Here is a 126598-nt window from a genome sequence, read left to right on the forward strand (position 1 = left end):
TTTTTTTTTTTTTAAGATTTTATTTATTTATTTGACAGAGAGAGACATAGTGAGAGAGGGAACCCAAGCAGAGGGAGTGGGAGAGGAAGAAGCAGGCTCCCCGCTGAGCAGGGAGCCCAATGCGGGGCTTGATCCCAGGACCCTGGTCATGACCTGAGCTGAAGGCAGACGCTTAACGACTGAGCCACCCAGGCACCCCAAATCTGTTTTTTTTAAATATTTTATTTTTAACTAATCTCTATGCCCAATGTGAGGCTTGAACTTACAACCCTAAGATCAAGAGTCACATGCTCTACCGACTGAACCAGCCAAGTGCCTCTGAATCTTTTTATATGTTTAAGCATATATATTTATGTCTTGCTTGTGTATTGTCTGTTCATGTCTTTTTTCCATTTTTCTATTGAATTTGTCCCCAATTTTTAACAGTTCTTTCTGTACAAGGAATATTAGAATTTTATTTGTGATGTATGTTGCAAATGTTTTTTCCTGATTTGTCAATTGTCAATTGTCTTTTGATTTTGTTTATGGTATTTTTGCATACTTTAAAAAATATAATCAAATTTATTATTTTATTGCCTTGGATTTTGAGTCATAGGTAGAAAACCTTAGAGGAGTTCACTCATGTTTTCTTCCAATCATTGTAGTTTTACATTTTACATTTAGATTCTTGATCCATTTGGAGTTTATTCTTATCATGTTGTGGAGTATGGACCTAATTTTACCTTTTACTAAATGGCTACCCATTTGTCTCAGTACCATTTATTTAAAAAGCCCGTCTTTGCCCCAGTAAGGTAAGATGCTACCTTTATCATATACCAAATTTCCTTATGCCCTTGAATCTGTTTCTGGGTTTTTTTTTATTGTATTCCCCTGGCCTGCTTGTTCATGCACCAGTACTATACTGTCTCTTTTTTTTTAAAGATTTATTTAGAGAGAAAGAGAGCACAAATGGGAGGGGCAGAAGGAGAGGAAGAGAAAGAGAATCTGGGCGTGGAGCCCCTTGCGGAGTGGAGGGGGGGCTTGGTCTCACCACCCTGAGATCACCACTTGAGCTTAAATCAAGTCGGACACTTAACCAACTGTGCCACCCAGGCACCCCTATACTGTCTTAATTATAAAGGCTTTTAAGTTTTAATCTGATAGGGCAAATCCCCTTTCTATCTATTGTGTTTTTTTAAAAGATTTTTTTATTGGGGAGCCTGGGTGGCTCAGTCAGTTGGGTATTTGACTCTTGATTTCGGCTCCGGTCATGATCTCAGGGTCCTGGAATCAAGCCCCCTGTCGGGCTCTGTGCTTAGCACGGAGTCTGTTTGTCCCTCTCTCTCTGCTCCCCCACCCATTCGAGCGCACTCTCTCTCCCTCTCTTTTTATTTATTTAAGAAAGGGAGAGAGAAGGAGAGAGAGAGCACGCACACAGGCACAGGAGCAGCAGAGGGAAAGGGAGAGAGACTCTCAAGCAGGCTCGGAGCTGAGTTCAGAGCCCCATGTGGGGCTTAATCCCATGACCTCAAGGTCATGACCTGAGCTGAAACCAAGAGTCAGCTGCTTAACCAACTGAACTACCCAGGTGCTCCCCCAACTTCTATATATTGTTAAGTAAGCCTCATAACTTACTAGCCACAATCCATTTTATGGGAAAAATAGTACCTTTTTATTATGGACTTCCTAACAAAGGAAAAGAACCATCCTCCTAATTCTCTCCTCATTATCATCATCATAATAACATTTCTACCATCATGGTACTCTCTATACCATCTATTATGAATCATTTTATATGCATTTTCTTATTCAGTAAAGCATCAATATCCAGGCAGACCTTGGGAGAAGTTGAAAATATGAATATGTAAAGTATGTTTCCTTTCCCGGAGCTCAACTTCTCACTCCTGGCACATGAGGAGGTTTTGGTTATTTGAGGCTAACTCCCCTGTTCAAGTCTATGTTAGTGAAAGTTTGGTAGGATCCTTCATGATCAGGGATATTAGAAATAGATGGTATCTCCAGTCCTTTCATTTCAAATGCAGAAATGGAAGCTCAGGAAGGAGAAGTCACTTACACCAATAGAGAGATAGTTTAGAAAAACCTAATCCAATTTCTTGGGTTTACAGAGGTGGAATTTGAGTGACCCACCCAAGATCATGTAGTAATGAAAAACACCTTTGGCTACTCAGCCTGTGTCAGGCACTGTGTTTAGTACTCTGCATAGTTTATCTTGTTAACACAGCCACCTAAAGAAGAGTTAAACATATTATTGCCTCTATTGTATGGGTAGGAAAACTGAGGCTGAAAGAGGAAGAGTAGCTTGTGCAAGGGCAGTCAGACCGCTGGTGCAAGGCAGAGCTGGGATTTAAAATTGGGCAGATATAGGGGCATCTGGCTGGATCAGTCAGAAGAGCATGCAGCTCTTGATCTTGGGGTCATGAGTTCGAGCTCCACATTGGAGGTAGAGTTTACTTAAAAATAATAATAAAAATAAATAAATGGGCAGATTTATACTCCTAAACACTAGGCTCCAGGGCTCCCAGCAAGTCTCTAGCACTGTAGATAGAGAGCTCAGGTGAGCAGACCCAAGATTAATATCAATCGTTCAAGTCTTGCTTGTTAATCAGGAACTGAGGAGTTGAAATCGTACACTTTCCCAAAAGTAAAGTAAAAGCAAATACACAGAAGAGTTTATATAAATGATTTGACAGTGCAGCAAGACTGCCCAAAGAAGTCATTATCTTGCAGTGATAGTTTTTTTTTTTTAAAGATTTTATTTATTTATTTGACAAGGAGAGAGATAGAGAGAGCAGGAACACAAGCAGGGGGGAGTGGGAGAGGGAGAAGCAGGCTTCCTGCCGAGCAGGGAGCCTGACGTGGGACTCGATCCCAGGACTCCAGGATCATGACCTGAGCCAAAGGCAGATGCCTAACGACTGAGCCACCCAGGCGCCCGCAGTGATAGTTTTTTTTTAAAATTTGAGTGTTTGCTTTAAATATGCATACAAAAAAGACTATTATAATGTATAAGTGTTTTAATTAAATTGAAATATCCTGATATTGCATGACTTTCAATATACATCTTTTAAAAAATGACTTTTCTTACATAACTGCGACATTATTTCCTGCAATACCATTATCACACCAAAAATTTAACAGTAATTCCTTAGTACTATCTAATAGTTCATATTCAAATTTCCACTACTGTCCCAAAACTTTTAAATTTTTTGTTGAAATTTGATTCTAATTAAGCATCGTAACTCCTTTTGCTTGTTTTGCCTCTTAAATCTCTTTTAATCTAGAATATTTCCAGTTTTCTCTTTGCCTTCTGCCCTCTCCCCTCTTTCCTTTTTTAAGATTTATTTAGTTATTTGAGAGAGAGCACCCATGCTTGAGCAAGCCGGGGCGGGGGAGGGGCAAAGGGAGAGGGAGAGAGAAAATCCCAAGCGGATTCCATGCTAAGCTTGAAGCCCTACCCAGGGCTTGACTTCACCACCGTGAGATCAAGACCTGAGCCAAAATTAAGAGTCACTCACTTAACTGAGTCACCCAGGTGCCCCTCTCTTCTCTTTCTTCCTTTCCTTCTTCTTCTCTCCTTTTTTCTTTTATTCTTTCTTTCCTCCTTTCTTCTTTTTTTTTTTTTAATTTTTTTATTTTTAAGTGACATTCAGTTGTTAGAGAGACCTGGCAACAAAGGTGTATTACATCCCTCTTTCTAGATATATTTGATTGTTTCCTCGTGATGTCGTTTCACTGGCTCCCGTATTCTCTATATTTCCTATACTTTAAGGGCTTGATTAGATTCAAGTTAAATATTTTTTGGCAAGAATACCTCATGGGTGATGCTGTACATTATATAACAGAAGCTACATGATGTCAGATGACCACACTAGCATTAATGCCAAGACAACTACTGGGTCAAGGTTGCAATATCCAGGTCCCTCCCCTGCTAAGCTACATTCCACCAGCAAGCAATCAGGGATTGATATTTCCACACCATCTGAATATGCAATTTCCCATCAACTCTTCATTATTTCAGTACCGATTGAAAATCCTTGTTGGAATCAATCATTCTATTCAAAATGGTGATTTTCTATCTCTGTCTTATCCCTATGTTCACCAGCTGGCAATCTTCTGCCAAAATGATAGATTTTTTGAAAGACCTTTCTTAATCAACCAGAAATTGCCTACTCTGAAATATAATTCCTATTAGAAAGGATAAATGTTTAATTCTTTCCCTTTAATTGTCAATTTCAAAGTAAGGTATTTGTTTAACAGTGACCTCCAAAGGTGGCATATGAAGTTTTTCAATGATAGAACTGAAAGTGATTCCCACTTACAGTGCTTTTCCACTTAGATACGTTGTATCACCTAGAGCACTTGTAGCAGGTCACTGCCAAGTTCACCTGTAACCTGTAACTTCAACACTGACAAGTAAAAGAGAGATTGATATCAAAGAAATAAACAGATAAATTAGACTTCATCAGAATTTAAAACTTTCGTGCTTCAAAGGACACTACCAACAGTGTGAAAAAACACATAATAGGAAGAAATATTTGCAGATTACATATTTGGTAAGAGTCTAATATCTATAATATATAAATAACTCTTACATTTCAACAACAGAAAAACCCAAATAGCTCTATTTGAAAATGGGCAAAGGACTTGAATAGATTTTCTCCAAAGAAAATATACAAATGACCAATATGCACATGAAAATATGTCCAACACCATGAGTCATGAGGGAAATGCAAATCAAAACCACAATGAGGTACCACTTCACACCTACTGGGATGGCTATAATAATAATTTTTTAAAACCAGGCAATAATAGGGGCGCCTGGGTGGCTCAGTGGGTTACGGGTCTGCCTTCGGCTCAGGTCATGATCCCAGGGTCCTGGGATCCAGTCCAGCATCGGGCTCCTTGCTCGGCGGGGAGCCTGCTTCTCCCTCTCCCTCTGCCTGCCGCTCCCCCTGCTTGTGCTCTCTCTCTTGCTATCTCTCTCTCTGTCAAATAAATAAATAAATAAAATCTTAAAAAAAAAAAGCCCAGACAATAATAATTGTTGACAAGAGTGTGGAAAATAGAATATTGAAACTCTCATACCTTGCTGATGTAAAACAGTGAAGCTGATGTGGAAAACAGTTTGGCAGTTCAAAAAGTTAAACACAGAGTTGCTATATGACTCAGCAATTCCATTTCTAGGTGTATACACAAGAGAACTGAAAACATGTTTGCGTAAAAACTTGTACACATATATTTATAGCAGCACTGTTCCTAATAGTTAAAAGTGGACACAACCCAAATGTCTATCAGCTGAGAAGTAGATAAACAAAATGTGGTATATCCCTACAATAGAATATTACTTAGCCATAAAAAAAAAAATACTGGGGTGCCTGGGTGGCTCAGTTGGTTAAGGGTCCAACTCCTGATCTCAGCTCAGGTCTTGATCTCAGGGTCATAAGTTCAAGCCTGGTGTGGGGAGCCTACCTAAAAAAAGAAAAGAAAAGAAGAGAAGAGAAGAGAAATACCGATATATGCTACAATGTGGACGAAACTTGAAAACGTGGTAAGTGAAAGAAGCCAGACACAAAAGGCCACATATTGTCTGATTCTATTCATGTGAGGTGTCATGTTTAGGCGAATCAGTGGAGACAGAAAGTAGATTAGTGATCATCCAGGAGATGAGGTGGGGAGGGATAGGGACTAACTGCTAATAGGTACAGGGTTTCTTTTGGGGGGTGATGGAAATGGTCTGAAATTAGACAGCGGTAATGGTTGTTGCACAACATAGTGAATATACCAAAACCTACTGAAAATGTACACTTTAAAATAGTGAATTTTATGTTCTATAAAGTATATCTCAAATTTTAGAATGCTATAAGAAAAGAAGGAAAAATCAATGAAGAGAAAAAAGCATCTAAATAATCTACCTGGAATATAAAACCATGATGTTGGTTCTTAATTGCTTTAAATGATTCCAAAATGATGCCAAACAAAATTGCCCCAATGAAGCAACAGTGAATCCATGGTGATGATTATTTTTTTTCCTTTCCAATTTATTGCAACAGTAAAAAAGAGTCAGATGTTATGCTCAAGTAATAGAAGGACCCTATAGAAAAGTTATGATGCTGTATAAGGCATTAAATCAATTAAGTATCAATTGATTGATTATACAAACTGATTATACAAACTTAATTGATTATACAAACTGATAATGCAGTTATATAAAATATAAGAAGTTTTTAATTTTAATTTTTAATTTTTATGTTGAAGTATAAATGGCATACAACGTTATATTAGTTTCAGGTAAAGTATAAGAAGTTTTAAACTGTGTAACATACAACAGTATCATTTATAATTGAATATGATGATGTGGTCTTGTCTAAGAATATAACACATTAAAAAAATCTATTTAGTATCCATATTAGCTTGTATACACACAGAGTATCTCTGAAAGGATATAAACAACCCTGGAATTATTCTTTATTTGGGGGGAGGGAAACTGAAAGGCTTAGGTGAAGGGAGTATTTTTTACTGTAAAATTTTCAGTACATTCTGAATTTTGAACCATGGGACTGTATTGATTACTCAAAAAATATCTTAAACCAACAACATTACTTATACAGGATCATCAGATGACAATTCCAATTTATGGAATCTTTTTTTTTAAATCTTTTTTTTTAAAGATTTTATTTATTTATTTGACAGAGAGAGAGAGAGAGAGAGAGAGTGCAAGCAGGGGGAGCTGCAGAGGAAGAGCGAGAAGCAGGCTCCCAGCTGAGCAGGAAGCCTGATGCAGGGCTCGATCCCAGGACCCTGGGATCATGACCTGAGCTGAAGGCAGACGCTTCACCAACTGAGCCACTCAGGCACCCCCAATTTAGGAAATCTTTTCCAGGTTTCAGAACTTCCTGTGATTACATTCTTGGATATGTCAACCTCATGGTAACCATGGAATTTTGTCACTGTCGGTTGGACCTGCATTGATGTAGAGCTTATATCTTAAGAGCTGCAATAATAACTAAGTCTGTTAGCTTTTTGTCCCTGTTACATGGGAGCATCAACACAACCTTCGTAGGATGATGATGATATGAAGGAGCACAACTTCAGAAGCAGAGAGACACCCTTGCACAAAACAGAAAATTCATTGCATCTGTAAACACCTCAGTAGGACCGACCTTGACCTGTCAGCTGCCAAGGTGATATAATTTGAGTGGTGCACAGAAGAACTTTCAGCTTAAATTTATCTGCACCTTTTCCACTATGCCTTCTGTGGTTCATGGTTAATCATCTGCAAAGCCCTCTATGTCCTAAATCTCTTCTTTGAATACTTCCTTCACCTTCTTGCTCTAGCCCCTTGGTTGTCAATGGGGGTAATCTGCCCTGCTCCTCAGAGGACATTTTGCAAGGTCTGAAGATATTTTTGATTGTCACAGTTGAAGGTGGTGCCACTAACAACTCATGGATAGAAGCCAGGGATGCTGCTAAAGATCCTTCAATGCCCAGAGCAGCCCCCACAGTAAAGAATTCTCAGGCCTCAAACCTCAGTAGTGCTAGGTTGAGCAACACTGATTCTACCCTGAAGGAACTGCTTTTCCAGGAGCCTTCTCAAATAGTGTCTGTGTTGTCTCATAAGTGAACTTGGAGGTGGGGTTGCACTTCCTTTCTCCTTATCACTGCTTCCAAACTATTCTCCTTCCCTAAATTATTTTTTAGAATAGTTTTGGATTCCATATCAGACTTTATCACTCACAGCCCCTCCTTAGTGCATTTACCTACTTAGCTCATTTTTCTGTCCTTCTCTTCAACACTACAGCAATCTTAAATCTGGGTGCTTTCACTATCCATGTAAATGCACTTCCCAACATCCTCGACTCTGTTCCTCGTGTTCCTTTCCTGCAAGACTCTTGCTCTCCACCCTACCTCAGTCACTCACTCACTTATTATGAAGGTTGGCATGGACTCTAATTGCAACCCCTCCATCATCTCAATTCAAGCAGTCCATCTGATTGATTGATTGATTGATTTTTGGTGAGAATACTTAAGTTCTCTCTTAGCAAATTTCCATTATACAATACAGTGTTATCAATGATAGTTACCATGTTATACGTTAGATCCTCAGATCTTACTCATAACTGAAAGTTTGTACCCTTTTACTAGCCTCTCCCTATTTTCCCCACCCCTCAGCCCTAGCAACCACCATTCTATCCTGTTTCTCTGAGTTCGACCTTTTTTTTTTTTTTTAAGTTTCCAAAAATGTGATACTGTGTAATATTTGTCTTTCTTTGTCTGGCTTCTTTCACTTAGCATGATACCCTCGAATTTCATCCATATTGTCACAAATGGCAAGATTTCCTTTTTTTTTCAAGGCTGAATAATATTCTATTATGTAAATATGTCACATTTTCTTTTTCGGTTCATCTGTCAATGGAGACTTAGGTTGTTTCCATAACCTTGACTATTGTGAATAGTGCTGCAGTGAACATGGAATATATACCTGGAAGTGGGGTTGCTGGATCATATAGCAGTTCTAATTTAATTTTTTGAGGAACTTCCCTACTGTTTTCTGTAGTGGCTCTACCAGTTTTTATTCCCACCAACAATGCACAAGGGTTTCCATTTTTCCACATCCTTGCCAGCATTTGTTATTTCTTATCTTTTTGATAATAGACATCCTAACACATATGAGGTAATATCTCATTGTGGTTTTGATTTGCATAAATTATGCATCCTTGATGATTAGTAATGTTGAGCATCTTTTCATGTACCTGTTGGCCATTTGTATTTCTTCTTTGGAAAAATGTCTTTTCAGGTTCTTTGCGCATTTTTAATTTGGATTATTTGGTTTTTTTTGCATGAAATCCTATGTTTTACATATTAATCTCTTATCAGATACAACATGGTTTGCAATTTTTCTCCCATTCCATAGGGTGCGTTTTCACTTGGTTGATGGTTTCCTTTGCTGTGCAGAGCTTTGTTATGCTTTTGTTAAATCAACATTTGTTAAGTAGAGCCCTGAGGTGCCTATGGTTCAGTAAAGGACCACAAGAGAAATTGAGATACAGAAGCTTATTGCTCACAATCCTGGAGAGAATACATCACATGATGCCTCACAGGGCCACATGGGGAGGTCAAGGCAGGGTATAGGCAGAGAGAGTGACAAAACCTGGGGCACATGCCTTTATTAGGGTCTGAGAATGGAGTGCTTCCTGGGCTGAGGCTGGATTGGTCAATTCTTACAAAAAAGAGTGGAGTTTTGGTAAACTGTGGGGGAGGGAAGTCTCATCTAAGGTGTGCACAAGGGGAAGGCTCTGGGAAGTTGGGGAAACTGTTTATTCCAAAGGCTGCTGGAAGAGTCACATCAGGAATTTACATTTGCTCGTGTTCCTGAGGGCTGTTTGTTATCCAGGAGACCCACCTGCACAACGGGCTAGCATCAGTTTGAAGTCCCCGCGGGGCAGTTGGCCAAACAAAATGGATGCCAAGACAGCAATGCCATGGAGTAGCTTAGCTAAACTCTCAGTAATCCATCCTGTGATGCCTCAACATCAGGAATAACAATCACGTGTGTAGCAGATACGTTCAAAGAATAGGTATTGTTTTCTGAAGCCATTGTAAAGCACGTTTAATGAAGGCAAGGATGATGAAGCCTGTGATTAATATACTTGCTACTGTTTGAAATCCAGTTCTTAGTTATTCTCTCGGGTGGATGGTGAAAGCCATGAGAACAAACCAGGGAACTCGAGGAGTGTGGGAATTTGTTGCAATATTTTGGATATATGACGAGTGATATGTAAAAATTGACACATCTTCTGGAAGTTGACCTGTACCTGTCCTGACTTGTTAAAAGTACATGCCGCAAAAAGTTCCTTGTAAAGAAGATTCCACACCATTCAGCCAATAGGAAATCTAATGACAGTTGATTATCCATCACTGTTTTGTACCAGCAAGAATTACTGCTGCATCAGACTCAGAGTATGACGTAGCTTCTGCATGTGGTTGGTTAGGATAGTTGATAATTGCCGAATGGTTTTGAATATTTGATCTTGTTTGGCTAGGGTGGAAGCACTATTCCTATGTCTGTCATCCAGTGGTAATAGCCAGTCCCAACAGGATAGGGATAAGAATGGCTTTCTTGGTACAGATCTGTAGTGGAGAGGTGCAGGGAGAATAAAGAGTAGTTGGAATAGTGGAGGTAATAATGTTGCAGTAATAAGGGTCATCTCTGTGGTCTGCTTATAGCCTGGGTAGGGTCAAGTGGACTTGCTCCTGGCCCCTTGAATTAGGTACACAGTAGAATTTGAATTTGAATGGGATATTATTTATTATTAAGGGGCTCTGAGTATATGGGGTGAGGTCCAGCCTTTTGTGTTTCTTTTTTTTTTTTTAAGATTTTATTTATTTATTTGACAGAGAGAGACAGCAAGAGAGGGAACACAAGCAGGGGGAGTGGGAGAGGGAGAGGGAGAAGCAGGCTTCCCACTGAGCAGGGAGCCTGACGTGGGGCTCGATCCCAGGACCCTGGGAACATGATCTGAGTCGAAGGCAGACACTTAACGACTGAGCCACCCAGGTGCCCCAGCCTTTTGTGTTTCAATATAGTTGGGAACCTTTAGAAAGTACCACTGTGGGGAGTTAATTATTTTGATCTTACCCACAGGGTGCTCTGTTTGGGGTCTAGATTAGGGGTTTGGTTTAGCCAAAATGAGGTTCGTGGTGTTCAGGAGGGGGGGGGTTTAGGACAAGGAACTGATCACTAGGAAGAACAGTGGGATAGCTAGTAATGGGGCTGTAGGTCTGACCCTGACCCTAACAGATCCAAAATCATTTTTAAAAAAGATTTTATGTATTTATTTTGTTTTAGAGAGAGTGTGTACACATGTGTGCACACGAGTGGGGGTGGAGGAGGAGGCCAAGGAGGAGGGAGAGGAAGAGGGAAAGAATCCCAGGCAAACTCTGTGTTGAGCATGGAGCCCAATGCAGGGCTTGATCTCACGACCCTGAGATCATGACCTGAGCTGAAACCAAGAGTCAGACACTCAAACAACTAAGCCACCCAGGCACCCCCAGATCTAATAGCATTTTACTTGCAAGGCCTGGGTTGCTATTTTGGAGGTTAGTATGAATATAGTCATGTCAGATCTGGCTCACTTGGTTGTGGCATACAACGGGGAAGGGTTTATGGATAAGCTGTGAAGAGGAATGTGGGTAGCAATTTCAGGTGTCCGAAAGGTGCTGGTGGGTGTGGTGGGAATAATGAGAGGAGTAGGGTCTGCCATGGATGCATGGGGTGGAAAACAAAAGCTGTAGTCTAGTACAGTGAGCAGTGAACACAGCAGCAGGAGGTCCCTAACCATGGGATCTAAGCAAGTCAAGTTAGAGATGTTGCAACCAAATGTCTTACTTTGGTTAGTGCTGTTTAGAAAGTCTGGCCTGCCATAAGGATGAAGCAATGGCTGGTGCTGCCAGGGGCACTTACGTTTTGCAAGCATTTTGATAGATGCAAAATTCATGAGGCAAGTATTTAGCTATTCCAGAAAAATAGAACTCTGGGGGATTCTCAGAGTTCATCAACTGAGGCATTTTTGCAACTTGGACTTGAGGCTGATGGTCATCACAGTCACTTCTCTCCTGGTGTGGAGACAATCCAGGATGGGAAAGTCCCCATGTCCAGCAAGGCTGGAACACTTTGTCTTCCTCATCTGTCTCTTGGATTGTGGCATTGTCCTCTGAGCTACAGTTGTCTCCAAGAGTGAGCTCTCACTCAGTCTGGGGCCATGTCATCTGAGGTGTTGGCGTGCTTGGGGTGGCAGAGGCCAACACTGGGGAAAGATGGCCTTCCCAGGTGGAGATCCATGAAGGGTAAGAGTGACTGGCTGGTATTAAATTCCAAGTGTATAAAAAAAAAGACTCTTATTTTGGGGTGCCTGGCTGGCTCAGTCAGAAGAGCATGTGGCTCTGATCTTGGGGTTGTAAGTTCAAGCCCCATGTTGGGTGTAGAGATTACTTAATAATAAAAATTTTAGGGGCCCATGGGTGGCTCAGTCGGTTAAGCATCTGCCTTCAGCTCCCATCATGATCCTGGGGTCCTGGACTTCGGGCTCCCTGCTCAGTGGGGAACCTGCTTCTCCCTCTCCCACTCCCCCTCTGCTTGTGCTCTCTCTCTGTCAAATAAATAAATAAAATCTTTTAAAAAAATTTTAGGGGTACCTGGCTGGCTCAGTCAGTAGAACATGCAGCTCTTGATCTCTGGGTCCTGAGCTCAAGCCCCATGTTGGGTGTAGAAATCATTTAAATAAATAAACTTAAAAAAATTTAGAAAAAAATTCCGAGTGTATATGCTGGAGGCCTGACTCAGGATGGAATGACAGGTATGGGCTCTGCTGTTAGATGAGTGGATCTCAGTGAACTCCATCAGATCATTAAGGGTGCACCTTGCAAGAAGCATGCAATATCCATGACCAAGATTTTTGGAGACTGTGTCCACAATTTCCATAGATAATGGGCATACTGATACATTAATTATAGGGACATTTTGTGGATAGCAGCTTTACAGTCTAGGGATTAGCGCATTACAACTTTAGGAAATTCATCAGGGCACAAACCTGCCATCCAGATGAGTCTGAATTGGCTGCATTGGTAAGGCCATTCTGCCTGGGAAATAATTTGGGACGTAGTGTAAGGAGGGAGTAACTCATTTAAGTATCACTTTCATTGGCATCATTTAATGTGGATGGAAGTGAGCTTTGGGTCAGGATCTATGCTCCACAACATGCTGGCTAAAGCCCTTCTAACAGGGCCCACCAACATCTGGCACGCAATTGTACAACTGACTGATTTTGTTCCAGCACATCTGAAACAAGGTTAGGCCCCTTGGGTCTACTAGCAACCCTGTTATCCAGGCTGTGCACAATAGCAGTAATAACCACAACAGAGAACATTTGCATTTGACTAGCTTGTGGGGTTTCCTTCTATTGAGCAATCTGGATACTGACCAAAGGAGGAGTGTACTTACTTTGGAACAAGAGGTCATTTACCTCTTCCTCTAAGGTGGGGTAGGGACCTTGTCTCAGTCTACTGATAGTGGCTATAGATCCAAGGATTCCTGTTGAATTTGTTTCCTAATGTGACTGGCAAGGTTGGTGGCCTTAGCTTCACTGCTGGTACTGGGCCATTATCTGGGCCAATGATTTTTGTTTGTTTGTTTGTTTGTTTATAGAGTAGGCTCCATGCCCAACATGGGGCTTGAACTTGCGATCTCGGGATTGAGAGTTGCACACTCTACTGACTGAGCCAACCAGACTGGGCCAATGATATTTATATAATCATGATCGCTAAGCAGTTTGGTAGAGGTTTGTCTCTTTGGGCTCTCTCTCTATATATATATATATTTTTAAAGATTTTATTTATTTATTTGACAGAGAGAGACACAGTGAGAGAGGGAACACAAGCAGGGGGAGTGGGAGAGGGAGAAGCAGGCTTCTCACTGAGCAGGGAGCCCGATGTGGGGCTCGATCCCAGGACCCTGGGATCATGAGACGCTTAACGACTGAGCCACCCAGGTGCCTCTCCTTGGGCTCTATATTATAAGAGGGTCATATTGCACAATCTGCCCTTGATCAGGTTGTCAGCATGTGTTAAGATGGTGAGATGGTGGAAAAGTCAACATGGTAAAGGGAGCATTCATCTGGTGAGCAGATGAGTGGTGTCCTCTCTGATATGGAGGTTCCCTGGAAGTGCTATCAGGGGAGTCCTTGGAGGAGGCTGATAGTTGATGTGGGAAATTTGGAGACACGAGGTCTGGGAATTAAGCAATATTATAGCCTGGGATAAAATTTCTATCCACTTGGGGGCCACTTATTGTTTAAAAGCTTGAGAAGCAAGTAGGTCACTGTGCCTGTCCCTGTAAGTCTAGCCTCTTGGGGCCAATAAGCTAGGTTGAAATACCACAAGATTCCATGTTCTAAAGCTTGTGACCAAACAACTTGGGAGGTGAAATGGGTTCCTTGATCTGAATCTATGATATCTGGTGAGCCAAAGGAGATGATCATATACCTGGTTAGGAAGGAGATGACGTGCTGGGAGGTGGTCAGCAGGAGTCTAGTGAAGTTATCAGTGATGGTGGTTATGTACTTACCAGCTTTAGCAGAGGGTGGCAGCGGCCTGAAAAAAACCAGTTTGCCATTGTGAGTGGAGTCTGTTACCCCAGGAGATACATGTCTTCCAGAGCCTTCCAGAGTTTTCTTTGGGAGCAAAGAGGGGCACTCACTGATTGGGCTTATTGTCATTGTGAGGGGGAACACAATGACAGTAGGCCCAGTCAGTGAGTGCCGTCACTCCCCTATGGTTTGTTGGAATATGGGCCCACTCTGCTAGTGGGTATGACATCTCTGGAGGAATAGTTGTGTCCAGAACTGTGTCTGATAGTTTGGGAGGTGGCTCATGCAGGGTCTTGGAACAGGTGTGTAATCTGAATAAGGAGTCTGCAGTGTTATCATAATGTGGTCCTGGTGTTTGTTGGCATGTGTGCAGAGACTGACTATCATTGGCATATGTGAGTTGGCTCTCTTTTTCCAAGTGGAGATAATCCAGATAGGCTTTCCCTGAATCATGAAATTATCCCTTTGTTACTGTCCAGACCAGACTGTGGGCCTATTGGCTACTGTCCAGGAGTCAGTAAAAATGCGTGCCCTTGGGAGTCTCATTCTTATGGCCTGTGGTAGAGTCAGGCACACTGTCACCAGCTCTGCCAGTTGGGCTGAGCCAGGAGAGCTCCCCTGGACGAGGGATATGCAGCTAGCAAGATGACATGCATCAGCCTTTCAGCAGGTGGCCTTGTGGACCATGGTGTTGCTGCCCACCCTCTTTCCATGTCAGGCAGTTGCTCCCAAAGGGCTCCCCAAACTATTAGAGGGGTGGGCAGTGAGGTGCCTCTAGCTGTACCTCAATGTCAGTGGACAAGGGGCTAAGCATGGGGAAAGCCACATCCTCCTGTAATTCAGAAAAACCCTTGATAGCAGGTTTAGCACTTTCCTAAAGGTACGAATTCCTGTTTAACAGTGAGGCGTCAGTGGCCATGCTAAGTCTCTTTTGCATTGAAACACTAACCCGAGGCAAGATGGGAACTTGGTGTGTGAAGCTGCGAGCTTGTTAATATGTTTTTCTCTGAAAGGGCCCAGCAGGCTACCCAAATTTGGGGCTTGTGTCATGTACCTGACTGCTATTTGGGGCAGATGTTTGGTCCAGGACCTCATGGGCAGCCAGGTAGAGCCACGCTTAGTCCAGAGACTCCAAGAGGTGTAACGAAGCATCACCAGTGATTCAATTCAGAAGTCTGGGCCTCAAGGCACTAAGGCAGGGCCTGCTGCATGTCTTGTTGGCCCAGCCATGATGCAGTTTGTTGAGGTTCTGCCCAACAGAGAAAAGCTGATTTAGGGGTGCCTGGGGGGCTCAGTCGGTTAAGTGTGTGCCTTGGCTCAGGTCAAGATCTTGGGGTCCTGGGATCGAGCCCTGTGTTGGGCTCTGTGCTCAGTGGAGAGTCTGCCTGTCCCTCTCCCTCCCCCCTGCTCCTCCCCCTTTTTCTCCCCCCGTCCCTCACCCAGCTTCTGTGTGCGTGTGCCTCTCTCTCTCAAATACATAAAATCTTTAACAAAAAAAAGAAAAAAAAAAGCTGATTTGTATATAATGGCATAAATAGGCCTAAGTAACATGGATAAGTGTGGGACATGTTGTCCAAAGATGAAAAGACCTCATATGTGCTGTGCCTGCCATAGTGTAGTGGGAGGCTTCATTGTGAGGAGTTCATTTTTTTTTAAAGGAGATAGAAGCTTATTGAATATACTGCAAGGGAGTGGCGTGCAGGACAGCAAAGGAGAGGCTGTCTGCCACTTATCAGTTTTTAATAGTCAATTGTTAATCTTCATTCATCGGTGGCTGGATTTAAAACTGGCCAGATAGAGGTATTAAAGGGGGGAGATGGTGGGCCTAATGACCCTGGTGTCAAGCATATCTTTAATGATGAGCCAAAAGCCCTCTGTGTCTTGCTTCAGTCAATATTGTGGTGTATTTACTATTTTCACTGGAGGAAGCATTTGGATAGGTTCCCATTTGGCAGCTCCCATAAGAAAGGCCAGAAATTTAGTTTACCCCACCAGGTTTGTGGCTGAGTGAGGGCTTCCATAACTACAGTAGGAAAAGAGAGCTGGGGGGGGCCATCATCGTTGGTAACTGTTTTAGAAATATGGTGCTAACAGACACATGTAGCTTAGTTTGTACTCCCTTTACAGTTTTACCTGCTACGCATTATAGTCTGTATGAGGTTCCCTTGGGGAATTTAGAAGGGTTACCCGGAATTACTGTGACTTGGACTCCTGTGTCTAATAGAGCCAGGTCATTAGAACTTGTGCCATGTGCCAAGGATGAGACTTGTGATATCCCATAAGGTCAGGGAATGTGGTGTGACAGCAGCAAGGTATGCAGTGACAGAAGGACCATGGTCCCAGTCATACTTGCCTTTGCAAGAAGCCATGGTTTCCTGAGTGAAGGTGCCCCTATCATACTGGTTAGGACTGTGAGTTCCGGTGCCCATCCACAAACACAGGGGTCAGAGAAGCAAAGTCTCCTCCTTCTAAAGGCAGTGCCTGGCACCTTGGGAGCCCACACTAGGTTGTCATTAATGCACAGAACTTATGAAAATCTTAGCCAATTGTCCTAATAGTCTAATAGTGGCTGGGTCTGTGCTTAGGGTCAGGAAATATACCTGATCTAATACCCACTGGGAGAATTTACCCTCTGTGGTGCAATTAATAGTCTGAAAAAACATCTGAGGCACCTCAAATTAGCTTTAATGAGCAATGCTCTGAGGTTCAGGAAAACTCTGGTTGTTTCTTTTGGAGTTTGCGCTTTGGGATGGGAAGCCTCAGTATGCTGCAGTGTAGGGGAAAGTAGCAGAAAATGTGTGGTCCAAGGTGTGCTGTACATTCTCCAGGACCTGTGAATAATCAACTTCTGTATCTCAATTTTTCTTATGGTCTTTTGTTGAGCCATGGCTCACCAGGGCTTTTCTTAGCAAATATTGATATAAATAACAGGATGGTAGAGCTATGCTTGCAAATGACCACAGGGAATGTCTTTTAGCTGCAGTGGTTGACTGATTGGCTCTCCCAGGTGAGCAGTTCTATCCGGGAAGGGTCCATTCTTTGCTGGTGTTCCTTTCTGCTACTTTGTGGTTGTGGAAACAACCACACAGTTTAAGTCCAATTTTTTTTGTTTGAATGATCTATCCTTTGTTGAAAGTGCAGTATTGAAGTTCCCTGCTATTATTGTATTGATGTCTATTTCTCTCTTCTGCTTTATATATTTAGGTGTTCTGACGTTGAGTACATAAATATTTCAACTATCATATCCTTTTGATGGATTCACCCTTATATCATACAATGTTACAGATTTTGGTTTAGAGTCTATTTTGTCTAATGCAAGTATAACTACTGCTGCTTTCTTTTAGTTTCCATTTGCATGGAATATATTTTTCCATTGCTTCACTTTCAGTCTATGTGTGTCCTTTAAGCTGAAGTGAGTCTCTTGTAGGTAGCATATAGTTGAGTTTTGTTTTTTTATCCATTCAGCCACTCTATGTCTTTTGATTGGAGAATTTATTCCATTTACATTTAAAGTAATTACTGATAGTATGCACTTGCAAACTGAACTACTGCCATTTTGTTAATTATTTTCTAGCTGTTTCATAGTTACTTTGTTCCTTTCTTCCTCTCTCATTCTCTTCCTTTGTGATTTGATGATTTTTCTATTACATTTTTCAGTTCAGTTATTGTATTCTTCAGCTCTGGGATTTCTGTTTGGCACTTAAAAAAAAATTTTTTTTTTTAATTTTATTCATTTGAGAGAGAGAGAGCATGGGGAGAGGAGCAGAGGGGATGGAGAGGGACAAGCAGACTCCGCTGTGAGTGTGGAGTCCCAACACAGGGCTCAATCTCAAGACCCCAAGACCACAAACCTAGCCGAAACCAAGAGTTGGACGTTTAATGGACTGAGCCACCCAGGCGCCCCTGTTTGGTACTTTTTTATATTTTCTATCTCTTTGTTGAAATTCTTGGTTTGTTTATGCATTGTTCTGACCTATGACTTATTTTTTAACAATTTGTTTATTTATTTTAGAAAGAGAGAGTGGGGTGGGGAGGGGCAGAGGGAGAGGGAGAGAGAGAATCTCAAGCAGGCTCCACACCCAGTGCAGAGCCCAATGCGATATCATGACCTGAGCCGAAATCAAGAGTCAGACCCTTAATCGACTGATCCCCCAGGCACCCCACTATGACTGAACTTTCTTTGGGTAAATCACTTATCTCCATTTCGTTACAATTTATTTCTAGGGATTTATCTTTTTCTTTTGTTTGGAATATATTCCCCTCTTTCTTCATTATCCTTGACTCTCTGTGTTGGTTTCTGTGCATTACAAAAGACAGCCACATCTCCCATCTGATAGACTGGTCTTGTGCAGGAGATGAACCTTGCCAATCAGCCTGGTCTGAGCTCCTGGTTGCCTCTCAAAGCTTTGTGATTGTCCAAATTACCATTTTTGTTCTTAGTGACTCCCAGTAACAGAAGGTGTGCCAAGACCTGACAGTGTCCCAAAGGGAAGGATCACAGTTAGCACCTAGATGCAGGCTTATTAGAAGCTGGACTCTCAGGCAGTAGTATGAGAGTTTGGAGTTAAACCCCTTTTGGAGAGAAACTGGAAGATGGGCATTTTTATCTGTTCCCTCTGTGCTGAGCCCAGATGTAGGGCTCAAGGAGTGGGGTCAGGTAAAGTTCACCAGTGCCTATTTAAAAACTACTTCTTTGTTTGCTGTAAATGCAAGCCCTGTTGACTATCAGAACTAGGTGATTTGGGGGCCAATCCTTTAGGTGGAAGCTTTAAAAGTTGGGACACTAGATGTGTGATCCAAATCCTTTGATCCTCGGAGAGAAGTTGGTTCTCCTCAGTGAGGACTGATCTTAATGAAATGGAGTTGGGATTCCCTCCTGATTGTGTGGCATGGTACCAGGGGTGAAGTTTATGGTGAGAGTGTATCTAAGTCTTTCCTTTTTTTTTTTTTTAAAGATTTTATTTATTTATTCATGAGCGACAGAGAGAAACAGAGGGAGAAGCAGGCTCCCAAGGAGCGGGAAGCCCGATGCGGGACTCGATCCCAGGACCCCGGGATCATGACCTGAGCCGAAGGCAGACGCTTAACCATCTGAGCCACCCAGGCGCCCTCTAAGTCTTTCCTACCTATTTTGATGTGGGTATTTTCTCATTTGCCTGATGTGTAAAAGTCATTCAGCTAATTTCTGAATTTCTCTCAGAGGTAATTGCTCCACATGTAGCTGTATATCTGATGCATCCATGGGAGGAGGGATGTTCAGGAGCCTCTTATGTCACCATCTTGGTCCCTCCTTCCTCTTTCCTTTTTCTTCTTTTTTTTTTTTTAAAGATTTTATTTATTCATTTGAGACACAGAGATACAGAGAGAGAGAGAGAAAGCACGAGCAGGGAGAGAGGCAGAGGGAGAGGGAGAAGCAGGCTCCTCGCTGAGCCAGGAGCCCGATGTGGGGCTCGATCCCAGGACCCTGGGATCATGACCTGAGTTGAAGGCAGATGCTTAACCATCTGAGCCACCCAGGCGCCCTCCTTTTTCTTTATTTTCAACACTTTTCCCTCTTCAACTCACTTGCTTCCTATGTCACTAGGAAAACAAGAGTATTTCTATAAGCTCCCACTACCCTATCTACTTACCCAGCAGCAGCTCTACCAACTACTGTCTCTTCCCTTTTGTTACTATGGGTGAATCATCCATGCTTTTAGACAGGGTCAACTAATCCAGCAGTGGGTGTGCCGTCTGCTCATACCAGCTCACAAGGGCTGATTGTTAACATCGTAGGAATATTAAACCTCCAATAGTTCAGAATTAGCCACAACAGGAGTATTTATATCACAGAAATCAGCAAATGCTACAAATTGGTGCTTTTCCTCATGTTAACCTGTGGTTAACATGTACTCCTTGCCTATTCATGCAATGTACCTTAAGATATACACACACACATTTATGTTTATGAGATGCGTTCATGTGGATATGTATAACTCTAGTTCATTCATTTTTACTGTCCTGCCCCACTCCACAAGAACATGAGCTCCATTTCCATCAGGTATATTCTCTGCTATATTCCTAGGGCTTGGAGCAATACCCAGCACAAAGCAGGCTCAATACATATTTATTTGATGGAACAAATGGGGTGTGTCTGAAATTTTACCTCTGCCACCTCTCTGAGTTAATATGTTAATCAGTTATTTGGGAATTTAGTAGATCTTTTTATTATTTTTTTAAGTAAACTCTGTGCCCAGTGTGGCGCTCGAACTCACAACCCAGAGATCAAAAGTTGCATGCTATATGGACTGGGTCAGCCAGGCGCCCGAGTTTAGTAGATCTTTTTTTTTTTTTTTTTTTTTTTTAAAGATTTTATTTATTTATTTGAGAGAGAGAGAATGAGAGACAGAGAGCACGAGAGGGAAGAGGGCAGAGGGCAGAGGGAGAAGCAGACCCCCCGCTGAGCAGGGAGCCCGATGCGGGACTCGATCCTGGGACTCCAGGATCATGACCTGAGCCGAAGGCAGTCGCTTAACCAACTGAGCCACCCAGGCGCCCCCCGAGTTTAGTAGATCTTAATACGCTGACCCACGTGGGTTTTCAAACCTTATCAAGGAATTCATTTTGCATGTCCTTTACAATCAGAAGAGGGCAATTTTGGGGGAAGAATAGGTAAGAGATGGTCAGTCATAAGTGTGGGGGTCCCTACCTGGTTCGGGGATTCAGATGAGATCCAGCAGCGTTTCAGGGTGGCAGGAGAGTAGACTGCTTTGGGGATTCAATGCCACCAGGTGGCAGTATGAGCATGCTAGAAAGCCAAGGTCAGGGATCGCGGCCACATGGGTCCCTGAATGTAGGTAGGTGACTCAAAGATAAACCTTTCCTTCTATTTTTTCCCCCCTTTGGCCAACTCATCTTTTATTAACATTAGTCTTTTGCAGCTTTATATAAGTTGTTGCTTTATATGTCCCCTTACATTTGACAATACTAAATTTAAAATATTGGAGCAGAAGAAACCAGATTAAAAAACTTTTTTTAAGTTTTAATTAATTTATTCATTTTTTAAAAGTAATCTCTGAACCCAACGTGGGGCTTGAACTCACGACCCCGAGATCAAGAGTCGCATGCTCGTCTGACTGAGCCAGCCAGGTGCCCCCTCCAAAATTTTTTTTATTGAGATAAAATTCACATAACCTAAAAATTACCATTTAAACTATTTTAAACGGCATGACTGAGTGAGTTTTAGTATATTTACAATGTTCTACAACCATTATTATTGTTAATTCCAGAATATTTGTATTACTCCAAAAAGTAACCCTGTACCAACTATGTAGTCAATCCCTATACTCCCTTCCCTTCATCCTCTAACAACCATTAATCTACTTTCTGTCTCTCTGGACTCGCCTACGCTGCGCATTTCATATAAATGGAATTATACAATATGCAGCACTTTTTTTTTTTTCCAGTTAAGTAGGCTCCGTGCCCAACATGGGGCTTGAACTCACAACCCTGAGATCAAGGGTTGCATGCTCTACTGACGGAGCCAGCCAGGTGCCACATATTTTTAATGGCAAGATTTATCTATGGTGCCAAAATAAGGCTATGTTCTGTCTAAAATATCAGAGTTTATACAGGATGGGAAAAACATACAGTTTTGAAATAATTAGTAACTCTAACTTGCCTTAATATATTTTTTCCCTAATATTTCTTTTTGTTTTGTTTTGTTTTTATTATGTTATGTTAATTACCATACATCACATCATTAGTTTTTGATGTAGTGTTCCATGATTCATTGTTTGCATATAACACCCAGTGCTCCATGCAGAACGTGCCCTCTTTAATACCCATCACCAGGCTAACCCATCCCCCCAACCCCTCCTTAATATTTTATGACAGAGTTTTAGGGACTACCCAAATGAGGTTTGCCTGACTTCTTGCACAGGAACACACCTTAATTCTTTTGATTACAATGAGATAGAGACTAAAGGATAGAAGCAATAAAGACTGATTAATGCGGCTCATGTCCCCTTAATTCCTTAGCAAATAAAAAGCAAAGCAGGGGTGCCTGGGTGGCTCGGTTGGTTAAACGTCTAAGGTCATGATCTCAGGGTCCTGGGACTGAGCCCCGAGGTGAGGCGCGCTCCCTGCTCAGCTTCTCCCTCTCCCTCTACCCCTCCCCCACCTCATGCTCCCTATCTCTATCTCTCTCTCAAATAAATAAAATCTTAAAAAAAGAAAAGAAAAGAAAAAGCAAAGCAGTATCCAGACATTACCCACCATGTATTCAGGCTCCTGCTGAAGGCAGGGTTCTTTAGTAGTCTTCATGGCTTTAGGCCCAGACTGGTTGCAACTGGTCCCTGATGGGTTTTGCCCACAGCCCGCAGCACTGACACTTATGGGAACAGTTGAGCATTTATCAGCAACAGTTGAGGGAAGCAGGGAGAGGGGTTTGTACTCCTTTTACAACTTTCCCAAAGGTAGACGTTGTGAGTTAACAACAACACTTACTCACATCTTTCTTCATCTTATTTGGTATACACAGAAAATAGATTCTCTTGAAGAGTTTTTATAGACAACTATATCAAAAACAAAAGCAAATAGAATTTCTAACCTTAGGGGACATAAGCAGGGGATTTAAAGATGCTTCAAATTCTGAATATCACCTTCTCAGTTTGCAAAGGGCACAGATCTTTCTTTAAAGCAGTTGTCACTGGGGCTCCTGGGTGGCTCAGTTGGTTAAGTGACTGCCTTCGGCTCAGGTCATGATCCTGGGGTCCCAGGATAGAGTCCCACATCGGGCTCCCTGCTCAGCAGGGAGTCTGCTTCGCCCTCTGACCCTCCCCCCTCTCATGTGCTTTCTCTCTCTCTCAAATAAATAAATAAAATCTTAAAAAAAAAAAAAGCAGTTGTCACTGGCTGTTAGTCCTTCTGATGACCATGAAAAAGAAAATCATTACATGTATGTGTGAGGGGTGTCAGGCCCAAGAAGGTTTTTCTGAGCAGCTCCCAGAGCCCTGAGTTAACATCTTCACTAGTTAAAACACAGAAAGATGTGGATGCTTTAAAAATCGGAATTAACTGAAGTAAAAATGACAGTAATGTAGGGAGAAAGTGACTCTACCTAAGTCATAAATTATTATAACAATAGGAATATCCAACTATATGTTGAAAACTACAAAAAAAAAAATCAGATTATATAAGGTGGAAAGAAAAGACAAGCATAGGGACACCTGGGTGGCTCAGATGGTTAAGCGTCTGCCTTCGGCTCAGGTCATGATCCCAGGGTCCTGGGATCGAGCCCCGCATCGGGCTCCCTGATCAAGTGGGGAGCCTGCTTCTCCCTCTCCCTCTGCCATTCTCTCCACTTTTGCTCTCTGGCTCTATCTCTCTGTCAAATAAATAAATAAAATCTTTAAAAAAATAAAAATAAAAATAAATAAATAAATATGTATTTTCCCTGTACTGTGGTAGATGTACCATGATTAAGAAGATTGGGTTGCCCTTAAATATTCAATTCTGATTACATAATTTTAAATGACCTCAATGAAGAAGAAAGGAGGGAGGTATCTGAGGAAGGCAGTATAATATTATGAGATATTTTCTGATTAGTTCAGATTTTAAGACAAAACTTACAAATGATGGAAATAAGGAAATACGACTAAGGATGAATAGAGAGAATATCATAAATCTGTAAAAACACTAAAGTCCCAAATGAGTTGAGAATTGTAAATCTGCTGAGGACAAATAAAAAAGTTTCATAAATCATATTTAGAGCAAAAAGATAACGGAAGAGTTAGGTCTGATGCTTGGCGCTGACTCTGTAATGTGAACAAGTGGCAGAGTAAGTAGAATCTTGAGTCTCTCTTCCATGTCAAGGGGAATGTTTTCATATTTGAAAAAGGTAAAACCACGGTGGGCTAGAAGGAACTGGAGCCCAAGATGAATGAGAAAAGCAGTACCTAAGTTGTGCGGAAGTCTAAATAATTTCAGTCAACTAGACTGCATGAATTGTGTCCAGCGTACTCAGTCCAGAATGAATAGTTGAATATTTGTTATTCTGAAAATCAAAGAGGGTCGCCTGGGTGGCTCAGTCAGTTAAGCGCCGGCCTTCGGCTCAGGTTATGATCCTGGGGTCCTGGGATGGAGTCCCGCATTGGGCTCCCTGCTCAGCGGGAGCCTTCTTCTCCCTCTCCCACTGTCTGCCGCTCCCCCTGCTGTACTCTCTCTCTCTGTCAAATAAATAAAATCTTAAAAAAAAAAAAAAAGAAAATCAAGGAGAATGACACCAAGTTCAGATATCAGCAAATACAGTGGCAACTTCCCAAAAGAAGAAGATGGGAGCTCTTTCCTGTCTTGCAAGATGGCGGGTGAAAAAGCTGACAAGCCCGATACTAAGGAGAAAAATCTGGAGCCAAGAAGGCTGATTCTGGTGGCAAGGTCAAGAAGGGTAACCACGAGGCTAAAATACCAAAGAAGGAGAAGCTCCACTGCAAGCCCTGTCCTAGTCAAAGGAATTGGTGGATATTCCCAATATGCTGTGTATTCCAGAAAGGCCATGTACAAGAGGAAGTATTCAGCAGCTAAATCCAGGGTTGAAAAGAAAAAGAAGGTTCTTGCTACTGTCACAAAACCAGTTGGTGGTGGCAAGAATGGTGGTACCCGAGTGGTTACACTTTGCAAAATGTCTAGGTATTGTCCTACTGAAGATGTGCCTCAAAAGCTGTTGAGCCACGGCAAAAAAAACCTTCCAGTCAGCATGTGAGAAAACTGCGAGCTAGCATCACTCCTGGCACCATTTTGATCATCCTCACTGGGCGCCATAGAGGCAAGAGGGTGGTTTTCCTGAAGCAACTGAGCAGTGGCTTGCTAGTTGTGACCAGACCTCTGGCCCTCATTCAGGTTGCTTTGCTTAGAACACCAGAAATTTGTCATTGCCACCTCCACCAAAATTGGTATCAGCAGTGTGAAAATCCCAAAACACCTCACTGATGCTTACTTCAAGAAGAAGAGGCTGCATAAACCCAGACACCAGGAAAGTGAGATCTTCAACATGGAGAAAGAGAAATGTGAGATTACAGAGCAGCGCAAGGTTGATGGGAAAGCTGTGGACTCACAAATTCGGCCAAAAATCAAAGCTGTTCCTCAGCTTCAGGGCTACCTCCCCTCTGTGTTTTCTCCCACAAATGGAGTTTACCCTCACAAATTGGTGTTCTAAATTTCTTACAAAAAGGGATGCCTGGGTGCCTGGGTGGCTCAGACCCATTAAATGTCTGACTTCGGCTCAGGTCATGATCTCAGGGTCCTGGAACGGAGGCCCACGTTGGGCTCTGTGCTTAGGGAGCAGTTTGTTTGTCCCTCTCCCTCTGCCCCCCCTCCTCTGGCGCTCCCCCCCCTCTCAAATAAATAAATAATTAAAATAAATAAATAAAATATTTTTCAGAGAACTAATTAAATAACCGATCCATTAAAAGAAAAGAAGAAGAGGGTGGAGTACTCAAACCTGATTTTGCTCCCGGGCAAGATTCAGGAAAGGATTATTCAAAGTATCATTTATGTGCTCTTACCAAGTAAACACATTATTAGAAGTGAGAGTTTGCTAGGGACATGTATTTTCAGATTAACCTTTCTTTCTTTTGATAGGATTAATGAATTTGTGAAAAAGTGAAATAAATCCTGACTTCTACAAGGTTTTGGAATAGTTTCCTTATTACATCTTCTAGATTCCAAGGTCCTCGAGTGCAAGGGATTATGCTTCATTTGTCTTTGGGTCCCTAATGCCTGGAACAGTTCTTTTTCTTTTTTTTTTTAAGATTTTATTTATTTGACAGGAAGAAATACAGCGAGAGAGGGAACACAAGCAGGGGGAGTGGGAGAGGGAGAAGCAGGCTTCCCGCGGAGCAGGGAGCCCGATGTGGGGCTCGATCCCAGGACCCCAGGGATCACGACCTGAGCCAAAGGCAGACGCTTAACGACTGAACCACCCAGGTGCCTACAGGAACAGTTCTTAATAGTTTGCTATAGTCTGTGCTCTGGATAAGTAAGTATATTAATTGAATGAAGGATGCAGAAGTATGGCTCAGATGCTGGTACAATTGAGTGGTTACTGGTTAGACAATTTTTTTTTTTTTAAATATTGCTGATATCACATTTCCAACTTTTTAAAAAATTTTATTTTATTTTTAAGATTTTATTTATTTATTTTGACAGAGAGACACATAAAGAGAGGGAACACAAGCAGGGGGAGTGGGAGAGGGAGAAGCAGGCTTCCCGCCGAGCAGGGAGCCCGATGTGGGGCTCAATCCCAGGACCCTGGGATCATGACCTGAGCCGAAGGCAGAAGCCCAACGACTGAGCCACCCAGGCTCGCCCTGGTTAGACAATCTTGCCTAAAAGATCCGGCCAATGGATAGATATCAAACTAGACAAATGAGAAATTCAAACTGTGAAATAATAGGTAAAGTACAATACCAATTTGGTTTTGAAAGTGATATATTTGCGTGGAATAATAACGGGAAAATCTTTATGTATTTCAGAAGGGAGTTTATGGCTAGTATGTCTCTTCTAGTGAACAATCAATATTCAGTGAAATTAAAAATTTGACTCCTGAGGGCGCCTGGGTGGCTCAGTTGGTTAAGCGACTGCCTTCGGCTCAGGTCATCATTCTGGAGTCCCGGGATCAAGTCCCACATCAGGCTCCCTGCTCGGCGGGGAGTCTGCTTCTCCCTCTGACCCTCCCCCCCCCCATGCTCTCTCTCTCATTCTCTCTCTCAAATAAATAAATAAAATCTTTAAAAAAAAAAATTTGACTCCTGAGTATGTATCTCTTCATTGATCCTTAAGGAGACAGAAATGAGAATATTTATCATATTTTTAAAAATTTTGTTTGTAGCAAAGGACAGGAAGCAACATAGGGGCAGTACCTTAGACCTGGGTAAGAGGTTTGCGACAGATAAATATAGCAGCTGAGGAACTTTGGCAAAAACGAACAATTCATATTACTAAATGTGTACGTGTGGTTTAGACATGTGTGCTTAAAATGGAAAGCTGATGCTTTAAATTGGACACTGAAAGAATTATGAATAGCTTTACTTTCATAAAAATATGTTAAAAGTTTAGTTAAATTTTCAGAAAACTGAATTTAAAATTCAGCTTTATTTAAACAATTTTGGCTGAATACTCTAATATCTATTAATTATAATTTATGTTGTATTTTAATATAATAAATAATTTTGGATACTTTAGAAGAAAAAAGACTTTTTTGAAAATAGTATATGATATTTCATTTTAATTTTTACTTTTACATGTATTTTAACTTTCTTTTTAAAGATTTTATTTATTTATTTGAGAGAGAGAGAGAGCGCACAAGTTGGGGGGAGGGGCAGAGGAAGAGGGAGAAGCAGACTTCCTCCCCGACTAAGGAGCTGGGCTCAACAACAACACAGGGTTTGGGCCTCTATCCCAGGACCCTGAGATCATGACCTGAGCTGAAGTCAGACACTTAACTGACTGAGCCACCCAGGCGCCCCTGTATTTTAACTTTTAAAATGAAAATATATTTAAGTTGTGTAAAATCTGAATATATTACAGATTATTTTTTAATTTGGATTGTTGAGAATAAATACAAGTCAAGGTCATCACAAATATAGAAGATACAAAGTGGAGCTCAAAAAGAAAAAATGAAAAGAAATGAAATAGAAAGTCTTTTTTTTTTTCTGTAAAGTAAATTTTATGCCCATCTTGGGGATAGAACCCACGACCCTCTGAGACTGAGAGTAGCATGCTCTGCTGACAGAGCCAGCCAGGCTTACTAAAAAGGAAGTCTTTTTTGTTGTTGTTGTTCACACTCTTCTTTTTTTTTTTCTTTTTTTTATTTATTTGACAGAGAGAGGGAACACAAGCAGAGGGAGTGGGAGAGGGAGAAGCAGGCTTCCTGCTGAGCAGGGAGCCTCATGCGGGGCTCGATCCCAGGACCCTGGGATCATGACCTAAGCCGAAGGCAGACGCTTAACAACTGAGCCACCCAGGCGCCCTGTGACTCATCAGTCTTACGCAACACCCACCGTTCACCGCAACACATACCCTCCCCAATGTCCATCACCCAGACACCCTATCCCCCCCACCCCCCTCCACTCCAGCAACCCTCAGTTTGTTTCCTAAGATTAAGAGTCTCTTATGGTTTGTCTCCCTCTCTGGTTTCGTCTTGTTTCATTTTTCCATCTCTTCCCCTATGATCCTCTGCCTTGTTTCTTAAATTCTGCATATCAGTGAGATCATATGATAATTGTCTTTCTCTGATAGACTTATTTCACTTAGCATAATACCCTCTAGTTCCATCTACATGGTTGCAAATGTCTGCCTTCATTTTTCAAGCAAAAGTAAAGAGCACAGACTCTAGAAACGGAAGGTCTGGATTCAAATTTCTCTTTACTGCTTGTTAGCTATAGCACATTGGGAAAATTACTTGACTGATCTCTTTGAGTTTTCTCATCTGTAAAATGGGAATCATAATAGTACTTATGTTTTGGGTTATTGTGAAGATTGGTCGATTTAATACATGCAAAATGCTTAGAACAGTATTTGGCAGACAGTAATTTATCACTTATTCTTTGCTTAATGATGTAGAAATCTAGGACTCTGAGCCAATCCTTTTGAGTTAATCCAAAGATATTTCTTTCTTTTACCCTTATCTGCAGAGAAATGCAAGTCAGTATCCTTAATTTGCACATTGAAATGTAAATCTTGCTCCATACATTCTAGTGGCTTAAGCCCTTGAATATCCTTTCAGTCTCCTCATGAATCTCTGCTTGGGTTTTCATTCATGTTGTGAGCCTTGTTAAAACAACAGCAACAGGGGCACCTGAGTGGCTCAGTTGGTTAAGCATCCAACTCTTCATCTCAGCTCAGGTCTTGATCTCAGGGTCATGAGTTCATTGGGCTCCATGCTGGGTGTGGAGCCTACTTAAAAAAACAACACGGGGGCGCCTGGGTGGCTCAGTCGGTTAAGTGGCTGCCTTCAGCTCAGGTCATGATCCTGGGATTCTGGGATCGAGTCCCACGTCCGGCTCCCTGCTCAGTGGAGAGCCTGCTTCTCCCTCTCCCTCTGCCTGCCACTCTGCCTGCTTGTGCTCTCTCTCTCTCTCTCTCTGTCAAATAAAATAAATAAAATCTTTAAAAAAAAAAACAAAACACTCCTTTCTCATTGTAAAAGTAATACATCCTATTGAGAAACTTTGGGAAATATAGATTAGCAGGCAAAAAAATTGCCTATAATCTCAGCAACCAGATATGCCAATTTTATTTATTTCTTCTTTTTTTTTTAAGTTTTATTTAAGTAATCTCTACACCCAACATGGGGCTCAAACCCACGACCCCAAGATCAAGAGTTTCATGCTCCTACAACTGAACCAGCCGGGTGCTCCCAGATATGCCAATTCTAAAATTGCTGTTCATATTCTCTTAGTCTTTTTTCTATGCAGGTGTATATATAGCTTACCAAACTGTAATTACACTATAAATACTGATTTGTAATCAGTCTTTTCACTTAACAGTGTATTCCGAACATCTTTATATGTGATTAAACAGTTTTCCATTGCATCATTTTAATGGTTGCACAGTATTCCATTATATGGATGCACAATACCCTAACTTATTCTAGCAGTCCCCTACAAGTAGGAATTAAGATTATTTCCTCTTTCTTTTTTACTTGCTATTACACTTGAGACAGAGGAAAAGAGCCCCTAATATCTGTGTGCTGGTTTGGTACTATCAGCTGGTGATGTTATGACCTGGCTTGGCACTCACAGCCACACCTTGATGCTCTCCTATTAACATAAATAACTTCACAGAACCCCCATATCAGACAAGGCTGCTCTGTGATTATGATGGACACCTGTTTGAACACAGACAAAACACATACAGTACATTGTCCAGAATCATGAAAATGACCAAACGTCTCCCTGTCCTGGAAAAATATGAGTTGCTTCTTTAGCATTCCAGCTTTAGCCTCATTTTAGCTTTAGCCTCTTTCCTACATCTAGGTAAGGCTTATTAAGATAACAAATCATGTAATTGTCTCTGTTTCCTGATATCATTTAATATTGTTCAGCATTGGTATGTTTCTAATGATCTTTTGGCTGGAGAACATTGGTATAGTCATCCTAGGTTTTGAGTTATTAGATATATTGTGCCTGCAAAAAATATTCCCTGCTAAAGCAGTAGGTATTCAAGTGGGATAACCCAAGAGAAATGTTTATTTCTCTAAATTTCTATTTATTTCTATTTCTATAAATTCTTTTTTACCCCTATTTCAATTCAAGTTATCATTAAGCAATATGTTTGCAATGTATTACCCTGGGTTTCCTCAGAAATACCTTTTCTCTAATTTTACATTATATTTTGACTTTGTCACATTACAAAAAAAAAAAAAGAGGGGCGCCTGGGTGGCTCAGTCATTAAGCGTCTGCCTTCGGCTCAGGTCATGATCCCAGGGTCCCGGGATCGAGCCCCACATCGGGCTCCCTGCTCTGTGGGAAGCCTGCTTCTCCCTCTCCCACTCCCCCTGCTTGTGTTCCCTCTCTCACTGTGTCTCTCTCTGTCAAATAAATTTAAAAAAAAATCTTAAAAAAAAAAAGTCATGGTCAAACGTAGCATACCTTTGTATTTTCTATAACACTTTTATAAAAATACATGTAATAATTTCATAGTAAAGTGCTAGGAAAAAAGTTGATCTCTTTTTGTGGTAGCTGTTCTCCAAAGAAGACTCCAATAAATCATGCTTCCTGATATTCAGACCCTTGTGTAGTAGTCCCTCCTACAAGGAATCTGGCAGGCCTGTGACTTGTTTTAAAAAATAAAATGTGGCAAAAGTGACATTGTGTCAATTCTAGGCCTACTGTTTAAAAAGACTGGTAGCTTCCACTTCTGCTTTCTTGGAATGCTCACTTTTGGGAACTCAAAACTCATGTCAGAAGTCCAGCTACCCTGCTGAAGAAGCAATATGAAGAGACCAAGTGGAGAAGGCTACGTGGAGAGGAAGAGACAGAGGCCCAGAAACCGCATGGATAGAGAGGCCCAGCCCTCCTATTCCAGCTGAGCAATTCTCCCAACTCTCTACCAGTGTGCCACAATTGTGAGTGTCCTCTAGAACCTCTCCAGGCAGTTTGAGCTCCCAGATGCGGAACACAAAACCATCCAGCTGATGAGCCCAGTTGACCCATGGGATCATAAGTGGGCCATAATTAGCTGGTTGTTGTTTAAAACCACTAAGTTTTAGGGCGGTTTGTTATGCAGTAAGAGGCATACTTCCTTATGATCTGGTGAGAATGTTGCCATTTCTTCTTTTCCTTATCGTGAAAACTGTGTGATTCATGGTGATTTTCCTTCCTGCCTTCACTTCCAGGAAACTCAGAACCTTTTGTACTCATTTTGAGTTTCTTCCCTTTATTAAGTTTTGTTTTGTTTTTGTTTTGTTTTGGTGTAATCATTCTCTCCTTAACCTCCATCATCATCTCAATTAGCTACTGCCCCTCCCACTTCTGGGTTGAGTGTTTCATTCCTTTGCACTTTGTGGCTGATATGCATCCTTGCATTTAACTAAATATTGTTTCAAATCCTTTGTCAAAGAGGCAAGGTAAAAGCTGGAAATAAATTTATACAGTGAGTATGGGAGGTGAAAGCATCGTGGCTACGGGCATGGGCTTGGAGTTAAGATACAGGTGGCTTTCAATCTGGGCTTTATACCTTACTAGCTCTCAGATCTTGGGCATGACATTTAACTTCTCTGAACCTTAATTTTCTCATCTGTTAAATGATAGTTATAAAAAGTAAACTGAGGCAATGTATGTAAGGCGCATCAACAGTCAGTGCTTGATTAACAAGAAGTAGAGCAAATTCCTTAAGTAACCTAATCAGGATCTAAGAAGACACAACTGCCCAGAGCAACGGGTTAAATCTACCAATGTGAAATTTGTACGCATACATTTAAGACACTAATTTTGGAATTTCAACTCTCCTTTTTATTATCTATGACCTAGGACAAGTTATTTAAACTTTTAAAGCCTTAGTTTCCTCATGGAATAAAATGTTAAAATAGGACTCTTCTTGTTGCCACTGTGAATGAGTCCCCCCCAAAATGATTATAAACTATCCCGAATTCCAAAGTGATGGGTAAGATCACCAAATTAGAAGTTGAAGAGGAGGTGGTTGAACATTGGTTTCCCAACTCTTAGCTGACCACACCCCTATCCTGAGGGGAAGTCTGGGAATTAGAATAGCATACTTGGAAAGAACTGTCACTCTAGGTATCCTGTGAGGTCCTGACCCTGAAGTGGGGTCCCCCTCATGCATTACATTTAGTGTCATGTGTCTTTATTCTCCTTTAATCTGGACAGTTCTTCAGCCATTTTTGTCCTTTACGACTTCGGTATTTTTAAGATTATAGGCCATTTATTTTGTAGAACATCTCTTAATATGAGTTTATTAGATGTTTCCTATGACTGGATTCAAATTTTGCATTTTTAGTGGGAATATTTCATGATTGACTATGTGTTCTTCTTAACGCTTTACATCAAGAGGTTACATGGTGGGGCGCCTGGGTGGCTCAGATGGTTGAGCGACTGCCTTCGGCTCAGGTCATGATCCTGGAGTCCCGGGATCGAGTCCCGCATCGGGCTCCCTGCTCGGCAGGGAGTCTGCTTCTCCCTCTGACCCTCCTCCCTCTCATGCTCTCTGCCTCTCATTCTCTCTCTCGCAAATAAATAAAATCTTAAAATAAATAAATAAATAAAAAGGTTACATGGTGTCAGTTTGCTCCATTACTCATGTTAACTTTTTTTTCCCTTCTTTTTAAATATGCTTCAGGCCAGATGTGGGGCTTGAACTCACGACGCTGAGATCAGGAGTTGAATGCTCCAACTAAGTCAGCCAGGAACCTCTCATGTTAACTTTGATTGCTTGGATAATATGGTGTCTGCCAGATTTCTCTACCATAAAGTTATAATTTTCCCATTTTTTTAAAAAAAGATTTTATTTATTTGAGAGAGAGAAAGAGAGCTGCGAATGAGAGAGTGAGAGAGAGCACAAGCAGGGGGAGGAGCAGACTCTCTGCCGAGCAGGAAGCCTGATGCGGGGCTTGATCCCAGGACCCCAGGACCATGACCAGAGTTGAAGGCAGACCCTTAACTGACTGAGCCACCCAGGCGCCCCTAATCTTCCCATTTGTAATGAATAACTATTTTTTTTTAAAGATTTTATTTATTTATTTATTAGAGAGCGAGCGAGAGAGAAACAGCATGAGAGAGGAGAGGGTCAGAGGGAGAAGCAGGCTCCCGGCTGAGTCGGGAGCCTGATGTGGGACTCGATCCCAGGACTCTGGGATCATGACCTGAGCCGAAGGCAGTCGCTTAACCAACTGAGCCACCCAGGCGCCCAATGAATAACTATTTTGAAGGAAGATATATTGAGACAATATAAATTTCCTTTTTCCTCATCAAACTTCCACCAATTATGTTTAGCAACCATTGTTGATTCTTGCTTGAATCAATAGTGCTATGACAATTGTAGAATGGGAAGTTGGAAGTCAACCTATTACATGGGACTGGACATTTTAATTATTGAACTAAGACTGTTTTAGAAGCCTAGACTTTTTATTATCTGAGTGACCAGAAAAGTCACAGGACTTGCCTAAGATTTCATCCCTGAAGAACTGGTTTGAATGGAAAGGGGAGAAAAGAAAGACAGTTTTTTTTTTTCTTCCCAATTATAACTTGTGAATCCCACCTGTTCAGTCTATCAGCCATACTCATATCTCATATGACATAATAATAGTGCCTACTCAATAGGTTGTTGAGGAAAGTAGGTGAGATAATGCAAGTCAAATGCTAAGCACCTCCTGGTATGCACACCCCTTTGTATTTGTGACTTTGTATTGTGGCTCCCAACAAGAAGTGGAGTCTATGTATCTAGTTCTAATCTGAGCTGGCCTGTTTTTCGTTTTGGCCAATGGAATGTGGCAAAACAAAATTGTGGGAATTCTTAGGCTGGATCTTAAGAGGCCGTGTAGCATCTGCTCTCACTCTCTTGTTGTCCTGACACTAGTGGTAAAGTAGTCTAGACTCCTTGGGGACAAGAGAGCATGTGGAGAGACATGGAGCTGACAGCCAGGACAAACACTAGACATGTGAGTGGGCCCATTTTAGACCACCCAGCAACAGTCAAGCTGCCAAATGATGCATAATGATTCCAGGTAAGACCAGTAGAAGAGCCATACAGCTGAGCTCAGCTCAAATTGTTGACCCTCAAAATTGATGGACCTTGGAAAAGAGAAGGCACAGTGTGGGGGCTGTGGGTGGGGCAGGCCACAGGTGGAACGAAGAGTGATTATGTTTGAGAGTGTAGTCCTAAAGGGTAGGACTTAGGCCAAGAAGTGGATGGCACAGGAAATATGTTTTGGTGGTGGTTGTTGTTGTTTTTAAATATATGCAAGAAATTTAAGCAGAATTTCCCAGAGATAAACTTCCTTTGAAAGTTGTGAGTTTACTATTACTGCAGGAATTTAAAAAAATGAGGTGGTGACCTTTCAATGTCAGGGATGATGTAGATGGGATGGACTCAAGTCTTGTGTGATTCCCTTCCCCTCTTACAGTTCTTGGATTCTGAGAAAACTTTGCACATTGGTTTGGCCTGGCAGTTCTGAAAATACTTTCCTTTTAGTATTCACTATAGTAACAATTTTAACAGTTTTCTACAAGTTTACAGTAACAAAGATGATTCATTGCAAACATCTGTCAAAGCTATTCCTTTTTGTCCTTTCATTTTATAAAACTGCGGAGTTTGAGCTCTTATAGTTTTCGGAATCTCTTAAAATTTTTATAAATCCTAATAATTTTATGAATTATAAGACACGTTTTTTCACATATTGACATCTGTAAAATCAGGATGTGTCTGCAATCACCATCAGTCAGGTGGCAGTTATGACAGAGATGTAATTATCTGGGTAACTGTAAATATGGCCAGAGCTGTTCAGCTGAGTTAAATGCATTATTGGTACCACATATGTTGAGTGTAATTAATGTTTAGAATGACTTACAAAATGGATGCCAGTAATTTGGTAGATAATCCCAGAGATAATTGGTAGCACTCTTTTTTTTTTAATATTTTATTTGATTTTTTAAAAGATTTATTTATTTATTTTGGGGGCACGGTGTGGGAGGGGCAGGAGAGGGAGACAGAGAGTCTCTAGCAGACTCCTAGTGGGTCCAATGTGGGGCTGGATCTCACGACCCTGATATCACTACCTGAGCTGAAACTGAGAGTCAGATGCTTAACCGACTACACCACCCAGGCACCCCAAAATATTTTATTTTTTTTAGGGAATCTCTACACCCAACATTGGGCTTGACCTCACAACCCCAAGATCAAGAGTGGCATGCTCTCCTGACTGAGCCAACCAGGCACTCCAGGGACCATTCTTTTAAGCAATGCTGTATCACCAACATTCCTGATGGAGTGGAGGATGAGATTGTGTAGAAAAAGTCTAATTTAGAGAAAAGCATTGTATCAGAGTTTGATTAGAAGTGATTTTCTTTCATTATAATTCATAAAATAATGACGTATTTTACAACTGGTGGCATCAATTGATACTGATAAAATACAGTAGCTATTAACTTAGCCTACCAGTGTTAGTGCTTACTATGTGTTGGCCAGGCATAGTAGGAAGGGTTTTACATGGAGTACCTTAGTTTAGTCTTCACTGGAACTCTACACTGTAGGTATGTTTATTACCCACATTTTTACAAATGAGGAAATTGAGGCCCAGAGAAACTAATGTTTCTAGGGTTTTGCCCCTAGCAAGGGATGGAGGCAAGATTCAAATTTAGGCAGTCTAGTTCTAGAGCAAAGGTTTTAAGCACTATATTGATCTGTTTCCCATGAGCACTTTTTTTTTTTTAAGATTTTATTTATTTGAGAGAGAGACACACAGTGAGAGAGGGAACACAAGCAGGGGGAGTGGGAGAGGGAGAAGCAGGCTTCCCACGGAGCAGGGAGCCTGAAGCGGGGCTCAATCCCAGTACCCTGACCAGGGATCATGACCTGAGCCGAAGGCAGATGCTTAATGACTGAGCCACCCAGGAGCCCTCCCATGAGCACTTTTTGGCCCCTGGCATATGCTATCTTATTTTGAAAATTCTTTTTTATATTTTTTGTCTCCCCACCTAGACCATAAGGATCATTAAGCCAAGAAATTTTTTTTTTGGCCTCACGTTTGGGTCTTCAACACCCTGGCATTGTGCCCAGTTAAAGCTTATTAAATGTCGGGCGCCTGGGTGGCTCAGTCGGTTAAGCGACTGCCTTCGGCTCAGGTCATGATCCTGGAGTCCCGGGATCGAGTCCCTCATCGGGCTCCCTGCTTGGCGGGGAGTCTGCTTCTCCCTCTCCCACTCCCCCCTCTTGTGCTCTCTCTCTCTCTCAAATAAATAAATAAAAAATCTTTAAAAAAAAAAAAAAAAGGGCGCCTGGGTGGCTCAGTTGGTTGAGCGACTGCCTTCGGCTTGGGCCATGATCCTGGAGTCCCGCATCGGGCTCCCTCCTCGGCGGGGGGTCTGCTTCTCCCTCTCCCACTCCCCATTTGTGTTCCCTCTCTCGCTGTGTCTTTCTCTGTCAAATAAATAAATAAAATCTTAAAAAAAAAAAATAAATAAAAATTAAAAAAAAAAAGCTTATTAAATGTCCTGAGACAGAACAGAATTTTACATTCTGTGTTTTGACTTGGTCTTAGGTTATAGCCTTTCTCTGGGGGCTATGTCAGGGCTAATTTAGTTGCAAGAAACAGGAACTATAGTAGAATTTTTGCTTTTTTTGGTAGTCCAGTATCCCAGGCCTTCCTGTGTGGGGAATATCTTAAGATAGAAGCTCTTGGGGAGACTGTGCTGTGCTCCCCTCCTTGGTTGCCCCAGAGGGGAGTTCCTTTCTCTCCCACTCTTTGCAGCTGGAACACTGGCAGGTGGCCTTAGGCCTGACCCTTCATTCTCTCCCAGCTGGGGCTTTATGTCTGGAGCAAACAGAGCATAGGTGAAGGGACTGTTAAGATTCATCAAGTGTACCTGTGAAGCTGGCAGTGTCAGATAACAATGGTAGCCGTGTTCTGACCAGGTTATCCTTGTTAAAAGACAGTCATTGGACCCCTGGACTCTCCAGTGAGGCCTCAATTCCTATCCATCTCCTCACTTTGGTTCTACTGTGTCTTATTGAGTCACTGAACCCCTGACATACTTCCTTTTTTTTCTTAAGATAATTAGAATCAGAGGCACCTGGGTGGCTCAGTTGGTTGAGCGTCTGCCTTCAGCTCAGTTCATGATCCCAGGAAGTCTGCTTCTCCCTCTCCCACTCCCCCTGCTTGTGTTCCTTCTCCCGCTGTGTCTCTCTCTGTCAAATAAATAAATAAAATCTTTAAAAAAAGAAAGAAAGAAAACAGGAAACCAACTAGGCCTGGGGCAAGGTTCTCTCCCAAGGATTAATCTTTAGGCCCAGGTGTTTATCTCTACCTTTCTCTCCCCATTTGCCTTTTTTTTTTTTAAAGTAAACTCTATACCCAATGTTGGGCTTGAACTCATGACCCCAAGATCAAAAGTTACATGTGGCATGCTCTACCGATTGAGCCAGCCAGGCACCCCTCTTCCCATCTACTTTTTTGCTTCTCTTTACAGACTAACCTGAGGGAAGGGAGGAATAAAGAGAAACAAGATGCTTTAAACCAGAGGTTTCCAATCCTGGTATACCGCTCATTAGAATCATTGCAGGATCAGTTTAAAAACATTGATTCCTGGGCCTCACTCAAGAGCTCCTGAATAAAAATTTCATGAATGGGGCTCTGGAATAGATTTTTTTTTGGAATATACTATTTTTTAAAGATTTTGGGCACCTGGGTGGCTCAGTCGTTAAGTGTCTGCCTTTGGCTTGAGTCATAATCCCAGGGTCCTGGGATTGAGCCCTGCATCGGTCTCCCTGCTCAGCGGGAAACCTGCTTCTCCCTCTCCCACTCCCCCTGCTTGTGTTCCCTCTCATGCTGTCTCTCTTTCTGTCAAATAAATAAATAAAATCTTTTTTTTTTTAAAGATTTTATTTATTTGAGAGAGAGAATGAGAGAGAGCATGAGAGGGAAGAGGGTCAGAGGGAGAAGCAGACTCCCCGCTGAGCAGGGAGCCTGATGCGGGACTCGATCCAGGGACTCCAGGATCATGACCTGAGCCGAAGGCAGTCACTTAACCAACTGAGCCACCCAGGCACCCCTAAATAAAATCTTAAAAATAAAAAATAAAGATTTTATTTATTCATGAGAGAGAGAGGGAGAGAGAGCATGAGCAGGGGGAGCTGCAGAGGGAGAAGGAGAAGCAGGCTCCCCGCTGAGCAAGGACCCTGAGATCATGACCTGAGCCAAAGGCAGACTGAGCTCACACCCAGACACCCCTGGAATAGTTTTAAAATCCATATTTAGCAATCCAGGTACTGAATTATAGTTTGGTCTCTGAGAACCTCTGCCCTAAGCAAATCAGTCTTTCCCCAAAATATTATATAGGGTTGATTTTAACAAATGTTTATTGAGAACACCTAATATGAGACAGGTACTGGTGTAGGGGTTAGGAAACTGTAGGAAAGAAAACTAAAGTCTCCAACATTTTTTTTTTTTTTGAAGATTTTATTTATTTATTTGACAGAGAGAGACACAGCCAGGGAGGGAGCACAAGCAGGAGGAGTGGGAGAGGGAGAAGCAGGCTCCCCACTGAGCAGGGAGCCCAATGCGGGGCTCAATCCCAGGACCCTGGGATCGTGACCTGAGCGGAAGGCAGATGCTTAACGACTGAGCCACCCAGGCGCTCCAGTCTCCAACATTCTTATGATTGATCCCATATATAGGAAAAGGGAGGGAAATGCTTTAAAATTTTACCCTATCACACAAGTATTCAGAAAGTGGACTACTACTATTATTGAAAGAGTAGAGCCCTAGATGGCATGTCAAAAGATCTAATTTCTAATCTTGCCTCTGCCACCAACTGTCCTTGTCTTCTTGGGCAAGTCATGTCCCTCCTCTGAGCCTTAGCTTCCTCAACAAAAAAACTGAGATGATATCTCCTTTGTGTACTTCTCAAAGTGTTTTAACAATTAGATGAGATAACACAACAATGCCTTGAAAATTATGCAAATGTCAGCCGCTATGTTTTCCCCACAGATGCTCTTGTCTCTATAGATTGTAAAGAACATTTTGGTTGAGTTCCCAACAGTTCTGGTAACAGAAGAATAGGGTTTCAAAGTTAACAACGTCCTTTGATGATTGAACTTATCTACTAGTTGGTCTGAGTTAAGCGCATCATAAACATTATATTTTCTTGTATTTCTTTTTTTTTAAAGATTTTTATTTACTTAGAGAGAGAATGAGAGAGAGAGAGCACGAGAGGGGGGAGGGTCAGAGGGAGAAGCAGACTCCCCGCTGAGCCCGATGTGGGACTCGATGACGGGACTCCAGGATCATGACCTGAGCCGAAGGCAGCCGCTCAACCAACTGAGCCACTCAGGTGCCCCTATTTTCTTGTATTTCTATAATACTTATCACTGGAATCATACGATGTGGCAATATCTATATTGCTCTTTAATTATTTTCCTTGTTGGGCTTGTTTCTCCAACCCCCTCATAAAATCATTAAGCGTGGACCTGTTTCGTGCTTGCCACATGTTCTCCAAGGCACTAGGCGTAAAGTTGGGTAGTTGGTGCTCCATAAATACTTGTTGATAGAGCAATTGGGTTGATAGTTATTTGTGTGATAACTGTGAATATGTGTCCTGCTTGTTATCGTCAGCCATAAGAACAGGGAGGCAGGAAGTGAGGAGAGAGTATAGTTAATACCTGCCAGTTTTTCTCTTCATTCCCTCCCTCTCATTTTTTGTGGAATCTGAGATGGCTGACAGGATGTGGGTGGGAATAGATGGATCTGACAGGGACTAAAAGTTTCAGGGCTGCATCTATCTGTTCTGCTAAAGGATTGATCTGAGTAGTGTGCAATGGGGAATGTATTGGAATGTGTGAATTTTATAGAACATGTTAAAGTGGAATGTATGACAGACAAAGCTCTTGGGGTTATACAAATTAAATACAATGAAGTTGGATAATGCTTAGACCAAAATATTAATACAACTCTGCACTATGTAACATCTTTTTTCTAAATGCACAGTGTCATACATCTTGATTGACTAAATCTCATAATCTGTTTGAGAAGTAGAAATACCTATACATTAAAAATTTAAAAAATTTAAAAAATTTTAAGTTTTAATTTTAATTCCAGTTAGTTAACATACAGTGTAATATTCAGCAATACCATACAACACCCTGTGCTCATCACAAGTACACTCCTTAATCCCCATCACTTATTTCACCCATCCCCCCACCTGATACTATACATTTTTTAATGAATGGTAAACTAAGACATAGTCAAGGAAAGTAGCTTAATTTTTGGGATTTATCCAACACAGTTATTAAAAATTGAATCCTTTTTGTATAATTTAGAATATTTGGAGGATTTAACTTCTAACCCTAGAATGTGGAAAAAATGTATAATAATGAGTTTTGAATGCAATAGCATTCATCATCTCGTTTACTTTACATGGGTAATAATTCTGAATTTTAATATAATGAACAAAATGTACGTAATTTTGTGGTTAGGCAAGTTAGCAAAAAAAGATACATATTTGCATCTTCTGTTTGGTTAAAATCTAACCCACTGAGTATATGTGAGCATGACCTTGAGATGGCTAGGAAATATAGTGGTCATTATGATCTTGATAATGAGTTCCAAGCATAAGGGACAGGATAAGAGACATACTTATCTTGGCCTAAACTCTTTCTTACACTCTTTTTGTTTGTTTGTTTTTTTAAGTTTTAATTCCAGTATATTTAACATACAGTATTATATTAGTTTCAGGTGTACAATATAGTGATTCAACAAGTCTATACATTACTCAGTGCTCATCATGATAAGTGTGCTCTTTAATCCGCATCACCTATTTCACCCATCCCCCCACCCACCTCCCCTCTGGTAACCATCAGTTTGTTCTCTGTAGTTAGGAGACTGTTTCTTGGTTTGTCTCTCTCTCTTTTTTTTCCTTTGTTCATTTGTTTTGTTTCTTAAATTTCACATGTGAATGAAAACATATGGTATTTGTCCTTCTCTGAGTTATTTTGCTTAGCATTATACTCTCTAGCACTATCCATTGTTATTGCAAACGGCAAGATTTCATTGTTTTTTTTTTTTTTACGGCTGAATAATATTCCAGTGTGTGTGTGTGTGTGTGTGTGTGTGTGTACACCATATTTTCTTTATCCATTCATCCATCAGTGAACACTTGGGCTGCTTCCATAATTTGGCTATTGTAAATAATGCTGCAATAAACATAGGGGGGTGCATATATCCTTTCAAATCAGTGGTTTTTTTTTTTTAATTCTTTGGTAAATAGTATTATGATTACTGGATCATGGCATAGTTCTATTTTTAACTTTTTGAGGAACCTCCATACTGTTTTCTAGAGTGGCTGTACCAGTTTGCATTCCCACCAACAGTGCAAGAGGGTTCCTTTTTCTCCCCATCCTCGCCAATACCTGTTGTTTTGTGTTGTTGATTTCAGCCTTCTGACAGGTGTAAGTGATATCTCATTGTGGTTTTGATTTGTATTTCCCTGCTGGTGAGTGATGTTGAGCATCTTTTCATGTGTCTATTGGCTATCTGTATGTCTTCTTTCTTATACTTTTGATTAGGAGCTTTTCCTGTGGTTAGCAGGCTTCTCTCAAACCCCAAAGAAGAAAAACAGATCAGGGTTCTCTCTCTCCTGGCATGGAGACTCCCCCAGTTAAAACCCTTTGGAACACTATGTGGAAAAATAGAACTGTCCATGAAGGGTCAGGCAAATCACAGAAACATCATAATGTAGGAGGTACAAAGATTCCATTAACTTGAATGTGCCCCTCAAAACCCAGTGGAAGGTCCTTCTAGTTTTAGGCCTTATCAACAGTGGCGTCTTTCAGAGAGGCTCTGTTCATGTCTCATCTTTCTCTCCCTCCTCCTATTGTCCCCATTTCAAACTCTCAGGAAAGAGCCACATCTCCCTACAGGTTTAGTCCAGAGTTCTTATGGCCTCAGCAAATCTGAACAATATTTCAAGCCTGAGCTGTGTACTGCTCTGTCTCATCAGTAAGAGTAGAAATAGGTCTTCCAATTCCAATTCCAATTCTTTCTCTCAGTTCAGTTTCTAACTCTTCTTTTGTGAGACAACATGATTAACCTCTGGAAAGGCTATTTTTCTTATTAGCATAATATTACTGGCCTTGTCTTTTAGTAATAGACTACCTTTTTTACTACTATGTTGCTAACAAGGCACTTCCCCTATCTGAGACTTCAACTCTGATTAAATTTATTTGAGCAGCTGATTACAATCTTGTTTGTAGGTCTCGCTTTGATAGGTGAATGTGAGGAGTTTGGCAATACATCTCACTCCATCTAAGGAAATGGTTTCTAAGTTGTAAAGTGCTATAAAAAATAATGATTATTATTATAATCTCTCAAACCTTCCGAATTAATTTCCTCTTTGTCCACCAAGATATGAGATAGAATAGAGGTGATAAGAAATCTTGAAAATAGCATTGAATGAATCTTTTGGTCAAGGAATTCTCTAACAGAGTCAAACAGCATTTATTAAATATAAATAGAGATTTGTGTATGAGGTCAGCAGGAAGATTCATTCATTTACCATATATTTACTGAGTGCCTACTACCGGTGTCTGGCAACAGTGGATAATAATCTGTTTTTATTTATTATTATCATTCTAATCTAGGAGATTGATTTAGCATATATAACTACTACATAACAAGAAAGAGTCTGATAGACAAATACATAACCATCTCCTCACCTTAAAACTTTTCAGAGTAAGTAAAAGTTCTTCAGTTTGGCATTTAAGGCCCTCTAAATTCTTGCTCCGTCCTACCTTTTTCTTTTCTTTCTCCATATGTCTCCTTAGCAGTATTGTCCAATAGAAATATAATGCAAGCCACATATGCAATTTTATTTCTTCTTATAGTCTTATTTGAAAAGTGAAAGGTAACAAGTGAGTTAGTTTGAATAGTGTATTTTATTTAACTGCATATATCCAAAATATTATCATGCTAACATATAACCAATATTTTAAAACTATTAGAGATATTTTACATTTTTTTGTACTAAATCTTCAGAATTTAGTGTGTAAATTATACTTATAACTCATTTCAATTCAGGCTAGCTACGTTGCAAGTTCTGAAAAGCCACATTTGCTTACTGTATGGGACAGCTGAGGTAATCTCTACCCAGATTATCCTGTTTTATGCATATGATCTGTATTGTCTCTTTTCCTTTATGCCTGGCTACCATGCAGATTTTTCCCACTTAGATAGCAGTGAAATGGAGAAAAGTCTCCATATAGCAGATACATTCTGTTGTGGCTGCTTGTATATTTATCTCCTCCTCCCTACCTCCAACCATAAGGGACCATCTCATGATTTTACTCGCCTCAATGTCTTTAATACTTCAATGTGATCACAGTGATAACAAACAACATTTCCCCCGAGGGCTTGCCATGTGCTAAGCACTATGCGATCTGTGTTATACACATTAACTCATTTTCTCATGTTAATTCTCATAACATCCTTGTGAGGTACCTTTACTACTGCCATTTTGCAGATGGGGAAACCTAAGTTTAGAAAGGTTATGGAGGCTGCTCAGGATCAGACAGCTGTAGGGCCTAGAATTGAAGGAATGCAATCTGACTCCAGACTTCCGCTCTTTTATTTTTAAATTGGGAAACATAATACATAGGTGGAAAAATGGATAAATAATAAAAATAAATATATAGTCTAATTATTATAAAGCCCACAACAGTGTAACCACTACCCATATCAAGAAACAGAAGATTTGGGGATGCCCAGTTGGTTGTGCCCAACTCCTGATTTTGGCTCAGGTCATGATCTCAGGGTTGTGAAATCGAGCCCTAATTTAAGATATTAAATATCACCTCTGCCCTAGGTGTGGATCCTGCTTAAGAGTCTCTCTCTCCCTCTCCCTGTGCCCCACTACCCTCCATCTCTAAAATAAAAAAAAAAATAATAAAAGAAACAGAAGATTTTGTAGAATTCCAACCCATTGCTTCTTCCCAGTCTCAATCCCTCTCCATAAAGTTCCTTCTGTCTTAGAGGTAGCCATTAACCTATTTCCTTGCTCTTCTTTACAGTTTTAACACCTAGTATGCATTTTTTTTTTTTTTTAAGATTTATTTATTCATTTGAGAGAGAGAGAGAGAGAGAGCGCGAGCGCGTGCGCTCGCGCCTGCGGGCTTGCCCAAGTGGGGGGAGGGGCAGAGGGAGAGATGCAGACTCCCTGCTGAGTGTAGAGCCCAAAAGGAACCTGAGATCATGAGCCCAGCGGAAACCAAGAGTCGGGTGTTCAACTACTGAGCCACTCAGATGCCCTTTAAGTATGCATTCTTTATTCATATTTTTGAACTTTATAAAAATGGAATAATAAAGTGTATATTGTGAGTGGTTTCTTTTTCTCTCTTTTTTTTTTAAAGATTTTATTTATTTATTTGACAGAGAGAAACACAGCGAGAGAAGGAACACAAGCAGGGGGAGTGGGAGAGGGAGAAGCAGGCTCCCCACTGAGCAGGGAGCCCGAGGCAGGGCTCGATCCCAGGACCCTGGGATCATGACCTGAGCCGAAGGCAGACGCTTAACGACTGAGCCACCCAGGCACCCCAGTGGTTTCTTTTTCTTAACATTATGTATATATATATTTATTTTTGAAGGGTTTATTTTTAAGTAATCTCTACGTCCAATTTGGGGCTGGAACTCACAACCCTGAGATCAAGAGTCACATGCTCTACCAACTAAGCCAGCCAGGCATCCCTTAACATTATATTTTTAAGGTTCATAAATATCATTGCATATAGTTTGTTCATTTTTCTGTTATATTATATTCCATTAATACAACTATGCCACAATTTATCCATAATTTATCCATTATCCGTTATTGATAGAGGACATTAGATCATTTATCATTTTTAGCTATAATAATAGTACTGCTATTAACGTTCTTTGACATGCATCCCAGTGCCCATGAGCATACCTTTCTTAAGAGTATATACCTGGAAATGGCATGCTGGGTCACATATGGGCCTGTATTCAACTTTAGTAGATAGGGCCAGATGATTTTTCCAAACTGGTCTATTAATTTACTCTCCCTATAGTGAAGTGAAAATTCCCATTGCTCCACTCCTAGTCAACAGTTGTCATTTTCAGTCTTTTTCATTTTAGCCATTCTGGTGGGTGGTGTAGTATTGTCTTAATGTGGTTTCAATTTCCCTGTTTTCATGAAAAAAGTTGACACTTTTTCACTGATTATTTGGATTTATTTAGTGATGTGCCTGTTCAAATCTTTTTCTTATGATTGTAGTTCTTTATATATTCCGGATACAACACTTTTCTTGGTTATACGTGCTGTACATTTTTTTTTTTTCAGTTCTATTGAGCTATAATTGACATTGAGCTCTGTATAAGTTTAAGATGTATAATGCTGTAAGTTTATTAGACTCTGAGGCTTACTCTTTAACTCTTTAATGGTGTCATTTGATGAAACTGAATCTTAAATATTAATGTAGTCAAATCGATCAGTTTTTCTATTATAGTTAGTATTTTTTGGATTAGTTTAAAAAGTCTGTCCCGGGCGCCTGGGTGGCTCAGTTGGTTAAGCGACTGCCTTCGGCTCAGGTCATGATCCTGGAGTCCCGGGATCGAGTCCCGCATCGGGCTCCCTGCTCGGCAGGGAGTCTGCTTCTCCCTCTGATGCTCCCTCTCATGCTCTCTGTATCTCATTCTCTCTGTCTCAAATAAATAAATAAAATCTTTAAAAAAAAAAAAAAAAAAAAAGTCTGTCCCTTACTCTTTCTCTCTCTCTTTTTTAAAGATTTTATTTATTTATTTGACAGAGTGAGAGACAGCAAGAGAGGGAACACAAGCAGAGGGGGAGTGGGAGAGGGAGAAGCAGGCTTCCCACCGAGCAGGGAGCCTGATGTGGGGCTCGATCCCAGGACCCTGGGATCATGACCTGAGCCGAAGGCAGACACTTAATGACTGAGCCACCCAGGCGCCCCTCTCTTTCTCTTTTTTAAAGCAAATTCTACCCCCAATGTGGGGCTCAAACTCACAAGCCCAAAATCAAGAGTCTCACGCTCTACTGACTGAGCCAGCCAGGCAGTCCAAGTCTGTCCCCTATTCTCGAGGTCATGGATATATGCTTTTATTTTATCTTCTAAAAGCTTTATTGTTTTGCCATTCAAATTTATGTGTATTATTCACCTGGAATTGATTTTTGCGTGTGAAGGGCCAATTTAATTTTTTTCTTCCAAATGGGAATCTATTTGTCTTAGCACCAATTATGGAAAACCATTTCTGAGGCATTGCTGTGCATCACCACCATGACAATATAAATTCCCATGATGGGTGAGACTTTCTGGGCTCTTTATTCTGTTCCATTGGTATATTTGTCTATTCTTGATCCAATACCACACTGCCTTAATTACTATGGCTTTGTAATAAAACTTGCTATCTGGTCGCACAGTCTTCCTCTTCCTCCTCTTCCTTTTACTTTCTTCTCTTCCTCATGAATGCTTGTCTTTGCTCTTCCATAACATGTCTAATTGGCTTAAGTTTCACACACACACACACACACACACAAACACACACACTATTGAGATTTTATCTGGAATTGCATTGTATCTACAGATAAATTTGGGGAGACTTGACATCATTCAGTATTGAAATTTCTATGAACATATTATCTCTTTTTATTTTTAAAAAAGATTTTATTTATTTATTTGACAGAGAGAGAGAAAGCACAAGTAAGGGGAGCAGCAGCAGAGGGAGAGAGAGAAGCAAGCTCTTTGCTGAGCAGGGAGCCCGATGAGGGGCTCAATCCCAGGATCCTGAGATCATGACCCGAGCTGAAGGCAGCACTTAACTGACTGAGCCACCCAGGTGCTCCAAACATATTATCTCTTGTTTAAGTGTTCTTCAGTGTTTGTTTTTTTATTTCTTTTTAAAGTAAGTTCTATGACCAGCATGGGGCTTGAACTCATGACCCTGAGATCAAGCGTTGCATGCTCTAGCAGCTGAGCCAGACAGGCACTTCTTCAAGGACTTTTGGGGCCAGGGAAGAGGGTGAGGGAGAGAGAGAATCTCAAGCGGATCCATGCCCCATGGGGCTCAATTCCAGGACCCAGAGATCACCACCCGAGCTGAAATCAAGAGTTGGATGCTCAACAGCGGGAGCCATCCAGTGACCCCTCTTCAATGTTTTTTAAAAAATATTTTCTTCATGTAGGTCTTGCCCTTCTTTGATTTATTCCTAGGTACTCAATATTTAATTTGAAGCTATTGTAAGTGGTATCTTAATATTAATTCTCTTTATCCCTGGAATGTAGAAATACATACTGTTTTTTTTTTAAATGCGACTTTTAAATTAACCTGTTTAACTTTTATTAATCGTAACAATCTATCTGTAGATACTTTTGGATTTGCCACATACATAATAATGACATCATCAGTGAAAAATAACAATTTGTTTCTCCTTATTTAATCGTTAGTCCTTTTATTTTTCTTGCCTTACTCCACTGACTAAGGGCATTCAGGGGCAATAACGTACATTCTTGCATGCAGCACACTTTTAATCACTAAATCCTTTTGCCTCCAGCTCACAGCCTTGGAATTATTAGTCGCCTGCTGGAGGGTCAGGACTAAGACGCCCACACTCTCCTTTCAGCTACTGCAGGGAGTTAAGACAGAGCGTCTGCCTCCCGTAAACTCATTTTCCAATCCAGGAGAAGCCGGCAGCTTCCTCTGGTTGCCACGCAACGGCGTCGTCCTGCCGCAGGAGTACGATCAGCCCGGCTAGAAGCACGTGCCGCCTCTTCCTCATTCCCGGACTACATCCCCCATAATGCCGCGCGCCGCGATCGGCTGGTCTCCGAAGTGGGGGAAGGGCCAGGACGGGCCGGGAGGCGGAGCGGAAGCGGACTGCGAGGGACGAGAAGAGTAGAATATCCACGAGCTGGGAACCACCTCGTCCGTGATTCTCAATCTTGGCGTTTCTCCATCCCTACCTGGAGGCTGCTTCGCGAGCGCAGGACGCAACTGACGCCTGCTAATCGACTTTAGCTGCGCGCCCCGGCTCGGGAGCCCGTTGGCGGCGGCGACAGTGACAAGAAGCCCACAGGCAAGGTAATGGGGAGGGGGCGAGAGCGAAGCGGGGGGTGGAGGCGACTCCGCCCGCCCGCCCCGCGCCTCTCCGGTATCCCCCTCAGGCCCGGCGGCCGCCCTTCCTCCGCCGTGTCCCGCTCGTGCCCCCCGCCCCACCCGGGCCGCTGCCCCCAGGTGTCCTCAGAGAACCGGCTCGGGATCTGCCAGTAGCCCGCGGCTGAGGAGGCTCTTTGTCCCTGCCCCTCCGGGTCTGACCGCCGTGGCCCGGTGGGCCCCGGGCGGAGAACCGAGCGAGACTTGGACTGCTTGATCCGAGCGGGGCGGGCTCGGTCCCATGGCCACTGGCGCCGGGGAGCGACCGACCTGGTGCAGGGGTGGAGGAGCGCCCGCGCGGCAGCCGCGCTCACTTCTTTTTCTGCTTTTGACAGCTCAGCTCTGTTCTACTTTGAGGGAGAAAGTCAGTTGGCCCCTTTTTTACCCCCTCTTCAAACTCAGCTCCTGGGTGCCTGGTAAGGATGAACTTAAACTGCTGTGTCGACTGTGACTTACACACTTGAAATCGGTACTAAGAGGGGCTCAGGCAGCCTGGGTTCCCATCCTGATCGAGGCACTGCCTGGCTTTATGACCTTGGTTAATTAAAGGTTCTAAGCCTGAGTTTCCTCATCAATCAAGTGGAGATAACAGTACACACCTTTAAGGTGTTGGAATAAAAAATAATGTGCTTACAGTGACATTAATTCCTTTGATGAAAAAATCCTTTGAATATCATACTTTTATTAGTTATACTGAAGTGGCCTCTGGATTTATGAGTTTTGTGCTTTTCTTTGTTTAATGATTAGCACCCTAGTTTGTGTGTTCTTCACTTAATACCTTGTTCACTTTAAATCTAAGGAAGGAATTCCTTTAAAGTATGCTGTCTTCTTAATTTCTACAGTTTTAAGATGGCTGAGAATGTTCTTAGGAAATTGATGACTCTGCTTTTCTGTGGATCAGCTCTGGAGATACAAGGACTTATTCTCACTGCCCCCTCCCCCCCAGCTGTGCCTTTGGGAGAATCTTTAGAGGAGCTTAAGTGTTTGTTTTGGCAGAGTAAGCATCTAGGTGTTCTGCAATCCTGACGTGGGGCTTCACTATCTTTACCTTATGTCAACTTTTTTCCACCGCTCTGTACAATTTCTCACTGGTTAATAATTTTACCCCTTTGGGATTTTTGTTTGCCAGTGGTAGTTTTCCCAGAACAAATTGAATGAATGCAATAAAATTTATAAGGAGTGATTTGAAACATTTTACATTAGTTCCTCTATAGTTTTGGTTCTTGCACTGTTCTCTCCTGATATTTACTGACATTGGTGATGAGTTTTTCTTTAAGGAAATCCTTATGGTCCTTCATTGATTTTTTTCATTGAAAATGTTTGTTATGGGGGCGCCTGGGTGGCTAAGTCGGTTAAGCGTCTGCCTTTGGCTCAGGTCATGATCTCAGAGTCCTGTGATCGAGCCCTGCATCAGGCTTTCTGCTCCGCGGGGAGTCTGCTTCTCCCTCTCACCCTCCCTCTGTTCTCTCTCTCTCTCTCTCTCAAAGAAATAAATAAAAATCTTTAAATAAAAAAAAAGGAAATTCTGTTATGTACTACTTTGGGTTCAAACACTGTTGTGTAATATGTGAAGTAACAAGTCCTGAGTAACGCTGTTTTTGAGTGTACAGTTATAGTGGAAGAAAAGCCAGTAGGGCCCTGATGAATTTTCTATGTCATGTCTTCAGTGACTGATGCATTTAAAAAAAATTTAAGAAGAAAAGGAGAAATCTGATGAATGTATTTCATAAGGATAATAGAGAGCAAGGAACTAAGTAAGGGGAAAACTTATTTAAACTGTGGGAGATGACCTATGCATATAAAGATTTCTTAAAATCTGATTCTCTTAAAAATATGTGGCAAAAATACTCATTTTGGAAAAAAAAAAAAAGTTTCTATGTTGGTGTTAGTGCAATACAGGACAGAGAGTAGTGGACTATGGAAACAGGAGACCTTGGTTTTTGTCCTAGCTCTGTCACTATCTGTATAACCTTATGTTCCTTTGTGGTCCTCATTTTCCTCATGCCTAACATAGTGAATTGGTCTGATTCCAAGGACTCTTCTAGTTCAGACTTTCAATGATAAAGGTTTTTAGATGTTCTTTTTTAACATGGTACAAATTCAAATAAGCCCTTTTAGTCATATATTTGTGTTTTAGGGGTTTTTTATTCCCCACCTCAAGGAAGGGGATGCACATGTAGGAACTAGAAAGCTGCCACAAACAAGCATTCTTCCTTCATGAACTGCACGTGTTTTTTCTACATTTTTGACATTTTCTACATTTTGACGTGCTTAGTTCTCTTTCTCTCTACTGTGTATCTCTTATTTTACTTATAACCTCTGTTTACCTGTTGTGAATCTACTTTGTCAGTCCCCTAATCCAAACTTCATTGTTTCTTTTTGTGAATTCTTTCCCTTTTTGCTCCTATTCCCAACATCCTGGTGATGGCTCTTTTTTTCCCAAGGCCTCAGGCAAAGGTGCCCACTGCTAGTCTAGTTAGCTGTGGAGGGGGAGGTGGGCTCATGTGTCACAAAACATGATTGGTTGAGGCTGTGGGCAGGTGACTGAAATATCTGGTACAGCCTAATATATTTTATTTTATTTATTTTTTAAAAGATTTATTTATTTATTTATTTGACAGAGAGAGAGAGAGCGCGTGTGCGCGTGCACGCTCGTGAGCATGAGCACGGGGAGCAGCAGAGAGAGAGGGGCTCGATCCCAGGACTCCGGGATCATGACCAGAACCAAAGGCAGATGCTTAACTGACTGAGCCACCCAGGTGCCCCAGCCTAATATGTTTTGGATTAAACTTTTACTGTGGCATAGTGATTGAGTAGTTTCCCTTTTGTCCTCTTCTTAACCCTGAATTACTTTACCCATTTTCTTTTATCTTTGTACTCTTCAGAGCTATTATCTTCTCTCTTTTCTCCCAAATATGCTATCTAAAAATGATCTGATATCTTGAGACATGTTTCTGTATCTTAGCTGGAATTTTAGTGTAGCTTCTCTCAAAGCAGTTCACATTTAGAATTTTAGACCTAATTAGGAGTAGATGGTTGTGTTTTCTGTTAATTTTTTTCCCTAGATATTAGCCTTGGGCAATATTGTGTAGAAAAAGTATTTTAAGAATGGGCCTTTCCCCCTGAAATTACATTCCGAGGTCAAGTCTGTGGAGGACTTACTTCTGAGTCTTTTTTTGGAGAGAACTGTCTGAACCTTTGTTCTCTGGTGAACATACTGTGTCTTTTTGTAAAGTATATCTGCTTCTCTAACTGTAAAGTACTTGGGAGACTAGTAGGCATTGATTCTTGTAGCACCTTTGGCTGAGCGAGAGCTTCTCTCCTTGCTAGTTGCTGTTATTGCTGTTAATTAGTTAGTTGATAGTTACTTTAGCTGTAGTCATAAACAAGCGCAAAAAGCAGAGCATTAAATAAATGCAAAAATGGGATTTGAAGGGGAGATTTTTTTAGGTAGGATTATCATCTATTAATGTTTTCAATGTTGCTATTGCAATGTTTCCATAAAAAATACAAGCAAGTATTTCAAGACAGGCAGTGTGAAATGAAGTGTTTTATTTTTATTTTTATTTTTTTTAAAATATTTTATTTATTTATTTGACAGAGAGAGACAGAGAGAGAGCACAAGCAGGGGGAGAGGGAGAAGCAGACTCCCTACCGAGCAGGGAGCCCGATGCGGGGCTCGATCCCAGGACCCTGGGATCATGACCTGAGCCGAAGGCAGCCGCTTAACGACTGAGCCACCCAGGCGCCCCTGAAATGAAGTGTTTTAAAAATTTTTGACTGCAACCCATAGCAAGAGATCTTTTTATGTCAAGACTCCATAGATACACAAGTGTGTGTGTGCATGCATGTGTCTGTGTAAGAAAAAAAATATACGTATATAACTGAAAGAAAACTGACATAAAATCTGTAGTGTGTACAGTCTACTTGGATAGTTTCTATTTTACTTGTTTTTTTAAAAAGTGCTATTTGCAAACCGTTAAGTTGATTTTTGTTCCTTGCTTTTGAAAAACATGAGGATCCTGGGCGCCCTGGTGGCTCAGTTGGTTAAGTGACTGCCTTCGGCTCAGGTCATGATCCCGGAGTCCTGGGATCGAGTCCCACATCGGGCTCCTGGCTCAGCGGGGAGCCTGCTTCTCCCTCTGACCCTCTCCCCTCTCATGCTGTTTCTCTCTCTCTCTCTCAAATAAATAAATAAAATCTTAAAAAAAAAAAAGAAAAAAGAAAAAATACCACGAGAATCCTGTGCTGAGAGTTTGGATGCCTAATTTCCCCCCATTTGTTTGCCGATGGGTAGTCATTAATCCTCTGTGCTTCACTTTCCTTTTCTTTAAAATGAGGGTGATCCTCTGTCTTGACTGTAGTAATAATGTTGAACTAATATATTTGTCTTTAGGTCCCTGGCTAGGGAGAAACCACTAAACATCTTGCTTAAATACCTAGTTGTTTGTTTGCCTGTTTGCTATTTGGTAAGTGGCAAAAAAGAACTTTGAACAGATCTTCGGAGATTATTGGGATGGAGATGTTAAGGCCTTTAATAAATGTGAAAACCAAGAAAAAAGTTTCCCCCTTTTTTTCCTTTTCTACCTTTTTGTCCTTTGACAAGAAATCTTTTAGAGTTTGAAAATTTCTATTTAAAATGCTTAGTAACCGGGCGTCTGGGTGGCTCAGTCCGTTAAGCATCTGACCCTTGATATCAGCTCAGGTCTTGATCCCAAGGTCGTGAGTTCAAGCATTGGGGTACATGCTGGGCGTGGAGCCTACTTAAAAAAAAATTGCTTTATAACCATTTTAAGTTAACACGCTGGCAGATTGCTACCTAGATTTTATTCCATATCCCATCTTACCGCACTGCCCCCTTCATATTAGAAAAAGGTAATAGGAATATATTTATATATTTTTCTGTGCAAAATCACTATATCAGATTATTACTATACCTATATATTACCGAACAGTGGAACTGCCATTCTTCTAAGCAAGGGGAACACAAAACTTTATTTGCTTGTGAGTTTCTTTCTGTTCACTTCGGACGATTTCTCCAAACCAGGCCATTCCATGCTGGGGATTGGGAATCCCTCCCATTCTCATTTGTTTGTACCGAGGAGACTAGGAATAAGGAATTTACTGCCTGCTCCCAAGATTCTGGTCAGAAAAGAATTCTAAAGGTTTTAGTTAGAAGGAAATTGGAACCAGACTTTACTTCCTCTTTTTTATTTTTTTTCAAGATTTTATTTATTTATTTGAGAGAGAGAGACAGCAAGAGAGGGAACACAAGCAGGGGGAGTGGGAGAGGGAGAAGCAGGCTTCCCACTGAGCAGGGAACCCGATGCGGGGCTGGATCCCAGGACCCTGGGATCATGACCTGAGCTAAAGGCAGATGCTTAACGACTGAGCCACCCAGGCGCCCCTTTCCTCTTCTTTTTTAGATCAGACCTCCCTAGAAGGCCTTACTTGACCTGATACTTCACGTAGACTCTTCAGATATCCTCACATCACCCTGTTTGTTTATTTTCTCCATAGCAGTTTATGACAAGCTGAAATTAACTTGTTTCTGTGTTTGCTTGTTTATTGTCTCCAATTGAAACATAATCTCCACAAGAAGAGGAATCCTGTCTTGTTTCACCTTTCACATCTCCAGTTTCTGGTACATAGTAGGTACTGCAGTAAATATTGTGAATGAGTAAGCGAGCAAATGAGTGAGTAAACCAAGTTGTTCATGCTTTAAATGAAACTTTGTAAAGATTGTTGAGCCTAGGCCTTTATGCGGCCCTCCCCACCCCTAAATTCTTTTTTCTGGAAATATGTTTTTTCTTATCAGTGTCTGCTGGTCATTGTGAAGGTGTCTCCATCCAGAAGATCTTGTATTTATCTGTGCTTTACTTCATATTTTTTCTGTTGTTTTTTGCTTATGTAAAAAAAAGCTAAGCTCTAAGATTTCTTTTTTTTTTTAATTTTATTTTTTTTTATTCTTATGTTAATCCCCATACATTACATCATTAGTTTTAGATGAAGTGTTCCATGATTCATTGTTTGTGCTTAACACCCAGTTCTCCATGCAGAATGTGCCCTCCTCAATACCCATCACCAGGCTAACCCCTCCTCCCACCCCCTCCCCTCTAGAACCCTCAGTTTGTTTTTCAGAGTCCATCGTCTCTTATGGTTCGTCTACCCCTCCGATTTCCCCCGCTTCATTCTTCCCCTCCCGCTACCTTCTTCTTTTTTTTCTTCTTAACATATATTGCATTATTTGTTTCAGAGGTACAGATCTGAGATTCAACAGTCTTGCACAATTCACAGCGCTTACCAGAGCACATACCCTCCCCAGTGTCTATCACCCAGTCACCCCATCCCTCCCACTCCACCCTAAGCTCTAAGATTTCTTAAATCCTTCTTGCAGCAACTTCGTAATAGTTTGATTTATGGGAATAAAGTGTATTTGAAACTTTAATGTGCCCACTTGATAATTTAATGAATAGTCCAAGCATATATTTTCAGAATTTTAGGATCATTGCTCTAAACTGCCATTACTGTTTTCTGGTTATGTTCTCTCTCTTTTTTTTTTTAAGATTTTATTCATTTATTTGAGAGAGAGAAGAGAGCACAGACTGGGGGGAGGGGCAGAGGGAGTGGGGGAAGCAGACTCCTTGCTGAACCCGGTGGGGCGGGGGGACCAGGACCCCCGAGATCACGACCTAAGCTGTAGGCAGACAGACGCTTAACTGAACCACCCAGGCACCCTCTGGTTATGTTCTTTTAAAGCAAAACAGTACAGTTCATTCAGTATTTACAAACCTAGCCTTTCTAGTGGAGGTAAAGAAAGTAGTATGGTATAGAGAAAAACCTAAATAGTGAGTCAGGACCTGTCTTCTAGATCAATATAGTTTCTGCCATTAACTGTCTCATTAGGCAAGATATCCTAGGTTTTATTTCATCTGAAATGTCAGGGGATTGTATTAGATTTCTTCTCAGGTTCATCTAGCCCCAAAATGGATAATTGAAGGTACTTTAATTGTATCTCGAAACTTCCAACATTGCAGGGAAGTCATTGCTGCTTGGAAGAAGGTGGGGTTAGACTCAGGGATGTGCTTAAAGTAAACTCTAAGTATCTCTACTGATTGTTCACTGGGCTCTGTGGGCGTTGTGGCAGCAGCATAGGGCAGGTTACTGTTGCCCTCAGGAACATGGGATTGTGGGGACAAGGCTTATGACTGGATGAGAAGGTGGGATGTGTGAAATCAGCTGATATAAAGTAATGTGCTGTGAGAGCAGATCAGCAAGGACTGGGGTAATGTGATGAGGTTTTGAAATCCTTCTGGTGAAGGTAGCGTTTAAAGAGATACCCTAGTCTCATTTTAGGCTATTTGGAAGATGAAGTCTTCTCAACAGTATGCCATTATATCATTTTTTAGGACTGGGTAATTCTTCAGTAACTAGTACCAATGAAATATTTCATGCTGTCCACAAATTTTGAGTAGAAACTTGTTCAAGGGGCGCCTGGGTGGCTCAGTTGGTTGAGCGACTGCCTTTGGCTCAGGTCATGATCCTGGAGTCCCGGGATCGAGTCCCGCATCGGGCTCCCTGCTCGGCGGGGAGCCTGCTTCTCCCTGTGACCCTCCCCCCTCTCATGTGCTCTCTGTCTCTCTCTGTCTCAAATAAATAAATAAAATCTTTAAAAAAAAAGAAACTTGTTCAAGCCTGCAGCCTCTCTGATAGCTGTTAGCTAACTGAATGAGAGGATGTAAGGAAACATGCTTCATAAATAAAAATACATGTAAACATAAAGTGTTACCATTACTATTGTATGAGACAGTGAGAAGACTGGCTTGATTGGGGGAGATATTTTTGTGACTAATGGGAAATAAATTTGCCTTTGGGGACTGGATTACGGAGGGCCGTGAGAGCTAATCAGAGGAGTTTTATTTAGGTCTAGTAAAACATCTCCTGTATTAGCTCAGATAACTCAGATTATCAAGAATTACTGTCATTGGGACGCCTGGGTGGCTCAGTCGTTAAGCGTCTGCCTTGGCTTAGGTCATGATCCCAGGGTCCTGGGATGGAGCCCCGCATCGGGCTCCCTGCTCAGAGGGAAGCCTGCTTCTCCCTCTCCCACTCCCCCTGCTTGTGTTCCTGCTCTCGCTGTGTCTCTGTCCAATAAATAAAATCTTAAAAAAAAAAAGAATAAATAAATATGTATTTTCCCTGTACCTGACACTAATAGTAAAAGTTAGTGTATATTGAGTAGTATGAGGTGTCATTTCTCTTTACCAGTATTAGGTAACTCCTGTTGTCCCCATTATATAAATGAGGACATCGGGGTCTAGGGAGATAAAGTAACTTGCTCAAGGTTTTAAAGATAGAATATATAATTTCATATGGAGTACCTTGAGGCTGGAGGTGGGGCAGGAGTGGGAGTGCTCCTTTTTGAAGAGGCTACATTTGAGATAACGATATTAAAAAATGAAAAGGAACTAGCTGCAGGGAGAGCATTCCAGGGAGGTGAAGAGCAGTTGTATACAGACCCTGAGGTCAGAAAGAATTTGGTTTGTCTTGCCTGGTGTGGCTGTAGCACAGTGAGCAAGTAGAAGTGGTGTGAGATTAGGGCAAGAGAGATTAGGGTTTAGAAGTCAGATTTTGCAGGGCCTTGTGGCCTGAGGTAAAGAGTTCTAATTTTTTTTAAGTGCAGTGGGAAACTGTTGAAGGGTTTTTAAGCAGGGGAGTGATGTGATATGACTTTGTGTGTGGTAAAAAATACATCACATAAAATGTACCATTTGAACCATATTTAAGCGTACAGTTCAGTGACACTAAGTACGTTCATGAGGTTGTGCAAGCATCACCATTATACATCTCCAGAACTTTTTCATCATCCCAGAGTAAAACTCTGTACCCTAAACTTTAATGGTTCTTTTTTTTTCTTAAGATTTTATTTATTTAACAGAGAGAGAGAGAGCGCGAGAGCAGGAACAGAAGCAGGGGGAGTGGGAGAGGGAGAAGCAGGCTTCCCACCGAGCAGGGAGCCCGATGTGGGGCTCGATCCCAGGACCCCGGGATCATGACCTGAGCTGAAGGCAGACGCTTAACGACTGAGCCACCCAGATGCCCCTGTACTCTGAACTTTAAACCATAGCTCTCCATTCTTGTCTCCCCAGCCCCAGCCCCTTGGTAACTACCATTCTACTTTCTGTCTTGATGTATCTCACTGTTCTAAGTACCTGTATGAAGTGGAATCATACAATATTTGTCTTTTTGTGTATAGTTTATTAACTTAGTATGATATATATATATATATTTTTGTAAAGTAGGCTCCATGCCCGACATGGGGCTTGAACTCATGACCCTGAGATTAAGAGTTGTGTGCTCTACCGACTGGCTAGCCAGGTGCCCCTTAGTATGATGTCTTTAAGGTGCATCTGTGTTGTAGCTTGTATCAGAATTTTTTCCCATTTAAGCCTGAATAATGTTTCATTGTATATATATACCACATTTTGTTTATCTGCTCATTTTTTGGCCACTTGGGTTATTTCCACCTTTTGGCTATTGTTGACTAATGCTGCAGTGAACATAGGTGCACAGGTATCTCTGAGTCCCTGCTTTCAATTCTTTAGTGATTATACCCAGAAGTGGAATTGTTGGATCATAACGGTAATTTTGTGTTTAATTTTTTGAGGAACTGACGTACTGTTTTCCACAGTGGCTGCATCATTTCTCATTCCTGTCAGCAGTGTACAAGAGTTTCAGTGTCTCCACATCTACCAACACTTGTTTTTGTGTTTTGTTTTTTTTTGATAAATGTTACAGGGGAAGAAAAATCTTTTTTCTCTACCTTCTTAGGTTCAGTAATTAAACTGACAAAAGCCAGATTAACAGGAGGAAAAGGCTTATTTCATATGTAAATGAGGGTCATTACAGAAATGAAACGAAAACCCGAAGAAGCAGGTAGGCCTGAGAGCTTATATATCATTTAGACAAAGAGCCATAAATCGTGAAGACCTGACAAGACAAAGGAAAAGGAGTTTTAGCTTCTAGAGGCAGTAAATTGTGAGAAGGTAATATGTCGGGGAAACTAATGGAATGTACGGGTTGTTTAAGATGTATTTGTACAGATTTTTTTTTTTTAAGATTTTATTTATTTATTTGACGGAGAGACACAGCGAGAGAGGGAACACAAGCAAGGGGAGTGGGAGAGGGAGAAGCAGGCTCCCCGCAGAGCAGGGAGCCTGATGTGGGACTCGATCCCAGGACCCTGGGATCATGACCTGAGCCGAAGGCAGTCGCTTAACCGACTGAGCCACCCAGGCGCCCTATTTGTACAGATTTGTCTCAACATCAGCTCCCTGTCTCCCATGATGAGAATGTTGTCACCTTTCTGATTTGAAATTCTTGGAGAGCAAAGCAGGGAACACTTCCTGCATCTGATGTTTCTTAGTCATCTTCACTTCCAAATAATCTTTATACCACAGTGGCATACTTTAGGATGGTATACTCTGATGCCCTTCTTATCCTAAAAATGGGTATGAAGTGGTATCTCATTGCGGTTTTAATTTGCATTTCCCTAATGATTAGTAATTTGAGCATCTTTTCATGTGCTTATTATTCATTTGCATATCTCCTTTGAGACCCATTGGAATTGTGACTATTCAGATTGTGACTTGTTTTTAAAAGAACATTTTGGCTGCTCTGAGGACAGTGGCTTGAAGTGGGGTTGGAGAGGAATCTGGGAAACTACTTGAGAAACAGTGGCAGGAATCCAGTTGGAGATGATGATACTTGGACCACACTCCTTTGCCTCTTCAGATCTAGTGCTCTACAGACAACTTCATTTTCAATGTGTCTCCTCTCCTTCATTCTTCTGCTTTTGGGCCATATACACTCTTAATTCCTTTTGTAATCTCTGCAGTTGCCTAAGAACTTTCCCCTGGGGATCCTAAAAATATTTATGAGTCTATCTTAGGTCAAAATAATGATGATGATTTTGTTTTTGCCTTTATTTAAGAGATTTTATTTATTTGAGAGAGAGCAAGCGAGAGAGAGAGCGCCCCTTGTTTTTGCCGTTAAAAACTACTTGGGCCAAATATGAAGTTTGACTTTTTAGACATTAATAGACAGTTAATAATGGTGGCCTAGAAGTTGGGATGAAAAAGTTTTCAGGGCGCCTGGGTGGCTCAGTCGTTAAGTGTCTGCCTTCGGCTCAGGTCATGATCCCGGGGTCCTGGGATTGAGCCCCACATCAGGCTCCCTGCTCCACAGGAAGCTTGCTTCTCCCTCTCCCACTCCACTGTTTGTGTTCCCTCTCACTGTGTCTCTCTCTGTCAAATAAATAAATAACATCTTTAAAAAAAAAAGTTTTCAGATTGTACACTATTTTGGTTGAGAAAGGACTCTGATAAATACTGTGCTCAATTGTAGCCTGTTTTTTCCCTCCCCTTTACCCCTTCCTGTTCAGGGTCGTTATAGGTAGGTCCAAGTAAGAAGCCTCTGTCACACCTGATGCACTGACTTGTAACATTGAATTTAGTGGTCCTACTTGGAGCTCTCATTGCTGCTTTATGAAGAAATTTGAGATTTGGAGAGTGGTTCCCATTCTTTGCTGCACATTGAAATAACCTAGGGTTTTTTTTTTTTTTTTTTTTAAGATATTTATTTATTTATTGAGAGAGAGAAAGAGCACAAGAGAGTGTAAGAGAGTGGCAGGGGGAGAGGGAGAAACAGGCTTCCTGCTGAGCAGGGTGATCCTGGATCATGACCTGAGCAGAAGGCTGATGCTTAACCGACTGAGCCACCCAGGTGCTCCTAACCTAGGGCTCTTAAAAACCCAACCCAACCCAACCCAACCCAACCCAACCCCACCCAACTCAAACCCATCCTATCCCATCCCATCCCATCCCATCCCATCCCATCCCACCCCACATCCCATCTCATCCCACATCCCATCCCATCCCACATCCCATCCCATCCCACATCCCATCCCATCCCATCCCATCCCATCCCACATCCGCATCCCATCCCAGCCCATCCCATCCCATCCCATACCATCCCATCGACATTTAATTTAATTGGTATGGGGTGTGACCTGGCATGGGGATTTGTAGAAAACTGTCCAGGTGATTTTAATGTAAAACATTATGAGAAGAGACCCAAAGGCATAATTGTATCCTTTTGGGAATCTTAGTCACCTCTACTGGGCTTGCTTGGAATTACTTGTGGAAATGAACCCTTAGAGAGGGAGGAGCAAGATGGCAGAGGGGTAGGAGACCTAAATTTCATCTGGTCCCAGGAATTCAGCTAGATAGGGATCAAACCATTTTGAACACCTACGAACTCAACAGGAGATCGAAGAAAAGAATAGCAGCAACTCTCTGAACAGAAAAGCAACCACTTTCTGGAAGGTCAACTCAAATCAAAACATACTCTTGGGATAATGCCCAGGTTATCCTGGTTGGGAACAAATGTGACATGGAAGACGAGCGGGTCATCTCAACAAAGAGAAGCCAACATTTAGGAGAACAGCTTGGGTTTGAATTTTTTGAAACAAGTGCCAAGGATAACATTAATGTCAAGCAGACATTTGAGCGTCTTGTGGATATCATCTGCAACAAAATGTCCGAGAGTTTGGAGACGGATCCGGCCATCACTGCTGCCAAGCAGAACAAAAGACTCAAGGAAAGCCCTCCTCTGCCATAGCCCAATTGTGGATGTTAATGTCCTCTCCCCACACACAGGCAGCTTGAGGGGGCACATCACCAACAAACAGCATTTATAAATGGTTGATTAACCTTCATTTCTACTGCCTAGTAATTATTTGAGGGAAATCTTTGATGTCAATGGCTCATACACGCATTCAATTAATGGGAGATTTCCTGTGTTAATACGTGGCAAATATGTGATCTCAACTTTGTAAGGACTATCCATCTATAAACATCTAGTATTTGCATGTTAAAAAAAAAAAGGAAAAAAGAAATGAACCCTTAGAATAGTTTTCAGGCCTTCTTGGGTTGCTTCAGAGAACCCTCATGGGCCTTTGAACTGCTCAGCCCTATGTCAGGTATTAGCTGGCTCCAGGCCATCTTTTTAACTTGGAGAAGGCTCCAGGGTGCCTTTTCTCCTTAATAGCTCTCACACTCACTTTATTCCTTGGTGTCATTTTGTAGTTTCCTAGTGTAGAGTGGGATAATGGCTCCCAACTTCTCACCTCTTTGCTATTCTTAAAGACACCCTTTTCATGTAAAATGTTTAACTTCTTTGGGCACCTGGGAGGCTCAGTTCGTTAAACTTGATTTCGGCTCAGGTCACAATCCAGGGTCTTGAGATGGAGCCCCAGGTCAGGCTCCATGCTCAGTGGGGAGTCTGCTTGAGGATTCCTTTCCTCTGCCCCTTCCCACTGTGTGTGTGTGTGCGTGTGTGTGTGTGTGTGTGTGTACACTCTCAAATAAATCTTAAAAAAATTTTTAACTTCTTATTACTATAGAAAAACGTGTAACAAACACAAGCAAGTTACAAAGCATATGAGTATTTTACTATAGTAGTCCCTATAAAGCTTCCTGACTTCTCTCTGAGATGGGCTGCTTTAGTTGAGGGCAGTGGTGAGCCAGACACATTCCATGGAGAGTCAAGGGTATGAAGACCTTCCTTTTCTTTTTTTTTTTTAAGATTTTACTTATTTGAGAGAGCGAGAGAGAGCACACAAGCAGGGGGCGTGGCAGAGGGAGAGGGAGAAGCACGCTCAAAGCTGATCAGGGAGCCAATGGAGGGCTTGATCCCAGGACTCTGGTGTCATGACCTGAGCGGAAGGCAGAGGCTAAACTGACTCAGCCACCCAGGCGCCTGTATGAAGACCTTCATATAGGCCCGTTTTCTGAATTTAATAGTTAGCTAGTATACAGTCAGTATAGAGCAATAAGGGGCTCTTTATCTTTGGGCCCCCCACCCTGAGAAACACTAGGTTTAAACTAGGCTTTCTTGTTCCTTGGGATTTATTACTTTGGGGGCATATCCTCCTCAGCTAAGTTTCTGCCCTGTCCACTGTCAGGGTGTTTTATCTCAGTGTCTGGTGTTCATACTGCCGCTCACTCTTTAAGCAAAGTTCATGGTTAAGTTTGTACCGGAGGAGGAGCAAGATGGCGGAGGAGTAGGAGACCTGGATTTTGTCTGGTCCCAGGAATAAAGCTGGTTGCTGGATAGGGATCAAACCATTCTGAACACCTACAAACTCAACAGGAGATCGAAGAAAAGAATAGCAACAACTCTCTGAACAGAAAAGCGACCACTTTCTGGAAGGTGAGGAGCTCAGAGAGGTGAAGCAGTGGTCACACCTGCTTCTTACATTGGACATGATCCTGGCACTTTGGTCCCAGACACCATTACCATGAAGTTCCATTAAACCCAAAATAATAAAATCCTGAACTGAAAAAAAAAAAAAGTTTGTACCTAGTTGGAGGGACTTATACCTAGTTGGAAGGACTTGTACAGCTTGTACCTAGTTGGAAGGACTTTACCTGTTAGAGATTACACTCCCTGTGTTTGACTCTCAACCCCACCTCTCTCCCTGGATCTCCTGTTCCCTGTCTAATGCCGTTATAGTCTTGGGATTTGTCACTTCGGTGGAGTTCTCTAAAACCTATCAGTTCTAGTAGGGCTGGGTTTAAGGACCTTTTGTAAAAGAAAGGACAGACCCTGAATGGAAATAGAGATTCTGAACTTGTAGGCTTGTAGCTTTTGCCAAGTTCAGGCAAGTGAGGTCTGTGGCCTAGGTAAAACTCTTAGGCAGGTTAACCACCTCTCTAAGCTTTCATGTGGTCTTTTTTTTTTTTTTTTTTTTTAATGTGGTCATCTTTAATGTGAGAATAACAACATCTTTCTTTTGAGGTTATTGCAAAAAAAGAATGAAATAGCTGTTGTGGAGTGTTTCCTTCCACCATAGGAACTCAGTGGTTGCTCACGGCTGCAGTTTCTGCTGTTGCTATTTTATTGCCGTTGCTGCAAGAGTGGCGTGGGTTCAGGGCCTGAGCTTTGAATCCTCTCTACCACTATCCATTTGTATGACCTTGGACAAATTATTTAACTTCTCTTTGCCTCAGTTTTTTTCACCTGTTAAGTGAGAACATTATTAATGTGGGAGTTGTGAAGATATAATGAATTAAATCATATAAGGAGCTTAGAGCAGAATTTGGTATGAAGTAAGTGATTGTAGTAAGGCTGTTATTTAACTGAAGTACCCTCTTTGCCTCTGGTTTTGACTTTGGATATGTATAGCGACCTAAAACCTGTCATTTTAACCTTTATTTGCCAAAACACCTGGGAGTCTATGTTCTTAATTCTCCAGTGATGTCACTTTTCTGGTTTTGTTGTCATGCCAGCTTTAGAAGCCTGTTGTGACTGCTTCAGAGCAGATACCCAGTTGGTCCTTCTACTGGGTGCTGACACACCTACAGGTCAGACTTGAAAAGACATAGGAGCCAGTAAAGAAAGATCTCTAAAAAAGAATATATTTAATATATGTGTGTAAAGAAATTATTTTATTTTATTTTGTTATTTTTTAAAGATGGTATTAATTTAACAGAGAGATAGTGAGAGAGGGAACACAAGCAGGGGGAGTGGGAGAGGGGAGAAGCAGGCTCCCCACTGAGCAGGGGGCCTGATGCGGGGCTCAATCCCAGGACCCTAGGATCATGACCTATGAGCTGAAGGCAGACGCTTAACCGACTGAGCCACCCAGGAACCCCAAAGAAATTACTTTAAAATTATCTTGGGCATCCAGAACTTGCACTTTCTTTTTTTTTTTTTTAAGATTTTATTTATTTGACAGAGACAGCGCGAGAAGGAACACAAGCAGGGAGAGTGGGAGAGGGAGAAGCAGGCTTCCCGCGAAGCAGGGAGCCTGATGCGGGACTCGATCCCAGGACCCTGGGATCATGACCTGAGCCGAAGGCAGACGCTTAACGACTGAGCCACCCAGGCGCCCCAGAACTTGCACTTTCTGATCTCAAATGTAAAATCTGTAGAAAAAATATTAGGTTCATTTACTTGACTTTGTTAAGTAAAGTTTAGTAATCCAGTATTGATACTAATAGTAGAGTTTCAATAAGATCCGAAGAGATTTATTTTTTAGTATGGTAACTAAATAAGGAGAAGTAGAAGAAAATTTGAAAAGGAGTTAATTCTTAATTTTTAATGCAGTTATTATTTTGCTATAGTAATTAATATGCCCAGTTAGTGGGGTAATCATGCTTATAGTGAGGTTTCGCAGGATGGGTACACTTCAACAAGAGAAGATGGGTGTTCTTCAAACCTTGGAGGCCCAGAATTTATTAGCAGTGTATCAGGGACTGGGGGGCTGGGTAGGAGGAAGAAAGAGTGGGAATTTTCTGAACTGGACAGGTGAATTGCCAGGGTAGAAGATCCCCTGCTTACACATATCTCAACATACACACATCTAGAGAAGTTTTGATTACAAAGTTTTGTATTTTGATTGTTTTTACATAAGATTATAACAGATACTCTTTATTTTTTATTATTTAAAAAAGGATTTAAAAGCATCTGTGCTTTTAGAAAGCAAACTTTTAGGGCAGAACCATAATTTCCCTAGTGTCTAGCACTAGGGAAAGTGATTAAATGCTCTGCAGAGTTAGCCTTTACTGTATTCATTTTTAGTCTTATTCTCAAACTTGATTTTATTAGTTTGGCTATGTGATTATACCCTATTAAGCGGATTAAAATCGGTATGTTTTATTTGCCCATACTGCAGGAAGTTAAAAAGTTCTTAAGGATTATTTTCATTAAGCTGTGAAATATACTTCTTGACTCTAGATGTATTTCCATGTAAAGAATTTTACTCCACTAGGTATAATTGGAGAGTTTTCTTCACTGGACACTTTGGTGATTCATATACATTATTACTTTCCAGGTCTTTCTAGATTCCATGATTGTCATCACCTTTATCTTTTTTTTTTAATTGAAGTATAATCTTTTTTTCCTTATATAATTTTCCCTTAAATTATAAAAGTACATTCCTGTATCATTTAAAATTTGGAATTGCAGATTTGGAAATACAGCAAAATTTTCTAAACTGTTTTAGCACTTCTCATTATGTCTGGCATAAATTTAGAAATATAAACTTAAGAGTTTGTAACTTATTTTTCATCTTACGTTGGATGCTTAAGACGATCTTGTTGCCATTAGCAATATTTTCTAGTGACATTTTCAAATACTGTCACACTTATTTAATTGTGGGATTTTTTTTTTTTCTGGTCAGGCATTTAATGACTTTCTAGTCTGTTTCACCTGTCCTCATTTTCTCACTTTCACTTTGGCATCTGCCTTTTTTTTTTTTTAAAGGAAGAGGAGGAATAGGTTTTAGACATTTAGTTTGGAAAACTATATTTGAATAGTCTCCTATAAATCTTATTATATGTCCATAGTTTTAGTTACTAATGACAAGAAGTCATTCAGAGAATTTTGTGACCATGGTGGCATTTCAGTTAATTGACATTTATGTCCGGTTTAAATTTTTGAAGAGCAATGTAAATGAAACCTGGAAGCTTTAGTCATGGTGGAGAGAAAGTTGTCAAAGAAGATGATACAGTTTCAAATCACAGCGATTTATAGAATCTCTTAAGTTTGTCATTGTCTAGTCTGTTAATGGTATAGCTTAAGACTAATCCCCTTTTCTCTTCTCAATTTTACAGAGTTAATTGAGAGTGGGAGGCAACCTTGCTGAAGATGAAGAATATACAGTATTAGAGGAGATTTTTTTTCTTTTTTCTTTCAAAAGTCTTGGTTGCTTGGTGGCTTACATCTAGTCACCACCCTTCAGTGGAGTGTATTTAATTCAACAGAAATGATTTTTACAATCTCAAGAAAAACCATGTCCCAGAAATTGAGTTTACTGTTGCTTGTATTTGGACTCATTTGGGGATTGATGTTACTGCACTATACTTTTCAACAACCAAGACATCAAAGCAGTGTCAAGTTACGTGAACAAATACTAGACTTAAGCAAAAGATATGTTAAAGCTCTAGCAGAGGAAAATAAGAACTCGGATGTTGAGAATGGCGCTTCTATGGCAGGATATGGTAAGATAATCATAGACTTGTCCTGGTTTTCTCCTCTTCAACCTGTCCCCATTTCAAGATAGTTATGGAAGGAAATCCAACTCGTTACTTCATGTGTAGGTCTTTCCAAAGCAAATTTTTCTTGACTTTTTATTGTGAAAAATTTCAAATGTACTGAAAAACAGAAACAATGTGATAAATACCCATATATCTGTTGCCTAGACTTAACAGTTGTTAAAAATTGTTAAAAAATTTGTCTAATTTTTGAAGACCAGTTAAATTGTAGAAATTGTGACATTTCACTGCGAGATATTTCCATATGTATCTCTAGCCAAATGACGTTTTTATACACAATTATAATTGCATTATAATAATACCTAGTTCATATTTACATTTATCTGATTGTGCCAATGTATACCATCAATTATATAACATCTATGAATTCCTAAGAAGCAGCATTTGCCTTTATCTCCAATATTGTTTATTGCTATTTTCCCTTTCACATCATGGGTTCCTGCTGTGGTTTTGTTTGTTTTTGTTTTTTTACTTTTTTAGATTTTGTTTATTTGAGAGAGAGAGAGCATGCATGAGTGGGGATTGGGTTGGGGGAAGGGGCAAAGGGAGAGGGAGAAGCAGACTCCCCTCTGAGCAGGGACCCTGACACAGGACTTGATCCCAGGACCCTGAGCCGAAGGCAGATGCTTAACCAACTGAGCCACCCAGGCGCCCCTTCCTGCTTGTTTTAAGTTTTGTATGCATGCCATGTTCTCTCTTGCCTTCAACACTTAGAAAAAAGAGAGAAAGGAGAGGTAGAACACTTCGTATGTGAGTGTGTGGGCATTTTCTCTATTTCAGCATTTTGGTTTTCTTTAAGTTATACATGTATTTAAAGAATCAAAATGTGTTATGAGTCTGATAATAAAAAAGGGCAGTTCTTCCCACCTCCAACAGTCCTTAAATTTCCCATTCCTTAAAGCCAGCCATTTAAAATTATTTAATCTGATTTACTTGGTGATTACCTCCATATCTCTAAATAATATGCTCTATGAGCTTCTTCTTGATTTTTCCAATTATAGGAGTTAACTTCCCACTGTGCAAGGTGAGGGTTCAGCTTTCTTTTTTACCCAAAATTGCATCCCACCCACCCCAGGCTGATTTCACATACACGTCCTTCTAGTCCTGCCATTTTCCCAATATAATTTTGTTAGAACAATATGCAGTGTTTGCGTTGTTATGACTGTGTTAATGGTATTCATTACTGAGCTTTATAGTACACTATTACTTTTCCTGTCATGTACAACTTTATTTTCCCCTCTAGAATTAGTAAATACTGATTTTTGTTTCTTTGCCTAGTTTTCTACCCTAACTCCCCACAGTTGTTTAAGTCTCCTCCCAGTATATTCAGACACATTAGCTATTTCATCACATTCTTTATCTTGAAATCTTTCCTAGAGCCTTCTGATCTGCTCTGGTTTGGACTATTTCTTCTCTAGGCTTGTGGTGATGAATTATTTGGGATCTTACTCCACAGTCATCCTGGAACTCCCTTTACCTCTCTTCTTTTGGATCTCCCATCCCCTAGAATCCTGTAGCTTCCTCTTTATTGGTGACTCCCACATTTTAGGGGAACAGATCCTTGTCGTTTCCTCAGAGAGGTATAAGAGAGGTCAAAGTTTTGACTCCTGGCATATCTGAAAAGATCTTTTTATTCCCCCTACCCTCATGCTTAATTGATAATTTGACTGAGTATAGAATCCTAGTTTGTAAATAGTTTTCGTTAGATTTTTAAAGTCTTTTTTTCTTTTTTTTCCCTCCTTGGCTTCCGGTGTTCTTTTTGAGAATCTAATGCTGTTGTGATTCTTTATTCTTTATATGTGACTTATTTTTTGGAAGTTTGTGAGATCTTTGTCCCATAGTACTGTTCTGAAGTTTTTCAAAATGATGTTCCTGGGTATAGATTTCGTTCATACATATGCTGGGACCTCAGTGGGCACTTTATTTTCCCCCCAATTTTAAAACTGTTTCTTTACTAGTACCTGATATCTAAGAGGTGTAACATTCATGACTCAGGATAATGATCATGCTCTGATGTGCCCTCCTTAATGCCCATCACCCAGTTACCATTTGTATGTCTTTGAAGAAATGTCTCTTCAGTGTCTTCAGCCCATTTCTTGATTGGATTATTTGTTCTTTGGGTGCTGAGTTTGATAAGTTCTTTATAGATTTTGGCTACTAGCCTTTTTTCTGATAAGATATTTGCAAATATCTTCTCTCATTCTGTTGGTTGTCTTGGTTTTGTCGACTGTTTCCTTTGCTGTCCAAAAGCTTTTTATCTTGAGAAAGTCCCAATAGTTGATTTTTGCTTTTGTTTCCCTTGCGTTTGCCTTTGAAGATGTATCTTTAAAGCAACAAGAAGTTGCTGATGCCAAGGTCACAGAGGTTGCTGCCTGTGTTCTCTAGGATTTTGATGGATTCCTGTCTCACATTTAGGTCTCTCATCCTTTTTGAGTCTATTTTTGTGTGTGGTGTAAGAAAATGGTCCAGTTTCATTCTGCATGTGGCTGTCCAGTTTTCCCAACACCATTTGTTGAAGAGACTGTCTTTTTTTCCATTGGATATTCTTTCCTACTTTGCTGAAGGTTATTTGACCATAGAGTTGAGGGTCCATTTCTGGGTTCTCTGTTCTGTTCCATTGGTCTATGTGTCTGTTTTTGTGCCAGTACCATACTGTATTGATGATTACAGCTTTTTTTTTTAAAGATTTTATTTATTTTATTGAGGGAGAGGGGAGAGAGAGAGAGAGCAAGTGAGCGCACGCACAAGTTGTGGGGAGGGGCAAAGGAAGAGGGAGAAGCAGACTCCCCGCTGAGCGGGGACTCCAGCCCCCCATGCTGGGCTTGATCCCAGGACTCTGGGATCATGACCTGAGCCAAAGGCAGATGCTTAACTGACTGAGCCATATAGGCGCCCCTGATTACAGCTTTGTAATATAGCTTGAAGTCCAGGTTTGTGATGCCACCAGCTTTGGTTTTCTTTTTCAACATTGCTTTGGCTATTCGGGATCTTTTCTGGTTCCATACAAATTTTAGGATTATTTGTTCCATTTGTTTGAAAAAAGTTCATGGTATTTTGATAGGGATTGCATTGAATGTATAGATTGCTCTAGGTAGCATAGACATTTTTATTTTATTTTATTTTATTTATTTGACAGAGAGAGACACAGCGAGAGAGGGAACACAAGCAGGGGGAGTGGGAGAGGGAGAAGCAGGCTTCCCGCCGAGCAGGGAGCCCGATGCGGGGCTCGATGCGGGGCTCGATCCCAGGACCCTGGGATTATGACCTGAGCCGAAGGCAGATGCTTAACGACTGAGCCACCCAGGCGCCCCGATAGCATAGACATTTTAACAGTATTTGTTCTTCCAATCTATGAGGATGGAATGTTTTCCCATTTCTTTGTGTCTTCCTCAATTTCATGAGTGTTCTATAGTTTTCTGAGTACAGATCCTTTGCCTCTTATTCCTAGGTATCTTACAGTTTTTGGGGACAATTGTAAATGGGATCGACTCCTTAATTTCTCCTTCTTGTGTCTCACTGTTAGTGTATAAAAATGCAACTGATTTTTGTCCATTGATTATATATCCTGCCACTTTGCTGAATTTCTGTATGAGTTCTAGCAATTTGGGGGTGGTCTTTTGGGTTTTCCACATAGAGTATCATGTCATCTGCAAAGAGTGAGAGTTTGACTTCTTCTGTGCAGATTCAGATGCCTTTTATTTCTTTTTGTTGTCTGACTGCTGCGGCTAGGACTTCTAGTACTTTGTTGAACGGCAGTGATGATGGTGAACATTGCTACCATGTTCCTGACCTTAGGGGAAAAGCTCTCAGTTTTTCCCCATTGAAAATGATATTTGCTGTGGGCTTTTCGTACATGGCTTTTATGATATTGATGTATGTTCCCTCTATCCCTACACTGTGAAAAATTTTAATCAAGAAAGGATGCTGTACTTTGTCAGATGCTTTTTGTGCATCTATTGAGAGGATCATATGGTTCTTGTCCTTTCTTTTATTTATGTTGTGTATCACATTCATTGATTTCCAGATGTTGAACCATCGTTGCAGCCCAGAAATAAATTCCACTCAGTCGTGGTGAATAATCCTTTTAATGTACTGTTGGATCCTATTGGCTAGTATCTTGGTGAGAATTTTTGTATCCATGTTCATCAGGGATATTGGTCTGTAATTCTCCTTTTTGATGGGGTCTTTGTGTGGTTTTAGGATCAAGGTAATGCTGGCCTCATAAAAAGAGTTTGGAAGTTTTCCTTCCATTTCTATTTTTTGAAACAGCTTCAGAAGAATAGGTATTCATTCTTCTTTAAATGTTTGGTAGAATCCCCCTGGGAAGCCATCTGGCCCTGGACTCTTGTTTGTCGGATATTTTTGACTACTGCTTCAATTTCTTTGCTGGTTATGGGTCTATTTAGGTTTTCTGTTTCTTACTGTTTCAGTTTTGGTAGTTTATGTGTCTCTAGGAATGCATCCATTTTTTTCCAGATTGCCTAATTTGTTGGCATATAGTTGCTTATAATATGTTCTTATAATTGTTTGTATTTCTTCCGGTGTTGGTTGTTCTCTTTCATTCATGATTTTATTTATTTGGGTCCTTTCTCTTTTCTTTTTGATAATCCTGGCCAGGGATTTATTGATCTGATTAATTCTTTCAAAGAAGCAGTTCATATTTCATTGATCTGTTCTACTCTTCTTTTTTTTTTTTTTTTAAGATTTTATTTATTTTTGACAGAGAGAGAGAGTGTACAAGCAGGGGAAGCAGCAGAGGGAGAGGGAGAAGCAGGCTCCTCGCTGAGCAGGGAGCCCGATGTGGGGCTCAATCCCAGGACCCTGGGATCATGACCTGAGCCAAAGGCAGATGCTTAACCGTCTGAGCCACCCAGGCGCCCCTCTTCTACTCTTCTTTTGGTTTCTGTTTCATTGATTTCTACTCTGATCTTTATTATTTCTCTTCTCCTGCTGGGTTTAGGCTTTATTTGCTGTTCTTTCAACAGCTCCTTTAGGTGTAAGGTTAGGTTGTATTTCTTGTTTCTTGAGAAAGGCTTGTATTGCTATATACTTCCCTCTTTGGACTACCTTTGCTACATCCCAAAGGTTCTGAACAGTTGTGTTTTCATTTTCACTTGTTTCCATGGATTTTTTAAATTCTTCCTTAATTTTCTGGTTGACCCATTTATTCTTTAGTAGGATGCTCTTTAACCTCCAGGTATTTGAGTTCTTTTCAGATTTCTTCATGTGATTGAGTTCAAGTTTCAAAGCATTATGGTCTGAAAATATGCAGGGAATGAATGATCCCAATCTTTTGGTACCTATTGAGACCGGATTTGTGACCCAGGATGTGATCTATTCTGGAGAATGTTCCATGTGCGCCCTCGAGAAGAATGTGTATTCTTTTGCTTTAGGATGTAATGCTTTGTATATATCTGTGAAGTCCATCTGGTCAAGTGTGTCATTCAAAGCCCTTGTTTCCTTGTTGATCTTCAGCTTAGATGATCTGTCCATTGTAGTGAGTGGGGTGTTAAAGTCCCCTACTATTATTGTATTATTATCAATGTGTTTCTTTAATTTTGTTATTAATTGGCTTATATAATGGCTCATCCCATGTTAGGGGCATAAATAATTATAATTCTTATGTCTTCTTTTTTTTAAATTTTATTTTTTAAATTTTTTTTAAAAGGTTTTATTTATTCGAGACACAGAGATAGAGCATGAGCAGGGGGAGAGGCAGAGGGAGAGGGAGAAGCAGACTCCCCACTGAGCCAAGAGCCCTATGTTGGGCTCGATCCCAGGACCCTAGGATCATGACCCTAGCTGAAGGCAGATGCTTAACCATCTGAACCACCCGGGCACCCCAATTCTTAGATCTTCTTGTTGGATAGACCCTTTAAGTATGATATAGTGTCCTTCCTCATCTTTTATTACAGTCTTTGGTTTTTGATGTCCATTAGCATGAGAAATGGTATTCAGCCTCCTCGCTTTCAATCTGGAGGTGTCTTTGGGTCTAAAATGAGTCTCTTGCAGACAGCATATCAATGGGTCTTGCTTTTTTGTCCAATCTGATACCTTGTGTCTTTTGATTGGGGTATTTAACCCATTTATATTCAGAGTAACTATTTTTTTTTTTTTAAGATTTTTTATTTATTTATTTGAGAGAGAGAATGAGATAGAGAGAGAGAGCATGAGAGGGGGGAGGGTCAGAGGGAGAAGCAGACTCCCTGCCGAGCAGGGAGCCCGATGTGGGACTCGATCCCAGGACTCCAGGATCATGACCTGAGCCGAAGGCAGTCGCCTAACCAACTGAGCCACCCAGGTGCCCCAGAGTAACTATTGAAAGATCTGAATTTAGTGCCATTGTATTGCCTGTAAAGTGACTGTTACTTTATATTGCCTCTGTTCTTTGTGGTCTATGTTACTTTTGCACTCTTACTTTTGAACAACTTAAAGGATCCCCTTTACTATCCCCTTTAATATTTCTTGCATGGCTGGTTTATTGATCACGAAATTCTTTTAGTGTCTGTTTGTCCTGGACGTTTTTTCTCTCTCCTCCTATTTTGAATGACAGCCATTCTGCGTAAAGTATTCTTGGCTGCATATTTTTCTCGTTTAGTACCCCGAATATACCATGCCAGTCCTTTCTGGCCTGCCAGGTCTCTGTGGATAGGTCTGCTGCCAGTCTAACGTTTCTGTCCTTATAGGTTACGGACCTCTTGTCCCGAGATGCTTTTAGGATTTTCTCTTGTCTCTGAGATTTGCAGGCTTCACTCTTAGATGTTGAGGTGTTGACCTATTTTTATTGATTTTGAAGGAGGGGTTCCTCTGTGCCTTCTGGAATTGAATGCCTGATTCCTTCCCCAGATTAGGGATGTTCTCCACTATAATTTGCTCCAGTATACGTTCTGCCCTCCCCCCTCTTCTTCTGGGATCCCAATTATTCTAATACTGTTTTGCTTTATGGTATTGTTTATCTCTTGAATTCTTCCCTCATGATCCAGTAGTTATCTCTTTCTCAGTGTCTTTATTCTCCATCATTTTGTCTTCTGTATCACTAATTCTCTCTTCTGCCTCAGCAGTTAGAGCATCCATTTTTTATCACTCTCATTAATAGCCTTTTTGATTTTGACTTTATTGGATTTTAGTTCTTTTATTTCTCCAGAAAGGGACTCTCTAGTGTTGTCTATGCTTTTTTTCAAGCCCAGCTAGTGTCTTTATAATCGTTATTCTGAACTCTAGTTCTGACATCTTACTTATATCCATACTGATTAGGTCCCTGGCAGTCAGTACTGCTTCTTGTTCTCTTTTTTTGAGGTGAGTTTTTCCATCTTGTCATTCTGTCCAGAGAAGAATAGATGAACGGGAGAATAAAATACTAAAATGGCAACGACCCCAGAGAAATATACATAAACAAATCAGAAGAGACCTTGCAGAAAGTGGTTGCTTTTCTATTTGTATAACTGTAACAATTCTATTCTTAGATCTCCAGTTGAGTTCACAGGTGTTTAGAATGATTTGATGGTTATCTAGCTGAATTCCTGGGACCAGCCAAAACTAAGGTCTCTTACTCCTCCTCCATCTTGGGCTCTCCTCAACAAGTCATGAATTTAAAATGGAGCTAAATCTAGTGAAAATTGAATCCTAAAGTACTTTTATCAAAAGCCTGATATATAACTAATTATGAATCACAACTCTTGTGCTTATTTCAAGTAATTCTTTAAAACAAGTGGTTCTTTCTTCACTAATCTGTTTATTTACATGATGTGCTTATTCTTTCCAAAACTGGAACTCATTAGTTTGTGTAAGAATACTTAATATGTTATCTTTTTTTTTTTTTAAGATTTTATTTATTTGACAGAGAGAGAGAGCACAAGCAGGGGGAGCGGCAGGCAGAGGGAGAGGGAGAAGCAGACTCTTCGTGCTGAGCAGGGAGCTGGATGTGGGGCTTGAGCCCTGAACCCTGGGATCATGACCTGAGCCGAAGGCACACGCTTAACCGACTGAGCCACCCAGGCACCCCTAATGTGTTACCTTCTTAAGTTTCACTTTGATAAGTTAGTGTCTGATTTTCATAGAACTATTCCCAACCCTGCTTTCTAGATCACTCAAAAGATTCTGAAGTTTGGGATCAAAATTTGTGCTGCATTCCTGATCCTTTAATGACATTGGTACAAATACTTGCCTTACTGCTTGCTTGTTAAAGGGAATTTATAGGTGATTCTAACAAAGATAAAACAAGAATGTTGTTATGTAGATCCTGATTGGTAATTATTTCAGATCACAGCTTGAAACACAGCACTTTATCTTTTGTGTCAGCAAAATCAGTTGTGCTGGAAAAGGATATTCCAGTGTTGTATTGCTGCACCCTAGGGAACATTTGGTTCCTGTCATCCAAAAAGTTGTTGATTTTAATACAGCTGTGTATCAGTGGCTGGTCCCAGGGTTCCGACACCAGCCCCAGTTATTCTAGGTAGTAGTGAAGATGAAAATCTTTGGAATGTCCCGGGTTCTGCCTGCCATGATTTTAGAGATGGGGATAGGGTAGCTTCAGTGGGTACTTTAAATCCTGAGACTTACGTCCTTTGATTTTGGGATATTTATCCTAAATTATTTGATTTTTTTTTCCTCACCATTGTCTTTAACCTTTCTTATTGAAATTCTGTTTTTCAGTATTTGGGCCTCTGAACTGGTCCTCAAGTTCCTTTATTGACTCTCCTAGTTTTTATCTCTTTGTCTTTTTGCTTTATTTTTTGAGGTATTTACTCGACTTATTTTCAACTCTATGGAGTTTTTCATTTTCTCTAATATGTTAAATTTCTAAGAGCTTTTTTATGTCTCAAAGGTTATCAGTGATAGGTTTTCTGAAGTGTTTCTATGTTCATCCAAATATATCTGGTGATCCTTAGTCTTTTGAAACTTTTTTATTTTTAATTATTTTAAATAATTTATTTATTTATTTTACAGAGTTCAAGCGAGTGTGGGCGCAAGCTCTTGCGGAGAGTGGGGAAGAAGGGGAGGGTGGGAGGGAGAGGGACAAGCAGAGTCTGTGCTGAGTGCAGAGCCCTTCGCGGGGCTCGATCCCACAATGCTGAGATCATGACCTGAGCTGAAATCAAGAGTTCGATGCCTAACTGAGCCATCTAGGCGCCCCAAGATTTTGTGTTTTTTAAGTAATCTCTACACCTAACTCGGTTCAAACTCGCAACCCTGAGATCAAGAGTCCTACATTCAGGGTGCCTGGGTGGCTCAGTCGGTTAAGTGTCTGCCTTCGGCTCTTGTTGTGATCCCAGGTTCCTGGGATCGAGCTCTGCATCAGGCTTCCTGCTCACTGGGGAGTCTGCTTCTTGCTCTTCTCCCTCTGCCCCTCTCTCCTGCTTTGTGTTCTCTCTCTCTCTCTCCGTGTCAAGTAAATAAAATCTTAAGAAGAAAAAAAAAAAAAGAGTCCCACACTCTACCTACTGAGCAAGCCAGGTACCCCTTAAACTTCTTCTTCTTTTTTTTTTTTTTTTTAAGATTTTATTTATTTATTTGAGACAGAGAGAATGAGAGAGAGAGAGAGCACATGAGAGGGGGGAGGGTCAGAGGGAGAAGCAGGCTCCCTGCTCCTTGGGAAGCCTGCTTCTCCCTCTCCCACTCCCCCTGCTTGTGTTCCCTCTCTCGCTGTCTCTCTCTCTGTCAAATAAATAAATAAAATCTTAAAAAAAAACCCCAAAAAACAAAGTGTTGAGTTGTTGCTGGTATTCACTATAGGATGTTCTGGCTGGGACATTGCCTCGGTAGTATCCTTAATATTTGTAATGACTTCTGATACCAACTACCTGGAGTTAGGCCAGATTTCACAGGTTAAGGGCATAATCCTCCACAATACTGCCCTCACTTTACACATTAGCCACAAATTAGGATGTCCCAAGACCACTCTTAGATCTGACCAGTTGACTACAAATTTGAGTGTTCACACTACCCCCTGAGGTTCACTAATGAACTAGATCACCTCAGAGAACTCTCTGAAAGCACTGTACTTACTATTATAGTTTTATTATAGCAAAAAGAAAATCAGAACCAGCCATAGGGAGACACACAGGGCAAGGTCTGAGAGCATTCCAAATGCAAAGTTTCTGTTGTTTTCTCTCCATGGAATCAGTTTGCATTACTCCAGGGTGTGACCATATTAAGAGTATTGTTAATTAGGGAAGCTTACCTGGACTTCGTGTTCAGAATTTTTATTGGGGTTTTATTGTGTAAGTGTGATTTTTTTTTTTTTTTTTAAGGATTTCATTTAGGGACGCCTGAGTGGCTCAGTTGGTTAGCATCTGCCTTTGGCTCAGGTCATGATCCCGGGGTCCTGGGATTGAGTCCCACATCAGGCTCCCTGCTCAGCTAGGAGTCTGCTTCTCCTTCTCCCCCTGCCCCTCTCCCTGACTTGTGCTGTCTCTCAAATAAATTTTAAAAAATAAAGATTGATTTATTTGAGAGAGCGAGAGAGCGTGCAGAGCGAGGAGAGAGGTGTGATTAGATTATTGGCCAGATGGTTGAATTCGATTTCCAGCCCTTCTCTCTCATCTGACATTACTGAAAAGTCCTGACTCTCTAATCACATAGTTTGGTCTTTCTGGCATGCCCAGCCCCCATCCTGAGTCATGTCATTAGCACAAACTATCTAAGGTTCTAGTCTCAGTCACCTTGTTAATATAAACTATCAGGTGGGGCCCCACAGGCCCACCGTGAACAACAGACACTCTTATCACTCAAGAAATTCTAAACATTTAGAGGCTACCTTCCAGGAACTAGGGACAAAGGCCTGCCGAACTCTCTTACATAATATCAGTGTCTATTTCTTCGTGGTATCCCAAATAACAGTGTATTTAGGCCTTTCCTCCTGAGCTGATCAGGTTCCCTAGAGAAGGACTTCCAGTCTCTTGCTGGAGAGTGTAGGCCTCCAAGTGTTCTAGGATCTGAATGATAGGAAAAGGCTGGGGGGCAGGGGGAGGGGTAGTCTCAGCTTCACTGAGTGAGTGAAACGTAAATGTAAATTTTCATTTACTCCTTGAGTTTTCAGTGTTGTACCCAGGCCCTCAACTGTTTTACTGGCTTCAGAAATGCCTCTCATATTTTCTGTGGTGGGTGAGGGACTCTTGCCCAGTGTGGGAGTGTTCTAGATAATTTAGGAATCAAATGTCATCATACATAAATTTTCACCCAATTCTTCTATTTTAGTCTTTTCTTTTCTCCTATTTTCTTTTCTTTTTTAAAGTAGGCTCCATGGCCAGTGTGGAGCCCAATGAGGGGCTTGAACTCATGACCCTGAGATTGAGACCTGAGGTGAGATCAAGAGTCGGATGCTTAACCACCTGAGCCACCCAGGTGCTCCACCCCCTATTTGCATTGGTACCCAGTATAACAATCCCTGGGCCTTTTAAGAACCCCACAGTTCTGTGGAGGTAATCGAATTGCTTCTTGGTTTTTCTTCTAAGATCCAACATTTAACACTCATCTCTCTGCTTTCCAGTGTCTGGAGTTGTGTTGCTATTGTCTTGTCTTCTGTTATCTTTGGCTTCGTGGTTTTTGTTTTTAAAGATTTTATTTATTTATTTGACAGAGACACAGCGAGAGAGCGAGCACAAGCAGGGGGAGTGGGAGAGGGAGAAGCAGGCTTCCCGCGGAGCAGGGAGCCCGATGCGGGGCTCGATCCCAGGACCCTGGGATCATGACCTGAGCTGAAGGCAGACGCTTAACGACTGAGCCACCCAGGAGCCCCTTGGCTTCGTGGTTTTATGCTTAAAAAAAGAAAGAAAGAAAAAGAGAGCTAAAAGCACCCTTACTGTTTTGGTGGAGTATCCATGTAGCCAAGATGCAGGGGTGTGAGAGCATCTGGCTCTGGGAGGCTGAAACAGACCACGTTCTGCCACTTGCCCTGACAAAATGCAGAGGCAGAGACAATGAGCGATAGTGAAACAAGAAAGGAATTTATTTCAGTGAGGCCACCACTGGGAGACAGTGGACTAGTGTCCCTAAGCTTGTCTCCAAAGTGCCGAAAATGCTTCCAGATTTATGTAAAGAAAATGTGGGACAAAGGTTGGTGGGTATGTGCAGGTAGGCAGTGAAGGTTCAATTGATCATTGTCTTGGGGTCAATCATGCAGGGTCTTGCTGGCTCAGGGCAGTCCTTATACTTGAGGGGGTAGTTTGGGTTCCCATCATGGGATGCTTTGTCCACAAGATCTTTTGCCAGAGTTAAGAGATAATCTGGAAAGAAGAACTTAATCAATTAGAAAGTACAGACTGAGGTCAAAATGGAGGTGGTTGAAGTCCTCTTTCATCCAGAGTCAGCAGAGGTTAAATGCCTTTTTTCAGTTTACCATCTTTATCTGGGAGTACCCTGGACACTTTCTATTTTTCTTTCCCCTTTATGACGGTTCTTATGAATTGATGAGGGTTAGCCTGCATTTGCTCTTGAGGATCAAATTTAGATGACTTAGAGATGAAGGAGCTGCTATACACGAGATGGAGGTACTTGTGGCAGACAGAGATGCAGAAATTACATTGTTTTACATTCTGCTTAGTCTAAGGACACTGATAGAAATAACAAAGAAGGGGCGCCTGGGTGGCTCAGTCCTTAAGCGTCTGCCTTCGGCTCAGGTCATGATCCCAGGGTCCTGGGATTGAGCCCATCATCGGGCCCCCTGCTCGGCAGGAAGCCTGCTTCTCCCTCTCCCACTCCCCCGCTTGTGTTCCCTCTGTCTGTGTCTCTGTCTGTCAAATTAATAAATAAAATCTTAAAAAAAAAAAAGAACGAAGAAGCAAATCTTTTAGAACAAGAGAAATGCTTGAAAATAAATTCCTTCTACTTGAGCAAAATAACTGTGATATTTTAAAAGGTAGCAGCCATCTGTGCTCTGCTGCCCAGCTGCGCATAACGACTTGGTTTTGAAAGCAACCATCAGAGGTATCTACATATGGTATTTGATAAACTGTATTTTAAAATTTAATATATGGTGGAAATATTTCTATGTCAGTGAATATATACCTACATCATTTAATGCCCACATGGTATTTAACCAATTCCCAGAAATACTGCTTTACTTCATTCTGATTATAAATATATGTTTATTATAAACATTCTAATATTGCAGAAATATACAACATAGATAAGTAAAAGTAGGGCAGAGAGAATGTCAGTTCATTTGGCCCATATTGGGGGCTTTTCCTTTAAGGGCTAAATAGTAAATATTTTCAGATTTGTGGGTCATATGGTCTCCATTGCAATAAATGAGCGTGGCTGTGTTCCAGCGCAACTTTTATTTACCAAGACAGCCAACCAGCTGTAGTTTGCCTACGCATGACCTAGCGCATTGTTTGATTTTGAACAAAAATGGAATTGTACTGTGGATACTAGTTTGCAGCTTATCTGTTTTCACTTAATTACTGTGAATATCTTTCCATGTTATTACATATAGGTCTAAATATCCTTTACAATGACTTAATATTGTTTTATTTTATAAATATTCCTTAACCTTCCCCTCCCACCCCCACCCCTGCCCACTTATTTTGTAATGATGGATAATTTGTTGCTAACCTTTTTTGTGTTTGATTCAATGCTGCAATGTATGTATGTATGGTGTGAAATGTATGTGTGAGTATAAGTGTGTGGGTATTTCATGTTTGTGTGAATGTTTCCGGAGGGTCGATTTCCTAGAAGTGGAATTTTTTGGTCAAGGATATGCATGTTAAATTTAATAGACATTTGTGAGATTGTCCTTCAGAATGGCCCCACCAGTATACATTCCTACGACCACTTTCCCACCAGTGTGAAAATGCCAGTTTCTCCGCACTATACCAATTTTATTTAATTTTTAAATGACCTCTAATTGTTTGCTTTTGCATTTCTTTGTTTATAGGAGCGGTTAAAAGATTTTGTTTGTTGGCTATTTGTATTTTTTGTTTGTGTGAATGAATTGTTTGTATCCTTTGCCAATTTTTCTGCTGGGAAATTTCTTAATTGACTGATTCTTTATAAAGACATTAATGCTGTTATATGTTGCAAATGTTTTCCTCTGGTTTTAGTTGCCTAATAACTTGGTATATTGTTTTAAAAATTCATGTAGTCTATCTTTTTTTTTTAAGATTTTATTTATTTGACAGAGAGAGAAGTGAGAGAGGGGATACAAGCAGGGGGAGTGGGAGAGGGAGAAGCAGGCTTCCTGCTGAGCAGGGAGCCCAATGCGGGGGCCCGATCCCAGGACGCTGGGATCATGACCTGAGCTGAAGGCAGATGCTTAACGACTGAGCCAGCCAGGCGCCCTGTAGTCTATCATTTTTATTGTTTAGTTTTATGCTTAAAATTTTTCCTCCAAAGCTTACACTCTAATATGGTGGGGCTTTTTTGTTTCTGTTTTTGTTCTTACATTTATGTCTGTAATGTAGTTGAAATTTCTGGTGCAAGCAGTAAGAGATGCAGGTTCCTTTTTCCAAATTAGGTAGCCAGTTAGTCCAGATTGATTATTTGAATTCCATCTTTTGCTCCATTAATTTGACATGGCAATGTAAGTTACAATAAAATGAGATTTTTACAAGTTCTGGAGTACTTGAACCTTTAGCCATCTCTAGAAACCATTTGCTTCTCATTGCTATACAAAAAAGCTAGTCAATTAAAAACATTTATTGAACGGTCTTCCTTTGAGCTATTTAACCTGTTTTTCCAGGTTGGGAAAATAAGCATAAGCTTTTTAAATTTTTTTTTTTAAATTTTTTTATTTTTTTATTTTTTTTTATTTGCGAGAGAGAGAATGAGAGACAGAGAGCATGAGAGGGAGGAGGGTCAGAGGGAGAAGCAGACTCCCTGCCGAGCAGGGAGCCTGATGCGGGACTCGATCCCGGGACTCCAGGATCATGACCTGAGCCGAAGGCAGTCGCTTAACCAACTGAGCCACCCAGGCGCCCAAGCATAAGCTTTTTTTAAAAAGATTTTATTTATTTGAGAGAGAGAGTGTGAGTGAGCACGAGTTGGGGGAGGGGCAGAGGGAGAAGGAGAGGGAGATGCAGAGTCTCTGCTGAGCAGGGAGCTGGACTCGGGGCCTGATCCCAGGACCCCAGGATCATGACCTGAGCCCAAGGCAGATGCTTAACCGACTGAGCCACCCAGCCACCCCTAACGTAATTTTTTTAAATGCTAGTCTTCAGTGGATTGTTACTGTTGCAAAGGTCATAGGCAGGTCAGTTCAGCTTTATAGATCACTGTCTGTAAATTTTGAGCAGTAACTTGTGCTTTATCTGTAACATAAACTCATTTCTACCTGCTTTATGTCTTTTTCTCAATGTTCTTAATCTTCTCTGATGTAATTTTGTTTCTTCCCATGTAACATCTCTTTTGGGTTCTAGGTTTTGCCTAGAACAATGAATTGGGGATACTGGCTCTGAGCTTCACAGTGACTGTTAAGAGGACACTTTGCAGTTGATGCATGGTTTCCTATACTGTTCCTGAATCTGTAGCAATACTAGTGTTTTATCAGTTCAGGCTTTTTCCCTCCAGAGACTGACCCTATTTTCTTTTAAGAGTTTTGGTTTTCCTGTCTGCCTGTGTGGCTAAACATTTTTAAAAGATGGACTTGAAAAATATTTTGGGAGAATTAGAGAACAATTTCATACTGATATTTAAATGCTTTTCTGCAAATAAGTTAACAAATAGTTCTTCCATATAAGTCTATAAAAAATTCCCTTTAGAAAGGGAGGTTAAGGGGCGCCTGGGTGGCTCAGTCGGTTAAGTGTCTGCCTTCAGCTCAGGTCATGATCCCAAATAAAATCTTAAAAAAAAAGAAAGAAATGGAGGTTAAATTTTCTTAATTGAATCAATTTTTCGAATATGTAAGCTATTATATAAGTAATGAATGGAAACAGTGCTATAAACATTTTCAGAAAACAAGCTGCTACAGAATCCTTTTTTTAAAGATTTTATTTGAGAGAGCAAGAAAGCATACAAATGGTGGTAGTGGGAGAGGGAGAGGGAGAAGCAGACTCTCCACTGAGTATGGAGCCTGATGCAGGGCTGGATCCCAGGACCTAGAGATGATGACCTGAGCTTAAGGTAGACGCTTAACTGACTGAGCCACCAAGGCACCCCTAGAGAATATCTTTTTTTTTTTTTTAATTTTATTTATTTACTTGACAGAGAGAGAGACAGTGAGAGAGGGAACACAAGCAGGGGGAGTGGAGGAGGGAGAAGCAGGCTTCCCGCCGAGCAGGGAGCCTGATGTGGGGGCTTGATCCCGGACCCCAGGATCATGACCTGAGCCGAAGGCAGACGCCCAGCGACCGAGCCACCAGGCACCCCTAGAGAATATCTTTTAAGGTTGAAGGAAACCAATTTTAAAAAATTCCCTAAATTAGGGACTTTGAGAAGATGGGGATCCCTCCTTTCCCTGTTCCTATGCTATCCATCTTTCCCTATTCCCATTTAAGTACAACTGAAAACTCTGGACATTTTTTTTTTTTTAAAGATTTTATTTATTTATCTGACAGAGAGATATAGTGACAGAGGGAACACAAGCAGGGGGAGTGGGAGAGGGAGAAGCAGGCTTCCCGCGGAGGAGGAAGCCCGATGCGGGGCTCGATCCCAGGATCCTGGGATCATGACCTGAGCCGAAGGCAGACGCTTAACGACTGAGCCACCCAGGTGCCCCAACTCTGGACATTTTATATAAAACAAGCATAAGGATCTAGAAGAGAAAAAGTCAGACTGGCTAGGGACCTCAGGATACAGTGGTATGACCCCAATTTTTTTTTTTTTTAAGATTTTATTTATTTATTAGAGCGACAGAGAGTGCAAGAGTGGGGGGGGAGGGGAAAGCAGGCTCCCCCCTGAGCAGAGAGTCCAATGCGGGGCTTGATCCCAGGACCCTGGGATCATGACCTGAGCCAAAGGCAGACACTTAACCAACTGAGCCACCCAGACACCCCTGTTTTGTTTTGTTTTAACCTCATATATTCCAGACTTAGAGCTGAAGAAGCCAGTAACCTCCCCAATAGAAACCTGTTCTTGTAGCCAAGAAAGGGCCAGCCTGACAAGACAGAAAACTTTTAGACAATAAGAATTCTCCAGCCAGACATCACAGGAAAATATTGTGGCTGCACCACTACCTGCATGATCAAAGGCCAAATGGGGAGCCTACATTTCCACCCTGGTGATACTATAATGAGGCATCCAACATCCCCCTCCCTCATGGTACCACTGGAGACCACATGGGGAGCCAGGACTTCCATGCCCACCTGGCCGTAGTGAGGTGCCCATCCCACACTCTCTGGGGTGATGTCAGAGGAGTCTTAATGGAGAGTCAGGACTTTCACTATTGCCCAGAGGTAAGGAGGCCATCCCCGCCACAGTATCAATGAAGAGTACTTGGGGACCTGGAACTCCTACCTCCATTCAGCAGTGATGAGGAGCTCACCACCCTCAGGGTGACAATGGAGGCTAAATGGGGAACTTAGACTTCTCCTTCCACCAGGCAGTAGTAAGGGGGCACCCCTCTGCCCTGCCACAGTAGTATCAGAAAACCATCTAATATAGGAGATTTAAATAAGATCCAGGATCTCATAAACTAATATGTAAGTGTCCAGGTTTCAAATAAAAATCACTTGTCATACCAAGAATTGGTTAAATCTCTTAACTGAATGAGAGAAGACAATCATTGGCAGGTGTTAGAATTATCTGAAAAAGATTTTAAAGCAGTCATTAAAAATGCTTCAATGAGGAATTAATGAACATAGAGCAAATGAAAAAATAGCCTCAACAAAGGAATAGAAAGTCTCAGGATAGGGGCGCCTGGGTGGCTCAGTGTTAAGCGTCTGCCTTCGGCTCAGGTCATGATCCCAGGGTCCTGGGATCGAGCCCCACGTCGGGCTCCCTGCTCTGCGGGAAGCCTGCTTCTCCCTCTCCCACTCCCCCTGCTTGTGTTCCTGCTCTCACTATGTCTCTCTCTGTCAAATAAATAAATAAATCTTTAAAAATAAAAAGAAAGTCTCAGGATATAAATAGAACGTATAAAGAAAAACCAAATGGAAGTTTTTGAACTGAAAAGTACAGTAATTGAAATAAAAAGCTCAGCAGATTGACTTAACAGAATGGAAATGAAAGAATCAGTGAACTGGAATATAGAACAATATAATTACCCAATCTGAACACGAGAAAAAATAGACTTGGAAAAAATCCCGAGATTTAGAAACCTGTGGGACTATAACAAAAGATGTAACATTTGTGTCATTGGAGTTTTGGAAGGAGGGGAGAATAAGGGCAGAGCTGGAAAAGTACTCAAAAAAATAATGGTTGCAAACTTCCTAAATTTGCTGAGACATAGACCTTAGATTTAAGAAGCTGAGTGAACCCTAAGTAGGGTAAGCCTCCTAAAATCCATGTCACGGTATATCATAATTAAGCTTCTGAAAACTTACAGAGCAACTAGAAAAAAAAATCTTAAATGCAATTGGAGGGAAAAAAAATGACACCTTCTAGTGGAAAAATAATTCAAATAACAGTGCATTTCTCATCAGAAACCACTGAGGCCTGAAGGAAGTGACAAAATATTCTTAAGGTGCTGAAAGGAAAGAACTAGCCATATAGAATTCTAGGGACTCCTGGCTGGCTCAGTCAGAAAACCATGAGACTCTTAATCTTAGGGTGGTGAGTTCGAGCCCCAGGTTGAGTGTAGAGATTACTTAAATAAATATTTAAAAAAATACAGAATTCGATACCCAGTGAAAATATCCTTTAGGAATGAAAGGGATATCAAAGACCTTCTCAGATGAAGGAAAAGATTAGCAGACCTACTCTAAGAGATGGCTAAAGGAAGTACTCTAAACAAAAAATAAAAGGAGGAACCTTGGAACTGTCAGGAAGGAAGACAGAACACAGCAAATAAAAATAAGGGTAGGGGTGCCTGGGTGGCTCAGTCGTTAAGTGTCTGCTTTCAGTTCAGGTCATGATCCCGGGGTCCTGGGATCGAGCCCCACATCGGGCTCCCTGCTCAGCGGGGAGCCTGCTTCTCCCTCTCCCACTCCCCCTGCTTGTGTTCCCTCTCTCGCTGTGTCTCTCTCTTTTATTAAATAAATAAAATCTTTAAAAAAAAAAAAAAGGGTAATTCAGTAGGTTTCTTCTTGAGTTTTCTTTCTTTCTTTTTTTTTTTTTTTAAAGATTTTATTTATTTATTTGAGAGAGAGAGAATGAGAGAGAGCACATGAGAGGGGGGAGGGTCAGAGGGAGAAGCAGGCTCCCCGCCGAGCAGGGAGCCCGATGCAGGACTCGATCCAGGGACTCCAGGATCATGACCTGAGCCAAAGGCAGTCGCCCAACCAACTGAGCCACCCAGGCGCCCTTCTTCTTGAGTTTTCTAAACTATGATGACTGAAGCCAAAATTATAACATGGATGTGATTCTAGATGTATATAAAGGAGATATTTAAGGCAATATAAATGGAATAGGGTAAAAGGATGGTATATTAGGGTTTTCCAGAGCAGAGAGAGAGATTGATGGACTTTAAGAAATTGGCTTATACAACTATGAGGGCTGGAAAGTCAACTGCAGGATAGGCTGATAGGCTGAAAATTCTGGCTGGAGTTGACATTACAGTCCTGAGTTTGAAGTCAGTCAGTCTGGAGGTTAGAATTCCTTCCTATTCCAGGAACCTCAATCTTCTTTCTTAAGGTCGTCAGCTGGTTGAATGAGGTCCACTCATATTATATTGAGAGGTGATGCGAATCACATCTTAAAAATGACTTAACAATAACATGTAGATTGGTGTATTGTCTATGCACTGTAGCCTAGCCAAGCTGACATAAATGAATCATTGATGGTAAAGAGAGGTGAAGCTTATGTATTTCACTCAAGTAAAATCATTGTGATAAATTATGTATATGATGTAATATCTAGAGCAACCACTAAAACTTTACAAAAAGATACATTCAGAAACACTACTGATAAACCAAAAAAAGAATTCTAAAAAATATTCCAAATAATCTACAAGAAAGCAGGAAAAAGAAAACAGGGAAGTTAAAAACAGAACAAATAAAACAAAAAATTAAATGGCAGACTTAAGTCCTAATATATAACAATTACATTAAATATAAATGTTCTTTTTTTTTTTTTAAAGATTTTTATTTATTTATTTGAGAGAGCATGAGAGCAAGAGAGATCATAGAGGGAGAGGGAGAAGCAGCCTCACCACTGAGCAGGGAGCCTGATGAGGGGCTCGATCCCAGGACCCTGAGATCATGACCTGAGCTGAAGGCAGATGCTTAACCGACTGAGCCACCCAGGCGCCCCTAAATATAAATATTCTAAATATACCAGTTAAAAGACATTGGCACACTGGATTAGGAAATGTGGCCCAAGTATGTGCTCTCTGCAAGAAACTCATTTCAAATTTAATAATATTGGCTGGCTGAAAGTAAAAGGATGGAAAAAGATATATCATGCAAACAATCAAAGGGAAGTAGGAGGGGTTCCATTAATATCAGATAAAGCAGACTTAGAGCAAAGAAAACTAGCAAAGTCAGAGAAGGACATTGTATAATCATAAAAGGGTCAAACCACCCAGAAGAAATAACAATCCTAATTTGTATCTACAAAGTGGTAGAATTAAAAGGAGAAATAGGTAAATCCACAATTACAATTGAGACCTTAAACACCCCGCTCTCAGGAACTGATAGAACTACTTAGAAAATCTGCAAAGATACAGAAGATCTGAAGAATACAATCTAACCAATGGGGTCTTATACATATAGAAGCTCCGTCAACAGCAGCAGAATATACTTGTTTTTTGAGTCCATCGAGTAGTTACCAAAATAGATCATATGGGCCATAAAACAAACCTCAATCCATTTACAATAATTAAAATTATACAGAGTGTGTTCTCTGACCACAATGAACTCAAACTAGAAATCAGTAACAGGGAAAATCTCCAAGTAATTGGAAACTAAACAACACATTTCTAAATCTGTGGATCAAAGAAGAAGTCTGAAGGGAAATTTAAAAAATAGTTTGAACTAAATGAAAATGAAAATACAATATAAAAATTGTGGGAGGCTCTGGGGTGCCTAGGTGGGTCAGTTGTTGAGCGTCTGCCTTAGGCTCGGGTCATGGTCCCAGATCCTGGGATCGAGCCCTGCATTGGGCTCCCTGCTCAGCGGGAGGCCTGCTTCTCCCTCTCCCACTCCCCCTGCTTGTGTTCCTGCTCTCACTGTCTCTCTGTCAAATAAATAAATAAAATCTTTAAAAAAATTGTGGGAGCTCTATAACTATTAGGGACATTTAATTTATAGCTTAAGAACTCCCCAAAAAGAAATCTCTAGGCCCAGATGGCTTCGCTAGGTAATTCTAACAGAGGTTTAAATAGGAATATCAATTCCACACAGTCAAGTAGGTATTACTATGAAAGGGTAACAGGGATTTTTGTGGTGATGGAAATATTCTGCATTTTGACTGTATTGATGTCAGTATTCTGGTTGTAATGTTGTATATAGTTTTAAAAGATGTTACTATTGGGGGAAACTGGGTAAAAGTGCAGGAATTTCTGTATTACTTCTTACAACTATATGTAAATCTACAATTATCTCAAAGTAAAAAAGTTATGTACCATTAAAAAGGCAAACTAAACCTATAAAATGAGTAGTTTTTATATCCTAAATATGTTAAAGGAAAGTTAATTTCAGAATTCCTGTTAGAAGTGATTTTGATGTGGCTATTTAAAATGTAGCTTATTTATGGTATATATCATTTAGTTAAGTTCATTTTCCAGCTTTTCTTTTCTCATTTAAGAAAAATTAGGCTTATTTTATGTCCCTTGGCATTTAATTTGTATTTATTTATTTATTTTAAAAGATTTTATTTATTTATTTGACAGAGAGAGAGAGCGAGCGAAAGCAGGAACACAAGCTGGGGGAGTGGGAGAAGGAGAAGCAGGCTTCCCGCAGAGCAGGGAGCCCGATGCGGGACTCGATCCCAGGACCCTGGGATCATGACCTGAGCCAAAGGCAGATGCTTAACGACTGAGCCACCCAGGTGCCCCTTAATTTGTATTTAAAATTTGACAGGAACATACCTGGATCCATTCATGAGGTCTAAACAGTGTGTCTTGCACTCTGAAGTAAAGAAGTAATAAAATTTTCATTGAATGACACAATTTATTCAGTACTCAGTGGGAGAAGGTGGCAGTATTAGAAAAGTAAAAGATTAAACAATGTACATTTAATTGTAGAGTTTATGAGGTTTTTGAAACCACTTTTACCTAACAGTGCTGTCTTTGTTCAATTTCAATTAGTTCATGTTTCTTAGGAAGCAGTCTTTTTTTTTTGCTAGTAGCTTCATAATAAACTTTATAGTAGGTAATTCACTTTGATAATTAACAAGTGACTTCTAAGCTTGCTTTCTTGTACCATTAAGCTGATGTTACTGGTGGTAAAAGATCAATTTGAATTGGAAAAATATATATATATATTTAAAGATTTTATTTATTTATTTGACAGAGAGAGAGAGCGAGAGCAGGAACACAAGCAGGGGGAGTGGGAGAGGGAGAAGCAGACTCCCCGCTGAGCAGGGAGCCCGATGCAGGGCTTGATCCCAGGACCCTGGGATCATGACCTGAGCCGAAGGCAGATGCCTAATGACTGAGCCACCCAGGCACCCCTGAATTTGAAAAATATTAATAAAGGCAAAGTTTTTGACTTATATGATATATTACTTTCATTTTCATTAGTCATTTTGAATTTTACTACATTTTATTCCTTTTTTTTGTGTACACACATGGTTATCTTTATTTATATCTGCCTCTCTTCTATATAACAGATTTGAGGCAGCTCATAAGAATACCAACAGCAAAACCTACTGAGATATAAATAAGAGATAAATCAAAGCGGAGAGACATAAGTATGGGGTTCATGAAGCCATGTATACTTGCTGTTTGTGCTGGTCCTGTGCCTGGTTGCCTTCAGATTTGTTACTTACGTTTTCTCTCTTTTGTTTTGTATCTCAAGGGAGGTGATTTGAGTAGGTAGTGTTGCCCAGGTTCCCAAATCAGCGAGCTTCTGCCTGGATTCAGCCAATGGAGGGCATGGGCAGGAGTTTGGAAAGTAGGAGGAAGGGAAAGGCTAGGGTATTTTTCTCGCTCCCTGTCTGCCTCCCTTACTGCCTCCCTCTCTTTACTAGCTCCAGCTTCTCCTAGACTGCCTGCCTTGGCTTTGTTTTCCACTGGGTGGCCTGGGGCTTGGGCTCTGGTTTCCTCGCTGCTTTCTCCCTCTGTTCCATAGGCCTTGGTATGATAGTGGCTTCCTGCTGTGCCTCACAATTCCTGATTATGTTTAGTGTAGTTAAAATCTTTTTATATGCAGTATTTTTAGTATATTTAATAGCATTATATTCTCCTTTTGGTTTTTGTGTACAGTGAAATAATTGGGCTAGGTGTAATTTTGATGGTATTTATGTCTTTGTTATAGCTCATTTTTTTCTTTCTTTCCTTCCCCCCCCCCTTAAACTATTTGATTTCTTCTTCCAGAATAGGGAAGCTTAAAGCAGATATAGAACAGTCTTAAAGGGCTTTATTTCCAGGGCACCTGTGTGCCTCATTTGGTTAAGCATCTGACTTCCAGGTCATGATCTTGGGGTCCTGGGATCGAGTCCCACATAGGGCTTCATGCTCAGTGGGGAGTCTGCATCTCCGTTGCCCTCTGCCCCTCCCCTGCCTGTGCTCTCTCTCTCTCTCTAATAAATAAATAAAATATTTTTTTTAAAAAGGGTTTTATTTCCTAAATCTGGTCCTTTACATCAATCTCAACAATGATATCACCTACCAAACACGAGTCAGACATTCAGCAAATGTTTATTTCAAACATTTGTTGAGTGTCCACTGTGTGATAAGTATCAAAATCGTGACCTGAGAGTAAAAGGATGGCTATGATACTGCTTTCAGGTAGCTTTTAGGGGTCCTGAAAAGGGGCAGGAAAGGAGTTATTAATAAGCCAGCACCTTCAATGATAGGGCTTTATGGATAAGTACTGTGGACTCCCATATAATATAAACATGTAATTCCCGTAAATATGTAATCCCATCAGATGTAAACATAAAATTATATTGTGAATTTAGAGAAAGGGAATTTTGGTATATTCAAAAGAATCCCAGGTTCAGGAAACAGTAGTTTTATTTTTGTCAACTAACTGATTTTATAGCATGGAGCAAAATGGTTGAAATCTGAGTTTTTTGTAATGTTTTATTAAAACAGTTGATTTTAGGGGTGCCTCGGTGGCTCAGCCGGTTAAGCCTCTGACTCTTGATTTCAGCTCAGGCTATGATCTTAGGGTTGTGAGATTGAGCCCTGTGTTGGGCTCTGTGCTGCGTGTGGAGCGTGCTTGAGATTCTCTTTCCCTTTGACCCTCCCCACTTCACCTGCACGCACCTGTGCACTCTCTCTCTCCTTCTCTCTCTCAAAAAACGGCCCCAGTTGATTTTAGAATATTTGGAAGGGTTCATTTAACAATTTAGGACATTATTGAAGTAAAATTACCAAATAGTTGTTTTGCATACGTTTTACCTTTAGCTTTGTTATTAAGCCTTAATTCTAATCAATGATTAGGCTGTACCTTTGTAATTCAGGTCACACCTCAGCTTGGTGTCAAACATCCTGGGGCTTTAGCTTCATTTTATATTAACAGGCTGATAGACAACCCCCACCCCCACCCCAGGCTATTCTATCTAGACCTTTCTGGCCTATGTTGCTACCTCTTCAAATATACAGGAGGTAACCCCCAGGGAAAACAGATCCTTTAGTCTTGTTGCTGAAAGATTTTTTAAAAAATATTTAATTCTCTCCTATTTACCTAATACTATTGTAACTCTTGATTGGAAGATCTTAATAAAGAAATGTCTCTTCTTCCTGATCTTTTATTTTGTAAATTTTCAATCTACAGAAAATTAGGGCAAATTGTATAATAAACATCCTATATCTTTCATCTGTACTCACCATTTGCTAAAAACTTTTCTGCATTTGTTTTTATCTTTCCTTCTCTATACAAATGTATATGCTCTTTGGGGTACAGTTTGACATTTCATCCCTAAATGCTTCTTGTCACAGGATTTTTTTTATACTTTTTTTTTCTTATACATTTCCACCAAATTAGAATATGTAAGTTCTCATGATGAATGATGCCAGAAGATACACTTCTTGGAAAGTCTCATTCTTCCATGCTTTAGACTTCCTCCAAATAGAGTTTTCACGTCACTTTATATTACATTGATTTCTTGTTTTGTTTTTAATAAGTGTTTTCTAATTTTTTGTTTTATTTTGTACTAAGCATTTTCTTATCACCCTCTACCACCACCCACCACCGCTACTCTCACTGCTCCTTTTGGATATTTTTTCACTTTTTAAACATTATGATAAATATAACATTAAATTTGACATTTTAATCATTTTTAAAGTATATAGTTCAGTGGTGTTAATTATAGTCTCAGTGTTGTACAACCATTACTATTAACTTTATAAAACTTGCATCACTCTAAACATGAAACTAACCATTAAGCAAGAACTTGCCATTTCACCATTTCCCTGGCCTTTGGTAACCTCTAATCTACTTTCTGTCTTTATGAATTTGTCTGTTCTAGGTAGTTCACGTAAGTGGAACCATATATTTGTCCCTTTTTTGGTGTGGCTTATTTCACTTTGTGTAATGTATTTAAATCCATCCATGTTGTAGCATGTCTCAGAACATCATGCCTTTTGGAGCACTTGAGTGGCTCAGTTAGTTAAGCGTCTGACTCTAGATTTTGGCTTAGGTCATGATCTCAGGGTCGTGAAATGGAGCCCTGCATGGGGCTCTAAGCTGGGTGTGGAGCCTGCTTAAAATTCTCTCTCCCTCTTCCCCTCCCCCCATCTAAAAAAGAGAGAACATCTTCCACTAAATAATGTTCCATTGCATGCATATACCACATTTTGTCAATCTCTTCATCTATTGGTGGACACTTGGGTTGTTTCCACCTTTGGGCTATTGTGAATATTGGTGTACCAGTATCTCTGAGTCTCTTTTCAATTTGGGGAAATGTATACAAACCTAGGAGTGGAATTCCAGGGTCATGTGGTAGTTTTATGTTTAGCTTTTTGAGGAACTGCCAAACTGTTTTCTACAGTGGTTGCACCATTGTATATTCACACCAGCAGTGTATGAGAGTTAGTTTCTCCATATCTTACCAATGCTTATTTTCTTCTAAAAATTTTTTGTTGTTGTTGAAGCATAATTAACAGTGTTATTATATTAGTTTCAGGTGTATCAAGATAAGTGTACTCTTAATCCTCTTTTATCTGTTTTACCCATCTCCCCTACACACCACCCCTTTGGCAACCACCAGTTCTCTGAATTTGCAAATCTGTTTTTTTTGGTCTCTTTTTTTCTTTGTTCATTTGTTTTGTTTCTTAAATTCTACATATGAATGAAATCAGACGGTATTTGTGTTTTTCTGTCTGACTTATTTCACTTAGCATTATATTCTCTATCTCCATCCACGTCGTTGCAGATGGCAAGATTTCATTCTTCTTATGGCTGAGTAATATTCCATTGTATATATAATACATCTTCTTTACCCATTCATCTATGGATGGACACTTGGGTTGCTTCCGTATCTTGGCTATTGTAAATAATGCTGCAGTAAACATAGGGGTGCTTGTATCTTTTCAAATTAATGTTTTTGTTTTCTTTGGATAAATACCCAGTAGTGGAATTAACTGAATTATATGGTAATTCTATTTTTAATGGTTTGAGGAACCTCCATACTATTTTCCACAGTGGCTGCACCAATTTGCATTCCCACTAATAGTGTATGAGGGTTCCTTTTTCTCCACTTCCTTGCTAACACTTGTTATTTCTTGCTTTGATTTTAGCTGTTCTGACGGTGTAAGGTGATATCTCATTGTGGGTTTTTTTTTTAAATTTAAATTTAAAAATTTTTAAAGATTTTATTTATTTGAGGGAATGAGAGAGAGAGAGAGCATGAGCAGTGGGGAGAGGGAGAAGCAGGCTCCCCGCTGAGCAGGGATCCCGATGCGGGTCTCTATCCCAGGACCCCTGGATCATGACCTGAGCTGAAGGCAGATGCTTAACCGACTGAGCCACCCAGGCGCCCCTCATTGTGGTTTTGATTTGCATTCATTTCCTGATGATAAGTGATGTTGAGCATCTTTTCATGTATCTTTTGGCCATCTGTATGTGTTCTTTGGAAAAATGTCTATAATGGTCCTCTGCCCATTTTTAATCATATTATTATTTTTTTGGTGTTGAGTTGTACAAGTTCTTTATATATTTTGGATATTCACCCCTTTTCAGATACATAATTTGCACATATCTTCTCCCATTCAGTAGGTTGCCTTTTTTGTTTTGTTGATGGATTCCTTGCCTGTGCAAAAGCTTTTTATTTTGGTGTAGTCCCATTACTTTAATTTTGCTTTTGTTTCCCTTGCCAGAGAAGACCTATCTAGAAAAATGTTTCTATGGCCAATGTCAAAAAAGTACTGCTTATGTTTTCTTGTAGGAATTTAGGTCTCACATTTAGGTTTTAATCCATGTTGAGTTTATTTTTGTGTATGATGTTAGAAAATGGTTCAATTTCATTCTTTTGCATGAAGCTGTCCAGTTTTCCCAGCAGCATTTGTTGAAGACACTGTCTTTTTCCTATTGTGTATTCTTGCCTACTTTGTCGTGGATTAATTGACCATATAAGCACAGGTTTATTTCTGGAGTCTATCTTTTCCACTGAGCTGTGTTTCTATTTTTGTTCCAGTACTGTACTGTTTTTCCCTTTCTTTGATTATAGCCATCCTGGTAGGTTGAAGTGGTATCTCATTGTGATGTTGGGCATCTTTTCTTGCGCTTACTACTGATTTGCGTATCTTATTTGGGGAAATGTCTATTCAAGTCCTTTGCTCATTTAAAAACTTGGGTCCAGGGCGCCTGGGTGGCTCAGTTGGTTAAGCGACTGCCTTCGGCTCAGGTCATGATCCTGGAGTCCCGGGATCGAGTCCCGCATCGGGCTTCCTGCTCGGCGGGGAGTCTGCTTCGTCCTCTGACCCTGTCCCCTCTCAGGTGTTCTCTCTCTCTCATTCTCTCTCTCTCAAATAAATAAATAAAATCTTTAAAAAAAAAAAACAACTTGGGTCCTTTTGTTGTTCAAGGGTTTTTTAGATGTTTTTGAGATTAAACCCTTGTCAGATACATGATTTGCAAATAGTGTCTTCCATTCTGCTTGTTATTTCACTTTCTGGATAATGTTCTTAGATGCCCAAAAGTTTTAAATTTTGATGAAATCCAATTTATGTTTTTTATTTTGCTTGTGCTTTTTCTGATCTCTTTGTAACGGAACCATCAGCAAACTTATCAATTGTTGTTAGATGTTTGTTAGAGCTAGAGTTGCTTTTTTGGTTCGGGATCAGCAAAAAATCACAGTATTAGTTGCCATTTACTGAGCACCTCATATATACTAGGTACCTTGGGGAAGCTTGGAAAAATAATTCTAAGGAAGAGTCATAATTTCATTCTTTCCAGGTAAATCCTATTGAAACCCCTTAACCTCTCAAAGAGGTATAAACTTCCCCGTCATTCTGGAAGAAATTTAAGCCAGTACCACGGCTAGTATCTCTGTTGCACTAATCCGTTTCCTGGCATCTGCCCCGAATCCTAGGCTCCGCCACTCACACACACACTTCAGCTTCTGGAGGATCCAGGTTTCTTGTTTCAGCATTTCATTGAATTTCTTACTTAGCTCACCTGGTTTTTTACCTTACCTGCCTTGCCCACAGTCATCTTTACAAACTGCTTAAGAAACTCAAGGTAAATGGGGTTCCTTACAGAGGGAATACAGTTTTGAACCAGACTTTAAATGTGTTTTATTGCACTAGAAAAGCGAGTTTCACATTTATAACTCTGAAATTCCTTTAGGAAGCTCTGTATGTGATGCTATTGATTAAAATAATTAGGTTTTTCCAATGCGTAGTGTGAGTGCCTTGTCTCTAGTATACTTTCTCTCGGATGCCTTAGTAATGTTTCAGTTCCCCCCCAAACTAGGAAAATACAAATATGAAGTGTTCTATCAGTGTTTAATACAGTGTATTCTGATTTCTTCCCTAGCGGATCTAAAAAGAACAATTGCTGTCCTTTTAGATGACATTTTACAACGTTTGGTAAAGCTGGAGAACAAGGTCGACTATATTGTTGTGAACGGCTCGGCAACCAACACTACCAATGGCACTAGTGGGAACCTGGTGCCAGTCACCACAAATAAGAGGATAAATGCATCAGGCAGCATTAGATAGCAGTCGAAGATCAGCTGCGCTGCTACATCCCCACCGTGGATTATATCCTATGGCAGAAAGCTTTTCAGTTGCTGGCTAGGATAGAATGATACTGTACAATAAAAGCCCCACGCATTTCTGAGGAATATGCTGGGTTCACAGAACTCTTAATTCTGTACATAAATTTTAAAAGTTATTAGTTTGCTTTCAGGCAAGTCTCCTCAATGCTGTACTATATCCTTAAAGGGAATTTGGTAACATGGTTGGTGTAGTAAGCCGGTAGGTGATCTTTGTATAAATCTTTTGTGTTTGAGATCAAGGTGAAACAAAAACACTGAAAGACATGGGTTCATTTCTATAAAATATTTATTTAAATATATCACATGTTTTTTAGACAAGTGGAGAATATTGTCATTGAATCATTTTGTCATTTGTTCTCAGTAGGCTTAACTGTTACACTAATAGTATTAGAAAATGTGCTTACTGCCAGTACTATATTTTGTTACTCAGATTATGAGCAGAGAAAGGAAGTATAATGTTGAAATAAGGTTTTGAAATCATGACCCAAAGAATGTCTTCATTTGCACTATCCTTCAGAATAACTGGAGGTTAATTATTGTATATTTTGAAAAATTACATTTGTGAGGGTATAATCTTGAAATGGTTGATGGCCGCTGTCCGTAACCTATTCTAAACATTGAGACAATTAAGTAACATAAAAAGAGTAATCTCTAATCTCATACATAACATTTTCTTACATATATCCTGAAGAATAGAAGATATTTTTATGATGAGATTAAAAATAAGTAAAGTATTAATTCATGATTTTTCACATACGTGAATATTAATTTTAAAAGTTTAATCCTTTGAGTGTCTTTGTTCTGTGGAAAGCACATTATTTCCTTATTTGGATAATTTTTGCTTTTGTTATGTTGGCAGTGGAGGGGAGACTGAAATATTTGTGAGACTGGGATGCTTAAGGTCTTTAGCCAGGTGTATATAATAAAGGTATTTGTGCTGCATTAAAGTGCTTGGAAATGTTGGCATTATATAAGAGTGCCTGGCTTTATGAAATTGTGGATTTGTGTAACAGATACATTAGGTATTCATTTTATATAATGACCACTTAAAAACAATTAAGAGCATTTAAAATATAATTTAAGTTATGAAGATTGATTCTCTTTTCAGGAAAACAGCTATTGTATATAGCACAAGAGATCCTAATCTTGGATAATTCTAGGATAGAGCAAAGTACACCTTTATTTAAATTTCCTTTGTAGCAAATTTAATTGCCGTATGGTGCCCTATATTTCATAGTATTTATTCTCTATAATAACTGCTTAAGTGCAGGTAGCTTCTCGATTTAGGCTATATTGAATTTAGTTTTGGATATTGTATTGTTTGTTATTATAATATGCTACCACACATAGTAGCAATAATTATAATGCTTTATTAAAATAAGTATGAGAAAATATTATTTCATGAAAGGTAGCTTTCTAAACTCTTTTCTGTATACTCTATCTTTATGTGAAGAAATTAATTCTATACCATTGCCAGATGAAGTTTGGGATAATTGTTCAGTCTTATTAGATGTGGACATTTTTGTTTTTCATTTTTGTTTTCAGGGATGCAATAAAATATATTATTTGTACTTACCAAGTGTTATAAATTTTTTTCTTTAATGGTGGTTGTACATTTAGTAAGTGGTAAATGATTGAAAGGAATCTTAGATAATTTTGGGTTTTGTTCTATCAACTGCAGATAACTTTTTCGAAAGAACACAATGAAGGGGCACCTGGGTGGCTCAGTCAGTTAGGCGGCCGACTCTTGGTTTTGGCTTGGGTCATGATCTCGGGGTCCTGGGATCTTCAGGGTAGTGAGATTGGGCCCCTCCCACTCGTGCTCTCTTTCTCTCTAAAATAAATAAGTAAATCTTTAAAAAATAAAAACTCAACAGTAAACTTCAACTTGAGGGTACAAACCTAGGAACCACCTCCGACCATAATCCCCAGACTTGGTCCCATCAGTTCCTGAACTCAGACTCTCCTATCATGAACAAGGCAATTTTGCATTTTTTTAAAAAAAGATTTATTTATGTATTTGAGGAGGGAAGGTGCAGAGGGAGGGGGAGAGAGTGAACCCTCAAGCTGACGCCCCACTGGCCGTGGAGGCTGATGTGGGGCATGATCTCAGAACAAGGGTCAGATACTTAACCTACTAAGCCACCCAGGTGCCCCTACTGTTGAGCTTTTAAAAGTCATTCCATAGTATTTCTATTTTCAGGTAATCTTAATCAGGACATCAGCATAGAGGGCATCACTAAACATACTAAAAACTTTCAAATTTATTTCAGAGTTCCTTTGGGTTATTTCAGAATATCTTTAAGCAGTATACTGGCAAAAGAAGTAATTTAAACATTATTTCACATAGTTAATGGTAACTTGGGTCTCATTTGTCTTCAAGAAATACTTAGGACCTTGACTGTGGAGTTAGGTAGACTACAGAGGCTCATGTCTGCCTTTTTCTTTTTTTTTTTTTAAAGATTTATTTATTTGAGAGAGAAGCATGCGCACGTGGGGAGAGGGAGGTGCTGACAGAGAGGGAGAGAGCATCCCAAGCAGGCTCCACCCTAAGCACGAGCCCAATGTGGGTATCAATCTCACCACCCTGAGATAATGACCTGAGCCTAAGCCAATGGACTGCGCCACCTAGGCGCCCCTCAGGTCAGCCTTTCTAGTGACACCATGTTCTTCCTTCTTTTGGATTTATAGAATCTGCCTCATCTTACTTAATTCTGTCTCAGAAGGCTTAATAGCTTACATAGGAACCTCTGACTTGTATGTTTGGTTTCATTGCAAACAGCGTTCTGTTTTTGACCAAACACTTTCAGCTGACTAGCTATGGATGTAGTTATATTATTTTCCTTTTTTTTAGAGAAGTCCCCTTTACTTGAAAAGGGGACATGATGTAATGAAAGAGACATGAATGAATGAATGAATGAATGAATGAGTTAGTGGAAACTTTTTTATTTTTTTTTTTAAGATTTTATTATTTTTTTTATTTGAGACAGAGAGAAAGAGCACATGAGAGAGGGGAGGGTCAGAGGGAGAAGCAGGCTCCCTGCCGAGCAGGGAGCCCGATGCGGGACTCGATCCAGGGACTCCAGGATCATGACCTGAGCCGAAGGCAGTCGCTTAACCAACTGAGCCACCCAGGCGCCCCTGGAAACTATTTTTTAAATAATTGAAAGCCTTGAATGATTCTTAACTTTTGGTTGGGGGAATGATAGAGTTCATCTTTTGAGAGAGCTAAAGAACTTGAGGGGAGAGAAAGAAATGAATATGAAAATGAGAATAAATACAGAAAACCAAAATGGGGGGACAGATCTGAAATTTTTCTGCCTACAGGTAACTGCTATTGACACTTTAGTATATAAATGTGAATCTCATCTCTCCTGCCCACACTCTCTATTGTCTTGCCATTTCTACTTAAAATCCAGCATCTCACTGTGGCCTGAAAAACCCTAATTTGCTCCTGTCTGCCTCCTAACTTCATCTCTGACTACCCTCCTCCTTCTTAATTCCTCTCCAGCCGTATTGACTTTCTCTTGCTGGGACATACATGCATGCTTTTGCCTCAGCAACTTGAAACAATATTCCTCTACTTGCAACTCTCATTCCCAGATACCTTCATGCCCCACCCCCCAACATTCAGGTGTTACTTTTTAAGGAAAGTTGTCTCTGACGATCTCCCTAAATTAGCAGCCTCTAGCACTCTTTTTACTGTTTTACTTTTCTTCATAGTTGTGATATACCTAACATTGAATTGTATATTAATGTATTGTGTTTTTTCTGATGCCTCTTCCATGAAGACAGGGACTTCATTTTGTTCACTGATAGAATCTGGGCATAAGCAACTGTGCCTGGCCCATAATAGGTGCCTGATAAATACTTGTTAAAAAGTAGTCACTGGGGCGCCTGGGTGGCTCAGTTGGTTAAGCGACTGCCTTCGGCTCAGGTCATGATCCTGGAGTCCCGGGATCGAGTCCCGCATCGGGCTCCCTGCTCGGCGGGGGTCTGCTTCTCCCTCTGACCCTCTTCCCTCTCGTGCTCTCTGTCTCTCATTCTCTCTCTCTCAAATAAATAAATAAAATCTTTAAAAAAAAAAAAAAAGTAGTTACTAAGCCATTCTACACCTTTTGCTTTGTGCATCTATACCTTCATTTATATTTTAAAAAATTATACCAAACATTCTTTATAACGTATGAACTTCTTTCCAGGTCAGTAAGTATGTAACTTTCATGGCTTTTCTATTGCGTGGCTATATTACAGCTGATATATCTTTCACTCAATTATCAGATATTTTGTTTGCAAACAAAAGATGTAAACCTAGGTATGGGACAAGTCTAAAGGTTGTTCTCTTTCCATTATCCCATGCTGTCATTATTTTAGGTGGTAGTGGGTGATCCAGTAAAATGTGATTAATAGCCATTTGGGGGAGACAAAGTGGTGAAATATCTCCATTTGTATAGAACTACAAGGACGGAAAATCCAAAATGGTTGATCATCCTCAGACCTTATTTTATATCATAAACAGCAGACTAGAAGCATTTTGCAGAGTAGGGAAAAGACTGGGAATACAGTGTAGAGTGGCTAATCCATAATTTGGTTAGAGAGCTGGGAGGCGATTGGTTAGTAGTCCGACTTGTGCTTAATCAGATCAAGTTTGTCATTTTGCACCTTTTGGCTCAGTAATATTAGTCTGTATTTAAGTAAGGAAGTTAGGCTATGAAGATTTTTCTAAAAATTAATGCTTTCCAGGTTTTACCAATGTCTGTATCTTTCAAACATATTTCCAGAATGACTTTAGGACCTCCTTTGAGTCCTTAGATCCTTAGATCAAATATAACTTCACATTGCTTCTAATTGTTGATTAGCAGCATCGTTCATTTGAGTAAATCATTTTTCATTTAACTATCCCTCAGGTGCTTAATTCATCCACCTTCCCACCCTTTAATATTTACCAATTTTTCAGGCAAAGAATTAAACTGTGGTTCTGAGGAGTCTTTTTAGGTGGGAGGGTATAATGGTAGACATGGTATCAAGGCTTGAGGGAACAAAACATTTTGAGCCACTGGTGTTGGAAATGTACACATAAGGTTAGGTTATGTTCAGTTTCGAGATAAATGGGTTTTTTTTGTTTGCTTGTTTGTTTCTCATCTTCATGAGTTTGAAAAGGAGAGAAAAAATTCCCTTTTACTCTTTTCCTTGAATCTGAACTGGGAGTTTCAGTCCAAAAGCCTTGAGTGGATGAGTGAAGCAGGAGGGCACAGAAAGGGGACCTCTGCCAGGTAAGGGTGATTGGCCTAGCTCCTGGGGGAAGCTCTACACCTCCTGTATTAAAACTATTCAAAACTGGAACGTGCCCTGGGAGGAAAGCTTTACAGCAGGGAAGGATTTAGAGGATTTGTTTTTATTTTTTATTTGTTTTTAAATTTTTATTTATTTTTAAAGATTTTATTTATTTACAGAGAGAAAGAGCACAAGCAGGGGGAGCGGCAGGCAGAGGGAGAAGCAGGCTCCCCACTGAGCAAGGAGCCCAATGTGGGGCTCGATCCCAGGACCCTGGGATCATGACCTGAGCTGAAGGCAGCCGCTTAACTGACTGAGCCACCCAGGTGCCCCAGGATTTGTTTTTAATAATGCCCCCCATTCAGAATGATTATTGAGCATCTACCAAGGACTGTGCCCTATACTCTGCTCTTCATGGTATAGTATTATGTTTGATCTTCAAAACAACTTTGTGAGGTTCTCTTACCCCCGTTTTCTAGATAAGGGACTGTGGTGCAGAGAAACTGGATATGGGGGCTCTGGTCACAGATCTTACAGACCATACAGCAGAGATTCAAACCCAAAAGGGTCTGTCTCCAGAGTTTGTGCTCTTGACCACCATGTCTTACCCTTTGTTATTCTAATCTTGGCTTCAGTACACTCCATCTTGTTTCTAGGACATAGGAATTCCTCTCCTTTGATTCAAAAGAGAGATCTGCTTCTCCACTCCTTACTTTGTTCTTAAAGACCTGGGTCAGCAGCGAGCACAGTCTGCAGGGAATCACACAATATGCATTTGGTGCCCAGGCATTGATGGTAGCTCCCCACCCAGGATTCTGGTGCCCAGGATGTCCAGGGTTTAGGGATCATAGGAGGTGAACCCATTCCTGGGGAACTGGTTGGGAGCACCAGGCTATTGTATTTGGGAGTTTATAAACGAGCCTGCCACAGTAGTGTCTCTTACGTCCAATCTTGGAATAAAGTGAAGGGAGGGATTGGTTTAGTGCAGATTCTTCCAGGGCAAACAGAATCTTCTCAGTCTACCCTCAGGGCCATTTCTTGTGCCCACCATGGGATTCAGGGCACCATCAACTCACCTACAGCAGTTCTCTGTCACGGTAAAATCTAGTACTAAGATTTTATTTGCAAGGCTTAGGGTAGGGACTTTTCTGGGGCCAAAATATTTCTATCATTTTCCAGTTCCTAGAGGCTAGACAGAGTGGGAGTCAACTCCACTCTTGGTCCATTTTCCTCCTTGTAATCTCCTTAGGTTTTACAGATGGACTTGATGACTCTGGAAGAAGCCTGAGATGGTCTCAATGACTTGATCGTGTCTGATTTAAGAGTTTCACATAGTATCTCCTGAGTTTTCTAAAATATTAACAAAGCCTTAAAAACATCTAGCCATTTCTCCAAAGCTTGCCTGTTGATTTGAGAGCATTTTATTTTATTTTTAAAATATTTATTTGTTTATTTGAGGGGGGGAGGGGCAGAGGAAGAGGGAGAGAGAACCTCAAGCAAACTCTGTGCTGAGTGCGGAGCCTGACGCGAGGCTCCATCTCAAGACCCTGAGGTCATGACCTGAGCCGAAACCAGGAATTGGACCCTCAAATCTATTGCACCACCCAGTCACCCCAAGATTTGATAGCATTTTAAATTGCAGAAGCTCTGGATCCACCTCTTTTCTTTCTGGTCCACACACTGGTCGTCAGACTGGAATTGACATCTCTGTAGAAGAGTGAGGTAAAAAGTGACATGGAAGTCCTCCTTGTTTTTAGCATTGTCCATTATTACTTGTCCCATGTAATAAAAGGGCAGCTGTTTGGTCTTCCCCTGAACCGGATGTCTTTAAAAATGTAAGAATGCCCCTGCTTGGGTTCCCTCTGTCGCTGTCTCTCTCTCTGTCAAATAAATGAATAAAATCTTTTTTTAAAGAATGTAAAGACTGCTTATTGCTAACTCTGAGAATGCCTTTTAGCTACAAATATCCTTTTCCCCTTAGCTTCCAGGCAAAGAATCACTTGGAGGAGGAAGGCAGGTAGAAGTTGCGGGGAGGGTGGTTTTGATAAATTAGTGTAGTTTGTTCTCTTTCTCCTCAGGCTGCTGTCATTTTCTGCTCTGGAAAATAACTAAGTGGCGCTTGGAATTAAAGTCTCCCAGGGAAAATGGTATGACTCTTGAGAATTTTAAGATAAAAATCACTTCCTGTCTCTCTGCATGATGACTTAATTCTTTTTATTCTTTCCTAAATATCATGTATTAAAAACAATATTGGGTTTTAATACAGTACTAAGTAACCATGGTGAAGAGCAGAAGAAAGGTAGCTCTTTCTCTGATTAAAACAAGTGACTTTTCTGATAACAGATCCTCAGCTCAGGGGCTGAGAGACCACAGAAGTCACTTCCGCTCTGCCCTGTGTTTCTAGAATGATAAAGTTTTCCTGAGGCTAAAAAGGAAGCCCAGGCCACAACTCTAAAAGGAGGCAATTGTTCTTATTGTTGATTAGGACTCAGGTAACTTCACCAGGGAAATGATGGCCTTGGATCCTTCCTTTACCCTCAAGAAGACTTAAGCTACACCTGCATCCCTGTCTTCTTCGGGGGGTCTACGCTTCATGTACACTGGTGCCAAAGTGGGGAGAATTGGTTTCTTCACAACTCAGGCCAGAAGGAAAGTATTTTCCTTTGCTTCTGCAAAACCAAAATAACTAGTATTCCTTTCCATTTCCTTGCCTGGAATACCTGGTCCTTTTCTCTGATGTGCTCTCTCATTTTACCTACTTAGGATTCCAAGTTTCTGGTTCCCAACCTCAAAGGATTGATCTTTCTTCTTTGGGATCTCATATCACTTGTGGGCTCTGTGTCAGCAGTCAGTCATTTATGCTCTTGCCTCTGTCTGGAACGCTCTTCTCTCAGCTCTTTGCATGAGTGGCTTCCTCTCATTCTTCAAGTCTCAGCTGAAACACCACCTCCACAGAAGCCTTCCCTCACCACCCCTTCTAAAGTAGGAGCCTTTTCTGTATATTCAGAGACTGCCAGGTCCCCAGCACCCGGCTGCTCTGCCCTTGATTTCTAGAATGATAAAGTTTTCATCTTCATGCATTTGAAAAGGGGGAAAACATCCCCTTTTGCTCTTTTCTTCAAATCTGAACTGGGAGATTCAGTCCAAAAGTGTTGAGTGGACAGTATCTGGCATGTAGTAAATATTGAATATATTGTGATAGATGGGTATAATTTAAGTAGGATGTTATCAAACCTTTTATCCTAGTTATTTCTATGTAAAAAAGTCACTATATTTTAATAAAGAAAATAAATATTATTTTGAAGTTGATTGTTTTAAAATACTTCAGATTTTTAAAGTGGAAGTTGAGAAAATTTGATTTTTTTAAAAATAAGATTGTATTTATTTATTTGACAGAGAGACACAAGCAGGGGGAGTGGGAGAGGGAGAAGCAGGCTTCCCGCCGAGCAGGGAGCCGGATGCGGGGCTCGATCCCAGGACCCTGGGATCATGACGTGAGCCGAAGGCAGATGCTTAACGACTGAGCCACCCAGGCGCCCCTCAACTAATATTTTTAAGCCACACTAAGAACTGTATCCTGAATATTAATATACATATTGCTTATAAGGAATGAAAATTTATGTTTTTCAATTTCCTGTGACAAGTCCCTTTCTTTCCACAAATTACACTTGCTTGCTTCTTAATATATGTACTTAGAGAAAGCTTCCTCACTGTATCTGCTTCAAAAAAGGCAACAGAATTTTAACTTTGTTTTTAACATTTTATTATGAACATTTCAAACCTGCAGCAAGGTTGAAATATGTCCAGCATCTAGATTTTACAATTTTTTGTCATACTTTACCACATCTATGAATCCATGTTATTTGTTTATGCTTTTTGAAACAAATTACAGTTATCAGCACACTTCCCCTGAGGTACTTTAGCATGCATATCATTAGCTAGAGTTCAGTATTTAAAGTTTTTTCATTGGGTGTAAAATTTATATATAATAAAATGCACAAATGTTAAGTGTACATTAGCTGAGTTTCAACAAATGGATTAACCTGCTACCCAAACTCCTATTTTTTTTAAGATTTTATTTATTTATTTATTTAAGAGAGAGATGGGGAGAGAGAGAGCGTGAGCAGGATTGGGGGGAGGAGGAGAGGGAGAAGGAGAAGCAGACTCCCTGTTGAGTGGGGAGCCTGACGCAGGGCTCGATCGCAGGACTCTGAGATCATGACCTGAGCCGAAGGCAGATGCTTAACCGACTGAGCCACCCAGGCGCCCCCCACAAACTCCTATTATATAGAACATTACCATCACACCAAAGGCCCCTCATACCTTTCCTTCGTCAAATCTTTCCCCATCACTCCGCCCCCAAGGCAAATTTTTCCACCATAGATTAATTTCACCTATTCGAGAATTTCATATAAATGGAATCATATGGTATGTACTCTTGTGTCTAGCTGCCTTCCCTCATCATCTTGTTTTTGATTTTCAGTTATGCTGTTGCATGTGTCAGTAATTTGTTTATTGTTGAGTAGTATTTCATTGTATGAATGTAACACAGTTTGTATAGTCTCTCTCCTATTGATGAACATCTGGGCTGTTTCTAGCTATTATAGATAAAGCTGCTATGAATTTTTTTTTTTTTTTGGAACTTCCTTAATAGAAGTCTTTTTGTGAACATAGGTTTTCATTTCTTTTGGATATATACCTAGGAGTAAAATTACTGGGTCATATGGTAAGTGTATTAAGATACACTTTTTTTTTCCTAAAGTGGTTGTGCCATTTTACATTCTCACTGGTGATAGAGTTTTGATTGGATGTCTTCACATTGCCTCATGCTCAGGGTAGGTAATAGCTAATAGAAGGGTCCTAGGACCTCATTCCTTTGAAACATTCATCCCATTGTGCTCCTGGGAGAACTTCACTGTAGATTGTGAGCAAACTTGTAAAATAATGTGAGTCCCGAACTGCTCATGCATACACTGGAAAAAAGATTATCCCACCAGCGGAGGGATGAAAAAGCATTATCTTTGAGAAAGAGAATAAAGAGACTCATAGAATGATCCTTGACCGGTCTCTGTCTTTTGATGTCCCCAAAGTCGTCTCGTTGCTACTTCTAAAGAAAGTAAGGCCTACTAGCCCAGAGGAGAGAGTTGTTCCTTGGCAATATTCTAAACCAAGCTGCTAACTGGTTCCCTGGGAATAATTGTGTATTTTTTGGCTTGTATTATAGATTTATTATACAACTCTCAGGTACCTGGTAAGAATTAGTTTTTAATTTCTACTTCATATTCCTGTCAGTTTGTCTGGTTTTCTTTTATTCTGTTAATGTGGTGAATTACACGGACTGATTTTCAAACATGAACCAATTTTGCTTTCAAAGTTGTATTATTCTTTTTATGTGTTATTAGATTCAATTTGCTGCTATTTTGATTTAGGGATTTTTAAAACAATAGATTTATGAGATTTATGAGGAAAATTGGTCTGTAGTTTTCCTTCCTTATAAGTCCTCCTTTAGTTTTGGTATTGAGTTTATTCTGGTGTCATAAAACAAACTGAGAAGTATTCTATATAAGAGTATAAGATTGATGTTATTTCTTTGTTAACTTTGAAGAAGTTGCTAGTGAAGGGTGTGGCCTTGAGATTTCTTTTGGGGAGGGTCTTTAAATATGGATTCATTTTCTTTAATAGGTATAGAGCTATTTACATTTTATTTATTTTATTTTATTTACTTACTTTTTTTTTTTAAAGGTTTTATTTATTTATCTGAGAGAGAGAATGGGAGACAGAGAGCATGAGAGGGGGAGGGTCACAGGGAGAAGCAGACTCCCTGCCGAGCAGGGAGCCGGATGCGGGACTTGATCCCGGGACTCCAGGATCATGACCCGAGCCGAAGGCAGTTGCTTAACCAACTGAGCCACCCAGGCGCCCCTTATTTACTTACTTTTTAAAAGATTTTTTTTTTAAAGATTTTATTTATTTATTTATTTATTTATTTATTTGACAGAGAGAGACACAGCGAGAGAGGGAACACAAGCAGGGGGAGTGGGAGAGGGAGAAGCAGGCTCCCCGCGGAGCAGGGGCTCGATCCCAGGACCCCGGGATCATGACCTGAGCCAAAGGCAGACGCTTAACGACTGAGCCACTCAGGTGCCCCCTTTTTAAAAGATTTTATTTTTGAGTAATCTCTATGCCCAGCATGGGGCTTGAACTTACAACCCACATGCTCTACCAACTGAGCCAGCCAGGTGCCCTATTTAGATTTTATTTTTGTGTTAGTTTTAATAAGTTGGTCTTTCCCTAAATTTTTCTTGTTCATTTAAATTTTCAAATTTATTGGCATAAAGTTGTTAATATCTTATTATTTTTTAAATATATACAGTATGATTTGTAATGATTTTATTTTTATTTGTTTTTACTTTGCTCTTTTTTTATGTTTTGTTCTTTGATTATTTCTTAGTTAAAAGGTAGGATTCTATACACATTGTCTGTGACGTGATTTATGCATTTTAACAATATATTCTGGAGATGATTTCATAGCAGCATTCAAGAGATTTTCCTAATTTCTTTCTTCCTTCCTTCCTTTCTTTTTTTTTTTTTTTACTGCTGCATAGGACTTCATAATATAGCTGTTCATGCAACTAGTCCTCTGTAGATGGATGTTTGGTTTGTTTCCAGTCTTTTTGCTGTAACAAATAGTGCTGAAGGGAATAACTTTGTACATATGTGTTTAAAAATTTTTTTGTTGTTGGTTATGATCTCATTCACATGTGGAATTTAAAAAGCAAAACAAACAAAGAAAAACACAAAATCACATTCATAAATATAGAGAACACACTAGTGGTTGCCATAGGCAGGGTTTAGGGGGTGGGCAAAATGGGTAAAGGGAATCAAAAAGTACAAACTTCCAGTAATAGGATCAGTAAGTCATGGCAATGTAATTTACAGCATGGTGACTACAGTTAATAATACTATATTGCATATATGAAAGTTGCTAAGAGAGTAAATCACTTCACAAGAAAAAAATTCTGTAACTATGAATGGTGATGGATTTTTTTTTTTTTTTTAAGATTTTATTTATTTATTTGACAGAGAGAGACAGTGAGAGAGGGAACACAAGCAGGGGGAGTGGGAGAGGGAGAAGCAGGCTTCCCACGGAGCAGGGAGCCCAATGCGGGGCTCCATCCCAGGACCGTGGGATCATGACCTGAGCCGAAGGCAGACGCTTCACGACTGAGCCACCCAGGCGCCCCATGGTGATGGATGTTAACTAGATTTATTGTGGTGATCATTTCACAATATATACAAATGTGGAATCATTCATTATGTTGTATACCTGAAACTAGTATAATGTTGTATATCAGTTATACCTCAATAAAAAAAAATAAATTAAAAAAATTTTGCTGGTGTTATCTTTGGGGTAGATTCTTAGAAATGGGTTTTCCAGGGCGCCTGGGTGGCTCAGTCGTTAAGCGTCTGCCTTCGGCTCAGGTCATGATCCCAGGATCCTGGGATCGAGCCCCACATCAGGCTCCCTGCTCTGCAGGAAACCTGCTTCTCCCTCTTCTACTCCCCCTGCTTGTGTTCCCTCTCTTGTTGTGTCTCTCTCTGTCAAATAAATAAATAAAATCTTAAAAAAAAAAAAGAAATGGGATTTCCTAAAAATGAAGGAAAGGTAATAGTATAGTTTAAAAGAAATTTAAGAAATATAACAATCAAATACAATAGATGATTTTGATTGAATCCTGCTATGAAAAAATGAGCTATATGTAACATTTTGAGGACATGGTAATATGAGATGAAATTAAGGATTTATTTTTATGTTGTTGTGATTATACCCTTGTATCTAGATAGGAGAATGTCATTTTTTTTAGATATGTAAAGTATTTTGGCATGACATGTCATAGGGTGTGACACTTTGAAACAGCTCAACCATACTAATAAAAAATATAGATAGATAAAGCAATAAAGTTAATGTGACAAAATGTAAATGTTAATGATGGTTGAATCTAAGTAGTGGATTTAGAGGTGTTCATTGTACCATTTTTTCCTACCTTTGTATATGTTTCAAAATTTCATAATAAAAAGTTAAAAATTTAGGGGCGCCTGGGTGGCTCAGTCGTTAAGCATCTGCCTTCGGCTCAGGTCATGATCCTGGGGTCCTGGGATCGAGCCCCGCATCGGGCTCCCTGCTCCACGGGAAGCCTGCTTCTCCCTCTCCTGCTCCCCCTGCTTGTGTTCCCTCTCTCACTGTGTCTCTCTCTCTCTGTCAAATAAATAAATAAAATCTTTAAAAAAAAAAAGTTAAAAATTTAAAATTATAGGGGCACCTGGGTGGCTCAGTTGGTTGAGCATCCAACTCTTGATTTTGGCTCAAGTCAATGTCTCATGGGTCATGAGATCAAGCCCTGCATCCGGCTCTGCATTTGGCAGGGAGTCTGCTTGAAGATTCTCTCCCTCTGCCCCTCCCCCTACTCATGCATGTGCCCACATGCACTCTCTCTGTCAAATAAAATAAATCTTTAAAAAATATATATAAAATTGTCTTAATCTTTCTTTCTTTTTTTTTAAAAGATTTTATTTATTTATTTGACAGGGAGAGACTCAGCGAGAGAGGGAATACAAGCAAGGGGAGTGGGAGAGGGAGAAGCAGGCCTCTCTTGGAGCAGGGAGCCCCATGTGGGGCTCGATCCCAGGACTCTGGGATCATGACCTGAGCCAAAGGCAGCCGCCTAATGACTAAGCCACCCAGGTGCCCCTAAAATTGTCTTATCTTTCTAATGAATTATTGTTTTTATTCTTACGTTGTGACTTTCCTTATCCATAATAAGAATTTTTTCTTAAAAGTGTATTTTGTCTGATACTCATGTAATTATCTCATAATACTAATATACTATCTCAGAATACTAGTGTAATTTCTTTAGGTTAATATTTGTTTGGGAGTCAGTTCAGAGGCTGCAACTGGAGAGGAACCACCTAAGGAGAGCTCTAGAGATGCTATCTGGGGGTGCCTGGCTGGCTCAGTTGGAAGAGCATGTGACTCTTGATCTTGGTCGAGAGTTTGAGCCCCACTAAAAAAAACTAAATAAACTTTAAGAAAAAAAAATGTCTGTGCACATGGCCTTGGGCTTGAGCTGTGGCTTTCATCCTCTCTCAGAAGGCTGGTCTGGTCTCCAAAAATGCTTGGCAATCATCCTTAGTTGTCACAAGGAACCTCCATGCCTCTAACACCTGTCCTCAGAAGACTGGTGCTGCTGGGGTGTCCTCTGGGTCTGAAGAGTGTATTCTTGGAGCTAATACCTCTGCTGACCTTGAAGAGACTGGATGTGTTTTAAGTATTGGTGATGGTATTGCTCAAGTACATGGGCTGAGGAATGTTCAAGCAGAAGAAATGGTAGAGTTTTCTTCCAAGCTTGAAGCATATGTATCTGAACTTGGAACCTGATAATGTTGGTGGTGGTGTATTTGGAAATGAAAACTAATTAAGGAAGGAGATATTGTGAAAAAGACAGGAGCCATTGTGGATGTTTTAGTTGGTGAGAAGCTGTTGGGTCATGTGGTAAGTGCCATTGGTAGTTGGTTCTCAGAACCACAGGCAAGTTGGCCTGAAAGCGCCAACTTGGGATCATTCCTCTAATCTCTGTGCAGAAACCAGTGCAGACTGGCACTAAGGCTGTGGATAGCTTGGTGCTAATTGGTCCGTCCTGGTCAACCTGAGCTGATTATTGGTGTCCAATGGACTGGCAAAACATCAAAGATTGACATAATCATTAACCAGAAATGTTTCAGTGATGGATCTGGTGAAAAGAAGAAGCTGTACTATATCTACATTGCTATTGGTCCAAAGAGATCCACTGTTGCCCAGGTGGTGAAGAGACTTACAGATGCCATGAAGTACACCGTTGTGGTTTCAGCTGCTGCTACTGATTCTGCCCCACATCAGTACCTGACTCCTTATTCTGGCTGTTCAATAGAATATTTTAAGGATAATGGCAAACATGCTTCACTCACCTATGATGAGTTATCCAAACAGTCTGTTGCTTATTGTCACATCTCTGCTGCTTGTGAAGACTATCCTGGTGATGTGTTCTACCTGCACTCCCATCTGTTGGGAGAGAGCAGCCAAAATGAAGGATTCCTTTGGTAGTGGCTCCTTGACTGCTTTACCACTCATAGAAACACAGCAGGTGATGTGTCCGCTTATGATCCAATGAATATCATTTCCATCCCTGACCGACAGATCTTCTTGGAAACAGAAATGTTCTACAAAATTATCTGCCTTACCATTAGTGTTGGTTCATCTGTGTCCCTTGTCAGATCTGCTGCCCAAACCAGGGCCATGAAGCAGGTGGCAGATGCCACGAAGCTGGAATTGGCTCTTAATCATGAAGTTGCTGCTTTTGCCTGATTCACTTCTGACCTCCGTGCCGCCACTCAACCAACTCTTGAGTCGTGATGTGCATCTGAGTGTCTGAAGCAAGGACAGTATGCTCCTGTGGCTACTGAGGAACAAGTAGCTCTTATCTATGCTGGTGTAAGGGGGTAGCTTGATAAGCTGGAGCTGTTTCTATTGTAAATTTATTTAATTAATTTATTTATATTTCTTGGCTGGAGTATTTATTTATTCTTAAAGATTTTATTTATTTATTTGACAGAGAGACACAGCGAGAGAGGGAATACAAGCAGGGGGAGTGGGAGAGGGAGAAGCAGGCTTCCGGCTGAGCAGGCAACCCCAGGACCCCGGGATCATGACCTGAGCCGAAGGCAGACGCTTAACCAACTGAGCCACCCAGGCGCCCCTTGGCTGGAGTATTTAAAACCAAATTTTAAAAGGCATGATACTTTATCCTGACCACTTCATGAGGCTTTAAAAGACACACAAAAAAATTTTCTTATAGAACCACAAGGCCATTTTTACATCTATCGAAATACGCATTTCTTAAGTTATAGTACGAGCTATTCAGATTTGCCTCTCATCTCAAAAAATGTCTTCTTACAATTATTATTTTTTCAAGCCAGAATCCAAACAAGGTCCACATATGGTTCTTACACTTTCATTTGCAGAAGTGCTCCATTCCCCCCTCCCTTATTTGATACGCTTCTTGAAGAAACTGCGTCAGTAGTTCTGTAGAATGTTTCAGTTAAACACCACTTTGTGGTGTTTAATTTGCTTTTTCATCATCTGTATTTCCTGCAGACTAGAAGTTAGATCTAAAGACTTGCTTAAATTGTATTTTAGATTCTTGACAAGAACATGCTATAGGTGGTGTTACAGACTCCGTATTATTTCATCACCTCAAGAGCCACATAGGATCAGATGGCTTCACTTTTAGTAATGCTCAAGTTGTTTATGTGGGGACAGCCTGATTCTTCACTGTAAAGTTTTCCAACAATCTTTCACTTAATGATTTTGGTACCTATTGCTTAGCTCTGTCTGATTCATTTAAAAATAAACAGGGGTCGATCTAGAGGGGAGGGGGGTGGGTGGATGGAGTAGCCCGGTGATGGGTATTAAAGAGGGCACGTATTGAATGGAGCACTGGGTGTTTTACGCAAACAATGAATCGTGGAACACTACATCAAAAACTAATGATGTAATGTACGGTGATTAACATAACATAATAAAATAAAAAAAATAGTCTAAGACAAAAAAAAAAATAAACAGGGGTCGAAAGATGGTGATTTTCTAGTTCAGTTATTCCTTCTTCATTTATTAGCTAGAATTCTTCTGTATAGAAGAGCTTTCTTGGGGCGCCTGGGTGGCTGTCGTTAAGCGTCTGCCTTCGGCTCAGGTCATGATCCCAGGGTCCTGGGATCGAGCCCCGCATCGGGCTCCCTGCTCGGCGGGAAGCCTGCTTCTCCGTCTCCCACTCCCCCTGCTTGTGTTCCCTCTCTGACTGTGTCTCTCTCTGTCAAATAAATAAATAAAATCTTAAAAAAAAAAAAAAAAAGAAGAAGAGCTTTCTTATACCCACGAGGGTTATTTGGTTATCCTGAAATACTATTCATACCAGAAAGGCAGGACAGATCTTTGGTTATTTCCTTTTAATTATCCAATTTTACAGTGATGTGTTGGTTACCTAGCAACCTCCACGATGTCCTTAGCGTCTTTCTCTTTTTCCCTTTTTGAATAGCGGTCTGAACCCATGGCTTTACACATTCGCTGTGTTTCTGCCAGCTGCAGGTGTTGACACTCAAATTGTTCTATTTTGGGTACGAATGGGAAACTTTTGAAGCTTCTGCATGTGTTTGCTATGACAATATTAGCTTTTGATAGCCTCTTCTTTTTCTGGTACAATAAGATATCCCAAGCTCAGCTGGTGTATTTCTTGGAATTGACTGTCTGGAAAATCCCAAGTCCTTTTAGTGTGAAATGGTGTTTTGAGACCACAATATGGGATTCTTTTTTTTTTTTTTTAAGATTTTATTTATTTATTTGACTGAGAGAGACACAGCGAGAGAGGGAACACAAGCAGGGGGAGTGGGAGAGGGAGAAGCAGGCTTCCCGCCGAGCAGGGAGCTCGATCCCAGGACCCTGGGATCACGACCTGAGCCAAAGGCAGACACTTAACGACTGAGCCACCCAGGCGGCCCACAATATGGGATTCTTGTTGCTACCTAATTATTTTGCTTCTTGGCCTTTTCAGTGGACAGACCTAGAAAATAAGTAACTATAGAAAAAATTTAAAAGTACACGTTTATACTGATATTTATAACTGTAATTTAAAATTACAAAGTTTTGGGCACCTGGGTGGCTCAGATGGTTAAGCGTCTGCCTTCGGCTCAGGTCATGATCCCAGGGTCCTGGGATCGAGTCCCGCATCGGGCTCCCTGCTCCTTGGGAGCCTCCTTCTCCCTCTGCCTTTCTCTCTCTGTCTCTCATGAATACATAAATAAAATCTTAAAAAAAAAATAAATAAAATTACAAGGTTTTTTTTTAAAAAGATTTTATTTAGTTATTTGAGAGAGCGAGTGAGTGGGAGGGAGAGGGAATGTGAAGCAGACTCCGCACTGAGCACACCGCCCAATGCGGGGCTTGATCCCACGACCCTGAGATCATGACCTGAGCCAAAATCAAGAGCTGGCCACTCAACTGACTGAGCCACCCAGGCACCCCACAAGGGTTTTTTTTTTTTTTTAAACTGGTCTTTTAATGTTGAACAGCTTTAACATAAGTTTCTTAGTAGTAGTATATTAAAATATGCATATGTTGGTTTCCAAACAATAATACGATTGTTGCTATTAACAATAAAACTACTAAATGAAACTAGATAATTTAAGATTGTTTGCCTTTTTAATTTTTTTGCCCCAAAGATTATGTCCCACTCAGAACTCTATAGTCAAAATATTTTGTTCAAAGGTCAGATGGAATAATTCTTTTCTTTGTGTGATTTTGTCACCAAATGGGTACACCAGTAGGTTCATTTGCTTCAGTTTGTTTTCAAATTCTTGGTATTGGTTTTTATTTTCTTTTTCAATTTAGTTTTGTGTTTTGCTTCCTACCTCCTCCTTGAAATACTTCTTTTACTTGTCTTCTGGGACAATACTTTTTCTTGGGTTTTATTTATTTATTTTTCTGGCTCATTTGGGGCTTCTATTCAGTCTTCTTTCCTGGTTCCTCTTCCTCTTCCTGCTTTAAACCTTGGTCTGCACTAGGACCTCTCCTCTACGTATATTCACTTCCTACTGAACACATCTTGTCCCATGGTTTTTAACATCATTTGTTTTCTGAGCACTCTTAAATTTATATCTCCTGCCTAGACTTCTTCTCTGAATGGCAGATCTAGGTCTCCAACTTTTCATTCACTGTCTGTACTTGGATATCTAACAGGTAGTTTAAATTTCACATGTCCAAAAATGAACTCTTGATACCCATCCAGGTGTGCCTCTTGCAGCCTCCCCTATTTCAGTAAATGACAACCCTATCATGTTCCTTAGGCCAAATACCTAGGAGTCATCCTGACTCTTCTCTCTCAGATTCCATAACTGTTCCATCAGTCTATCCTGTCAGCTTCTACCCTTGAAATATAGTGAGGATCCAGTCAATCCTCCATGCCTCACCATCTCCCCTGCCACCACCACCCCCGAGACTAAGGTGCTATCAGTTCACCACGATTATTATAATACTCTCATCGGGTATTCCTGTCTCCACCCATGCTTCTCCTTCATGAACTATTCTTAACTTGACAGAGTGAGCTGTTAAAAGTCATTCCTGTGTTCAAAACTCTCCAGTATATTCCTTCAAAAATATCTGGATCTGGGTACCAAAATATCTACTTAACTTGTTTCATTTGTACCATTCCTTCAAATAAAGTAATTTGGTATCTACCCCCCCTGCCCCGAATATCTGGGTTTGGGGAAAGTGGATGGACATAAGTGAAACAAGTCTGGCCATGTATTGCTAATTATTGAAAGTGGGTGATAATGACATTAAATTCATTATACTCTTCTCTTTATTTCTGTATATATTTGATAGATAAAATATGGTAGCCACTAGCCCCATGTGGCTCTTGAGCACTTGAAATGTGCTAGTCTGAATTTAGATGTGCTGTGAGTATAAAATACACACTGGATTTTAAAGACTTAGGAAGAAAGGAAAAAATGTAAAGTAACTCATGAGTATTTTCTTATATTAATTACATGTTGAGATGATAATATTTTAGATACAGTGAGTCAAATAAAATATATTACTAAAATTAATTTTACTTGTTTCTTTTACCTCTTAAAATATGGCTGCTAGGAAATTTAAAATTACATTTGCGGCTCATGTCATCTTTCCATTGGATCCATAAAGCCCTCTATGATCTGGGTCCTATTTTCTCTTTGATCTCATCTCCTGCTTTTTTTTCCTCTTCCTTGCTCACACCACTCCACCCATATTGATCTCTTTGCTAAGAACAAGCAAAATACATTCTGCCTCAGGACCTTTGCACTTGCTAGTCTGCCTGCCTGGAGCACTCTTTCTCAGTGTCTCTGTGGCTCACTCACTTCTTTCTTTCAGGATTCTGCTCAAGTCACCTAAGTTTTCAAAGATATTTATTTGATCTATATAACACCTTATCCCCTTCACTCCATTCCTTTTAATCTGCTTTCTTTTTCTTTATAATACTTATCATTACTTACTTTTTCGATTTTGTTCATTTGTCTTCCTGTATCCTGAACATCCAGCATGATGCTTATACAGCATAGGTATTTGGTAGCATTTTCTGGAAGGAATGTCTATAGATTGTGCAAATAATTATGTCAAGTTCAATACTGTTTTCTGCAATTCTTTTTTTTTTTTTAAGATTTTATTTATTTATTTGAGACAGAGAGAATGAGAGACAGAGAGCATGAGAGGGAGGAGGGTCAGAGGGAGAAGCAGACCCCCCGCTGAGCAGGGAGCCCGATGTGGGACTCGATCCCGGGACTCCAGGATCATGACCTGAGCCGAAGGCAGTCGCCTAACCAACTGAGCCACCCAGGCGCCCTGTTTTCTGCAATTCTGCAAAGATAAGGTTCAGGTTTCCTAAATGTATGAAGAACAAAAATTATTAAACTGTAATTTTAACTACAAGATATTCCCTGCATAAGAAAACAGATGCTTTATAAAATGATATAAGATGGCTGTTTTATTCCTTTCAAAAGAATTAAGGTAAAATAAATAACCTTATACGAATTAATTTTTTAAAATGTGGACATAAAATATATTAGTTTCAGGTGTACAACATAGTGATTGGATAATTATATATATTACTAAATGCTTACTACTATAAGTGTAGTTACTATCTGTCACCATACAACATTATTACAATGTATTGACTATACTCCCTATGCTGTACTTTTCAGCCCCATGACTTTTTATTTTATTTTATTTTTATATTTTTTTAGAGAGGGGGAGGGGCAGAGGGAGGGCGAGAGAAGGAATTTTAAGCAGTCTCCATGCCCTGCATGAAGCCTCACTTGAGACTCAATCTCACAACCTTGGGATCATGACCTGAGCCAAAATCAAGTCAGATGCTTAACTGACTGAGCCATCCAGGTGCCCTGACTTATTTATTTTATAACTGGAAGTTTGTACCTCTTAATCCCCTTTACCTATTTTTCCCAACCCCCCCCCCCCCGACCCTCTCCCCTCTGTCAATCACCAGTTTGTTCTTGGAGCTAATACTAATCAATTTCTCTATATTTGTGTGATTAGTAACATAGAGATTTTAGAGACACCTACAACAATGAATTCAATGAAGTAAGTAAAATACAGACCAAAACTTACTGAGTGTCAGAAATGGTTTTTATCCAATAGATATCCCATTTCTCTAAGGCATTTTCCAAATTCTTTTTTTAGTCTGGAATTTTTTCTGTATTAATGGTAATCTGGTAAAGTAGGTCATGCCAAGGAGCTTAGGCATTTTTTTGGGTACATTGAAATTTTGTTGTACTGGTAATTATAACAAAACTTGATCTGTTTATAAGATAACTTGAAGGCAGTCATTGTTCTTTATTTAAAGCTAAAACTACATAGCAGGGAAAGGACCCAAAAAAGGAAAAATGCAAAAGGACTATTTTTAGCCTATTGTCTTTATCTTAAAATGTAAGATGACTAAGTGTAGTAGTGAAATAATTTAAAAGCAAGGAGACCTTTTCCTTATCTGAATATATTTGCTTCTCTATTTTAATTTCAAACAGTCTTGGTCACAGCATCCTTTCAACTATAACTGCAAAAATGAACTGACACCAACAAGGTATATGACAATTTGGATTGTGACATTTTCACAGGCAGAACTGGCAAATCAGGGCTAGCGCTCTACTAAAGACCTTTAACTAAGACTTTAAAAGTATATCCTTAGTGATTTGGGGGATTATTGTGTCCTCATTGAGCAAACATCTACTAAGTGTATATTGTGTGTCAACACTGTACCAACTACCCAAGGTTACAAAACGACATTTTCATAGCTGCCTATCCTCCACTGAAAACTGAATGTCAAGTAAGTGCTTTGGTGAGATTATTTTAGTTAATTCTCGTGGAGGGGGTGGTGGTGAATTTTATTACTCTCAGTATACAAATGGGGAAACAGAGGCTTTCAAAGAGTTCACCGTCTATAGAGAGATGAGAATAATAGTGGATATATTATGAAGGGCTAGCTGCTGCCAGAGACAGTACAGGAGGATTGCCTTTGGGGGGTTGGGTGGCAATGAGGAAGGCCTTCCATGGAACAGGAAGCTTGTTCTGAATTTGAGAAGCAGGGAGGAGCACGCATAGTGAACAAGAGTGGAAAATACTGCTAGCGTATTGAAAGACACTGAAATCAGAAATGATCTGAGCATGAGTGAAAACTTTTCTAATAAGCCTTTGATTTATTCCTCATGTACCACACATCCTGTATTTCCTTATTTAAACCAAGATCTGGCTGGGACAAGGAGGGATCATCTGAGTTGTTATGAAGGTCTGGGAGTGTTGGCAGGGTTGGTTAGGATCAGCATATTGGTGAGAACCCGATGGCCTGGGCTTGAGCTTTCCCTTTGCAGGTCTCTTGGGGGCAGGTTCCACACTGAATAGCAGAGTGCCTAAGAGAACAAACTCTGTACCAGACTGCCTGGGTTTAAATCTCAGCTCTGCCACTTCTTACCAACAGATAGGACCATGGATAATTTAGTCAGTGTGTTTTTTTTTTTAAGAAATATATTTTTAAATATTTTATTTATTTATTTGACAGAGAGAGAGAGAGAGAGAGAGCACAAGTGGGGGAGCGGCAGAGGCAGAGGGAGAAGCAGGCTCCACACTGAGCAGGAGCCCAGTGTGGGGCTCGATCCCAGGACCCTGGGATCATGACCTGAGCTGAGGCAGTTGCTTAACTGACTGAGCCACCCAGGCGCCCAAGTTATCTAACATTTGAATGCCTTGGTATCTTCATTCAGAAGATGAGAACAACAACAATAAAACCTACTTCATCATAGGATTGTCATAAAGATAAAAGGAGTTAATACATATAAAGGTCTGAGAACAGTGCCTGGCACATAGAAAGCTCTATGTAAGTATTATACTGGTATTACCTGAGACAGGTATTTATACAGAAATGCTACTTTGTTCATTTAGAATAAACTTTGTTCCTATCTAATGATGCTAGAGTTTCCTAGTTCCCACCTTTTCAGTGTTAAGATACTTGAGAAGCTAAATTTTGAATCAGAAAGGTGTTTGGTGGGAACTGGCATAGAGTGTTTATCCTAGGCAATGGTAAAAGCCTGTGAGATATCCCCACACCATAACAAAGAAAAATTCTCTATTCATTGGATTTCTCCTGTCTCCCTGAATCATTATCTTCCTCCAGCATTTCCGTCTGCCAGCCAGATACAGCTAGTGGGTTCAGAGTGGAATGGAAATAGAACTCAGATGGAATCCCAGAAGTGCTAGATGTTAAGTGGGATCTTTTTGATTTTTTAAAAGTAATCTCTACACCCAATGTGGGGCTCGAACTCACAACCTTAAGATAAAGAGTTGCACGCTTTACTGACTGAGCCAGCCAGGTGCCCCAAGCCAGGATCTTTTTGTTAAGATACCCTCAGTGACCTCTTTGAGGCAATCCTCTCTATTCTACCCTCTCCTCTGGGTGGAACATGGCTGGGGTTTCCCTAACTTGGAAGGACTTCGTAGTAGTCAAGGAATTATAGGAAATGATATGTCCCTGATGGACTGGAGACAGGGAAGGCTTTACTATAGAACTTAGAACCCTCAGCTGAGTAGAAGTGGCTCAGGAACTTTACTTGGAGCTCTCAAAGACTTGTTTCTCCACATTTGGTTTGGAAGTGATGCTGCCATGGGCCATCAGGGACTCATGACATGTCAGGTTAAAAAGAGTGTAGTGTTGGGTGCGTGGGTGGCTCAGTCGTTAAGCGTTTCCCTTTGGCTCAGGTCATGATCCCAGGGTCCTGGGATCGAGCCCCGCATTGGGCTCCCTGCTCCGTGGGAAGCCTGCTTCTCCCTCTCCCACTCCCCCTGCTTGTGTTCCCTCTCTCGCTGTCTCTCTTTCTGTCAAATAAATAAATAAAATCTTAAAAAAAAAAAGAGTGTAGTGTTCAGGTACCCAATAACCATGTCAGTATGAAGTTCTCCAAATTGCAGGCCATAAAATGCTTAAAGTAAAGGTACTCTACAACCCAAATAACATTCTAATATGTTCATATTGATTGAAGCTTGTCTGGAGGCTGTTTTCCACTTGCCTCCAGGCACCCTGGAGCTATTTTTTTTTTTTTGAGTAGGCTCCACACCCAGTGTGGAGTCCAATGTGGGGCTTGAACTCACAACCCTGATATCAAGACCTGAGCTGAGATCAAGAGTTGGACACTTAACCGACTAAGCCACCCAGGCACCCCCTCGAGTTTTTGTTTTTTTGTTTTTTTTAAGATTTTATTTATTTGAGAGACAAAGAGAATGTCCGTGAGTGGCAGGGAGGAGCAGACAAAGAATCTCAAGCAGGTTCCACGCCAAGCGCAGAGCCCAATAGCGGGCTTGATTCCACAACCCTGAGATCATGACCTGAGCCGAAACCAAGAGTCAGACGCTCAGCCAAGTGAGCCACCCAAGCGCCCCTGCAGTTCTTAATTAGTAAAGACTCCTTCCTCCAGGGAGCTGGCTCAGATCAGAGGTCAGTGAGATCCAGTAACTCATGGGTGGACCAGTCTGAGACTTTTACTGTGCCCATAGATACAAAGCTCACCTTCTTTTGTTCTCATGAAGAACACTGGGGCTACCTGTGAGATTTTGAAGGACTTTATCTGTCATCTAGAGGGAAGAGACAAGTCATACTGTTTAAGTGCTAAGTTCTATAATAGAAAGTTCAGGGAAAGGACAGTCTTTGGGAGTGGGGAAATCAAAGAAAATCTCATAGAAGACTAGATGCTGCATAGCAGACAAGGGAGGATATTGGTGGGTGTTCCAGAAATATTGCCATCATAAGCAATAAGACCCAGAAATCTGAAATTATCTGAATATTCATGAAAAGTCTTCATAGTATTAGCTATTTCAATGTTTTTAAAGGGTCTAATACTGTATGGCTGGGAAACAGAGTTCCCTCCTTTCCAGAGCTGGGGAAATTGGAGCTGAGTTTTGGGGACAGGAGTTTGATGACTAGAAATGTCCTGGAGGAGGGCTGATGCTGTGTAAGCCATTTTGTGATAATGAAGGCCACGGATGCTGCAGAGATGTCAGCCATGACGTCATTTAGCTGCTGAACCAGCTAGATCTTTTTTTTTTTTTAATGTTTTATTTATTTATTCATGAGAGTCAGAGAGAGAGAGAGAGGCAGAGGCAGAGGGAGAAGCAGGCTCCCCGCCTAGCAGGGAGCCTGATGCGGGACTCGATCCCAGGACTCTGGGATCATGACCTGAGCCAAAGGCAGACGCTTAACCATCTGAGCCACCCAGGTGCCCCTGAACCAGCTAGATCTTAAGCCAGTTAAGTTTTCTATTATTTTTAGTAAAATGCATTCCTGTCTCCAAAGAATTCAATTCCGTAAATGGGGTGCTTAAAGTAAGAGACTCTAAAATACGGACTTGGCTGAGTAGAGGGGTTAGGACGGTAGGCAGTGAGGACCTAGGCTGGTGATAACAGTGGGAGGTTCATCCAATTATTATCAGCTATGTTTCGGGACCAAGAATATGTAACTATAACAAGGAGAGAAATGTTTGGACAAATCTCAGGTTTTTGATGTGTGTTGGCTGCTTGTTACTATTGAAAATGAAAGGATTGAAAAGATACACCATCAACATAAAGTTGGTATAGTTTTATTAATATCAAGTAAAATAGACTTTAAACCAAAAACAACACTAGAAATGGCTTTGCTTCATATTGATATGTAGTTCAAAGCACCAAGAATATGTAACGGTTATAACAATTCCAATTCTAAACTTATATTGCCTAATACAGGTTTAGTATTCAAAATGTATAAAACAAAAAGTGAAGGAAGTGATTTGATGAAAGGGGTAGGGGCACATTACAGATCAGGCTGCCAACAACTGAAGCCAGTGATCAATCTTAGCTTTATGAAAAGAAACAAGCAAGCCTCATATGTATATTCGAGATGGAATATCAACAACACCCAGGAGGTATTCTTGCCAAAAATTTGGACCTCAATCTGATCAAGGCTCTAGATAGCTCATAGGAAATATAGAGTACAGAGGAACAGACAAAGCATAACCAAAGGATTATAATCAGTGAAACTTTAAAAAAAGGTTTTACTTATTTGACAGAGAGCACCAGAGAACACGAGCAGGGGGAAGCAGGAGAGGGAGAAGCAGGCTTCCCGCTGAGTGGAGAACCCCGCGGAGGACTCGATCTGGGGATCCTGGGATCATGATCTGAGCCAAAGGCAGCTGCTTAACCCACTGAGCCACCCAGGCGCCCTTCAGTGAAACTTAAGAAAGTGGAAACCTCTATAGGAAAACGGGCCTAGTGTCCTTATTTAAAGTGGGGGGTTCGGGGGGAAGGATAAACCTATAGATTAAAATGGATGGAGGACACTGTCCTAGCCTGGGTTCCCCTGAAAGTGCAAATATTTTATGTGAGCGTGTGAATCCAGAGATACAGGAAGTAAAACAGCGAAGGAAAGAGTCCGTGTAAGGACAGATTATGGATCAGGAAACTGCTCGCTCCTGTGGGATCCTCTGAGGAGCCATGTGAAATGCATCTCAGAAACATCCGTAGGGGAGAAAGGGAGTTATAGTTATTGGCTCACATTCCCCACTGGTCAAAGTTTGCCCCCGGAGCATTTACAAGCACTTCTGGGTTTTTGCGCATGTATGAAGAGCAAGCAGTTTCCTGCACTGTGAACAGAGAACCCCAGGGACAGGCAGAGACAGGCATGAAGCGCGGGCTGAGGGCTGTCAGGTTCTACTCGCATGGAGCAGGCTGAAGGCCCCACACAAATGGCTGGGGCAGCAGTGTCTAAAATAACAAGATCTGAAATGGTACACAAGAGGTATCAAAGTGTGATGTGTGGACCTTGTGTGGATTCTGACTTCAACTAATTATGAATCAATGTATTTGAGACAATTGGGGAAATTTTAACACTGGATATTTGAGGGCATTAAGCATTATTATTTTTTAAAGATATTATAATGGTATAGTGGTATTTAAAAAAAGTATATTTTTTAGAGGTACTACATACTGAAGTATTATTAAAAAACACAAATATTAAATATTAATGGGAAAAAAATGGATATAACTACAAGGAGAAATTGCCAAAATCATCGGAATGAAAGCTTTTAACATTCCTCTTTCAACAACTGCTGAATCAGACAATCAGTAACACAGAAGATCTGAACAAATAAAAAGCTTATTTTAATGGACATATAAAAATACTTCCCAAACAACTGAAGAACATGTATCCTTTTCAAGCACATATTGAACATATCCAAAAACTGACCACGTACTAAGCTATCATGCATATCTCAACACATTTCAAACGGTAGGAATCATTCAGACCACATTCTCTGACCACAGTTCAATTAAGTCAGTAACAAAAGGTAAGTTTAAAAATATATATATTTGGAAAATTTCAAAACATCTACATAAGTCATACATCAAAACATCATAATGGAAATTACAAGTCAGAAATATATGAAAATGGAAGTAATAGATAACAAAACTGTGAGAGACAGATGAAACAATAATAATAATTATTTTTTAAACAGAAGCAGATGTGAGAATCGATTTGTCTTCTTTTTTTTAAGATTTATTTTAGCGGGGAGGGGCAGGGGGAGAGGAAGAGTGTCTTAAGCCGACTCTGCATTGAGCATGGAGCCCAATGTGGGGCTTGGTCTCATATAACACTGAGATCACAACCCTGAACGGAAACCAAGAATTGGACACTTAACCGACTGCGGCACGCAGGCACCCCCAGATGAAACAATAATTAGATGGAAACTTGTAGCCTTTAGTGTATATATTGGACAAGAATCAATGCTGAAAACTATTGAGCTAAATATTCAATATAAGAGGTAAGAGAACAACAGAAAATCCCAAAGACAATAAAAGAGAAGTTCCATTTCTGGTAACATGGCATGTTATTTAGGCTATTTGGGCCAGTCTTCCTACTGAAAACAACAAAGTGTTGGCTAAATATTTTTAACAAATGAAACGGTCTTCTTACAAGCATTAAACCGTTATCAGGTTGTGGGGTATTACCTTCCTAACATTATTTTCCTGCATCATATTGTGAAAAATTTCAAACACACAGAAACTGTATAGTATGATGAATACCTGTATACTCACAAGTTAGATTCAATGGCAGTTGAGCCATTTGAAAGTAAATTGCTTGACATTATGACACCTGACCCTAAATACACTTCAGTATGCATCTCCCGAGAATTAGAACATTCTTCTATATAACCACGGTACCATTATGAGACCTCAGGCAATTAATAGTAATTCCTAATATTGTGTGATATCAAATTCAAAGCTTTGTGGTACTTAGACTACCATATATTAGTACTTATTTTGAAGTTGCAATAATACAGGGGGATTTTGGTAAAGTGTAGACAAATAGACCATGGTACATGATAAGGAGTCTATAATGATATCCATACATATTTGGACACTTGATATATCAGTAGAAAAAGGAAAGCTTTCAATCAATGGTGCTAGGACAGTTGGATATAAAAATTGAAACACATACATTAGGTCCCTAACTTTATACCATATCCAAAAGTCAATTCTGCTAGATTAACATTCTGAACGTAAACCTTTCAGAAAATAATATAGATACAGATTACAGAAATAAATTGCAGAAAACAAAATATATGGTATATATATTTATGACTGTTGGTAGGAAATGATTTCTGAAAGAAGACACAAAATGCACAAACCATAAACAAAAAGATGGATACATTTGACATTAAATATTTTTTAATTTATGCTGCCATCTGGAGAAGATATTTATAGCATATACAACCAACGAAAAACTGTTATACAAAACATGTAAAGAACTATAAGTCAATGAAAGAAGCACTCAAAATGGGAGAAATTTGTGATCAGACATTTTGCAGGAGAGGGAATAGAGATGCTTAATAAAAATGAAGAAGTGTTCAGTGTCATTAATTGTTAGGGAGATACAATTAAAACAACAATGTTGGGGTGCCTGGGTGGCTCAGTCGGTTGGATGTCTGCCTTTGGCTCAAGTCATAATCCCAGGGTCCTGGGATCGAGCCCCACATTGGGCTCCCTGCTCAGCAGAAGTCTGCTTCTCCCTCTGCCTCCCCTGACTTGTGCTCTCTCTCCCTCTCTCTCTTGCTTACTCTCTCAAATAAATAAAATCTTAAAAATAGGGACGCCTGGGTGGCTCAGTCGGTTAGGCATCTGCCTTCAGCTCAGGTCATGACCCCGGGGTCCTGGGATTGAGTCCCGCATCGGGCTCCCTGCTCAACAGGAAGCATGTGTCTCCCTCTGCCTGCCACTTCCCCTACTTGTGCTCTCTCTCTCTCTCCCCGACAAATAAAATCTTTAAAATAAATAAATAAATAAAATCTTAAAAATAAAACAACAATGTTGGCAAGCATGAGAAGTGGAAAATTTGAAATGTTGGTAACAATATGTTTTATACTGCTGCTGGAAGCACACTTTGGAAAATAATTTGACATATAGAAAGGAGAACACTCACATATCATATGACTGAGCAATTCTACACATCTATCCATACCATAGAAGAGTTTCCAGCCCACCAGAAGAAGAAATATAAATTCTCTGTAGCACCCCAGACCTTCTAAATCAGAAGCTCTGAGGATGGGGCCAACAATCTGTTTTACAAGCTTTCTAGGTGACTTTAACATACATTAAATTTCAAGAACAAGTGTCCTAGAGAAACTTGTTTAAGGTCACATATATTTTTTTACAGCTTTATTGATGTATAATTACATATCATAAAATTGTTTTAAGCATGCCCTAAAAAAAACTTGCATCAAGAGAGATGTACATTGAACATTCATAATAGCAATGTTTATAATAACAAAAAACTGGAAACAACCTAATGTCCATTACAGTAGAATAGATAAGTAAATTTTACATAATTGCTTGATTACCATTCAGAAATGAACAGGATATCTAATACAAACATCAACATCCATGAAGCTGAACAACAATTTTCAAAAGAATAAATCCTATAAAGTTAAAAAGCATGTAAGATTAAACATGAGATTTAGGAACAAATTTTCTATAAGAAATAAAGGAAATATTAGCAAAAAATTTACTGGTATTAGCTCTTTTTTTAAAGATTTTATTTATTTATTTGAGAGAGAGAGAGAACACAAGCAGGTAGAGGGGCAGAGGGAGAGGGAGAAACAGACTCTCCGGT

The 126598-nt window shown here is 40.5% G+C and overlaps 1 protein-coding gene and 2 pseudogenes across 1 annotated transcript; all 3 read left to right on the forward strand.

Annotated features, from left to right (window-relative positions):
• Positions 1–24480: 24480 nt before the first annotated feature.
• Positions 24481–25335, forward strand: LOC110580122 (annotated as a pseudogene).
• A 23097-nt stretch (positions 25336–48432) lies between these two features.
• CCDC126 (coiled-coil domain containing 126) lies at positions 48433–96059 on the forward strand. The gene is made up of 3 exons (XM_021689715.1): positions 48433–48456; positions 66210–66596; positions 95774–96059. The coding sequence occupies exons 2-3, from the start codon at positions 66362–66364 to the stop codon at positions 95956–95958; spliced, it is 420 nt and encodes a 139-aa protein (XP_021545390.1). The 5' UTR covers positions 48433–48456; positions 66210–66361; the 3' UTR covers positions 95959–96059.
• A 6278-nt stretch (positions 96060–102337) lies between these two features.
• On the forward strand, positions 102338–111855 carry LOC110579910 (annotated as a pseudogene).
• Positions 111856–126598: the final 14743 nt, after the last annotated feature.

This window comes from Neomonachus schauinslandi, chromosome 12 (genome assembly GCF_002201575.2).
Source record: "Neomonachus schauinslandi chromosome 12, ASM220157v2, whole genome shotgun sequence".
Classification (NCBI taxonomy): Eukaryota; Metazoa; Chordata; class Mammalia; order Carnivora; family Phocidae; genus Neomonachus; species Neomonachus schauinslandi.

Coding starts and splice junctions, on each gene's coding strand:
- CCDC126 (XM_021689715.1), top strand. CDS start 66,362: ATGATTTTTACAATCTCAAGAAAAACCATGTCCCAGAAATTGAGTTTA. Junction 66,597..95,773: donor CGCTTCTATGGCAGGATATG/GTAAGATAATCA, acceptor TTTCTTCCCTAG/CGGATCTAAAAAGAACAATT.